This window comes from Tinamus guttatus, unplaced genomic scaffold (assembly GCF_059628265.1).
Source record: "Tinamus guttatus ecotype Peru unplaced genomic scaffold, ASM5962826v1 Tinamus_guttatus_pri_ptg000190l, whole genome shotgun sequence".
NCBI lineage: Eukaryota > Metazoa > Chordata > Aves > Tinamiformes > Tinamidae > Tinamus > Tinamus guttatus.
The window spans coordinates 731,156-873,961 of record NW_028288724.1 but is presented as its reverse complement, the minus strand read 5'-3'; the positions used below and the strand labels follow the sequence as shown (position 1 = coordinate 873,961).

The 142,806-nt window shown below is 50.5% G+C and overlaps 1 protein-coding gene, 1 long non-coding RNA gene and 1 pseudogene across 2 annotated transcripts; 2 read left to right on the top strand and 1 right to left on the bottom strand.

The window, feature by feature from the left end:
* The first annotated feature begins 21,432 nt into the window (after nucleotides 1-21,432).
* Nucleotides 21,433-22,356, top strand: LOC148594883 (uncharacterized). The gene is made up of 3 exons (XR_015913300.1): nucleotides 21,433-21,462; nucleotides 21,710-21,754; nucleotides 22,194-22,356. It is a non-coding gene; the product is annotated as an uncharacterized LOC148594883 (long non-coding RNA).
* A 26,249-nt stretch (nucleotides 22,357-48,605) lies between these two features.
* Nucleotides 48,606-49,532, top strand: LOC148594882 (olfactory receptor 14C36-like). Its single transcript, XM_088523484.1, has one exon. It carries the CDS (start codon nucleotides 48,606-48,608, stop codon nucleotides 49,530-49,532), a length of 927 nt encoding a protein of 308 aa, XP_088379610.1.
* Nucleotides 49,533-52,459: 2,927 nt separating this feature from the next.
* LOC148594881 (ATPase family AAA domain-containing protein 2-like) lies at nucleotides 52,460-121,421 on the bottom strand (annotated as a pseudogene).
* Nucleotides 121,422-142,806: the final 21,385 nt, after the last annotated feature.

The window sequence follows — 142,806 nt, the reverse complement described above, 5'->3', positions numbered from 1 at the left end:
AAAGCGTGGGGGAAGCCACACCAAGGATGTTGCAGGCCTGGGTAGATGGGATTTGGTAAGCTGGGTCAAAGAAATGGCATTTGGGGAGCACAAGGTAAGGCCTGGGTGGGATGGAAGGCAGAGAACTCTGGTGGGGGTGGAGTGAAAAGAGCTGATTGGAAAAGAGTGAAGGCAGGAGATCTGGGAATGCTGGATGGAGGGAGATCAAGAGCAAAGGATCATGGGGAGATGGTAAAGAGAGGATGGGGAACTCCAGACGGCAGAGATTTCTGGCCTCACTCAAAGGGAGTTCTTAGGAGACAACACAGGATTTGGGGACACCTTCCCAGCAAGGGGGCAGAGAGGACAGACCTGACCACATTTACCAGGTTAATGATCCTGGGGTGTCTGTGAGATGGACACAACTACATTTCCTGGGGCTGTTGGGTGCAGCGGAGACGCTACCAGGAGCCCATGTGTGGGAAGGAGAGAGGCACAGAGAGGTTGATACTCGTCCATAGCAATTCAATCCACATCAGAGACAACAGCTGTAATGGTGAGAAATCCCTACTCTGTTCCCCATCCACACCCAGGGCTCCCATGAGGTCTCTGGCAAGGAATCTCCAGGCTCTTTGGGATGCCAGAGCCCACATGGGAACCTGGGGAGCCATGTGAGCATTTACCGCACAGAGGAGCTCCACAGCAGACCTGTCTTCCAGGTCAATTGTCCCCACATCCTGGAGGGGTAAGAAAAGGTTCAGGGTACGAGAGGAACCCAGTAGTGCAGGGGTGGATCCACACCCTGCACTTCTCTGGGACACAGTTGTCTGGGAGAACGTGGACAACATTCTGTGGTAGCCACAACAGAGCTGTCAGGCCTGGGGGCAGTTTGGCAGGAACCAAACTCGGGGACTGAGGGACTGGACAGATGGGATTTGGTAAGTTGTGTCAAAGAAATGGGATTTGGTGAACACTGGTGGTGTGAAAGGTGCAGGCCTGGGGCAGCCTGGAAAGAGATGCCTGGGGGAGACCAAAAAGAGGAGTTTGGGGAACACCAGGAAAGGAGAAGGAGACAGATCAAGGACAAGGGAGCTGAAGGACACCAAGAAGAGGTGCTGAGGTGGTCTGGAGCAAAGGGATTCCTGGTGTCCCATGCAGGAGGTGTCCAGAAGGCCAGTGCAGGGCAATGTCTCTAGAGGGGGATTTTGAGGCTCCTGACTGGGACCTGGGAGCCATCGGAGCACTTACCAGAGGTTTCACACCCAACTCCACATCTTCGTCCGTGAGTAGTGGTCTCACTTTCTGGAGGGTAAGAGGTGAGGGTCAGGGTGTAAGAAGGACCCAGCAGTGCGGGAATAGGTCCACGTCCCTCACTGATCTGGGCTGCAGGTGGCTGGGAGGGCACAGTGTCTGGCAGTCAGGGGGCACCCAACAGCCCAAATCCACAACCCCTGGGCATGGCCCCAGCCACAATTATTCCCCTCTGCTCATCTCTGCTTAGCTCATCTCAGCTCTACCCTCACAGAAGGGTTCCTGCAGGTCCCTGTGGCAGCAGCCATGGCTCCCTCTGCCCTACACAGACACAGGAAAACTCAGCCCCTGCAGTCACCTCTAGCATCAAGCCCATCACCCTCGCATTAGAGCTCACCAGTGCATCTGCTGGGTGGTACAGGATGGCAAGAAGCACAGCCACGCTGAGCACTGCGACCTTCATCTTCCTCCAAGGTCTGGTGGTTCCTGGATGCGGCTGCTAAGGGTGAGGAGCAAATTTATCCCTCCCAGAACTTCTCCATTCCAAGAGCCCCAGGGCAAAGTATCAGTCTTGGCCCTGGCAACCTGCCCTCCCCTGGCATCGGTCCTCCTGCCTCCATCCTGCACTTGGCAGCTCCTCACAGAAGGACACAGGCGTCCAGAGGGTGGCGAGTGGCAGCACCCCCATGACAGCTGGACACCCTGCAGGGAGGACCTCCTGCCCCAACATGATTCCCCCTGACAGCCCCACAAAGACAGATTCACCCAGTCTGCCAGGAACCCAGTGCATGTACTGGGACACCATGTAAAAGATGAGCAACGGTGAGTGGTAGACATTACGAGAGGAGGGGTGGTTGCACTTGGGGAAACTGCTAGGGATGAGTTCAGTGCCCAGCTCCATCTCCTTCAACCTCCATTACACTGGGGCTCAAACTGGTCCCAGGCTCCAGCTGCAGCCTCCCCAAAGCAGAGCATGGATCAGAGGGGAACTGCGCCTGATGGACCATGCCCTCCCAGATGCCTCAGTCCTGCTCTCCAGATCTGTCCATGTCCAATGGGTCTCAGTGGCCCATCCCCAACTAGGCTTTCAGCAGCTGTCTCTCCCTCCATGGGACTCAGAGAAGCCACTGTCTCTTCCCCAGGGAGTGACCTTTCAATGCCCTGGTCCGTAGCAAAGGCCACGTTGTCACAGCAAAGGCAGGTGTTGTCCTCAAGGAGAATGTGGCTCTTCAGAGGGCATGAGATGAAGCAGGTGCTTGTTCCTGAGCAGCCACTCGAGGATAATTGTGCCCATGAAGTATCTCTGATAACCTGTGTTTGCCCAGGGCTTTGTGCATAAACATTCTATTCCGGGAGCTGGCCTCCTCTCTGGAGGACCCAGAGGATTGTCCATGAGGTGGAATACAGCCACCCAAACACCAAACCCCCAAACACCTGGGTTCACTCTACTGCCTGACAGAGGCTAGAGCTGGCAGAGGAAGACAGTCTTGCAGTCAGCGCAGGATGGGAGAGAGGTCCCCACATGCCTGGCTTGCTCTCCCTGGCACGGGGGCCTGTTTGGGTCAGAGAGGTGGTCAGAGATTAGGCAGTGGTTCACCTTGCCTATTAGAGTTGGGAATCTCTGACTTAAGGAACTGGAGGATTTTATCCATGATCCTACACTCCTAGCCAGAGCAGAGCAGGGAATCAGGGGTCCTGGCCCCCTTTCCCCTCCTGAGCTGGCAACACTTGCAGGACATCAAGGTATGATCCCTCCCTGCATCTCATGCTCAGGGGCAGTGATGATATTAACTTATAAAAAAAACTTTATAAAATCAGGTGGCTCTCCACTGCCTTTCAGAAATAGGAAGTGTGCCATGAACTTGTGCTAACCAGACAGAAGGTTTTGTGAGTGTGCCTGGTCAGCAGCACCAAAGACCGTGGGGCAGCAGGAGCTGCTGGCTGACCTGCTCCAAGGAAATGTATCACTGACCAGCCTGGGAGCGCAGAAAGATCTTCACCACATGTCTCTGTTCAGTTACTAAGTGAATAAAGCAGAAAACAAGGATCTGGAAACTGAGTTACAGAGAAGAAATCAAGGTTTCAGATAAATGAAACACACATAGACTAGCCAAGAACGTCCTGGCTATTTACAGATATTTCACCTTGGCCATGATATGGCATGAACCTAAAAAGTGGAAGAGCCATTATGTTCTTCAAATGCTGATACTTCTAGTTTTGTGTTAGAGTCAAGAGAGCCCTTTAGGAGAATGAGCTACCATGAAACTCCATAGCCTTCCTCACTCTCCAAGAAAGCCTGGACGCTCCACGTTTGGTAGTAATGCTGCCCACACTAGGACAAACTAGGGGAGATGGAAAGGACATTGATAGCACTTTGGTCAAGTTCATTGATTTTGAAGAGATATTAACTTAAAAAAAATATCTTAGCAAAAGCTTGGACTACTTTCAGGTCAGGAGAAAGATCTTCTCCTATGCATTTTGAAAGCTAACCAACGAGGCGCATGGATAAATCACCTTGGATTTCTCTCTCTCCACTGTCATTCAACTCTCCTCCCCCAGCCAACTGAGGGCTGAGAGCTGCTTTCTCTGTGTAGCCAAGTCTTTCTTCTTGATTGTGCTTTACAGCTGGATCACTTCAGGGGGAAGGTGGCAGTTCCCCAATTACAGGGAACCCCAGTGTCACACTGGTTTTGTTCCCATCATGATACAGTCTCTGTCACAACTTCAGGCAGACTTTGTCTAGGTTTTCCAGATGAGAAGAGATAAATGAGAGGCACAGAGGCATGATTGATGAGAACGGTCAGATTCTTTAGTGAAACACTCTAGGTCATTTTCCAAGATTATCTCTTACAGGATGCATGTTTGCTCTTATCTTTATGGGAGACTTACCATAGCACAGGGAGCTGTTATGTATCACTTAAGACTTAAGCCACCCAGTGCTGACTTCAATATTTGCTTTGGACGCAGTCCAGACAGGAAGCAGTCAGGGGGAAGATTTTCTTTTTGCCTGTTTCTGCTTTGTGCATTACTACTGGAAAACTGAATTTAAAAAAGCGCTGAATTATTTATTGTACTTAAAAAAGCTGTGGCATTACTCGTACTCTGAAGTTACTGTGCAAATAATGAATGAAGTGTATGCATTGCTGTAATGGGGGAATATTTGCCGAAGAGAGGCCAAGACTCTCTGAGAGAAATCCAAAGCAGGCAGAGGACATTTGCTATATCATTTACCATTAAACTGTGTGTGTCTGGCAAGCTTTGCCCGGGTCATGTCTGGATTGGAGCCATCCCTGGGCAGCTCTCAGCCCTTTGCCCAGCCAGGACTCCTGTATGGAAGGGGCTGCCTCTGCCCCCTGCCAGCTCTAACCACTGTCAGGTGCTGGAGGGAACCCAGGTGTCTGAGTGGCTCAACCCCTCCACCCACTCCTACCTCCTGGTCAGGCCCATGGGAGCTCTACAGAGTGGACAGCTGCCTGAATAGGCTCCTTGTGCATGCAGCTGTGAGCAAACACGGCTTATCAGAAATACTTCAAGAGCACAATTACCCTCAAGTGGCTGCTCAGGGACAAGCACCTACTTGATTTTTTATTTGCTTTATTTCTACTCACATTAAAAAATTCATATTCAGGCCCACAGCATTTTGAAATTTATATTTTTACATCTTGCACAGAGCTAAGTGTCCCAAAGCATGAGGGACAGCAATTGCTCACTCTGTTCAGAGCCATTCCTGCTAGGACATGTAGAGCTCTCTTGCCTGCTGCCTCTTGCCCTGCTCAGTTCCCATCCACCCCAGACCCCAGGGTGCTGCAGTCATGAGGTCTGAAAGCCGTCTGCAGGCTGGCCATGGCAGGTCCTGCAGGTTTTGTGGAGGAGGGAACTGTCAAGGGAAGGAGCCATTGGTTGGAGCAGCCAGAAGAGCGTTGTGGTGGCTGCCAAGGAGCTGCTGGATGTTTTGGTGGGCTCAGTGCTGAGCGCTTCCTCCCGCAGTGGCAGCAGCTGCCTGCACTGTGCGGCTGTGGGATGAGCCCCTTGGATGCTGTGTGCACAGCACCATCCTCTCACTGGGTGAAAATGCCTTGGTAGTGACCCTAGTGAGGGGTTTGCTGCATGAGAGCTGCATCTGGAAGGCTACGAGACCTGTGTGAATGAGGCTGAGGGGCTCCGCAGCTCCTGCTGGGCTCTGGAGAAGCTGCTGGAGATGCCTGTGCTAGAAAGGAAGCCTTGGACTTTTCCTTAGCCCAGCAGGGCTTTTTGTGCAGGACCCCAACTGCTGCCTCCTGTTTGTTCATCCAGACTGGCAGAGCAGCCTTTGAGCTCAGGGTCATGGTGTGGATGCCACGTGGTGGGATCCCCATGGCTTAATAGCTCTATTTGGGGTCCAAATACCTGCTGGGGACACAAATTAAGCTTGTAGCCTCAAGGCAGAGCCCACCTCACTGCTGAGCCCCAGTCAGGATGGGGTTTACTAGGGGCATAACTGCTGTTTTGCAGTGACTGTTAGAGCTCCAGACTTCTGGCACCAAGTTCTAAAAACAGCTTCAATTTGTAGCTCTTAGGACATCATCGTGGCAATTACCATTATATTGCATCTCTCCCTGATTTGATTTCTGTAAAAAAAGCAAAAAAACTTTCTGTAAAGGCAAATAGCAGCATTCATGCTGGCTTTTCCCTACTCCTTGTACCTTGAAGTAGGTCACAGTCACCTGTACAGAGGCTTGAAATGGAGATCGGGAACCTAATGAGTGTGAAAAGCCATCAGAGGCTGGTTTAGCTGTGATTGATTGCTGGTCATCCCTGTGAACGTTGCAGCTGTAGTGCACATGGGTGATGGGTGTGGGGCAGCAGGAGCTCTGAGCTGTGTTTGGAGTGGGTCTTCCCTGTGCGAGGACTCCACATATTCTCTGGCACGGCAACTTCTCAGGCTGGCACTTCTCAGAGATGGGCCTCTAGCACCAAAAGCAGGGATGTGTTGTGCACTTCAGAGGGTGCTGGGACGGACTGGAGGATCAAGAGGGGTATAGTGCAATGGGTTTTTTTATTTTCTTTTTTTTTTTTTCTCTTCTTTCTTTCATCCATGTGACATGGCCCTGTGAAATCTTTCCCAGTGTGGAACGGGCTGAGCTTGACATAAGTCCTATGATGTGGCACCAGTCATGGCAACTAGCTCCCTTCCTCTTCTGCTTCTCCTGCCACCAAGCCTGTGAAGTGGGAATGGCTTTGCCTTTGTTTTGAAGAACAGTGCCATGCCTGAAATTCAAGGGGTAAATAAAAAAATGAGATTTTACAGAGACTTTCTGAAAGGCTCAGTGGGATGAGCAGTTGCTAGCAGCCCTTCTTGCGGCAAGTTCTTCATTTCTCCGGTGCTACCTGTCATCTTTTTTTGTGGGGGGACCTATGCAGGCCACAGTGAAGCTGTTGCCTAGTGGTGTTTTGGAGAGCTTTGTCCTGGCTCCCAAGGTGCTCAGTGTTTTGATCCATTATGTGTCTGGGAGATGCAGGTTCTTTTTTTACATGTGCAGAGAGATTATCTGGGGAAGGCCAGCAAGTGCTCTGGAGAATGAGACAGGAATTAGAAAGGATGCTGGAAACCTGTAGGAAAAGGAACTAAAGAGTTCTCCCTTAACATGAGCATGTCCAGGAGGTGGGCGATTGTCCCAATAGCACAGAGGGGATTTGGGTTGAATTTGGTTTGGCATTTTCACAGGAAGAACAGGGAAGAGCTGGAGGAGAAGTCTGATGCCCCTCCAGGCGCTGGAGGTCTTCATGATGCCTCTCACCTTGCTGAGACACTCCTCCAGCATCTGGCCTCTTCTGCCCATTGTGCTTTGAGGTACTTCCCAGAACCTTCCAAATTCCCCTGTGTCCCCATTATTCATACAAGGTGCAAAGGAAGTGCAGTGCCCTCCACCTTTAGACTGATGGCTTTGCCTCCTTCCAGGTACAAGCTGGAGACTAGACCTAGAAAGTCACCTGGGGCACCTGTAAAGTCCAGGCGGGAGAAGGAGAGGAGAGAAAGGCCAGAAAGTTAATGGAAGACCTGGCTCTTGGTCGGGGTTTGTGCCTTCTCCTTCTGTGCTCCTGGGTAGGCCATTGGAGCCCAAGTGACAGTGTGATGGCTCAGGCAGCATGAGGCCCTAGAGGTGATGCTGCTCCAACAGGGCAAATCTCAAGGGAGTCCTGATGGAACAAGACCTCAGTGCAACACAACACTCCCATCTGTATCGATACCTGCAAGTCCAACTTTTGCCCCATTTCCATGTCCTGGTCTCCTAAACATGCCTCATAAAAAAAACCAAAACAACTCATTGGTTTTGATAGTGTCAACAGAGGAACTCTAGGCATGCGAGATCAGTAGGCAGATCCAAGGATCAGCTCCCTTGCCTGAAAATATCGCCGAGAGACTCGGTTAGGCCACTCATACATCCCAGCAAGTCTCCTTTTTTCTGAATAGAACACAGAGTGAGAATTTCACTACCCCCAGAAATGATGCTGGAAAGTACAGAGGACAAGAAAGAGAGAAGTGGGCATTGTCCAGAATGGCCAAAGCCCACACAAGAAACAAGGCTTCAAAGGAATCAGCCTGATGCCTCACAGTTTGACCTGAGGCTGAGAAGAAGTGCGTAGTTTTCCTTTAAAAGAGACTGTCCTGAAGGGTTTTCTTCTGCCTACAGAAAATCTCTCTACCAATCGCCTCCACTTGAGAAAACGCGACCCAGCACTGAAAATTGCTAATACTAATATACCAAAAGAACAGGGGAAGAAACCTGAAAGAAAAGGAACTCATGGCAGGTGAGACACTTGAAGGAATGGATGAGGGTAGCTCTGTAGCCATGTGCTTGGAGGAATGAGACACTTCCTCTGTGCAACAGGTTCAAAGCAGCTCTGAGAGTTTTTGATGGCATGCAGTAGCTGGCACTGTCAGACAGTGTTCAGTATATTTGCCAGGATGGGGTATCCATGTCCCTTAGAGGCTCTGTCTCTAAAGAACCCTGCTCTTCTCCTTGCTTCATCAAGAGATAGCCTGTACCCGGGCATAGGGAGCATTCCTGTGGGCACATCTTACAGTTCTGGGCATTCCAGCTGGGGGTGATCTCGCCCTCTCTTCATATGAACACAGTCAGTCGAGCCCACATCATTCATGGCAACAGCCAACAGAAGTGCCTTCAGTGGCAGCATTTTGTGAGGACAGGATGGAGACCAAATTCCCTCTGTGCTCACAGCACCTCTCCATAATGTCTATTTTCAGTGTATTCCCAGCCATCCATGGGACATATTCCCAAAAGCCAAGGAGGGACAGGAGGAAGGGCAGTCCTGCTGTCATGCCCCCGGTGGAGACAGTTAAGAACCGAGTTGAGAAGTGGGTGGAAGAGGTATGTGCTACTGCCTGAGATAATCCATATGGGGAATGCAAACTCACTTCTATGGGCAGTGAGTGTGAAAGATCCCTTCCTGAGGCTCCATTTGGCCATTGACTGACATTGTCATGGCTTTGCTATAAAGGATGCAGGTCATGCTCTAGTTTTGCAATACATTAGTTACTACTGCGTTCCCAGGAAAGACATCAGAAAGCCCTCTTTGGTTCTAGTGGGAAAGTACCTGCTAGGTCTTTCAGGGATAGGGCATGCACAGTTTTGGTTTAGCTCAGCTCATCAGTCACGACCAAAAGGCATTTTGTAGATGTACTGACCTGCTAGGATTACTTTAGGAGCATTAGAGGGCTGTCAGGAAGGCTCAAGTGAAGGGGCAGAAGAGAGGGTGAGAAGTGATCTTCATGCACTGAAAAAGAAGAGATGCCAGTCCTAATCTTTCTCATTTCTTTTCTGTGTCCCCACAGGCCTGGCGATATCACTGCAGAGTAAGAGGGAAAGGGACTCATGCCTTTCCTCCGATCTGAAGCCCTGGAATGATTTCCCTTTCCTTTGCCCTTTGCTGAAGATACAAGGAAGGAAACTGAGAGAAATGGGAGAGAAGTACCCTTTTGAGAAACTTATTGGAATAAACAGCAGTATTTCCTGAGACATGTTTTCCAGAAATATCTGTTAGGAGTTGAGCTGCTGGAAAACCGTTCTGTGGAGAGGGATTTGGGAGTCCTGATGGACAACAAGGTAGCCATGAGGCAGCAATGTGCCCTCATGGCCCAGAGGCCAATGGGATCGTGGCCTGCACTAGGAGGTGTGTTGCCAGCAGGTTGAGGGAGGTCATCCTGGCCCTCTCCTCAGCTCTGGCAAGGTCGCACTTGGAGTACTGTGAGCAGTTCTGAATGTCCTAGTACAAGAGGAACGTGGAGCTTTCTAGAGGGGTCCAACGTAGAGCAGTGAACATGATTAAGGGACTGGAGCATCTATCGTATGAGGAAAGACTAAGCGAGCAGGGCCTCTTTAGCCTGGAGAAGAGCAGACTGAGAGGGGATCTTATCAATATGTACAAAGAACTGAGGGAATATTGTAAAGAGGATGGGGGTAAACTCTTCTTGGTGGTGGCTAGTGACAGGACAACGGGTAAAAGGTACACATTGAAACATAGGAAGTTTCATAGAATCATAGAATCATAGAATGCTCAAGGTTGGAAGGGACCTCTAGAGATCATCTAGTCCAACCCCCTTGCACACGCAGGGTCACCTAGAGGATGTGGCACAGGACTGCATCCAAGTGGGTTTTGAAGATCTCCAGAGAAGGAAACTCCACAATCTCTGTGGGCAGTCTGTTCCAGTGCTCTGTCACCCTCACTGTTAAAAAATCTTTCCTTAAGTTTCTGTGGAACTTTTGGTGCTTCAGTTTGTAGCCATTACCTCTAGTTCTGTCAGTGGCCACCACTGAAAGAGACCAGCACCATCCTCTTCACTCCCTCCCTTGAGGTACTTATAGACACTGATTAGATCCCCTCTCAGCCTTCTTTTCTCCAGGCTGAACAGGTCCAGCTCCCTCAGCCTCTCCTCGTAGGCCCTGTGCTGGGCTCTCTCCAGCAGTTCCACATCCCTCTCATACTGTGGAGCCCAGAACTGGACACAATACTCCAGATGCGGCCTCACCAGGGCTGAGTAGAGGGGCAGGATCACCTCCCTCGACCTGCTGGAGATGCTGTTTTTAATGGACGCCAGGATCCCATTGGCCTTCTTGGCCACAAGAGCACACTGCTGCCTCATGGTCAACTTATCATCCACCATGACACCCAGGGCTTTCTCTGCAGAGCTGTTCTCCAGAAGGTCAGTCCCCAGCCTGTACTGGTGTCTGGGGTTATTCCTCCCCAGGTGCAGAACCTTGCTCTTGGCCTTGTTGAATTTCATGAGTTTTTTCACTGCTCAGTTGTCCAGTCTGTCCAGGTCCCTCTGGATGGCAGCGCAGCCCTCTGGGGTATCAGCTCCTCCTCCCAGTTTTGTGTCATCAGCAAACTTGCTGAGGGAGCACTCTGTGCCTTTATCCAGGTCATTGATGAATAAATTGAAAAGGACTGGAGCAAGGGCTGACCCCTGGGGGACCCCGCTAGCTGCAGGTCTCCAACTAGACTCTGCACCACTGATCACCACCCTCTGAGCTCTGCCATCCAGCCAATTCCTAATCCACCTCACTGTCCACTCATCTATCCCACACTTTTGGAGCTTGCCCAGGAGGATGTTGTGAGGGACAGTGTCAAAAGCCTTGGTGAAGTCGAGATAGACGACATCCACCGCTCTCCCCTCATCTATCCAGACGGTCATTTCATCATAGAAGGCTATCAGATTAGTCAAGCAAGATTTCCCTTTGGTGAATCCATGCTGACTACTCTTGAGCACCTTCTTGCCCTCCACGTGCCCAGAGACAACAGCCAGTACGAGCCATTCCATCACTTTTCCGGGGATGGAGGTGAGGCTCACTGGCCTGTAGTTGCCTGGGTCCTCCTTCTTGCCTTTTTTGAAGACTGGCGTGACATTGGCCTTCTTCCAGTCCTCCGGCACCTCCCCCATTCTCCAGGATCTTTCAAAGATGATGGAGAGCGGCTTAGCTATGACCTCTGCCAGCTCCCGCAGCACTCTGGGGTGCATCCCATCAGGGCCCATGGATTTGTGGGTATCGAGGTTCCTTAGGTGCTCTCTGACCCAATCTTCCTCTACCCAGGGCAAGTCTTCCTCTGTCCAGGCTTCTTCTCTTGTTCCTAGGGCCTGGGGCTCTAAAGGGCTGCCCTTGGTAAACACTGAAGCAAAGAAGGCATTGAGCAACTCTGCTTTTTCTGTGTTATTTGTAGCCAGGGTGCCCGTCTTGTCCGCCAGTGGACCCACGTTTTCCCTGATCTTCCTTTTGCTGTTAATGTATTTGAAGAAGTTTTTCTTGTTATTTTTAACGTCCCTTGCCAGATTGCATTCCAACCGCACCTTAGCTTTCCTTGTTGCATCTCTGCATTCCCTGACTACGTTCCTGTATTTCTCCCAGGGGGCCTGTCCTTTTTCCCACATTCTGTATGCTGTCGCCTTCTGCTTGAGCATTGCCACAAGCTCCCTGCTCATCCACACAGGTCTCCTGCCCCCTCTGCCTGACTTCTTACACGTAGGGATGCGCTGCTGCTGGGCATGGAGGAAGTGCCACTTGAACACTAACCAGCTCTCTTGGGCCCCCCTACCTTCTAGAGCTCTAGCCGATGGGATTCTTCCGAGGAGGTTTCTGAAGAGGCTAAAGTTGGCCCTCCTGAAGTCCATCATTGCAAGGCTACTTACAGCCCTGCCACCTCCTCGTTGGATCCTGAACTCCACCAACTCATGGTCACTGCAACTGAGGCTGCCCCCCACCTTAACATCTCCTACAAGTCCCTCCCTATTTGATAGCACGAGGTCCAGTAGCCCACCTCTCCTCGACGACTCCTCCACAACCTGTGTCAAAAAGTTATCATCAACGCCCTGCAGGAACCTCCAGGACTGTTTGTGCCTGGCTGTGTTGTCCTTCCAGTTGATGTCGGGAAGTCCCCCATGAGAACCAGGGCCTGTGACCGTGAGGCAATATCCAGCTGACTATAGAAGGCCTCATCAACCTCCTCGTCTTGGTCAGGTGGTCCGTAGCAGACACCTACCACAGTGTCTCCCACATTAGCCTGCCCTCTAATCCTTACCCACAAGCTCTCAACTCGCTCATCCTCCACTCCCAGGTTGAGCTCCATGCATTCCAGTTGCTCTCACATAAAGAGCAACTCCACCACCTCGCCTTCCCAGCCTGTCCTTCCTAAAGAGCATATAGCCTTCCATGGCAGTGCTCCAGTCGTGTGAGCTATCCCACCACATCTCTGTGACTCCAATGAGATCATGTCGCTGGGACCGCACACACATCTCCAGTTCGTCCTGCTTGTTCCCCATGCTTCACACGTTGGTGTACAGGCATTTCAGGGAAGTAACTGAGCCCACAGGTTTCCCAGGAGGGTGAAAGAGGACCCTCCGTGATCATTTCCTATCCTCACTTCCCCACTAGCATACTCCTGCTGGAAGCCATCTGACCTAGGCTGCATGGTAACTGTTTGCCGTGTCTGTGTGACACTCCCCTTCTCCCTTCTTGCCTAGTTTAAAGCCCTCCTAACCAGGTTGGCCAGCCTTTTGGCAAAGAGGCATGTGCCCCTCTTGCTGAGATGAATCCCATCATTCCCCACTAGCTGCTGGTCATAAAACAGAGTTCCATGGTCATAGAAGCCAAAACCCTGTTGAGAATCCCAGCGGCGCAGCCAGTTGTTAATCTGCCATATCCGCCTTCTCCTCCTTGAATCCATTCCCCTCGTTGACATGATAGAGGAGAACACTACCTGGGCTCCCGTACCTTTGATGGCCATCCCTAGGGCTCTGAAATCTTGCTTGATATCCCTCAGTTTCCCCACGGCATCATTAGTGCCCACATGAAACAGTACGAGCGGGTAATAGTCAGACTCCTGAACAAGGAGTCTGACTATGAAGCGCTATTGAGGAGCCTGAAGTCTATTGAGGAATATGAAGCACTTTTGAGGAGTCTGACTATGAACCTATGAAGCACTTTTATGAGGCTAGGGCATAGAAATGGAGGAAAGTTGAATTTGGAGGTATTAAAACAGATGGGAGTGTTGTGATGCACTGAGGTCTTGTTCCCTCAGGACTCACTTGAGATTTGCCCTCTTAGGGGAGCTGTGTCACCTCCAGGGCCTCATGCTAGCTGAGCCATCACACTCTCATTTGGGCTCCAGTGGCCTACCCAAGAGCATAGAAGGAGAAGGCACAAACCCCCACCAAGAACCCACTGTTCCATTACCTTTCTGGTCAGCTCTGGTCTCTCCCCTCCTCTCCTCCTCTCGCCTGGGCTTTACAGGTGCCCCACGTGGTTTTCTAGGTCTATTCTCAAGCTTGTACCTGGAAGGAGGCAAAGCTATCAGTCTAAAGGTGGAGGGCACTGCACTTCCTTAACACCTGCTGTTAATAAGAGGGTACACAGGGACATGTGGGAGGTGCTGGAAAGTCTCACTTTTCTTCAAAGCACAATAGGTAGAATAGGCCAGATGCTAGAAGAGTCTCATAAAGGTAGAGACATCAGGAAGACCTCCAGCGCCTGGAGCCGGGGGCCCTTTCTCCTCTGACTCTTGCAATCTTTCCTTGTGCTTCCTGTGAAAATGCCAAACCAATTTGAACGTAAATCCTCTGTTTGCTGTTGGGATGATCCGCCATCTCCTGTTCCTGCTCATGTTCATGCAGAACACTTTATTCTCCTTTCCTACAGCTTTCCAGCATCCTTTCTAATTCCTGTCTCATCCTCCAGATCACTTGCTCGCCTTCCCCAGATCATCTCTCTGCACGTGTGAAAAAAGAACCTGCATCTCCCAGACACGTAATGGATCAAAACACTGGGATCAAAGAACCATGGGAGCCAGGACAAAGCTCTCCAAAACCCCACTAGGCACCAGCTTCACTGTGGCCTGCATAGGTCTCCCCACAAGAAAAAAACTGACAGGTAGACGGGTAGCACCGGAGAAATGAAGAACTTGCTGCAAGAAGGGCTGCCAGCAACTGCTCATCCCACTCAGCCTTTTCAGAAAGTTTCTGTAAAATCTCATTTTTACATTTACCCCTTGAATTTCAGGCATGACACAATTCTTCAAAACAGAGGCAATGCCCTTCCCACTTCCCAGGCTTGATGGCAGGACAAGCAGAGGAGGAAGGGGGCTAGTTGCCATGACTGGTGGCACATCACAGGACTTGTGTCAAGCTCAGCCCATTCCACACTGGGAAAGATTTCACAGGACCGTGTCACGTGGATGAAAGGAAGAAGAGAAAAAAAAAGAAAAGAAAAAAAAACCATTGCACTATACCTCTCTTGATCCTCCAATCCATCCCAGCACCCTCCGAAGTGCACAATACATCCCTGCTTTTGGGGCTAGAGGCCCATCTCTGAGAATTGCCAGCCTGAGAAGTTGCCGTGCCAGAGAAGGTGTGGAGTCCTCGCATAGGGAAGACCCACTCCAAACACAGCTCAGAGCTCCTGCTGCCCCACACCAATCACCCATGTGCACTACAGCTGCAGCGTTCACAGGGATGACCAGCAATCAATCACAGCTACACTGGCCTCTGATGGCTTTTCACACACATTATGTTCCCAATCTCCATTTCAAGGCTCTGCACAGCTGACTGTGACCTACTATCAAGGTACAAGGAGTAGGGAAAAGCCAGCATGAATGCTGCTATTTGCCTTTACAGAGAAACAGGTGTAACCAGCTGTGAAATCAAATCAGGGAGAGATGCAGTAAAATGGTAATTGCCATGATGATGTCCTGAGAGTTACAAATTGAAGCTGTTTTTAGAACTTGGTGCCAGAAGTCTGGAGCTCTAACAGTCACTGCAAAACAGCAGTTATGCCCCTAGTAAACCCCATCCTGACTGGGGCTCAGCAGTGAGGTGGGCTCTGCCTTGAGGCTACAAGCTTAATTTGTGTCCCCAGCAGGTATTTGGACCCCAAATAGAGCTATTAAGCCATGGGGATCCCACCACGTGGCATCCACACCATGACCCTGAGCTCAAAGGCTGCTCTGCCAGTCTGGATGAACAAACAGGAGGCAGCAGTTGGGGTCCTGCACAAAAAGCCCTGCTGGGCTAAGGAAAAGTCCAAGGCTTCCTTTCTAGCACAGGCATCTCCAGCAGCTTCTCCAGAGCCCAGCAGGAGCTGCGGAGCCCCTTAGCCTCATTCACACAGGTCTCGTAGCCTTCCAGATGCAGCTCTCATGCAGCAAACCCCTCACTAGGGTCACTACCAAGGCATTTTCACCCAGCGAGAGGATGGTGCTGTGCACACAGCATCCCAGGGGCTCATCCCACGAGTGCACAGTGCAGGCGGCTGCTGCCACTGCGGGAGGAAGCGCTCAGCACTGAGCCCACCAAAACATCCAGCAGCTCCTTGGCAGCCACCACAACGCTCTTCTGGCTGCTCCAACCAATGGCTCCTTCCCTTGACAGTTCCCTCCTCCACAAAACCTGCAGGACCTGCCATGGCCAGCCTGCAGACGGCTTTCAGACCTCATGACTGCAGCACCCTGGGGTCTGGGGTGGAAGGGAACTGAGCAGGGCAAGAGATAGCAGGCAAGAGAGCTCTACATCTCCTAGCAGGAATGGCTGTGAACAGAGTGAGCAATTGCTGTCCTACATGCTTTGGGCCACTTAGCTCTATGCAAGATGTAAAAATATAAATTTCTAAATGCTGTGGGCCTGAATATGAATTTTTTAATGTGAGTAGAAATAAAGCAAATAAAAAATCAAGTAGGTGCTTGTCCCTGAGCAGCCACTTGAGGGTAATTGTGCTCTTGAAGTGTTTCTGATAAGCCGTGTTTGCTCACAGCTGCATGCACAAGGAGACTATTCAGGCAGCTGTCCACTCTGTAGAGCTCCCATGGGCTTGACCAGGAGGTAGGAGTGGGTGGAGGGGTAGAGCTTCCCAGACACCTGGGTTCCCTCCAGCACCTGACAGTGGTTAGAGCTGGCAGGGGGCAGAGGCAGCCCCTTCCATACAGGAGTCCTGGCTGGACAGAGGGCTGAGAGCTGCCCAGGGATGGCTCCAACCCAAATATGACCTGGGCAAAGCTTGCCAGACACACACAGTTTAATGGTAAATGATATATCAAATGTCCTCTGCCTGCTTTGGATTTCTCTCAGAGAGTCTTGGCCTCTCTTCGGCAAATATTCCCTCATTACAGCAATGCATACACTTCATTCATTATTTTCACAGTAACTTCAGAGTGCGAGTAATGCCACAGCTTTTTTAAGTACAATAAATAATTCAACGCTTTTTTAAATTCAGTTTTCCAGTAGTAATGCACAAAGCAGAAACAGGCAAAAAGAAAATCTTCTCCCTGACTGCTTCCTGTCTGGACTGCGTCCAAAGCAAATATTGAAGTCAGCACTGGGTGGCTTAAGTCTTTTCGTAAGTGATACATAACAGCTCCCTGTGCTATGGTAAGTCTCCCATAAAGATAAGAGCAAACATGCATCCTGTAAGAGATAATCTTGGAAAATGACCTAGAGTGTTTCACTAAAGAATCTGACCGTTCTCATGAATCATGCTTCAGTGCCTCTCATTTATCTCTTCTCATTGGGAAAAACCTAGACAACGTCTGCCTGAAGTTGTGACAGAGACTGTATCATGATGGGAACAAAACCAGTGTGACACTGGGGTTCCCTGTAATTGGGGAACTGCCACCTTCCCCCTGAAGTGATCCAGCTGTAAAGCACAATCAAGAAGAAAAACTTGGCTACACAGAGAAGGCAGCTCTCAGCCCACAAGCCATCGTGTTTGGAGGCTGCAATGGGCTTAGCCTGACAGAGGGCCCCTGGGACAGGCAACTATTTGCAAGCAGCAACCTCTGCCTTCTTGCCCATCAGGACCAAGTTGGCTGGGGGAGGAGAGTTGAATTACAGTGGAGAGAGAGAAATCCAAGGTGATTTATCCATGCGCCTCATTGGTTAGCTTTCAAAATGCATAGGAGATCTTTCTCCTGACCTGAAAGTGGTCCAAGCTTTTGCTAAGATATTTTTTTAAGTTAATATCTCTTCAAAATCAATGAACTTGACCAAAGTGCTATCAATGTCCTTTCCATCTCCCCTGGTGTGGCATGCTGGACAGCATTACTACCGAACGTGGAGCGTCCAGGCTTGCTTGGAGGTTGAGGAAGGCTATGGAGTTTCATGGTAGCCCATTCTCCTAAAGGGCTCTCTTGACTCTAACACAAAACTAGAAGTATCAGCATTTGAAGAACATAATGGCTCTTCCACTTTTTAGGTTCATGCCATATCACGGCCAAGGTGAAACACCTGTAAATAGCCAGGACGTTCTTGGCTAGTCTATGTGTGTTTCATTTATCTGAAACCTTGATTTCTTCTCTGTAACTCAGTTTCCAGATCCTTGTTTTCTGCTTTATTCACTTAGCAACTGAACAGAGACATGTGGTGAAGATGTTTCTGCGCTCCCAGGCTGGTCAGTGGCACATTTCCTTGCAATAGGTCAGCCAGCAACTCCTGCTGCCCCATGGTCTTTGGTGCTGCTGCTGACCGGACACACTCACAAAAGCTTCTGCCCAATTAGCACAAGTGCACTTTCTATTTCTGAAAGGCAGTGGAGAAGCACCTGATCTTGTAAAGTTTTTTTTTTTCTCTTTAAGTTAATATCATCACTGCCCCTGAGCATGAGATGCAGGCAGGGAACATACTTGAATGTCCTGCAAGTGTTGCCAGCTCAGGAGGGGAAAGGGGGCTTGGACACCTGATTCCCTGCTCTGCTCTGGCTAGGAGGGAAGGATCATGGATAAATGCCTCCTGTTGCTTAAGTCAGAGATTCCCAACTCTGATAGGCAAGGTGAACCACTGCCTAATCTCTGACCAGCTCTCTGACCCATACAGGCCCCCGTGCCAGGGAGAGCAAGCCAGGCATGTGGGGACCTCTCTCCCATCCTGCGCTGACTGCAAGACTGTCTTCCTCTGCCAGCTCTAGCCTCTGTCAGGCAGTAGAGTGAACCCAGGTGTTTGGGGGTTTGGTGTTTGGGTGGCTGTATTCCACCTCATGGACAATCCTCTGGGTCCTCCAGAGAGGAGGCCAGCTCCCGGAATAGAATGTTTATGCACAAAGCCCTGGGCAAACACAGGTTATCAGAGATACTTCATGGGCACAATTATCCTCGAGTGGCTGCTCAGGAACAAGCACCTGCTTCATCTCATGCCCTCTGAAGAGCCACATTCTCCTTGAGGACAACACCTGCCTTTGCTGTGACAACGTGGCCTTTGCTACGGACCAGGGCATTGAAAGGTCACTCCCTGGGGAAGAGACAGTGGCTTCTCTGAGTCCCATGGAGGGAGAGACAGCTGCTGAAAGCCTAGTTGGGGATGGGCCACTGAGACCCATTGGACATGGACAGATCTGGAGAGCAGGACTGAGGCATCTGGGAGGGCATGGTCCATCAGGCGCAGTTCCCCTCTGATCCATGCTCTGCTTTGGGGAGGCTGCAGCTGGAGTCTGGGACCAGTTTGAGCCCCAGTGTAATGGAGGTTGGAGAAGCTGGAGCTGGGCACTGAACTCACCCCTAGCAGCTTCCCCAAGTCCAACAATCCCTCATCTCGTAATGTCTACCATTCACCGTTGCTCGTCTTTTACATTGTGTCCCAGTACATGCACTGGGTTCCTGGCAGACCGGGTGAATCTGTCTTTGTGGGGCTGTCAGGGGGAATCATGTTGGGGCAGGAGGTCCTCCCTTCAGGGTGTCCCGCTGTCATGGGGGTGCTGCCACTCGCCACCCTCTGGATGCCTGTGTCCTTCTGTGAGGAGCTGCCAAGTGCAGGATGGAGGCAGGAGGACTGATGCCAGGGGAGGGCAGGTTGCCAGGGCCAAGATTGACTTTGCCCTGGGGCTCTTGGAATGGGGAAGTTCTGGGAGGGATAAATTTGCTCCTCACCCTTAGCAGCCGCATCCAGGAATCACCAGGCCTTGGAGGAAGATGAAGGTCGCAGTGCTCAGCGTGGCTGTGCTTCTTGCCATCCTATACCACCCAGCAGATGCACTGGTGAGCTCTAAAGCGAGGGTGATGGACTTGATGCTGGAGGTGACTGCAGGGGCTGAGTTTTCCTGTGTCTGTGTAGGGCAGAGAGAGCCATGGCTGCTGCCACAGGGACCTGCAGGAACCCTTCTGTGAGGGTAGAGCTGAGATGAGCTAAGCAGAGATGAGCAGAGGGGAATAATTGTGGCTGGGGCCATGCCCAGGGGTTGTGGATTTGGGCTGTTGGGTGCCCCCTGACTGCCAGACACAGTGCCCTCCCAGCCACCTGCGGCCCAGATCAGTAAGGGACGTGGACCTATTCCCGCACTGCTGGGTCCTTCTTACACCCTGACCCTCACCTCTTACCCTCCAGAAAGTGAGACCACTACTCACGGACGAAGATGTGGAGTTGGGTGTGAAACCTCTGGTAAGTGCTCCGATGGCTCCCAGGTCCCAGTCAGGAGCCTCAAAATCCCCCTCTAGAGACATTGCCCTGCACTGGCCTTCTGGACACCTCCTGCATGGGACACCAGGAATCCCTTTGCTCCAGACCACCTCAGCACCTCTTCTTGGTGTCCTTCAGCTCCCTTGTCCTTGATCTGTCTCCTTCTCCTTTCCTGGTGTTCCCCAAACTCCTCTTTTTGGTCTCCCCCAGGCATCTCTTTCCAGGCTGCCCCAGGCCTGCACCTTTCACACCACCAGTGTTCACCAAATCTGTTCAGTCCCCCAGTGCCCGAGTTTGGTTCCTGCCAAACTGTCCCCGGTCCTGACACCTTTGCTGTGCCTACCACAGAAACAGGGCTGTGGGTGTCGGCTGCTGGACACCCCCAATTCAGCAGACACAATGTTGTCCACATCCTCCCAGACACCTGTGTCCCAGAGCAGTGTGGGGTGTGGACCTATCCCCCCACTACTGGGTTCATCTTGTATGCTGAACCTTTTCTTACCCCTCCAGGATGTGGAGGCACTTGACCCGGAAAACGGGGCTGCTCCGGATCTCCTCTGTACGGTAAGTGCCCACATGGCTCCCCAGGTTCCCATGTGGGCTCTGGCATCCCAAAGAGCCTGGAGATTCCTTGCCAGAGACCACATGGGAGCCCTGGGTGGGGATGGGGAACAGAGTACGGGTTTCTCACCACCCTTACTGCTGTTGTCTCTGGTGTGGACTGAATTGCTATGGGTGAGGATCAACCTCTCTGGCTGTGCCTCTCTCCTTCCCACACATGGGCTCCTGGTAGCATCTCCGCTGCACCCAACAGCCCCAGGAAATGTAGTTGTGTCCCTCCCACAGACACCCTAGGATCATTAACCTGGTAAATGTGGTCAGGCCTGTCCCCTCTGCCCCCTTTGTGGGAAGGTGCCCCAAAATCCTGTGCTGGCTCCCAAGAACTCTCTGTGAGGGTGGCCAGAAATCTCTTCCCTCTGGAGCTCCCCATCCTCCCTTTACCATCTCCCCATGATTCTTTGCTCCTGATCTCCCTCCATTCAGCATTCCCAGATCTCCAGCCTTCATTCTTTTCCAATCAGCTCTTTTCACTCCACCCCCACCAGAGTTCTCTGCCTTCCATCCCACCCAGGCCTTACCTTGTGCTCCCCAAATGCCATTTCTTTGACCCAGCTTACTAAATCCCATCTACCCAGGCCTGCAGCATCCTTGGTGTGGCTTCCCCCACACCTTTGCCTTCAGCCCATCCTAGTCACCCTTCTTGCCCTCCCGAAGTCCCTCCCATTTGAATCCCAGTCCCTTCCCTACTGTCTCCCCAATCCTGTTCCTTTAGCACCTGCAAATCCAGGCTCCACCATCACCATTCCCTTCCCTTTAGGCCCCGCATAGCCACATTCCTTTCTCTGGGGGTTGCCAGATACCCTGCCTTTGGGCCTCCAACTCTCATCCCCATCGCTATTGCTGCTTTTCTTTTCAACAAGACACAAGGGTCCAAGTGGACATTGCAAGCAATAGGCTTGGCAAGGCAGGGAGTTCCTATTCCCAATTAGAACATTGGGAGCCTTGGGTCCAGGCACAATGGGGAAGATACTCCAACCCAGTGTAGACTGACATGGGCTTCTTCTTGCCTAGAACGCAGGAGATGCTGCTCTGCCAGCAGATGGAGATGTTGCTGCTGTGCCAGTAAGTAATGGGGCGCACTTGAGGGGCAGCCAGTGTGGGGAACTGGACGGGCCTTGGGGACAGACCTCTGTCCCTCATTGTCCCCTTTTCTGCTGCAGGCTGAAGACGCGCGAGAGAAGAGGGCTCTGGTAGGTACCACAACAGGAGCAGGCCCCAGCCCAGCCCTTCCACTAGACTGCTAGGTCACTCCAGTGTCCACAATGCGTTCCCCATTGACCCCACTGCACCCCAGCATTGTCATTTGACCCCAATAAGCATGCGTGTGTCCTACAGCTTTCCCAGGGCCTCCTTCCTCATTGCCCCTGGTGCTGTCCCCGGTCTCCCGGTACAACCCAGCCCATCCCAGTGTGTCCCTAACACTCCCTTTCTCCACAGCCTCTGGATGCCAAGTTGGCACTTGCTGCAGCCCGTGAGGCCTAGGTGAGCAGCATCAGGGTATACCCAGACCTACAAGGAATCCTTGACCTTGGGGGATCCCAGGACCACCTGTAGTAGGGAGGATGTGGGTTGGTGTGGGAGGACAGAGTGACCTGTCCCAGGGTGACTTGGGCAAAGCCATCCCCACTCCTTCCTCTGTGCTCAGTGGGACCACACAGATGCCTAGAGTCACAGTGCTGCCTGGGATCTGGGCTCTGAGAACTGTTTGGATCCTAAGGGTCACTGTAAGGATAGGGCAGGCCTCAGTCATCTGTACAGACCTCCAGGGTCCATGTATGGAGCAGCAAAGGCTCTGGGTTTTGAATGGAGCCAGGAGAGCTAAGCCCTGTCCTGAGGCCTCCAGGGGATCCAATTCCCTCTCTTTCTCCTCGGCATTTCAGAACATCCTAGTAGGATGGTGACCTCTCTCTTCTCCCAGCAGACTTTGGAGTCGCATTCTGTGCCCTGTCCTTGAAGACTGGCACTGTGGATGACCCCTGTCCTGTCCCCCTCCAGTGGTTTGAGCAGATCATTGTCCCTGGACCCCAAAATCAAATCCTTGAGATTTCTGGGCCATTTTCCCCAAATGATCAATAAATGCATTAGCAAAATTGTGCTTCACGTGTGTGTTTTTATGTGTGTGTGTCCCTGTATTGGAGATGAAAATTTCTATGATCTGTAGAGTCATAAATAAGCATTGTATAAAACAAAATCCAGACCTTGGAGGGAAAAACACTGAATCTTGATAATGCTCAGCAGAGGCCACTAACAAAGGAAGGTTGTAATACGTGGATCCCTGAAGAAGAACAAAAAGCAACATGTTATCTAAACCAACAAAGAAGTAGTTAGTTCAGAAGCAACAAGAACTGCTGCTCAGGCTGGTTTGCAGCCAGCCTGACTATAAACTGCTGTCTAAGGAAGTTTGAAGGCCAAAGTCACTGTGAGAACGAGAAGGATAAGGGAAGCGAGAAAACCAAATTGAGGGATGACACCCCCTTCTGGAATTTGCACAGGCGCGGTCCTAGAAGGATGATATAATAGAGAGGTGGAGATTTACCCACCCCTAGGTGGCCTCCTGGCACGTACTGGCCCTACGTGACCGGACGTCCCTGGGGATAAAATACGAAGGGCAGATTTGGGGGACGGAGACTCGCAATAGCGAGGCCAATGTTGTCTCCCGTGGGGACGCCGGCTATGATTGAGAGCCTGTCGGCCCCTCCAGCCTGCTACCTTGGAGAGATGCGCGGTCTCATAATTCTGCTGGCAAGTATTATTCAGTAAGTAATCTTTTCGTATTCACATGTACTAACCAATTTGTATTTGTTTGTGCTTGTATCTGTGTTGTGTTAATTAAAGGCATCATTGTTATTAAGTCTATGTCCTTGGATTGCCAAATCCCGAGCCCATCTGGTGCATAATTGGTGACGAGGATGGGATTCGGTAATTAAAGTGCTCACTAGTGGTATGCATAGCTAGGTGAGCCTGTGCCACCAAAAAATCATTTTGTGTTGTTTGTGCTATCAAAATAGTGTAGCTAGGTGAGGTCGTACTACTCAATAGAGGTAGTATTCGTGCTGTCAAAGCGCTGAAGTTCACTAGTGGAGTGCACAGCTAGGTGAGGTCGTGCCACCGAATTGAGACTGCACCTGTGTTATTAGTGTTGATGACGTGTGTATGCCATAGGATAAGTAAAATTCAATGTTTTGTGTTTTAGCACTAGTTTTTGAAGGGATCTGTAAAAAGAGCGCGCTAATAGGAATAACAGAATGCCGCGTTTTTTCCTCGGGTGTGCTGCAGGCAGCACTCATGAGCGAAAAGACACAGCACCCCCACGGGAGTATCTTGACTGGGGACAGGAGCCTTGGAACACACTCTGGGATCGATGGGAAACTTGTCCCCGAGTATCCCCAGAACTGTGGGTCGAGGCGGAACCGATGACAGTATTACAATATTGGGATCAATTTGTGGAGACTGAACATACCAAAAATTCAGTTCGATTAGAACATGCGGAGTGAATGGGAGGTGCCCTGCTATATGCCTATAAGGTTTCAATTGGGCGATTAAAGGAAGAGCAGGAGAGAAATCGTGCTTTGCAGGATCAGTTGCAGGCAGTCCAAGCTGCTCAAGCGGTACAGAGGCAGGCCTTGCTAGAAGTAAATCATCAGAAGGAACTTTTGGAGGAAAAATGTGTTAAGCTTGCAACACAATATGCAGTATGAGTTGTGAGAAAGAGAAAAGGGAAAAATTCAAGACAGAAAGGGAATAGGGTGCGAGACATTTGGGACTCAGATGAGGAGGGTCCCACAGGAGAGGAAGCAGACAGGCAACAAAGTGAGCCCGGGGCAGCTGGAAAGCAAGCTGCTCCGGTAGTATGAAGAAAGGCTGTGCATAACGGCGGGCAGATGGTTAGGCAGTATGAATTAACAGACTTTACCACGGAAGATATTAAGAATCTCCTAACGAAATACAAGCAACAACCAGGGGAAAAACCACAGTTCTGGATGGTCAGATTAATGGAAGAAGGGGCTGATTCAGTGATGATTGATAATATTGATGCTCCGAAGTTTTTGGGATTAACTAGTGACATGTATGTACAGTCTGCTCTGCAAAGGGTAGACGGGAATGGGGCAAGTCTCACTGCTGCAATAGCAGAGGGACTCTCTGATCAGTACACCAATGATGGTGACTGGCCCCCGAGTAGCTCTTCCTGGATAACCTTACAGCAGGCTTGTCAAATGTTGAAGGCAGAAGCGATGAAGGTTGCGATGGAATTTAACAGTCCAGAATTATATCTACGGCAACCTTTGTTACTGAGAATGTGAAATAAATTGTTGGAGGGATGCCCAGGATCATGGTGCCCCTATCTAATTCCAGTCCTGATGGCAGAACAAGGAAATCCTATTGAGAATGTAATTGAAAAATTGCAGCAGATGGGGGACCTTCCAGGATTGGGAATAGAAGTGGATGGTAAGGGAGGCAGTGAGAAAAGAGAGTCGAGTAAGAACGCAGGGTCGGAATCAGGAGAGCGGGCTCGGCTTTTCCGCCTGCTTTTACAAAAGGGAGTTGATAAGCAGGAGATCAATGGTAAGTCACTAGAAGTGTTACGCCAAGTAGCACAATGGCATAATGTCCGTGCGATACAAGCGACAAAACAGCAGGCAAGAGTCAGTCGAGCTGTGGACATGTCACAAACCATATATCCATGGGAAGATCTGGACCGAGTAACATTGCGGTTTAGACCCGGAGAAGGGCTTTCTTCAACCTTCCCCAGGGTGGGAGCAAGGTCATTCAAAACAGGAATAGTGGGGTGGCCAAACCCCAGCGTCCACAGGATTCCAATGTAACATTGCCCATAAATATCATCGACCTTATGTTACGTGTACTATTTATTGGTCAGAGCGGAACAAACAGATGGTTCGCGCTTTGGTGGACACAGGGACGGAGGTCACCATACTTCATGGGAATCCTGATAAACACAAGGGTGAGGTGGCTCCCATTTGGGGTTTAGGGGACCAGCCAGTTCAAGGGAAGCTCGTGAAAGTGACCATGCAAACTGCTGACTGGCCTTGGCGAGCATTCCAAGTTATGGTTGCTTTGACACATGAATATATACTTGGAATTGATGTCTTGCAAGGCCAGTCCCTAGACATACAGGGGAGATTATGGAGTTTTGGAAGCACACGGTGGATAGTGTGAGTACTCCAGGTGGGGCGGCTCGCTCAAGAGGTTGAGATATCAGTGGCTACTCAGACAGTAAATCTGAAGCAGTACCAAATTCCAGGAGGTGATGAGGCAATCCAGGCCACTAAAGATGATTTGCTAGCTAGTGAGGTGATTCACTACGCACATTCCTCTTTTAATTCACCCATTTGGCCAGTCAAGAAGCCTGACGGTAGTTGGTGAGTGACAGTAGATTATCGAGGGATAAACAAAGTTACCCCTTCAATTACTGCAGCAGTCCCAGAAGTGGTGACATTGTTCCAAAAGATACAGAGTCATAGTGGTACATGGTATGCAGTTATTGACATAGCCAATGCATTCTTCACTATTCCTATACCCCAAGAGGCACAAGATCAGTTTGCTTTTGCCTGGAATGGCAATCAATATACATTCACCCCATTGCCACAGGGATATAAGCACAGCCCAACCTACTGCCACCAAGCGATACATAAAACACCCAAAGATGCAGGAGTGTTACAGCCCGGGGAAGTTCAAGTAGTGCAGTACTCGAGTGGGATCCTGGAGGAACTCACTGGCTACAACCAGATGTCCAGATCCATGGTACTCCCCGTGCTGAAATTCTGCAATTGGTTTATCTTGCTCTTCAGGGAGCTGCCCAACAATTGCTTTTGCTAAATCCTAGTCAGAGTGCTGAGAAAGATTTGATATTGGGCATTAAAAATTCATCTAATCAAGAAATTAAATGATCACCTGGGCCAATAGCGATTGTCATTCACATACACCAAATTGTACCTCAGGAGAAGCCATTCCAAGGATTTCCTGGTGGTAGAGTATAGTACATTCCCGCAGATACTCATACTCCAATAGCAGGTGAAGTAATAGCTGATGATGATTCCCAGGTTGCGACTATTGCCATAGAAGGGAATCCCAAGTGGAAAAGAGTTCCAAGAGACCATCTCAAATGACGTTACAGAGTTTTTTTTTTTTTTTGGGGGGGGGGGAATGATAACAGAGTTTTCTGATTTCTCTCCTTACAGAACCACTGCATATGTGGTGATCCAGCCGAAGGAGAATGTATGGATCACTCTAGCCAATGAAATCAGACAGCAACATATCTGTCTCAGTGTCGCTACTCCCAGTAATCCGTTTTCTACTTGCCCGGTGGGGGTACCCCTAAGTAAGGAAGAGCTTGCTATTTTTGCAGAGAAATCTTTACAACGCTCCTTGTACCAAGTTGCTCAAAGGGACGAGAAGAGACGCGTGTGACAAACTTATTCCAGAATGGCATGCGTGGATACTGAACGGGCCCCAAGGTATACCATCACAGAAGCATGAACTGTTGGGATCGCTCCCTGCAGATAATTGTACATATTTTAACTATATTAACAGAAATCAAATAACAGGATGGTGGGGAAATGCCACCCATAGTGTATCGACAAATAGCTCTACCTGGTGCAATCACACTCAGAAGAAGTGGACCATGTCTGGGTACACATAAGTGAGTTTCCCCCCAGGACATTTCTTACTATGTGGGGATCGAGCATGGGCGGATGTCCCATCTGGCATAAAAGGTGGACCAGGCACCGTGGGTTGGCTTACCATCTTACAACCCAATGTAACTATGATACTATGCAAAATGAAGGAGCAACATCGTGTTTGAAGATTCACTAACGACTACAAAAAGGACTGTAATTCAAAGGTAGATTTCTGGACAGTGGAAAAGACCATAATAGCATCCGTCCTTGCCCCAGGAGTAGTTGCCGCGAGAGCTCTAGCTACTCTACGTAAATCAGGATGCTGGTTAGCAAAATCCACTAATGCTATGTCACTGGCTTTGTTGTCACTGTTAATGGATGTAGATTCAGTCCGACACGCTACTTTGCAAAATCATGCAGCTATAGATATGTTATTGCTTATGCACGGTCATGGATGTAAATAAGTAGAGGGCATGTGTTGTATGAATCTAAGTGACCACTCCAAGTCCATATATGCCCAGATCCAAATATTGCAAGATTTAACCCATGAATTGAAAGTTGATGGTGATTGGAATCTGTTTGGGCAATGGAAATGGGGATGGCCATGGCTTCAAAAACTTTTGTTGGGGTTATTGTTTTTATTCATTGTATTCCTCTGTATCATGTCTTGTATACCGTGTGTAATGGCACTGGTACGCAGGACGATAGACGTGGCTATGAAGGCCTTATCTGTTTGAGTTCTTCGATATAACAGGTTGGCCTCTGCTGATCATGAGGTGGCACGTATTGGAGGTGGAAACTTCTTGGGTTGCCACTATTGATGGCAAAAGGAACTTTACCCGGGGCGGTCGGGGTCCAAGTGCTTCCTACCATAGTCAAGGGCAAGACTGGGTTGGCCTCTGTGTTTGCCACCAAGAAGAACCTTAAGTTCCGCTATTGGCTGCAACCCATTAGGCATTCAGCGGTGGGGACATAAGCCATACCAGACCTGGATGTAAGTGATGGCTATTTTCCTCTCTCTCTTTATCTAAGCCATCTAAGAGGCAAATGTGGGCTAAGCGATCTGCTGCCGATGCTTATTTTTGATCTCTACAGATAACGGGGTGGCATGTATTGGAGTTAGAAATTTCTATGATCTGTAGAGTCATAAATAAGCATTGCGCAAAACAAAATCCAGACCTTGGAGGGAAAAACACTGAACCTTGATAATGCTCAGCAGAGGCCACTAACAAAGGAAGGTTGTAATACCCGGATCCCTGAAGAAGAACGAAAAGCAACGTTATCTAAACCAACAAGGAAGTAGTTAGTCCAGAAGAAGCAAGAACTGCTGTTCAGGCTGGTTTGCAGCCAGCCTGACTACAAACGGCTGTCTAAGGAAGTTTGAAGGCCAAAGTCACTGTGAGAACGAGAAGGGAATCCCGAGCCCATCTGGCACAGTCCCCAGGTGCCCCCTCCACAGCCAGTGACCGCACACATGAGCTCTCCCTGGCAGCATCTCCCGCACGTGCAGTCTGGGGGAGGGCAAGGCCGGGAGCCCGGGTGCCTGGTTTCGCTCTCCAAAGGAGATTCCCCTCCATTCATAAATTCCCTGGATTAAGGCAGTTCAGGTTAGGGCCAAGTGGAATATCCTCCAGGGAGACTGAGAGAGCCAAAAAGGATCCAGTGACAGCCCTGGGGCCCCAAGGCGGATGGCAGAGGCAGAAGGCAGCAGACTATTGTGAGTCCTTGGTGAGCACCGTGCCCCAGCAACTCAGTGTGGGGCTGTGGCAGGAAGTCAGAGTGCCTGGGCAGTCCTTGCACCAGGTCCTGTGCCCAGCTCTGGAGGGACAGGGCTTTCCTGCCCCAGAGACTCAGGACTCCTGGTCTCACAGGCACATTCAGATCCCCACACTGGGGCCAGGTAGGTGCCGTCCATAATGTGGAAGCAGGTGGAGGAACACTTCTTTAATGCTGTTACTAGCAGGAAGGTAAGTGAATTCCCGGGGAATTAAAAATAAAACATTCTCCTTGACCTTGTGTTCATTTTCATGTTTTCAGGGGGCCTGGAACATCTGCTCTATGAGGAGAGGCTGAGGGAGCTGGACCTGTTCAGCCTGGAGAAGAGAAGGCCAAGAGGGGATCTAATCAGTGTATATAAGTACCTCAAGGGAGGGAGTGAAGAGGATGGTGGTGGCCTCTTTTCAGTGGTGGCCACCGACAGAACTAGAGGTAATGGCTACAAACTGAAGCACCAAAAGTTCCACAGGAACTTAAGGAAAAATTTTTTAACAGTGAGGGTGACAGAGCACTGGAACAGACTGCCCACAGAGGTTGTGGAGTCTCCTTCTCTGGAGATCTTCAAAACCCTCTTCGATGCAGTCCTGTGTCACGTACTCTAGGTGACCCTGCGTGTGCAGGGGTTTGGACTAGATGACCTCTAGAGGTCCCTTCCAACCTTGAGCATTCTGTGATTCCATGATTCTATGATTGAGTCCAGGATGAAGTCCGCTTTCTACTGGAATCTGCAGGAACCTTCAAAGAGATATTTTAAATAGATAGCAGGTTGGACCATCTCTGCTGATGAAGGAGGAAGCCTGATTTCCTTGTTGAAAAGGTTTTCAGGGTCAGATTCAAGAGGAACTACTGAGGACAATTGACATAAAGCAGGATGTTTTTATCTTTTAACATTAATGTGAGAGAAAATTAAGAAAAAAATAACACAGAGATTTAATGCCCTATGTTGGGAATGCTGAGTGGATGAAAATGGGATGTTTTTTTAGAGATGACACTGTCCTCAGAGTATCCTTGAACTGGCTGTTCCCCTATAGCTGAGGGGGTTCTCTGCTGGAGGCACCACTGAGTACAGAACAGCCACCACCAGATTCAGACCTGAGAAGGAGAGGAAGGAGGGCTGCAGGTAGGCAACCATGCCACTGCTGACAAGCAAGGGGACCACGGCCAGCTGAGGGAGGCACGAGGAAAAGGCTTTGTGCTATCCCTGCTCTGAGGGGATCCTCAAAACATCCTGCACCCAGGACAGCATAATTAAAGCTGGGAGGTTTTCTTGGCTCCATCAAGAAGACTGCCCTTGGACAGCATTGGCGAGAGCCCAGCAGAGCCACCTGAGGTGTTTGGGAGCTGGAGCTCAGGTTGTCTGAGGAGAGGCCAAAGGTGATGTGTCTGTGCAGCCAGGTGAAGGGAGAGGGAGATCTTGCTGTTGCCTGCAGCTGCAGCTGCAGCTGCCTAATGAGAAGATGGGGTGAAGATGGAGCCAGAACATTCCCAGAGGTGCCTGGGGACATTACAAAGGGCAGAGACACAAACTGCAGCAGGGAAAGTTCCCATCAGAGCATGCAAAATGCATTTAAAGCCCAAGGGTGTTCCAACGCTGGAGCAACATCCCAGAATCTATCCGTCCTCCGAGAGAGTCAGAGAAAAGTTCACGGTCAAGCACAGGTCCCGATCTGCTCTCTGCCCCTCAGCACAGAGTTCACAGGGTCCATGTGGGCCTTGGAGCACCCAGGTCCATGTTCTTTGCCTGCGAGCAAATGGTCATTGCCAGGAACAAATGTCCACTTATGAGAGGATCTCCTGCCTGGCTGCCTTCACCCAGGTCTCCTTCCCCACTAGTCCTGTACTGTCCATGCAGGTTCCATCTCTGGTGCCTGTGTCTCCCTCTACCATCCTACTCACCTCAATCTTGTCATCCTGCGTGCCCAGGAGCCCATCCATGGACTGGGAGCAGGCGTTCTCCTGCTGTAGACACAGTACCATGGGGACCTCCCTGTCACAATGGCCTTGTGGGCACGATGCCACCCCAATCACAGGCCCCTGTGATCACCTTGGGGACACCATTCACTATGTCATTGCTGCTTTTTCCAGCCTCTGAGCATTTATCTGGGGAGCAGGATGATTTTTCCACTTCCCAGATCTGTGCTACCCCTATTTTGTAGACACTGCTCTTCTTTACGTATGCTTTATAGGAGACACGCACTACAAGTCCACCTCTTTTGTTCTGCCGGCTCATCCTCACCCCTACACTCTCGACTGATTCTTTGTACATCTCTAGGCACAGCTCACTGGATTCCCGCTTCTCTTTCTTCGGTATTCCTTCTTCCACATCACCTTGGACTTTTTTTCTTTTTTTTTTCTTTTCTTTTTTTTTTTCCATCTTAGGACATCCCTTCATCAGTCATTTTTGAGTCACCCTTTCCCTTCAGTCGATCTCAGTTTAAGGCTCTCCTCAGCAGTGTGGTCCCCCAGTTGACCATCAGGTCAGCAGATGGTGTATTGGAGATGAAAATTTATGTGATCTGTAGAGTTATAACAATCTCCCATGGGAAGCAGAGGCCAGACATTGAGGAACAAGATGTTTGCGGGCCTAGGCTGAGCAATAAGGAGCACCGATGCAGCTGCTCAGCCCGCTTCACAGGCAGCGCCTCCCGCACCCCTTGTCCCGGAAACCTGTTGAAGGCGGCCGCTTGGCTGGGCTTGTAGCCAACTTAACCACAGACGTCCTCCAAACTACCTTTGGAGACCATACACCCGGAAATGAGGAAGAAGAGGAGGAAGGCAGGACTCTCGAATTGAGGGCTGGGAACCCTGACAGGCATGCGTGCCTGCACACACAGGGGGGAGAGTTGTGCAACTAGAGGCGGAGTTTGTCCGCCCCCTGGCCTGCCTCCTGGGTCATACTGACCCTATGTGCCAGAATGCACTGGGCATAAAGTGGACAGTGCGGAGAGAGCGGCAGGGGGAAAAGAAACTCCAAACTCTGAGGCCTATGCTGTCTCCACGGGAGCCGCTCAGCAACTCTCTCTCTCTGATCTGCCAGCTCGAGAATATGTTTGGGTCCAGTATCCCGCCGGCAGGTATCACCTCATGAGTAGTTATCCATACTTTGTTTCTTTTACGTGCTTTCACCTGAAAAAACGCTTTATGTGATCACCTCGTTCTGGAGTGATTATTGCCAAATTTCAAGCCCATCTGGAACACATCATCATCCTCATCATCCTCCTCCCCCTCCTCCTGCTCCTCATCATTCTCATCCTCCTCCTCCTCATCATCATCCTCCTCCTCCCCCTCCTCCTTCTCCTCATCATCATCCTCCTCCCCCTCCTCCTCATCATGATCATGCTAATCATCATCATCATCCTCATCCTCTTCCTGCTCTTCTTTCTCCTCATCCTCCTCCTTATAATCATCCTCATCCTCCTTCGCCTCCTCCTCTTCCTCCTCATCATCATCCTCCTCATCACCCTCCTCATCATCATCATCATAATCATAATCCTCCTCTTTTTCTCATCATTATTATCGTCCTCATCATCATCAACATCATCCTCATCATAATCCTCCTCCTCATTCTCCTCCTCCTCCTCTTTTTCTCCTCATTATTATCGTCCTCATCATCAATATCATCCTGATCATAATCCTCCTCCTCATCATCATCCTCCTCACCATGATCCTCCTCATCATCATCCTCCTCATCATCATCAGCCTCATAATCATCCTCCATCATCATTCTCATCATCATCCTCATCATATTCATCCTCCTCCTCATCATCATCATCATCCTCATCCTTATCCTCATCATTATCCTCCTCATCATCATCTTCCTCCTCCTTCTCATCATGCTCCTCCTCCCTCTCATCCTCCTCCTCCTCCTCTTCCTCCGCCTCCTCTTCTTCCTCCTCCTCCTCCTCCTCATCATCCTCCTCCTCATCATCCTCATTGCCTTCATCCTCTTCCTCTTCATCATCCTCCTCCTCCTCATCATCATAATTATCATAATCCTCCTCCTTCTCCTCCTTATTATTATTGCCCTCCTACTAGTCCTCATCACCCTCCTCCTCCTCCTCCTCATCATCATGATCATGATTAGCAATTCATCATCCTTCTCATCATCCTCCTCCTCATCATCCTCCTCCTCGTCATCATCCTCCTCCTTCTCATCACGCTCCTCTTCCCTCTCATCCTCCTCCTCCTCTTCGTCGTCCACCTTCTCTTCCTCTTCCTCCTCGTCCTCATCATCCTTATCATCATCATTCTCATCATCATCCTCATCATCTTCATCCTCCTCCTCATCCTCATCATCATCCTCATCCTCGTCATCCAGATCCTCCTCCTTCTCCTCATCCGTATCCTCATTATCATCATCACACTCCTCCTCCTTATCATCATCCCCGTCATCCTCCTCCTCCTCATCATCATCATCCTCATCATCCTCCTCCTCATCATTATCCTCATCATCATCATCATCATTCTCAGCATCATCCTCCTCTCCTCATCATCACCCTCTTTATCCTAATCCTCCTCCTCCATATCATCCTCATCATTCTCCTGCTCCTTCTCCTTCTCCTCATCATTCTCCTCTTCCACATCATCCTCCTCCTCCTCCACCTCAACATCCTCAACATCATCATCATCATCATCATTATTCTCCTCCTCCTCATGATCATCCTCATGATGTGTGTGTGAAGACTAGTTGGAGGCTTATAGCTAACAGTGTCCCCCAGGGGTCAGTCCTCGGTTCAGCCCTGTTCAATTTATTCACCTGTTTATTGGATGAAGGCACAGAGTGCTCCTTCAGCAAGTTTGCTGATGATACGAAACTGGGAGGAGTAGCTGATACCCCAGAGGGCTGCGCTGCCATCCAGACAGACCTGGACAGACTGGACAACTTGGTGGCAAAAAACCTCATGAAATTCAACAAGGCCAAGAGCAAGGTCCTGCACCCGGGAAGAAATAACCCCAGACACCAGTACAGGCTGGGGACCGACCTTCTGCAGAGCAGCTCTGCAGAGAAAGCCCTGGGTGTCATGGTGGATGGCAAGTTGACCATGAGGCAGCAGTGTGCCCTCGTGGTCAAGAAGGTCAATGGGATCCTGGGGTGCATTAAAAACAGCATCTCCAGCAGGTCAAGGGAGGTGATCCTGCCCCTCTACTCAGCCCTGGTGAGGCCACATCTGGAGTACTGTGTCCAGTTCCGGGCTCCACAGTACAAGAGGGATGTGGATCTGCTGGAGAGAGTCCAGTGCAGGGCTACAGGGATGATCAGGGGCCTGGAACATCTGCCCTGTGAGGAGAGGTTGAGGGAGCTGGGCCTGTTCAGCCTGGAGAAGAGAAGGCTGAGAGAGGACCTGATCAGTGTCTTAGCAGCTGGGCACGTTACCTCACAGAGAGGGACACCTTGGTCCCTTGGTGGGGAGGCAGGAAATGGTCCTGTGGCAGGAGAGATGTCCCAGGTCTGTCTGCAGAGGAGGCGGCTCCTGCCCTGCACTTCCTTCCCCTTCCCTGTCCATGTCTGCTGCAGCTGCAGCTGTCCCTGCAGGCAGCTCTTCATCTGTCCCTGGGTCTTGTCTCTGCCATTGCTCACAGATCCAATATCACCCTCTGTGTGCTTATCTCTGCCCTGCAGAAAACTCTGGGCAATGTCCAAGGGCAGCTCTGCAGGCGCAGGTCCTAAGAAGTAGGTCACATAAAGCCCTAGGAGGCCACAAAGATGATATTGTTTCTGCCTCTAGGCTAAGGTGGGGATGAAGCAGCTTGTAGAGACCTATTAATTTTTCAGAGTGAAAGTTTAGGACTCCCACTTTCTTTCCAAAGCAGAAAACTTGTTCCTTCATTCTCCCTGCCATAATAAGGAGACTGAAGGAGCAGAAACATGAAGGCAAGCTTCCAAATAGCCCCTTCTCTTGATCTTCTCCTGTAAAGGACCCCTCACACATGCCCTGTTTATGAGCTGGAGCTGTGAGCAGACTTCACCCATGCGACAGCCTCTTAGCAGCAGAATGAACCTGCCCTGACGGATGTCTGCCTCCCCACGCAGAGCTTCCCTGCAGTGCTCTGGGGAGCAATGTGATCAGGATGAGTGCTGCCCCTCGCAGGCTGCACAGTCACTATCCCGGGCACACAGTACCCTGGGCCTGGGGGATATTGCTCTGAATCACAGCCCATGCAGAGCTGGGTGCAGACGGCAGCTTCACACCACTGCACCTTCCCTGAGAGAACGGAACAGGATGCACTGCCCCTGTGACTATTTGGCAGGGAATCCTTGCTCTGAAGCATCTCCTCCTCCTGTTAAATCCTGCATACTCCAGGAGAGAGACCACTAAAATCCCAATCCATAATTCCATGCACTGAGAGCCCCCCAGGAACCTCAGCAGCATTTCCCTGCAGCCAGAAACTCACCGTGTCAAGGGCTGGAAAAGTTTCTCCCACAACAAGCTCTCCTCTCTCCTTCACATTGCCGTTCACCTCTCGCTGCCTTCTCTCCTCTGCTGTCTGCCACAGAAGGCAGTGCCCGCAGCCCTGCTGCTCTTGGCACAGGAGTTGCTCCTGCACATGGCTGTCTCTGGGCAGTGCTGCCCAGTTGCCATGAGTTGCCTTCATCCCAGGAGCCTGGCTACGCTCAGATGCAGAGGCCCAGATGAACTCACCAATTTCTGTGTCCCTTGTCTCCCCTCCTCCTGGGAGCTCTTCACTTCAGGAAACTAAAATAATGACCTGTTGTCATTTCCTAATGAGTGGAGAGAGATGGTTTCCAACATTGCCATTTTTTGCCTTAAAGGATGACTATGAAAGTTGGAAATTTTCCAATTGGAAGCCTCATTTCACATCCCTTCACCTGACAGGAGACTGAGGAGTGGACAAGTGGGGAGTTCATTGATACAGAGTTCAGGTGGTGATTCAGAAGTATCAATCATCTGGGCAGTACCTGTCTGAGTCTGAAGTTGTATTCAGATCCTTCCTGTAAACTCCACAAACACATGGTGGAGTGGGATTCCCCTTGCCAAAGTGAAGTGAGCAGAGCACAGAGATCCGCCCACGAGTGCTCCACCACAATCACTGGAGATGCAGGGTGAGAGTCACTAGCTCCCACAGAAACACCTGGAGATAGTGGAAGAGCCTGAGGAGGTGCAAGGCATGTTCCAGTGCCTTCTTGCTCTGATGGAGCTACTGGGAGACCTGCATCATCCTAGCACACATCCTGGGGTCCAGGTGGGGAATTGGTTGTCTTGGCCATATGAAATTACCCCAATACCAACTATGATGACAGTCCCACTCCCTATGAAGTTGATGCATGGGAAGATTGCAAGATTAACCAGCAGCTCTTGTAATTCAGTGCAGAGCCTTGATTTGATGGCACGGAAAAGTCCTGGCAGTGCCTTATCAGACACCTGGGGTGTCCACACAACCACATGTTTCTAGAAGATACAGCAGGGGACCTACAGGAAAACCATGTCACTTTGGAGTGGCTGTTGGGCAACTGCCCCAGAGCATCCTACATTTCTATCCTGTGCCCAAACAAAGACATTCCAGCACTGCCTGTAGGGAAAGTCCATCCCGTCTACATCCAGGGTGCTGCACAAATGGGAGGCACCCCCACCTCACCATGTCTTTGCTCTAGTCTCTGCCCTCTCAAACCCTTCTAGCTCTCCTCCCCTGAACTTCTCTTCATCCCACCACATGATATGAACAGGCAATGGGCTGATGAGGACCTCTGAATGGTTGCATCGAAGGCTGTCAAGGCCCATGAACATCTTCAGTGGCACCTTGTTCTTCCTGAACCAACATCAGGTACAGGAGACCATGCCTGTGGGTCTGCTTCGATTGAGACAAAACGCCCATGGCTTCTCTCCTCACTGGAGAAGCTCCTGCCTGGCTATCTTGGCCCAGGTCTTCTTCCCCACCATCCTCATGCTCTCCGTGTGGGTCGCATCCCTGCCGCCCGCCTCTCCCTCCAGCCCCACTGCTCACCTCCCTCATGCGCTCCTCTGCTCCAGAGATCCCGTCCATGGAGGAGGAGCAGTTGTTTGCCTGCTGCTCCATCTCCATCTCCAGGACTCGCTCTGGGGACAGCCCTGCATGGCCAATGTGTTTCTGGACAGACACGTCCTTACAGTCCATGTCACAGCCTCATCCTCTGATCAGCAGCCCACATAGAGGGGACCTCACAGGCCCTTGGCAGGTGCTGGTCCTGCTGCTGGGCAATCCCATGCGAGGGCAGAAGTTACCTCACAATATGCCCTGGAACCTTCAGCTAGCTCGGGCCTATCAGCAGCAGGGATGGAGATGACGTCACAAGAGACCTCAGCAACCCGAAGCCTGCTGATGGCCTCAGGCCTACAGAGAAGGATGTGACCTCACAGTCAGCATTGGAGCCATGTCCCTGCTGCTGGCCTATCAGGAACAGGCGAGCAGTGACCTCACAACCAACATCCAGGTCATGCGCCTGCCGCTGGCCTACCAGGTCCTGAGGCAGAAATGCTAACACAACCAACATCCAAACCATGGGCCTTTTTCTGGCTTGTCCCCATCGGATAATGAGCTGACATCACAAAAGCCTATGGGAGCTAAGACCCTTCTTTGGCCTATCAGCTCCAGAGCATTAAGTGTCATCAGAGTCAGAAGTTTTGGGGCTATCAGCTACTCAGGGAAAAATCACCTCGGTGTACGAATGGCAGCCATGCCCATGCTTCTAGCATGTCACGTTCTCACACAGAAGGGATCCTGTCTTTGGGTTCCATGTTCCAGGAATATGGGCAAGGTTGTTCCCCAGTGTCGTGGTTTGATGGTGGGGGCAAATTTGGTAAGAGATGAATCCCGCTGTGTTCCAGCCGATTCTCAGAGGTTAGAGGAGCTTGAGGTGGCTGGACTCATCTCTCAATAGGGATACCACATTCTATGGTAACCATAAGCCCAACTCGGGCAGTACCAGATTCACAAGCAGTCTGTCAAATGTAGGTTCCATTGCCTTCAAAACCAGTAGCCGAGTTCACAAATAGTATGATTTACTCAAATGCAACATTTAGAAAACTGGTTTCGGGTGTCAGGGCAGGAAATTCTTGACTACAGTGTGGGGTTCTTAGCTAGTGCCTAGTGCACAAATGCGCAATCATCACTAACTCCAGAAGATGGGAGAGGGCGCTCAGTCCTGAGGAGTCTTCACGGGTGGTCTCCTCAGCAGAGGGGAGGAAAGGAGTTGAGCCTGTTGATTGATCCAGAAGTTACGATGGAGTCTTCCCTCTCCCTTCTTCATTCTTCCTTCTTTCTTCCTTCTTGTCTTCTTCCTTCTTCCCTAGTTCCTCCTTCTTACCTTTTTTATATTTTCTTTTATATTTAGATGGAACTTGAGTGACTCTAGTCATACTTACTTTTGCTATTGATTCATTTGAAAAAGTCTCCTGAGTTAATCGAAAATCTAGAGAGCATGCTCAGTGAGGAGTGGTCCTTCCTTGGAAGTGTGTAACTTCTGGCATGGAGTTGTGTGTTGGTATTACTATGAGACTAGAAGGAGGAGAAGTTTGAGCAAAGTCTATTGGAAGGGACTGATCTGCCAGCATGGTTGACCCAGCACCAGACATCACACTGTGTGGCTTATCAGCTGTGTGGTACCAGTTTGCCACCTCTGCAGGGAGTACAACAGAGTCTGGCCGTGGTGTCTTCACTCCACTCCACTCTCCATTCACTCGTTCTCTGCACCACACCATCACATTATCCCTAGGTCCTTTCCCTTTGAACTAAAAGCCCTTTAGCCATTTTCCCTTCAACTAAAAGCACTTTAGACCTAAGTCCTTCTCCATTTAACTAAAAGCCCTTTAGCCCTTTCGCCTTTAACTAAAAGCCCTTTAGCTCTTTCACTTTAAGTAAATGACCTTTAGACCCTTTCACTTACACTAAAAGACCTTTAGTCATTTCCCCTTTAACTAAAAGCCCTTTAGCCTTAAGCCCTTTTCCATTTAACTACAAGCCCTTTGGCCCTAAGTCTATAACTAAAAGCCTTTTAACCCTTAGCCCTTTAATTAAAGGACCTTTAACCCTTTCCACTTTAACTAAAAGCCCTATAGCCCTAACCCTTTTCCATTTACGTAAAAGCCCTATAGCCCTTTTCCCTTTAAATAAATTCCCTTTAAATTTTTTTCCTTTTAACTAAAAGTGCTTTAACACTTTCCCTTTTACTAAAAGCCCTTTAGCCATAAGCCCTTTCATTAAAAGTTCGCTAGCCTAAGCCCTTTCCCCTCTAACTTTTAGCACTTTCCACTTTAAATAAAGCCCTTTAGCCCCTTTCCCTTTAAATACATGCCCTTAAGAACTTTCCACTTTAAATAAAAGCACTTTAACAATTTTTCCCTTTAACTAAAAGCCCTTTATCCCCTTTCTCTTTAAGGAAAATGCCTTTAGTCCTTTTTCCTTTATCTAAAAGACCTTTGTCCTTTTTCCTTTAACTAAAAAGGCTACGAGGATGATCAGGGGCCTGGATCATCTGCCCTATGAGGAGAGGCTGAGGGATCTGGGCCTGTTCAGCCTGGAGAAGAGAAGGCTGAGAGAGGACCTGATCAGTGTCTATAAGTACCTTCAGGGAGGCAGTGAGGACGATGGTGCTGGCCTCTTTTGAGTGGTGGTCACAGATTGAACTAGAGGAAATGGCCAGAAACTAAAGCATCAAAAGTTCCATGGAAACTTAAAGAAAAATTTATTAACAGTGAAGGTGACAGAGCACTGGAACAGGTTGCCAAGAGAGGTTGTGGATTCTCCTTCTGTGGAGATCTTCAAAACCCACTTGGACGCAGTCCTGTGCCATGTGCTCTAGGTGACCCTGTGTGTGCAGGGAGGTAGGACTAGATGACCTCTAGAGGTCCCTTCCAACCTTTACCATTCTATGATTCATTCTATGAAAAGCCCTTTAACCCTTTCCTCTTGAACGAAAAGCCATTTAGCCATGAGTGCTTTTCCCTTTAACTAAAAGCCATTTAGCACTTTCCCCTTTCAGTAAAAGCCTGGTAGCCCTTTTGCATTGACTAAAAGCCTTTTAACCCTTTTCCATTTAACTAAAGCCCCTTTCCCTTTTAGCCCTTTCCCTTTTAATTAAAAGCTCTTTAGCCCTAAGTGCTTTAACTAAAAGCGCTTTAAAACTTTGCCCTTTAACTAAAAGTCCTTAAGCCCTAAGCTCATTTCCCTTTAAATAAGAGCCCTTTAGCCCTTTCCCATTAACTAAAAGCCCTTTAGCCCTAAGTCCTTTAACTAAAAGCCCTTTAGTCCTTTCTCCTTTAACTAAAAGCCCTTTAGCCTTAAGCCTTTCAGCTAAAAGCCCTTTAGCCCTAACACATTTTCCCTTTTACTAAAAGCCATTAAGTCATGAGCCCTTTACCTGAAAGCTCTTTACCCTTTCCCCTTTAACTAAAAGCCGTTTGGCTCTTTCCATTCTAAATAAAAGCCCTTTACCTTTTTGCCTTTAACTAAGAGCCCTTTAGCTTATCCCTTTAATTAAAAGCCCTTTAGCCCTAGGCTAAGCCCTAGGCCCTAGCCCTAGGCCCTAGCCCTAGGCCCTTTCCCCTTTAACTAAAAGCCCTTTTAGACATTTTCCTTTTAATTAAAAGACCTTTGACCCTTTCCACTTTAACTAAAAGCTCTTTTGCCCTAACCCTTTTCCCTTTAACTAAAAGCCCTTTAGTCTTTTCCTGTTTAACTACAAGCCCTTTTAGATGTTTTCCTTTTAACTAAAAGCCCTTTACTCCTTTCCCCTTTAAATAAAAGCTCTTTTGCCCTAAGGCTTTCTCCCTTGAACTACAAGCCCTTTAGCCCTTTCCTGTTTAACTAAAAGCCTGGGGCCCTTTCCCCTTCAACTAAAAGCCCTTTAGCTCTTTTCCCTATAAGTTAAAGCCCTTTTGCACTTTCCCCTTTAACTAAACAGCTGGACTCATCTCAATAGGGATACCAAATACTGTGGTAACTATAAGCCAGACTCTGGCTGTACCGGATTCACAAAGAGTCTGTCAACTGTAGATCCGATTGCCTTCATAACAAGTAGTCTGGTCCACAAATAGCACAATTTATTCAAATGCAACATTTAGAAAACAGGTTTTGGATGTCAGTACAGGAAATTCTTGACTACAGTGTGGGGTTCTTAGCTAGTGCCTAGAGTACAAATGCACAATCACCACTTACCTAGAAGACAGGAGAGGGCTCTTAGTCTTGAGGAGTCTCCTCAGGCAGTGTCCTGACCCGAGGGGAGGAAAGTGGTTAGGCCTGTCGACTGATCCAGAAGTTATGATGGAGTTTTCCTTCTCTTCTTTTCCTTCTTTCTTAGTTCCTCTTCCTCCTTCTTCCTTATTTTTCCTTTCTTACCACCCCAATCTTCCTTCCTACTATATCCCTCCTTAGTTCACCTTTTATATACTTTCTTTTGCATTTAGATGGAGCTTGAGTGACTCTAGTCATACTTACTTTCATTATTGATTGGTTTAAAAAAGTCTCCTGATTTAATCAAAAATCTAGAGAGCATGCTCAGTGAGGAGTTGTCGTTCCTTGGAAGCGGGTAACTTCTGAGATGGGGTTGTGTATTGATATTGTAATGAGATTCAAAGTCCATCAGAAGGGATTGATCTGACACCATTGTTGTCCCAGTGTCACACATCACACTATGTGGCTTACCAGCTGCGTGGTATGACCAGTTTGCCACCTCTGCAGGTAGTGCAACGGAGTTTACCCGTGGGGTCTTCACCCCGCTCCACCTTCCATTCACTCATCCACTGCACGGCACCATCACACGATCCCCTCCACAGAGACACGAACAAAGTTGGGCCATGGCATCTACATTCTGCTGCACTCTTTGTTTACTCATATTAGTATGTGCTAGGAGGGCAGATTATGCTGCCAAGGGAATTGTGGAGAAGTAGATTCTGCATATACCAACCATCCTGGAAGTGGTAATTGTCTCTCACCTCAAGCAAGCCTCTGTAATGCCATAACTTCTGTCAGGCCCTAATTTTTCTCTAATTTCCCCTTTCTTGAGCAATTCTCTCACAGCAGCTTCCAGGGACGAACCCAGTTCCTGCATCCCAAAGCCTGGGCAAGGAGATTCCCACCTCCTGTCAGTTTGTGGAGTTCTTGGGAACCAGTGGAATCCCGCTTCATTTGTGGAGCTTCTCAGTGGTCACTAGATGTCTTAAGTCCTCTAATTAGTCCCTGAAGCACAAGTAAATAAATTCCCTTCTTCTCACTGTGCAGTTGTCCTGTCCTGTTATGAGATGGGAGCAGCTCTCCCTGGGAGCAGCTCCTCCTAAAGGAGCACCAAGACTCAGGGCACTGCCCACAGGCACCAGACTGAGATGAGTCACCTATAAGCAAAAGGACTGGGACTGGGAAGAGGGCTGAGAGCTCTCTGCAGGGATAAATCTCCCCAGCCCTTGGCATGGTAAGTGTCTGGCTGCAGGGCAACACTGCTGTGGTTCCTGGAACGATCTTCTGAACCTGGCACCTTCAGGCTAATAGGATGTGTCAGGGTGTCTCTCCCAGCTTCTCCTGTGTGGAGCAGGTGATGCTTCAGAGCAGGGATTTCCAGCCACACATTTAGATGGACAAGGTATGATGACTCCCCTCTCCTAGGGAAGATGCAGCAGTATGAAGCTGGAGAGGGCACCCAGGTGTGCACAGGCAGCAATTCAGAGCAGTGTTCCTGTGCCCCAGGGTGCTGTGTGGTCAGGGCAGTGATTCTGCCACCTGCGAGGGTTGGCACTCAGCTTGCCTGGGGAAATGCCCATGGTACTGCAGGGAGAAGCTCTGGGTGGCAGGAGAGACCCCAATCAGGGCAAGAGTGTTCCATGGCTTAGGGCTGCTCTCAGCTTCAGCTGATGCCCAGGATATCTGCTAGGGGTCTTTTTAAGAGCATAGTCATGATACGGTTAACTGAAGGAGTTTTCTTGAGTCTCTGCTTTCAGTTTCCTACCTTTGATTGATTGATTGATTGATTGATTGCGGGGGAAGGGCCAAGGTGTTCTCTGTGCTGTCCTGAACATTGCTAATACATTTGCAATAGTTCTCTGCAAGAGCAAAGCCCTGGGCCAGTTCTCTGTGAAATCCCCCCAGATCCTCAAGCTCTCCTGCTCAGACTCCCACCTCAGGGAAATTGGAAGCCTGGTGGTTACTCTTGCTGTAGACTTTGTGTGATTTGCTTTCATTGTGCTGTCCTATGTGCAGGTCTTCGCATTCGTGCTGAGGACCCCCTCTGAGCAGGGCCAGCACAAACCCTTTTCCATGTGTCTCCCACACCTGGCTGTGTCTCCCTGTTTGTCAGCACTGCAGTGTTTGCCTACCTGAAGCCCTCCTCCATCTCCTCCCCAGCTCCCCAGCTGGTACTGGGCATTCTGTATGCAGCAGTGCCTTCAGCAGTGAACCCCGTCATCTACAGCACGAGGAACAAAGAGCTCAAGGAGGCTCTGAAGAAATTGATCCAATGGGTACTAGTTCAGCAGCAATAAGTTGCCTATGCCTCTTCATAAGTGGCTTCTATTTTGCCTCAGACTGCTCTTGTGCTTTGAGCATTCTCTCTGGGATAAGGATGTTTGTGCAGAAGTGTTGGAATTCATCCCATATCTCCAGGAGGATGAATCCAGTCTCTGGATTAGAGTCCTCCCTCTAATAAAAGGGGATGTTGTTGGTGCAGTTCTTGCAAGTTGAACTGGAACAGGCTGCCCAGAGAGGTTGTGGAGTCTCCCTCTCTGGAGATCTTCAAAACCCACTTGGATGCAGTCCTGTGCCATGTGCTCTAGGTGACCCTGCGTGTGCAGGGGGGGTTGGACTAGATGACCTCTAGAGGTCCCTTCCAACCTTAAGCATTCTATGAAACTCTTCTATCAAAGCTGGAGACAAGAATCTGCTCAAAGAGTTCCAGCCTGAAGGGGCCTCTTGCTTTCCAGGGCTCTCCATGGGCTGACGGTGATGGGGACGTGTTGGGGAAAAAGGGCTGAATTCAGCTTTCCTTTGTGGGTGCCCAGTGCTCCTGGTACTGGTGAATGGTCAAGCAGTATTTACCTGGGACTGTTTCATGTATGAAATGACTGGTGGCAGATGGGAAGGGAGCCTAGAGAGTGCTTCACCTTTGGTGGAGAACTATGGTCTGGATCTCGCAACACACCTGGACACAGTCTGAGCCATTTGAAATGGCCTGGGATTGCTCAGAGCACTGTCCATGGACACAGACTCCTTGGTAGGAGGTTGTCAGATTCAGTGACACCCGTCCAGGTGGGTCTGCTTCCCACCCAAGTCACCATGGTGAATGTGGAGTTACCTTGCGGCCCTGGGCACCACAGCCCTCTCACTCAGCTCTGTAGAGCAGCCTCTCCAGCTCGAGACCCTTCAGGGAGCACAGGGGAAGCTCCAGAAATGGCTAGGCAGGCCAGCACTGACGCACCAACCCAAGAAGGGCTCTCTGGGGAACAAGGATGCCCCTGGAGAAGAGGAAAGGAGCAACGGTGTGACTGCAGCCTGATGTTTTGAATGTTGATTGTAAGGGCGCTTTTGCCTCAGTAGCTGATACACCAGCAGCAGGCACCTGACTTGCGTCATGTTTATGAAGTCAGTGCTGTGCCAGGACCTGATAGACTAGCAGCAGGCACATGATGTGGATGTTGGCTGTGAGGCCACTGCTGTGCCAGTTCCTGATGGACCAACAGCAGGGACATGGCTCTGATGCTGACTGTGAGGTCACATCCTTCCCTGTAGACCTGAGGCCATCAGCAGGCTCTGGGTTACTGAGGTTTCTTGTGATGTCACCTCTGTCCCTGCTGCTGATAGGCCAGAGACAATTGAAGGTTCCAGGACACATTGTGAGGTCACTGCTGCCGCATGCAGTATTGGCCAGCAGCAGGGCCAGCACCTGCCAAGGGCCTGTGAGGTCCCCTCAATGTGAGCAGCTGATCAGAGGACAGGGCTGTGACATGGACTGTGAGGACACATCTGTCTGGGTAGAGGACAGGCCGGAAACACGCTGGCCATGCAAAGCTGTCCCCAGAGCGAGTCCTGGAGATGGAGATGGAGCAGCAGGCAAACAGCTGCTCCTCCTCCATGGACGGGATCTCTGGAGCAGAGGAGCGCATGAGGGAGGTGAGCAGTGGGGCTGGAGGGAGAGGCGGGCGGCAGGGATGGAACCTGCACGGAGAGCACGAGGATGGTGGGGAAGGAGACCTGGGCCAAGATAGCCAGGCAGGAGCTTCTCCAGTGAGGGGACACATATTCCTGGCCATGGGCATTTCCTCTCACACAAAGCAGCCCAACGGACGCTCTCTCCTGTACCTGATGTTGGTTCAGGAAGAACAAGGTGCCACTGAAGATGTCCATGGGCCTTGACCGCCTACGATGCAGTCACCCAGAGGGCCTCATTAGCCCGTTGTCTGTTCATATCATGTGGTAGAATGAATGGAAGTTCAGGGGAGGAGAGCTAGAAGGGTTTGAGAGTGCAGAGCCTGGAGCAGAGAGCTGGCGGTGCGGGAGTGCCTCCCATTTGTGCTGGAATGTCTGTGTCTGGGTACAGGACAGGAACGCAGGATGCCCTGGGGCACTTGCCCAACCATTATGCCAAGAGGGCATGGTTTTCCTATAGGTCCCCTGCTGTACCTGCAAGAGACACATGGTAATGCTGGACACCCCGGCATCTGACAAGGGCCTGTGAGCACTTTTCTGTGCCAGCAGATCAAGACTCCGCACTGAATTACAAGAGCTGCTGGTTAATCCTGAAATCTTCCCATGCATCAGCTTCATAGGGAGTGGGACTATTGTCATAATTGGCATCTGGGGTCATTTCAGATGGCCAAGGCAATTCCTTACCTGGACCTCAACTGCTGCTCTAGGATGTTGCAGGTCTCCCAGTAGCTCCATCAGAGCAAGAAGGCACTGGCACATGCTTTGCACCTCCTCAGGCTCTTCCACTGTCACCAGGTGTTTCTGTGGGAGCTACTGACTCTCACCCTTCATCTCCAGTGATTGCAGAGGAGCTTCAACAAGGAGCTCGTGTGCAGATCTCTGTGCTCTGCTCACTTCAGTTTTGGCAAGTGGTATCCCACCACTGCTGTGTTTGTGGAGTTTATAGAAAGGATCTGAATACGACTACAGATCCAGGCCTAGACAGGTATTGCCCAGATTGATATTTCTGAATCAGCACCTGAACCCTGTCTCAATGAACTCCCCACTTGTCCACTCCTCAGTCTCCTGTCTAGTTAAGGGATGTGAAATGAGGCTTCCAGAGTGGCACATTTCCAGCTTTCACAGATAGTCATCCTTTGATGGAATAAATTGCAATGTTGGAATCCATGTCTCTCCACTCATTAGGAAATGACAACAGGTCATTATTTTAGTTTATTGATGTGAACTTTTCCCTGGAGGAGGGAGCACAAGGGATAGAGAAATTGGTGAATTCAGCTGTTCCTCTGCTCCTGAGCGGGGCCAGGCTCCTGGGACAGAGGGAGCTTGTGGCAGCCTGGCAGCGCTGCCCAGAGACAGCCGAGTGCAGGAGCAGCTCCTGTGCCAAAAGCAGCAGGGCTGCGGGCACTGACTGCTGCTGTGGACAGGAGAGGAGAGAAGGCAGAGAGAGGGGTACATCAGTGTGTAGTGGGAGCACAGCACAGAGCTCACTGTGGAGGAAGTCCTCACAAGGTAAGTTTCTGGCTGCAGAGCATAGCAGGAGGGGGAAATGACTCCGAGCAGGGATTCCATGATGCACCTTCAAAAGGCAGGGCATGTTGCTCCTTTCTTCCTGGGATGGCTGTAGGCGTGTGAAGCTGGTTATGAGCACGGATCTACCCAGGTTTTTTAGTCAGAGCGGCATCCCTGTTCCCCAGGAGTCACGTGGGACAGTGAGTCTGCTGCCTGTAAGGCTCAGTGCTGCAGGGAGAAGCTCTAAATGAGAGGAGTTGCTCCCAGCCAGGCGGGATCATCCTCGTGTTGAGAGTTGGTGCTGCCTGGGTCAAGTCTGCCCACTGCTTTAGTTCATATACAGGACGTGTCTGAGGGGTCTTTTCAAGAGGAAGATCAAGAGCAGGGCTACTTCCAAGGGCAGAAGCTTTTCTGATGCTGGTTATACTTTTTCTTTTTCTCCCTAACTGCAGCAGGTAGAAAACAGGAGAGTATTCCGTTCTGTCAAGGACCTGGGACTCACAAATCTTCACTCTCAGAGATCAATAGGTCTCTGAGAAAGCTCAACCCACCTTAGCCTGCACACAGCATCAGCATCATCTTTCTGCAATTTATTTTACTTGCTCCTTACTAACTGCCTGCACAGAGATGCCTCTGGACAGTGCTCTGTGCCCAAATGTTTTTGCAGGATAGAACCAAGTACACAAAAGGTGATTTATGAACACAGACTCCAAAGAAATGTTTGGACAGAGAAAGATTCCAGCAGGGACTGCTGTGGGCAGCAGAGATGGATAGGGAAGGAGAGGGAAGTGCCCATCACAATGGGAGGATGGATTTGGGAAATCATGGTCAGTCCCTCCATTGCAGATACCTCCCCTGAGCAAGCCCTCCAAGTCTCTTCTGCCACCCAGCAGCCTCTCTGCCCTGACAGTCATGGGGTCTGGTCCATGAGCCCTGTCCTTTATGTCCATACCCCTGGCAGAAGACAGGAGCATCCTTCCTGCTACAGACCCTTTTCCTGCCTCCTTACATAGGGACATGAGTACCTTGCCTGCAATGTCACCATCTGGCAGGTGGCATGTCCTACTGCATGAGGCGAAGGTGTTCCTGAGTGCTCCTCTGCCTCTGTCTCCTTGCCTGTCTTGGCAGTAGGGTCACGGTGTTGTTGCTCCTTGTTTCCCCTCCTCTCCATTCTGCTCCTGTTCTCCTCTCGGTCTCCCTGGGTTTGGTGGGTTTTCAGCAGTAGTTCAGACACCTGCCCTGCAAGTTGTGGAAGAGAGGAATATGCATGGGAGTGAGATGTCTCCAGCCCCCCTTTAATCTGTGCAGCTCCAGAAAATGCAGTCCATGGGGTTAGGAATGGAACTGATTCCTCTCTCAAGCAAAGTCCATCTTCATTGCTACTTCACTTGACCATTTCCCTGAAACATCTTAGCAGACTTTCAGGTGCCCTCAGGAGGGTCATTGATGTCCAAGAGACCTGTGAAGAATGTGTACAAATGCTGAGAGTATGGAAAGAGTGTTTGGAAACTGTGCGTGGGCAGCTGAAAAAAAGTCTCGTGTGTCCTTGGCTAGAAGTAAAGCATGGGGAATTCCCTCAGGTGCTGGAAGAAATGGAGAGAAGTTGGAGATCTGTGGGTTTGAAATTGGACTCGTCGGATCTTAGGAGGGGTGGGATTCTCTTTTAGGGAAACATACATAGAGTGATCACCATGCATCTCAAAGAGGTGTGTGCACACAGCAGCTGGAATCAAGGATAATAGGCAGACAGACTATCTGTCCCCACCCTGCACAAGGTGACTATGAATCCAGTTCTCACAGGATTCCCAATAGAAATGCTGAGAATTTCTGCCTTTGAGGAGCACTCCCCAGGGGCGAGAGGGGCAATGGAAAGAAAATAAACAAATCCCCTAAATTTCCCCCCAAATCCCCAAACTGTGCTCTCTACACGCATTCCTTAGAAGAGGTGGTGTAGATGCTGAAAATCACTTCTAGATGCCAAGGGGATTTCACCTGAAAGATTGCTACTCTCAGAGTTCACAGCCCCTGTTGTCCTCTTCCCAATCCTGCACAGCAGGACAGACGTCCCTGGAGCCCACAGGAAGATGTTCCTGCTCCTCACATCACACACTAAGTCAGCCCAAACTGGAACTCAAGCAAGGAGATGCACAGAGATCCTCTTGGGAATGAGATGCAACCTGGGAGGTGTACAAGAACTGCAACATTTGTTGGCTTTTTTACTTGAAAAGCTTCTCATAACATATTAATATCTTTTCTTCTTTGAACAGTTCACAAAGGCTGGAGACAGAAAAATGTCCAACAGCAGCTCCTTCAAGGAATTCTTCCTCCTGGCATTCGCAAACATGCGGGAGCTGCAGCTCTTGCACTTCTCCCTCTTCCTGGTCATCTACCTGGCTGCCCTCCTGGGCAACGGTCTCATCATCACAGCCATAGCCTGTGACCACCGCCTTCAAACCCCCATGTACTTCTTCCTCCTCAACCTTTCCTTCCTTGATCTTGGCTGCATCTCCACCACTGTCCCTAAGTCCATGGACAATTCCCTGTGGGACAACAGGGCCATTTCCTATTCAGGATGTGCTGCCCAGGTCTTTTTCTTTGTTTTCTTTATGTCAGCAGAGTTTTCTCTCCTCACAGTCATGGCCTATGACCGTTACGTTGCCATCTGCAGACCCCTGCACTATGGGACCCTCCTGGACAGCAGAGCTTGTGTCAAAATGGCAGCAGCTGTCTGGGGCACTTGTTTTATCACTGCTCTCCTGCACACAGGGAACACATTTTCCATACCACTCTGCCAAGGCAAGGAGGTGGAGCAGTTCTTCTGTGAAATCCCCCACATCCTCAAGCTCTCCTGTTCAGACTCCTACCTCATGGAAGTTGGGGTTCTTCTGCTTAGTCTTTCTTTAGGCTTTGGGTGTTTCATTTTCATTGTGCTGTCCTATGTGCAGATCTTCACAGTTGTGCTGAGGATCCCCTCTGAGCAGGGCCAGCACAAAGCCTTTTCCATGTGCCTCCCTCACTTGATTGTGGTCTCCCTGTTGGTCAGCACTGCATTTTTTGCCTACGTGAAGCCCTCCTCCGTCTCCTCTCCAGCTCAGGATCTAATGGTTACTGTTCTGTACTCAGTGGTGCCTCCAGCAGTAAACCCCCTCATCTACAGCATGAGGAACAAGGAGATGAGGGAAGCACTGAAGAAACTTATTCCAGTGGTACTAGTTTAGCAGCAATAAGCTGACCATGTCTCTTCACAAGGGATATTGTTTCTAATACATTGATTTGTTTTGATTATTCTTATCTGTGATATCCATAACTGTGCACAAATCCTTGAATGCATCCCTTTTCCAGGGGCACAAACCCAATCTATCTGACCCACATGGCTTCTGTCCCTCACAGGGTCAGAGTTGCCCTCCCAAGTAGCATCTCTGTAGTAAAAAGGGGATTTTCTCAGCACTGTGCCTGAAGGCTGGGCTCTTCTTGCCAAACTGGAGCTAGGAATGGCCTCAGGGAATTGCACCCACGAAGGCCCTCTGGCTGTGCCTGGGGTTGCATGAGCCAAAGGGCACCAGCTCCTAGAGGGGTGTATTAGGGAATGAGGTCTGGATTCAGATGCCACTTGAGAGTGTCCAGTGCCCTGCAGAGGGTGAGTGGTTATGAGGTGTCTACCGGAGACTGTCCCACAGATTACAGACCTCTGACAGGCGCGCATCCTTCTGGGAGGGCTATGGAGCCGCCATGGAGCACAGGGCACCTCCAGGGGCGGCACGCGCTTTGAGCGGGCAGTGAGCGCTGTCCTGGGAGAGGGGCTGCGCAGAGGAGCTGCAGGCAGCTGCGGTTAAAGATCTCCTGGCCACGAGAGCAGTGGGAACATGGAGTGAGTGGCCTCCATTTCCTTGTGCCACTGCTGACCCGCTTCCCCTTGCCTTGGGCTCCCTCCTCTCCGCCAAAGTGAGTCCAGCATCACCTGGGGACTCCCTTTTCCATGGGGATGGGGGAGGGGGCCTTCACCACCCCTTCCCACCCCTGGGCTTTGCAGTCCCCTATGCTGAGCTCTGTCCACTTGCCCCCACCACAGTCACGGCTGCACTGGGAGCCCATGAAAACGCATATGCTCCTACCCTGGAGCTGCATCCAGTCAAACCGGGAGCCCAGCTCTCACAGAAGCCTCTGTTATTCAGCGGCCCAGCCATACAGCCCACAGCAGGGGGTTTCACACCAACTTCCCTGCTGGTCCTTCTGATCCCAGCACCGCTGCTGCAGTGCCCATGTCAAACCCTCCTGCTGCCTTGTGGCCGTGGGGCCTGAGGCACCTCCAGCTTGTCCAGAGCTGCGCTGGAGCCCTTCAGGATTGGGCCGAGGTGGATGTGGCACTACCAGGGTGGGTGAGAGAGGGCAAATCCCTCTGCCACGCTGGAGCTGGACACATCTTTTCCTTGGGAGCTCCCTTCGGAGTCGCTCTGGGGGATCCTCCCCCTTTGCCCTGGCAGTAGCACCAGCGCTCAAGGTGCCAGGGTGGGAGTGCACAGATGGTGGGAGGGGATGGCTGACCCAGGAGGCTATAGAGACTATTGTGTCAGATTTATTCTCCCGCTAATAAAAGGAGATGTTTCCTAGGTGCCATGCTTGCGGCTTGGGCTGTTACTGCAGAGCTACAGGCAAGAACATAGTCAAGGACTTTCACTCTGAAAGGGCCTCTTGCTTTTCTGGGCTCTTCATGGGCTGAGGGCAATGAGCTCATGGGGTGATGTGCTAGTGAATGAGGGCTGGATTCAGCCCTCCCTTGCGGGTGCCCAGTGCTTCTGATAGTATTGACTGATCAAGCAGTATCTGCGTGGGGCTGTCGGCTATAGGACAAGGGTGGTGGCAGATGCCTCAGTGGGACCTTGCAGTCACAGGAAAGGAAGGTGCTGGAGCAGCTCAGGACACCTTATACATCAAACCCTGGTGTGGATCTAGGGACACACTGTGAGGCATTTGAAATGCCCTTTGATGGCTCAGAGGATCATCCACAACCACATACCCCTTGGCCAGGGGTTTTTAAGTGCAATGATCCCCGTCCAGCTGGGTCTGCTTCCTGATCCAACCACCACAGTCAATGTGGAGCCACCCCATGGTCCCGGAACACCCCGGCCTGCTCACTCTGTAGAGCAGCCCCGCCAGCTGGAGGCTCTATGGGGGCGCAGGAGAGAGCCCAGAAATGGATGGACAGGCCAGTACCCAGGCACTCACCTGGGGAAAGACTGGAAGGAGGAAGAAATGGGAAAAAGGAATGTGTTTGTGTGTCAACTGAGGGCAGGCTGCTGTGTGACTGGGGCAGCAGGCGCTGCAAGGGGAACCCCATGGCAGGGCCCCTTGTGCAGTACTGGAGAAAGTCTGGCTTGGGGGGCTGCAGGGGGTCTGGGGTAGAGAATCTCCAGGACACAGGAACAGGGGACACAGAGTGTAACGGTGCTCTGTGTCCTTGTGCCACTGGGGCCAGCCTCAGCTTGGAGCCTGATGGGGCACCTGACACACACAGCTCTGCCCCCTGGAGCTGCTGTGCCCACAGCTCTGCAGCCCCCTTCGCTGGGCACTGCTGCAGGGCTGCCCCTAGCTTGGGCTGCTCTGCTGGGTGGGCTTGGGGAGAGGGCAGGGGAGGTGCGAGAGCTGGGGAGGGGCCGGGCTGGGCTAGAGAGGGCCAGTGTTGGCTGAGCTGTGTGAACAGGCAGGGAGAGGACATGCAACAGGGGTTGTGGTGCAGGGCCTGGTCTCGTGTAGGGGAACCAAGGCCCACTCCAAGGCTCAGGGTCCCCTTAGAGACACCCTATGGTCTCCTGGGGGATCTAAATCTATCTCCAGACCTGTCATTTGGGATATAACGCTTGACTATTCATCACCTACAGGAGCACTGAACTGGAGCACACAAATGAGAACTGGATCCAGCCCTCACTGCCTGGAGCCCATGGAGAGCCTCACTCGTCACCTGTGAGCTTACTGCCTGGAGCCCATGGAGAGCCCTGGAAAGCAACAGGGTCTTGAACAGTGAAAGACCTTGAGCAATTATGACTCCAGCTTTGGAAACACAGACCTACATTCAAGCAACACAATGAGGAAACTCACTATTATTAGAGCAAAGCCAAGATTGACACAGATGGGCAGACAGATGGGCAGCTTATTTCTGAGGAACCAGCACCAATTGAATGAGTTTCCTAAGTGCATCCTTGATCTCCTTGTTCCTCATGATGTAGATGAGGGCGTTCACTGTTGGAGGCACCACAGTGTACGGAATGGCCACCACCTGATCCAGAGCTGGTGAAGAGAGGGTGAGCAGGTGAGTGAACAGTGCAGTGACGCTGAACAGGGAGACCATGGCCAGGTGTGGGAGGCACATGGAAAAGGCTTTGTGCCAACCCTGCTCAGAGGGGATCCTTAGCACGACTATGAAGATCTGCATATAGGAAAGCACAAGGAAAATTAAACACCCAAAGACTAAACAGGCAAAAACCACAGGAATTCCAGTTTCGCTGAGGGAAGAATCTGAATGAGAAAGCTTGAGGATCTGCGGGAGTTCAAAGAACTACTCCATCACATTGCCTTGGCAGAGTGGTATGGAAAATGTGTTCCCGGTGTGCAGGAGAGCATTGAGAAATCCACTGCTCCAGGAACCTGCTGCCATTTTGACACAAGCTCTGCTGCTCATGAGGGTCCTGTAGTGCAGGGCTCTGCAGATGGCAACACAGTGATCACAGGGCATGATTGTGAGGAGAGAAAACTCTGCTGCTATCATGAAGACAGTCAGGAAGTCCTGGGCAGCACATTCAAAGCAGGAAGTGGCCTTGGTGTGCACCAGAGAATTGGCCATTGATTTGGGGAGAGTGGTGGAGGTGAAAATGAGCTCAAGGAAGGAAAGGTTGAGGAGGAAGAAGTACATGGGGGTGTGGAGGTGGTGCTTGCAGGCTACGGCTGTGATGATGAGGCCATTTGCCAGGAGAGCAGCCAGGTAGATGACCAGGAAGAGGGAGAAGTGCAAGAGCTGCAGCTCCTGCATGTCTGCAAATGGCAGGAGAAGTAAGTCAGCAAAAGAGCTGCTGTTGGACATTTGCACCCTCATGTCTTTGGGGACTGTCTAAAGAAGAGAAGAAATTGAGAAGTTAGGATTTACTTTTCAAAAAAAGAGAAAACTCCCAAGTCATTCAGTTTTCATATGCCCTCCTCCCACACATCCACACACAGTCTGTCTCTTTAACCTAGAGGATCTTTTTTTTTCCCATACCTTTGCTTGAGTTCTGCTTTGCAGAACTCTGCACTCTGCACTCTGACTGAGTGTGCTGTGAGAAGAAGGGACCTCAGCCCCTGGACTCCAGGGAGCCTGTCCTGCTGTACAGCACTGGGAACCAGGGAACAGAGGGGACAAGCTTGACTATTCACCATTTCTGTCAGGTGAAATCCACTCAAGATGTCAATGGGCCCTTCAGCATCTTCCTTCCCAAATATAAAGAGGGTGCTTTGAGTAACAGAGTTTTATGGAATTGTTCGATAATTTTTATTTGATTTGGGCTGTTCTTGTCACCCCTGGGGAGTGTTCCTGAAATTAGACCTCCTGAGTCCAGAGAGGAAACCATCCACTGTTGCTATGTGCAGATGGAGATATCTCATTTGTCTGTTTCCCAGCTGTTTGATGCCTGAGGATGATCACTCTCTTATGCTGCCCTAACAGGAGAGCACACCCTGCAGAGGGCAGAGGAGTCCTGTTTCACAACGCAGATTTTCAGTTTCTCACCCTTTCTCCATACACTTAAGGGAGGTCTCCACACTCTTCTTCTAGCCCACAACTCACAGGGCTCTTTTCAGCTGCCCATAGACAGATTCTCCCCACCACCTCCATACCCTCAGCATCTCTGCAGCTTCCTCACAGGCCTCTTATAAAGCAGAGCCTTTCTAGAGGGCAGGGGGCAGCCTGGCAGGACAGCACAGGGAAATAGCCAAAGGGCCATTAGCAGTGAGGATGGGCTCTCCTTAAGGGAGATACAGCTCATTTCCCAGCCCTGTGGACTGCATTTCATGGAGTGGCACAGGACAGAATGGGTGGGAGAAGGAAGCAGGATGCTCTGTCCCTATGACAGTGTGGCAGGGAACGCCTGCTCTGAAGCATCTCCGAAGCCTGCTCTGCCCTGAATAATCCAGGAGAGAGACTATTAAAAAAAAACCAACGCACAATGACATGGACTGAGGGCAGAAGTCCCCTACATGAAGCTCAGCAACATTGTCCTGCAGCCAGACACTATCATGTAAACAGCTGTGAAGATTTTGCCATGCCCTGAATTCTGCTCTGTTCCCCTCACTCCAAACCACCCTTCACTCCTCACTGCCTTCTCTCCTCTCCTGTCCACAGCAGCAGGCAGTGCCCGCAGCCCTGCTGCTCTTGGCACAGGAGCTGCTCCTGCACACAGCTGTCTCTGGGCAGTGCTGCCAGGTTGCCCTGAGCTGCCTCTGTCCCAGGAGCCTGGCCCCGCTCAGGAGCAGAGGCCCAGCTGAACTCACCAATTTCTCTGTCCCTTGTCTCTCCTCCTCCTGGGAAAAGTTCACGTCAATAAACTAAAACAATCAGCTACTGCCCTTTGCACGCAAGTGGAGAGAAAGAGATTCCAACATTGTACTTTATTTCATCAAAGGATGACTATCTATGAAAGTTGTAAATGTGCCACTCAGGAAGCCTCATTTCACATCCCTTAACTAGACAGGAGACTGAGGAGTGGACAAGTGGGGAGTTCATTGACACAGGGTTCAGGTGCTGATTCAGAAATATCAATCTGGGCAGTACCTGTCTAGGCCTGGATCTGTAGTCGTATTCAGATCCCTCCTGTAAACTCCACAAACACAGCAACGGTGGGATACCACTTGCCAAAACTGAAGTGAGCAGAGCACAGAGATCTGCACACGAGCTCCTTGTCGAAGCTCCTCTGCAATCACTAGAGATGAAGGGTGAGAGTCAGTGTTAGTCCATAATCTCAATAATCACCTGCACACTCAACCTGGTGGGCTGAAAAGCAAGCTTTTATTAGCCAGCCGGCAGCGGACCTCTTACAGTTTGCCTGAGATCCGTGCCGTCTTAGGAAAAAGTTTGTGTTTTTATAGACAGCTGCAACTGCTTCATACATTATTTGCAGTTACCAGTTCTTCATGGCTGATATCTTATCTCATGATTCCAGCAAGAGCAGGGTGGCTCAGCATAAGTAGCAAGCTATGTTCACAGAAGCAGATAGCGAAAAGCATGAGCACGGTGACTCAGCGTAAGTAGCAAGCTATGTTCACAGAAGCAAATAGTGAAATTAGGTACCTAGTCACCTCAACCTTATTAACTTCTTATATAGCCTCTCTTTGCACAGGGTCCTATATCAGTAGCTCCCACAGAAACATCTGGTGACAGTGGAAGAGCCTGAGGAGGTGCAAGGCATGTTCCAGTGCCTGCTTGCTCTGATGGAGCTACTGGGAGACCTGCAACATCCTAGAGCAGCAGTTGGGGTCCAGGTAAGGAATTGCCTTGGCCATCTGAAATGACCCCAGATGCCAATTACGACAACAGTCCCACTCCCAATGAAGTTGATGCATGGGAAGATTCCAGGATTAACCAGCAGCTCTTGTAATTCAGTGCAGAGCCTTGATTTGATGGCACAGAAAAGTGCTGACAGGCCCTTGTCAGATGTCTGGGGTGTCCAGCATTACCACGTGTCTCTTGCAGGTACAGCAGGGGGACCTATAGGAAAACTATGCCCTCTTGGCCTAGTGGCTGGGCGAGTGCCCCAGGGCATCCTGCGTTCCTGTCCTGTACCCAAACACAGACATTCCAGCACAAATGGGAGGCACCCCCGCACCGCCACCTCTCTGCTCCAGGCTCTGCACTCTCAAACCCTTCTAGCTCTCCTCCCCTGAACTTCCATTCATTCTACCACATGATATGAACAGGCAATGGGCTAATGAGGCCCTCTGGGTGACTGCATTGTAGGCGGTCAAGGCCCATGGACATCTTCAGTGGCACCTTGTTCTTCCTGAACCAGCATCAGGTACAGGAGAGAGTGTCCGTTGGGCTGCTTTGTGTTTGAGGAAAAGCCCATGGCCAGGAATATGTGTCCCCTCACTGGAGAAGCTCCTGCCTGCCTATCTTGGCCCAGGTCTCCTTCCCCACCATCCTCGTGCTCTCTGTGCAGGTTCCATCCCTGCCGCCCGCCTCTCCCTCCAGCCCAACTGCTCACCTCCCTCGTGTGCTCCTCTGCTCCAGAGATCCCGTCCATGGAGGAGGAGGAGCTGTTTGCCTGCTGCTCCATCTCCATCTCCAGGACTCACTCGGGGGACAGCCTTGCATGGCCAGCGTGTTTCTGGTCTGTCCTCTACACAGACAGACGTGTCCTCACAGTCCATGTCACAGCCCTGTCCTCTGATCATCTGCTCACCCTGAGGGGAGCTCACAGGCCCTTGACAGATGCTGGTTCTGCTGCTGGCCCATACCAGCACTGCCTTACTGTTACTGACCTCCACAGATGGTGACTTATGTCTGAGGCCAGGGCACTGCTCTCTCCTAGACCCTTTCCTGGGAAAGCGCTGCAGGAGCAAGCATACCCTGGAGAACAACCTTGCCTATGTTCCTGGGACCAATGACAGGGTCCCTTCTGTGTGAGAATGTGACATGGCAGCAGCAGGGCCATGGCTGACGTTTGTACTCTGAGGTCATTTCTGCCTGAGGAGCTGATAGCCCCTAACTTCTGACTCTGAAAACACTTATTGCTCTGAAAAGGCCAGAGGGGGCCCTTAGCTCCCATAGGCTGTTGAGATGTTACCTCAGTGTCCGGTGGTGACAAGGCAGAAAAGGCCCATAATTTGGATGTTGGTTGTGTTGGCCTTTCTGCCTCAGCACCTGATAGGCCAGCAGCAGGCACATGGCCTGGGTGTTGGTAGTGAGGTCACCACTGTGCCTGTCCCTATATAGGGAAGCAGCAGGCATATGACCTGGATGTTGGTTGTCAGGTCACTGCTGTGCCTGTTCCTGATCGATAAGCCAACAGCTCTGATGGTGACTGTGAGGTTCTCTGTAGACCTGAGGCCATGAGCAGGCTCTGCGTTTCTGAGGTTTCTTGTGATGTCACCTCTGTCCCTGCTGCTGATAGGCCAGGGCTAGTTGAAGGTTACAGGGCACATTGTGAGGTCACTGCTGCCCCTGTGCGTTATTGGCCAGCAGCAGGACCAGCACCTGCCAAGGGCCTGTGAGGTCCCCTCAGGGTGAGCAGCATATCAGAGGATGGGCTTGTGACATGGACTGTGAGGACACGTCTGTCTGTGCAGAGGACAGGCCGGAAACACGCTGGCCATGCAAGGCTGTCCCCAGAGCGAGTCCTGCAGATGGAGACGGAGCAGCAGGTGAACGGCTGCTCCTCCTCCATGGTCGGGATCTCTGGAGAGCAGGAGTGCACGAGGGAGGTGAGCAGTGGGGCTGGATGGAAAGGTGGCAGCAGGGATGGGACCTGCACAGAGAGCACGAGAATGGTGGGGAAGGAGACCTGGGCCAAGATAGGCAGGCAGGAGCTTCTCCAGCTAGGAGACACGTATTCCTGGCCATGGGCATTTCCTCAAACACAAAGCAGACCAATGGACACTCACCCTTGTATCTGATGCTGGTTCAGGAAGAACAAGGTGCAACTGAAGATGTCCATGGGCCTTGATAGCCCAGAGGTCCTCATTAGCCCATTGTCTGTTCATATCATCTGGTGGAATGAACAGAAGTTCAGAGGAGGAGAGTTAGAAAGATTTGAGAGAGCAGAGACCGGAGTAGAGATGTGGTGGGGCGGAGGTGCCTCTCATTTATGCAGCACCCTGGATGTAGACGGGATGGGCTTTCCCTACAGCCAGTGCTGGAATGTCTGTATTTGAGCATAGGACAGAAATGTAGGATGTCCTGGGGCATGTGCCCAGCAATCACTCCAAGGGGGCATGGTTTTCCTGTAGGTCCCTGGCTGTATCTGCTAGAGACATGTGGTTGCTCTGGACACCAAAGGCATCTGACAAGGCCTTGCCAGCATTTTTCCGTGTCATCAAATCAAGGCTCTGCACTGAGAGAAGCTTCCTCTAACTTTTGGCTTTATTCTTGAAAAGTCTCTCCTAACTTCTCGATGTCTTCTGTTCCTTAGACAAGCCCACATAACTGCAGGGAGTAAATGTCCAACAGCAGCTCCTTCAAGGAGTTCCTCCTCCTGCTGTTCACAGACAGGTGGGAGCTGCAGCTTTTGCTCTTCTCGCTCTTCCTGGGCATCTACCTGGCTGCCCTTGTGGGCAACGGCCTCATCATCACAGCCATCACCTGCGACCACCGCCTCCACATCCCCATGTACTTCTTCCTCCTCAACCTCTCTGTCCTTGACATTGGCTCCGTCTCCACCACTCTTCCCAAATCCATGGTGAATTCCCTGAGGAACACTGGGATCATTTGTTACTCAGGATGTGCTGCCCAGGTCTTCCTACACGCCTGTAGTGGGGGGTGAGTGCTGTGCTGGGAAAGGGGCTGCCCAGAGGGGCTGCAGAAATGAATAATATATTCAAGACATAGAAAATATGGGAGTGATCACAGAGATTTCCTCTGCAGTCTAATGGAGAGAGCAGTGGGCACTAAAAGGCAAGAGCAGATAAACAGTTCTCCATAGCAGGTTGAGAAAGTTCCTGAAGATTTCCACTGTTTCATCACTAGAAAGCATTGAAAACAGTCCTTCATCTTTGCAGGCAGAGCTCAAGTGTCTGCGCACCAACACCCAGCGGGACTTGGAGATGTCCCAGTGTCTCTGAGTGACCTGCGTGGGCCTGACAGCTCTTGCAAGGAGCTGCGGGAGACCAGGGCCCCTCCGAGCTACAGAGGGAGGCTGGGCACAGGGGACCACGGCACCTGTCATGGCACCAGCTGTGCAGGACTCCACGACTGCATCCCATCCGGTTCTGAAAATCACTCTCCTTTTCAAGGAAAAAAGATCATGCCAAAGTCTGGTGTGCTAAAACAGAACAATGAATGAAGGTGGAAAGTATAAGAAAGCATTTATTTGCTTTAACTCTTTTTTAATCCCCTCCACAGCCCACCTCACCTCCACCGGTGACCACGTTCAACAGGTACGAGGCCCTGGAACATGCGGATCAGGTAGAGGAGGCCTTGAACCAAGGCCCGTCTAGGGGGCTCTCTCCAGAGAGGCAGTCTGATCCATCCTGCAAGGCTGCTCCCCCTTGAAAAGGAGCACCTGGAAAAAGCGGTGGGTGATTGTCGTGGGTGACTCCACGCTACAGGGCACGGAGGCACCGATATGTAGACCGGACCCCTCATCCAGAGAGGTCTGCTGCTTGCCAGGGACCAAAATAAAGGATGTTACAGAAAGGCTCCCAAGAATTGTTCAGGAGTCTGACTATTATCCTCTAGTATTGTTTCATGTGGGTGCTAATGATGCCATGGGGAAAATGAGGGATGCCAAGCAAGACTTCAGAGCCCTAGGGATGGCCATCAAAGGTACGGGTGCCCAGGTGGTGTTCTCCTCTATTCTGTCAACGAGGGGAATGGATTCAAGGAGGAGAAGGCGGATATGGCAGCTTAACAACTGGCTGCGCCGCTGGGCTTGGCAACAGGGTTTTGGCTTCTACGACCATGGGACTCTGTTTGATGACCACCAGCTAGTGGGGAATGATGGGATTCATCTCAGCAAGAGGGGCACACGTCTCTTTGCCAAAAGGCTGGCCAACCTGGTTAGAAGGGCTTTAAACTAGGCAAGAAGGGGGAAGGGGAGTGTCACACTGACATGGCAAGCAGTACCGCACAGCCCAGGTCAGATGGCGTCCAGCGGGAGTATGCTAGTGGGGAAGTAAGGATGGGAAATGATCACGGAGGGTCCTCTTTCACCCCTCCTGGGAAACCTGGGGCCTCTGTTGCTTCCCTGAAATGCCTGTATACCAATGCGCGAAGCATGGGGAATAAGCAGGACGAACTGGAGCTCTGTGTGCGGTCCCAGCGTCATGATCTTATTGGAATCACAGAGACGTGGTGGGATAGCTCACACGACTGGAGCGCTGCCATGGAAGGCTATGTGCTCTTTAGGAAGGACAGGCTGGAGAGGCGAGGGGGTGGAGTTGCTCTTTATGTGAGAGAGCAACTGGAATGCATGGAGCTCAACCTGGGTGTGGAGGATGAGCGAGTTGAGAGCTTGTGGGTAAGGATTAGAGGGCAGGCTAATGTGGGAGACACTGTGGTGGGTGTCTGCTACCGGCCACCTGGCCAAGATGAGGAGGTTGATGAGGCCTTCTATAGGCAGCTGGATATTGCCTCATGGTCACAGGCCCTGGTTCTCATGGGGGACTTCAACTACCACGACATCAACTGGGAGGACAACACAGCCAGGCATAAGCAGTCCTGGAGGTTCCTGCAGAGCGTCGACGATAACTTTTTGACGCAGGTTGTGGAGGAGCCGACGAAGAGAGGTGGGCTACTGGACCTCATGCTATCAAATAGGGAGGGACTTGTAGGAGATGTTAAGGTGGGGGGTAGCCTCAGCTGCAGTGACCATGAGTTGGTGGAGTTCAGGATTCAACGAGGAGGAGGCAGGGCTATAAGTAGCCTTACAAATATGGACTTCAGGAGGGCCAACTTTAGCCTCTTCAGAGACCTCCTCAGTAGAATCCCATGGGCTAGTGCTCTAGAAGGTAGGGGTGCCCAAGAGAGCTGGTTAGTTTTCAAGCGGCACTTCCTCCACGCCCAGCAACAGTGCATCCCTGTGTGTAGGAAGTCAGGCAGAGGGGGCAGGAGACCTGCGTGGATGAGCCGGGAGCTTGTGGCAATGCTCAAGCAGAAGGCAGCGGTATACAGAAAGTGGAAAAAAGGACAGGTCCCCTGGGAGAAATACAGGAACGTAGTCAGGGAATGCAGAGATGCGACAAGGAAAGCTAAGGCACGGCTGGAAGGCAATCTGGCAAGGGACGTTAAAAATAACAAAAAAAAATTCTTCAAATACATTAACAGCAAAAGGAAAATCAGGGAAAACGTGGGTCCGCTGGCGAACGGGATGGGCACCCTGGTTACAAATAACACAGAAAAAGCAGAGTTGCTCAATGCCTTCTTTGCTTTGGTGTTTACCAAGGGCAGCCCTTTAGAGCCCCAGGCCCTAGGGACAAGAGAAGAAGCCGGGGGAGAGGAAGACTTGCCCTGGGTAGAGGAAGATTAGGTCAGAGAGCACCTAAGGAACCTCGATACCCACAAATCCATGGGCCCTGATGGGATGCACCCCACAGTGCTGCAGGAGCTGGCAGAGGTCATAGCTAAGCCGCTCTCCATCATCTTTAAAAGATCCTGGAGAACGGGGGAGGTGCCGGAAGACTGGAAGAAGGCCAATGTCACGCCAGTCTTCAAAAAAGGCAAGAAGGAGGACCCAGGCAACTACTGGCCAGTGAGCCTCACCTCCGTCCCTGGAAAAGTGATGGAACGGCTCATACTGGCTGTTGTCTCCAGGCACATGGAGGACAAGAAGGTGCTCAAGAGTAGTCAGCATGGATTCACCAAGGGGAAATCTTGCCTGACTAACCTGATATCCTTCTATGATGGAATGACCGGCTGGATAGACGAGGGGAGAGCGGTGGATGTCGTCTATCTCAACTTCACCAAGGCTTTTGACACCGTCCTTCACAACATCCTCCTGGGCAAGCTCCGGAAGTGTGGGATAGATGAGTGGACAGTGAGGTGGATTAGGAACTGGCTGGATGGCAGGGCCCAGAGAGTGGTCATCAGCGGTGCCGAGTCTATTTGGAGGCCTGTAGCTAGCGGGGTCCCCCAGGGGTCAGTCCTTGGTCCAGTCCTGTTCAATTTACTCATCGATGACCTGGATGAAGGCACAGAGTGCTCCCTCAGCAAGTTTGCTGATGACACGAAACTGGGAGGAGTAGCCGATACCCCAGAGGGCTGCGCTGCCATCCAGAGGGACCTGGACAGACTGGACAACTGGGCGGTGAAAAACCTCATGCAATTCAACAAGGCCAAGTGCAAGGTCCTGCACCTGGGGAGGAATAACCCCAGACACCAGTACAGGCTGGGGACCCACCTTCTGGAGAGCAGCTCTGTGGAGAAAGACCTGGGTGTCATGGTGGATGACAAGTTGACCATGAGGCAGCAGTGTGCTATTGTGGCCAAGAAGGCCAATGGGATCCTGGGCTGCATTAAGAAGAGCATCTCCAGCCGGTTGAGGGAGGTGATCCTGCCCCTCTACTCAGCCCTGGTGAGACCGCATCTGGAGTATTGTGTCCAGTTCTGGGCTCCACAGTATAAGAGGGATGTGGAGCTGCTGGAGAGAGTCCAGTGCAGGGCCACAAGGATGATCAGGGGCCTGGAACATCTGCCCTATGAGGAGAGGCTGAGGGAGCTGGGCCTGTTCAGCCTGGAGAAGAGAAGGAGAGGGGATCTAATCAGTGTATATAAATACCTCAAGGGAGGGAGTGCAGAGGACGGTGCTGATCTCTTTTCAGTGGTGGCCACTGATAGGACTGGAGGAAATGGCCGGAAACTGAAGCACCAAAAATTCCATAGGAACTTAAGGAAAAATTTCTTAACAGTGAGAGTGACAGAGCACTGGAACAGGCTGCCCAGAGAGGTTGTGGAGTCTCCTTCTCTGGAGATCTTCAAAACCCACTTGGATGCAGTCCTGTGCCACATGCTTTAGATGACCCTTCGTATGCAGGGGGGTTGGACTAGATGACCTCTAGAGGTCCCTTCCAACCCTAAGCATTCTATGATTCTATGATTAATTTTTTTTAAATCTTTTTTCTTTCTATCTTTGTTTTTAAAGGCATTTTCTAAACCTTTCTGTTATAAGCAGGCCTGTACCACTAAGCAGGAGGTTTCCTTGTGCCTCTCAGAGCCCAGCACTCACAAAAGCACCACCCCATCACCCCACTCACAGCTGTCCCTGCCTCCCCTCACTCTCTGCCCAGAGCACTTCACATTTGGAGGTGTTGTCCTCTCTCGATGGGAATGGAAAGTCAGGGGAGCAGCTTCAAGGAAATGCTCTGTTTTGGCATGGCCAACTTTGCACAAACTAAATCTCCCCCAGTTAAAGCAATGCCCAGGGCCAGCTCTTCCTCCCCAGAAGAGCTCTCCACTCTCCCCTCATCCCAGCTCCCCTTCCACACCATCCTTGTGGTGCCGTTCCCACTGCCTGCCTCTCCCTTCAGCCCCACTGCTCACCTCGCTCCCTCTTTCCTGCAAGCTTGAGAGCCTGTCTGCAGGCTGGGAGCAGGCGTCCACCTGCCGCTCCTTGTCCATATTCAGGATCCTCTCACGGGGACCTGACAGTGGCACCAAGGGGAGCCGCTCCCTCCTCATGGAGCTGATCTCCTTGGAGTGGGGACCCTGGGGTCTTGGCCCCCAACAAGGACATGGTCACTATGGGAACCACACCCTCACATTGGCCTTATGGGCATGATGCCACTGCCATCACAAAGCCCTGGTGGTTGCCATGGGGACCCAGGTGGAGACCATGGAGATTCCATCATGGTGGTTTTGGTGGAGACCAGGGGGACACCATTGTGATGCTCTGAGCAACTCCATAGAGACAGCCATCCCCATGCCATTGCCTCTGAGCTCTGGTCCCAGCTTCTGAGCCCACATGGCAGCTGCTTTCTGTGGATCACCGTGAATTTTCATCCCCTCTTTCCTCCTCCAGCTCTGCACTTCTCAGGCCTTGCAGAGGCAGCTCCTCTTCAGGCCTCCAAAAAAAAAAAAAAACAGACAAAATATAATAAAAAAAGAAAAAGAGAAGAAAAGGGAAAATTTTTCTTTGGCCTCTCCATTTTCACTGTATCACACAAAATCATAGAATGGTTGAAGTTGGAAGGGGCCTCTAGAGGGCATCTAGTGAAACACCCCTGCACAAGCAAGGACACCTGGAGCATGTGCCACAGGATTGCACTCATGCAGGTTTTGAAGATCGCCAGAGAAGGAGACTCCACAACCTCTCTGGGCAGGCTTCCCACTTCCTGTGTTTTAAATTATACCCATTACCCCTTGCCCTGTTGCAGGTCACCACCGAGAAGAGTTTGGCCCCATCCTCTTTACATTCTCCACTCAGGTATTTGTACATATTGATAAGATCCCCTCTCAATCTTATCTTCTCCAGGCTAAACAGGGCCAGCTCACTTGGTCTTTCCTCATAACATAGATGCACATTTTTGATTTGCACAGGAGGACTTTCCTGGTGAACTACAGACTGACCATGAGCCAGCAATGTACCTTTGTGGCAGAGAGGGGATCTTAGCAATGTGCCCAAATACCTGCAGGGAGGCTGTCAGGAAAGTGCGGCCAGACTCTTTTCAGTGGTGGCCGGTAATATAGTAAGGAGCAACGGTCACAAACAGAAGCACAGGAAGTTCTGCCTGAATTGGAGGAAAAACCTCTTGAGTGTAAGGGTGACAGAGCACCTGCATAGATCTCCCAGAGAGGTTGTAGAGTCTCATTCCCTGGAGGTATTCCAAACCAACCTGAACGTGATCTTGTGCAACATGGTCTGTGTGACCCTATTTGGGCAGGGGGATTGGGCTAGATCTCCAGAGGTGCCTTCCAATCTCAAGCATTCTGGGATTCTGTGAGATCTCCTCAGGTCTCTGCTTCCCTTGTCAATTCTTTAAGGACTGCAGTGGGGTGGCAGGTGCAAGACAGAGCTGGGCAGTGAGGTCAGCAGGTCAGAATGCGAGAGGTACAGGGCCAGGCTCTACCATGTCCAGGACATGACCAGGCCAAGGCAAAAGGCAGCAGCTCCCTCCCAAGGGAGATGAGGCCAAGCAATGGGGCTGATCGCTCTCTGTCTCCCCTGCTCTGTGCACAGCAGATCCCCTCCCTGGCTGCCTGCAGCCCCTCCAAGCCCACGCCACTGCCCAGCACAGCACAGGACTCCTGCATAGCCTGCGGCAGCTCCTGCCCTGAGCTGGGGCACACAGAAACCTGGCTGTCCTTTGCATTTTCTTTCTCTGCATGCTGCCCTGCCTCTGTCCTGGGACATCTCTGCTCCCCACAGAGCCTTTCCCCATACCAATGTCTCCATTGCTGCATGCGCTGCTCCTGCACCCTGCCCTGTGTTGTGCATGGGGACGGAGATTGTTGGTGCTGCTTTGCAAAGGGACCAGCTGTGAGGCCATGTCCAAGCTGGTCAAAGAAAGAAGCAGAGCCAGTTGAACAGGGATCCCCTCCACTGCTACTGCTGGAACTTGTCTGTGCTCATGGACAGTGCTCAGAGTGAGCCCAGGGAGTTTGCAATGGCAGGAGATGTGTTTGGGCGGGCACTAGCTCCTGCCTCCAGTGTTTCACGGTGGACGCAGGGATGATCCTGCAGTGCCCCTTCCCTTGGGCCTCCAGTACCTCTCCTGTATTTGCAGAGCCCATTTTTTCCCCTGGTGTGCCTGGATCAAAAGCTCTGCCTTTTGGTTACTCCTTGGTGGAGCATCTCTCTTTTTGTGGGGCTCCACTCACTGCCCTCCCCTGGGCTGTGGAGGTCTCCTGAGCTTTCTGGGGATCTCCCAGAGATTCCCCTCCAGAAGGATGGAGGACAACTCCCATCAACACTGTCACCTGTGGCACAGCCTGGTGCAGGTGATTCAGAAACCATTTCCTGTCTCCTTTGACAGTGGTCACTGAGAGATGAGCTCTGAGTGCTGTCCTCATTCCCTAGGAGATCACATAGATGAAACAGCCTCGGAATTTGTCCCCAGGATCCCACGGAGTTCACAAGCAGAACACCAAGACCCCTTTCTGTGCAATTGTTGGAGATGACTTTTTGAAGAAAGACTACACTTGAGGCAAATCACAGGCAGATGCTCTTTTATTAGAGGAAAAGTGATTGTGGAGGCCACGTTTGGCATGAGGGTGCCCAGGACCTGGTCCTGCCAGACAGCACAGAAATGCACTGGGAAGCACCATGTTACAAGAGCATTTAGGGCAAATAGACCCAAGAGAGCACAGCAGGACAGTGTGGAAATGAGGAGAAGAGCCTTGAAAAGAGAAAGTGCTGCTGCTCTTGGTGGACATGTTGCCAGGAAAGCTGCATCCCTCATTGAAGGGGACAGCAGGGAAATGCCTGCTGTGGCAGTGTGCGCAGGGATGGCCCTGAGCAGCAGAGCTCTGTCCCCACACACTGCATCTCCTCCCCTCCACTCATGCCCCACTTGGACTGTTGGAGCAGTGTAGAGGGAAGGGACCAGTGTACAGCGACACGTGGCTATCACTCCCATGAGAGAGCAGAAAAAATCACCCCCTGACTGTGTCTAGGGGAGCTGAGTTCTCCCAATGGACACGGGAGCTATGGTCTCACCCTGTCTGTACTCGTGTGAGCCTGACTCTGTGGCCCAGAGCTCCCTTGGAGTCAGTGCTGGAAGAGACACTGCACAGGGAAACTCTCCTCACTACAGGGGGGGATCTGAGGTTGCTCAGAGCAGTGGGTTCTGAGTTTCCCCTCTCTTTGCTGTTTGCTGGTAAAGAGAAAAGCCCGGTGTTCTGCTCCTACAGGGTCCCTTTAGCAGATTGAAATTCCTGCAGAAGAAGGTATGAACCAGTTTGAATTTTTGTTTGTTTGTTTGTTTGTTTGTTTCCTTTAAAGGAGTGTGGAAGAGCAAAAGCAAGAAAGAAATAAATGAATAACACATATCCCCAATGTGAAATCCCCTGGGACAGATATTGTTGCTGGCACTAGACCAATGGTATGAGTTTCCTCAGGGCATTCTTGAGCCCCTCATTCCTCAGACTGTAGATGAGGGGGTTCATTGTGGGAGGCACCAGTGAGTACAGAGCAGTCACCGCCAGGTCCAGAACTGGGGAGGAGATGGAGGAGGGCTTCATATAGGCAAGCATGACAGTGCTGACAAACAGGGAGACCACAGTCAGGTGCGGGAGGCACATGGAAAAGCTTTTGTTCTGGCCCTGCACAGAGGGGATCCTTAATACAGCTCTGAAGATCTGCATGTAGGAGACCACAATGAAAATGAAACATCCAAAGCCTAAAGAGGCAGTAACCCCAATGGCCGCAACATCCCTGAGGTAGGAGTGTGAGCAGGAGAGCTTGAGGACCTGGGGGATCTCACAGAAGAATTGGTTGATGATATTGCCCTTGCAGAGCGGTGTTGAAAATGTGTTCCCAGTGTGCAGGAGAGCATTGAGAAAGCCACTGGCCCAGGCAGCTGCTGCCATTTTGATGCAAGCTCTGCTGTTCATGAGGATCCCATAGTGCAGCGGTCTGCAGATGGCAACATAGCGGTCATAGGCCATGACAGTGAGGAGAGAATACTCAGCTGAAAACAAGAATGCTACCAGGAAGACCTGGGCAGCACATCCTGAGTAGGAAATGATCCCAGTGTTCCTCAGGGAATTCACCATGGATTTGGGAAGAGTGGTGGAGATGGAGCCAAGGTCAAGGACAGAGAGGTTGAGGAGGAAGAAGTACATGTGGGTGTGGAGGTGGTGGTCGCAGGCGATGGCTGTGATGATGAGGCCGTTGCCCGCAATGGCAGCCACGTAGATGGCCAGGAAGAGCGAGAAGAGCAAAAGCTGCAGCTCCCGCCTGTCTGTGAACGGCAGGAGGAGGAACTCCTTGAAGGAGCTGCTGTTGGACATTAGCTCCTTCGCATCATGTGAGATATCTAAGGAACAGAAGACATTGAGAAGTTAGGAGAGACTTTTCAAGAAAAAACATCCCAAATTATTAAATTTTCTGACACGACCTCCCATTGCTTCTCTTTAGCAAGAGACTTTTACTGCAAGTCTTTGTCTTGAGCTCAAATTTGCACTGGGTAAGTGTACTGTGAGGAGCAGAGACCTCAATCTGTGGATGCCAGGAAGTCTGTCGTGCTGAACAGTAGTAGGAAGTGGGGAACAGAGGTCACACATTTTGCCATTCTACATTTTATGCAGGTGATATCCTTGCAAGATGTAGATAAGCTTTTCAGCATTTTTACTCCCAAGAGTAATCAAAGAGGTTTGAGGAACAATATTTTTTAGTTTCTTTGATATGTCCTTGTCACTCCTGGAGAGTTTTCCCCAAAGGACAAATCCTTCACATTTCAGCTCTGAATGCTTAGGGGAATGTTTCCACGGTCCCTATCTGCACAGTGGGGACTATTGTTTGTATGTTAGTCTCGTTCCCACCTGTCCTGTGCTCCTGTCTCCTTGAGCTAGAGGGTGATTGCTCTCATATGCTGCCTTCAAAGGAGACAGGTCCTGCTGAGAGCAGAGCAGTGCAGTTTCCAAGTGACCATCTCCACATTTCTCATGCTGTCTCCATATACCTGAGGGAGGGCTCCACCCTCCTGGCAAAATACAACAAAGCAAGGGGAACACTGAGGACGGGCTGTCCTTAAGGGAGAGTCAGGTCAATTCCCAGCCCCAGAGACTGCTTTTCCTGCAGCTCCACAGGACAGGCTCATTCCCATTCAGACCCCTGTGTTCCACACCTGGAGACATCAGGGTCTGAAGTGCACTTGAAAACACCCAATGGCAGAAGGCTGAGAACAAGAAGAGGAGCAGCAGGGACAGGAGGGGAAACAAGGAGCAACCCCCACAATGTACTGCCAAGTGAGGCAAGGAGAGGGACAGAGATGCATTCTGGAGAAATTTCACCTTAGCAGCTGGGTACATCACCTCACAGAGGGGGACACCTTAGTCCCTTGGGAAATGGTCCCGTGGCAGGAGAGATGTCCCAGGTGTGGCTGCGGAGGAGGCAGCTCCTGCCCTGCACTTCCTTCCCCTTCCCTGTCCATGTCTGCTGCCTGCAGCTGTCCCTACAGGCAGCTCTTCATCTGTCCGTGGGTCTTATCTCTGCCATTGCTCACAGATCCAATATCACCCTCTGTGTGCTTATCTCTGCCCTGCAGAAAACTCTGGGCAATGTCCAAGCGCAGCTCTGCAGGCGCAGGTCCTAAGAAGTAGGTCACATAAAGTCCTAGGAGGCCACAAAGATTTTACTGATGCTGCCCATATGATCAGGCGGGGACGAAGCACCTTGTTGAGGCTTCTCACAGAACTATTAATCTTTTAGAGTGAAAGTTTAGGATTCTCACTTCCTTTCCAAAGCAGAAAATTGTTCTTCATTCTCCTTGTCATAATGAGGAGACTGAAAGAGCGGAGGCATGAAGGAAAGTGCCTTCCCTCCCAAGTACCCTTCTCTTGATCTTCTCCTGTGAAAAACCCCTCAGACATGCCCTGTGTGTGAGCTGGAGCTGTGAGCAGACTTCACCCACACAGCAGCCTCTTAGCATCAGAATAAACCTGCCCTGATGAGTGTCTGTCTCCCCACCCAAAGCTTCCCCGCAGTGCTGTGGGGAGCACCCTGGGCCGTGCTGCCCCTCGCAGGCTGCAGAGTCACTATCCCGGGCACACAGCACCCTGGGCCTGGGAGATATTGCTCTGAATCACAGCCCATGCAGAGCTAGGTGCAGACTGCAGCTTCACATCTTCCATGGGAGAAGGGAGCAGGATGCACTGCCCCTGTGACTATTTGGCAGGAAATCCCTGCTCTGAAGCATCTCCTCCTCCTGCTAAACCCTGCATACTCCAGGAGAGAGACCATTAAAATCCCAATCCATAATTCCATGCACTGAGTTCAGAAGAGCTCCCCAGGAACCTCAGCAGCATTTCCCTGCAGCCAGAAACTCACCGTGTCAAGGGCTGGAAAAGTTTCTCCCACAACAAGCTCTCCTCTCTCCTTCACATTGCCGTTCACCTCTCGCTGCCTTCTCTCCTCTCCTGTCTGCAGCAGCAGGCAGTGCCTGCAGCCCTGCTGCTCTTGGCACAGGAGCTGTTCCTGCACATGGCTGTCTCTGGGCAGTGCTGCCATGAGCTGCCTCTGTCCCAGGAGCCTGGCTCCGCTCAGGTGCAGAGGCCCAGCTGAACTCATCAATTTCTCTCTCCCTTGTCTCCCCTCCTCCTGGGAAATATGCATGAAGTAAACTAAAAGAATCACACTTCTTGTCCTTTCATAGTGAGTAGAGAAAGAAAACTTTCTAAATCGCAGCCTGTTTCATCAGAGAATGACTATGCAAGTTATAAGTGTCCCACTTGGAAGGCCCTAGATAAGAAGCCTCTAATAGGCAGGACACCCAGAAAGGGGCAAGAAGGGAGCTCATGGATTCAGATGAGTCAATCTTGACATCCCATGCTGGTTCAGAAGCCCCTGGTCTGGGATGGCATTCACATTCCTCCTGTGAACTCCACAAACACTCAGAAGCTGGGCTTCTTCTTGTCCGTGCTGTAGTGTGCACAGCCCTGGCATGCGCAAGGGAGCTCCTTCTCTGAGCCCCCCTTGTAATCACTGGTGGTAGAGGGTGCAAGTCAGCTGACAACACACAAACACCTTGTTGAAGAGACAGAGGAGGCAGTGAAAAGGTGCCCCTGCTAGCTCGCTCTGATGAAGCAAATGTGAGACCCACATCCTCATGGAGCTTCAGCAGGCAAGGTGGGGACTGTCCTTGGCCATCTCAAATGACCCCAGATGCCTTCCACTACTATGTGAGCACCATGCAGTATGAAGCAGAGACCCAGGCGAATAATTACAGTGCAAAACATTCATTTAATTCAGTGCAGACATTTGATTCAGTGACATAGAAATAGGCTGCAGGGCCAAGACAGATTCCTGCATTGTCCAGCATAACCAAATGTCTCCTCTAGGAGACACAGCCTGGGATATATGGGAAGCCATGTCCCATCTCTCCTATAGCTGAGCGCGCTTCACTAATAAGAGAGGCACATCACACCAAGGAGTCTGCTGTGGTCTCTGCACTCTTAAAAGCTTCTCACTTGGCTCCCACAGAACCTCTTTTCACCCTGGAGGACATAATGGGGCTAATGATGACACCAGGATGGCTGCATCACAGCTGGCTCAAGCCCAAGGACATCTTCAAGGACACCTTCTCCTGCCTGGAGTTTGACTTAACTCTGTCCCAGGCCTCAAGGTGCTACAAATCAGCTCAGGCAACAAACCATTCTCCTGACGTTCCCTCACAGCCCAGCTCTTTTTCTGCCTGCTCTTGGGCACTGCACCCTTGGCTCTCTTAGTGGGAACCTCCTCTCACCATTGCATTGACACCTGCTCTCCATGCCAGCATGGCTCTGCTCTCAAGTGGGGCCATTGCACACAGTGTCTTTGGCTCTCGCCAACAGGTTTCACCAGGACCAATCTGTCTTCTGTGCCACTGATGTTCTACAGATGAAATATATGGAAATGCCTGTAGCCTGGCATGGAGACAGGGGCACAAGCTGTCACAGGACCTCAACCTCATTGGAATAATTGAGATGCATTAGCACCACTCACACAACTGGAGGCCTGTGCTGCTGGGGTAAAAGCTCTTCGGGGAAGACTGTCAGGGAAGAGGAGGAGGACTCATGTCTTTTGTGTGGAGGGGCAGCTTGGACGTACAAAAGGCTTCCATGGCATGAACAAGGGTTTGAGTATGTGCTTTTGGGTGAGCATCAGATGAAGGGTGACACCATGCTGGGAGCTACAGCCCATGCAGTCAGGCTGATGACATGGATGACATCTTTAAGCAACGTGACAATTTCTGTGTACCACAGGTCTGATTTTTACTGGCAGAACAGGTTGGAAGACTCTTGAATCCCCCTAGCATTCATTGTGAAGGCAAACGACAGGGTGTAAACAGGCCATGTGGTTTTTTGGAGTGTAGGCACCAGATGCAACAGAGAAGTCACAGTTAAGCTGGAAGAAATCCAACAGTTTGTTTAGCAACAGGACATAAAATACTACTATTTATAATAAAAAATGAAGGGAAAAATAATAATAAAAAATAAAGAAAAGTGAAGAGACAATGCTCAGTGTTGATATGGGATGCTGCAGGAGTCATTTGCACAGAGCACTGATAATCTTACCACAACTAACAAATATCCATGAAATTATTTTCCTTTACCATCTTGAGTGCCTTGTTCCTTGTGCCATAGATGAGGGGGGTTCAGTGTTAGAGGCACCACCGAGTACAGAATAGCCACTACCAGATCCAGAGCAGGGGAAGAGACATAGGAGACCTCAGGTAAGCAAACATGCCAGTGCTAAAGAAAAAGGCAGACCACAGGCAGGTGCGGGAGGCTCATGGAAAAGCCTTTGTGCCGTCCCTGCTCTCAGCACAACAGTGAAGATCTGCTCGTAGGATAACACTATGAAAATTAAACCAGCACTAATCATAAGAAGCCAACTTGGCTGAGACAGGAGTGGGAGCTGGAGAGCTTGAGGATCTTGAGGATTTCACAGAAGAACTGCCCACAGAGTTCTCTCTACAGAAAGCAAGCATGAAAGTGTTAGCAGCGTGGACCCGAGCATTGAGAAGAACACAGGTCCAGGGAGCTGCTGCCATTTGGACACAAGCTCTGCTGTCCAAGAGCGTCCTGTAGTGCAGGGGTCTGCAGATGGCCACAAAGGGGCCATAGCTCATAACTGTGAGAAGAAAATATTCTCCTGAACTCAAGAGAACAGAGACCTCTGCAGCACGTCCCAAGTAGGAAATGACCCTGGTATCTCTAATCGCTAGAGACAGAGGGTAGGAGTCAGCTGCTCGGATGATAACACCTGGTTATGCCTGAGGTGCCAGGGGTGTCCAAGGCACACGCAAGGGTCTGCAAGTTGTCTGGGAATGATTCTGAGAGATGGACATCCTTCCCAAGGACCAGCTCATGGCCATAGGGGCAAGGCGGGTATCCTTGGCCACCTGAAATGAAACCAAAAATGTACATTTAGGGCAGCTGACCTCAAATCAGAGCACAGCAGAGTGACACACACATGTCCCTGCATGGCAGGCACCTACATTCAATCCGAGGTCTCATTTCAATGGCATAATCCAGGCCTCTAGAGCTCTGCCAGGTGCCTCGTGTGCCCCAGCACAGCCACATATGGCTGGCACACTCAGCAGAGCTCCTCCAGGAAAGCCAGCACCTCCCGGAGTGGGTGGAGAGGTGAAAGCCCCTCGAGTTGGGCGTTGCAAGGTGGTCAGGGCCTATGGACCGGTAAGTAAGCACCAGCACAGGAAAGGAGTAATCACTAATGGGAGGCACAGCACGCCAGATTCTCCACTTGTCTATGCTCTAAACCCTGACAGTTCTGCTCTTCCCAAACCTTTTCACCCCTGCTACAAAGGTAACTTGTCCTTCCTGCACATCCTGCGCACCTCTGTCACATGCTCCAAAGTACTTGAGAGTCCCCTGGGGCAACAAACCCTTCTCCTGTTCGGGCTGCCTCACACAGCTGAGCTGGCCGAGAAATATCCCGGGAGAGGAAGAATGCCACTCGTGCCTAACTGTGACTGGAAAGCACAGGGGAACACAGCAGTGTGCTTCTGAGAGCCATCCTGCCCCGTCCCTCAGGCTAGTCCAGTGACTTGTGACAGTCACAAGTCCTCTCTGTACCCACCTAGAGCACCTGCACACACACCCCCATGGTCCTTACGGCACTGGCATGGCCTTTGGGTGCCTGGCACCCCTTTGTTATGCCCATTCCCCTGCTTGGGAACAGCAAAGGTGCTGCTGCTGCAGTCAACAGGCAGGGTGGGCAAAGGCACTTTTGGAGCTTCCTCAAGACCTACTAGTCTCTCCGTGGGATTTGGAGTCTTCAGTCAGTGCCCTTGGGGTGGCCTTTGCTCTGGCACAGTGATGCACAGAACATGCCTCCTGCAACAGCATCTTTGCACATCTAAGCATGCACTGATGCAACAAGGAGAAACATGTCCTAAGGATTTATGGCTTAATTCTGCATTTCAGATAACATAATTCATATTGCTTTTAGCGTACTCTCCTACCATCTTATTACAAGTTGAAACTGGAGAGGACAAAGAGCAAAGGGCTTTCCCCCACCTCCCTTTTTTAACTCTTCATTTTCATTTTGTATATTTTTTCAGTAGAAGTGGGAGGAAGACCTCGAGCTGAGACCATGGCAAGGCTGCAAGGCTGCAGGTTGTCACATTTGATTTGGAAGGAGACTCTTCCCATCTGCCCACCTGATGGTCATGAATCAGCTGGCCAAGCTGGTGAGGATAGCCTTAAATTGGGAGTGAGCCAGGGGAGAAGAAGACTCCAGCAAGAGTGAGTAAGTGATGGTTTGGGATGTCAGGGAAAGGTGCAGGTGATATGGACAAAGGAAACTCTGGAGAGAGCAGTGGGATGCAGGGAGATCTGCCTAGGGATGGACAGAGAACCAGTCAGATTGTAGGGATGAGGATTAATGATCAGAGCAACAGCGGTGGCCTAGTAGATCTCTGCTATGGAGGATTAAAGAAGCGCAGCCTCTGCAAGGTCTGGGGAGCACAGAGCTAGGAGGATGAAAATTCACACTGCTCCTTAAACAACAGCTCCCAGGTAGGCTCAGAAAACGGAACCAAAGCTTGGAAGCATTGACATGATAATGAGTATGCACATCGAGATGGTTAAGGCATCATGACTGAGTGCACGTGGTCCCCACCAAGGCACCATGACGGCCTTCCCATGGTCTCCACCAGGGTCCCCATGGTCTCCCCCTGGGTCCCCATGGCAACCACCAGGGCTTTGTGATGGCAGTGGCATCATGCCCATAAGGCCATTGTGAGGGTGTGGTTCCCATAGTGCCCATGTCCTTGTTGGGGGCCAAGACCCCAGGGTCCCCACTCCGAGGAGATCAGCTCCATCAGGAGGGAATGGCTCCCCTTGGTGCCACTGTCAGGTCCCCGTGAGAGGATCCTGAATATGCACCAGGAGCGGCAGGCGAACGCCTGCTCCCAGCCTGCAGATGGGCTCTCAGGCTTGCAGGAGAGAGGGAGCGAGGTGAGCAGTGGGGCTGAAGGGAGAGGCAGGCAGCGGGGACGGCACCAACATAGAGAGCACAAGGATGGTGTGGAAGGGGAGCTGGGATGAGGGGAGAGTGGAGAGCTCTTCTGGGGAGGAAGAGCTGGCCCTGGGCATTGCTTTAACTGGGGGAGATTTAGTTTGTGCAAAGTTGGCCATGCCAAAACAGAGCATTTCCTTGAAGCTGCTCCCCCGACTTTCCATTCCCATCGAGAGAGGACAACACCTCCAAATGTGAAGTGCTCTGGGCAGAGAGTGAGGGGAGGCAGGGACAGCTGTGGGCGGGGCGGGGGGGTGGTGCTTTTGTGAGTGCTGGGCTCTGAGAGGCACAAAGAAACCTCCTGCTTAGTGGTACAGGCCTGCTTATAACAGAAAGGTTTAGAAAATGCCTCTAAAAACAAAGATAGAAAGAAAAAAAGATTTTAAAAAAATTTAAAAAAAGAATTAAAGCAAATAAATGCTTTCTTATACTTTCCACCTTCATTCATTGTTCTGTTTTAGCACACCAGACTTTGGCATGATCTTTTTTCCTTGAAAAGGAGAGTGATTTTCAGAACCGGATGGGATGCAGTCGTGGAGTCCTGCACAGCTGGTGCCATGACAGGTGCCGTGGTCCCCTGTGCCCAGCCTCCCTCTGCAGCTCGGAGGGGCCCTGATCTCCCGCAGGTCCTTGCAAGAGCTGTCAGGCCCACGCAGGTCACTCAGAGACACTGGGACATCTCCAAGTCCCGCTGGGTGCTGGTGCTCAGACACTTGAGCTCTGCCTGCAAAGATGAAGGACTGCTTTCAATGTTTTCCAGTGATGAAAGTGTGGAAATCTTCAGGAACTTTCTTAACCTGCTATGGAGAATTGTTTATCTGCTCTTGCCTTTAAGTGCCCACTGCTCTCTCCATTAGACTGAATGGAGGAAGGAAATCTCTGAATGTAGAGGAAATCTCTGTGATCACTCCCATATTTTCTATGTCTTGAATACATTATTGATTTCTGCAGCTCCTCTGGGCAGCCCCTTTCCCAGCACAGCACTCACCCCCCACTACAGGCGTGTTCTGTCCCGGAGGTCTGCTGTGCTCCATGGTGGCTCCATATCCCCTTCCAGAAGGGGGTCTCCTCTGTAATCAGAGGGACTGTCCTCAGCAGATATCTCTTGACATTGTTCCTTGTTCCTCATGCTGTACATGAGGGGTTCAGTGCTGGAGGCACCATCGAGTACGAAACAGACAGGGTCAGATCAAGAGCTGGGGAGAAGATGGAGGGGGGCTTCAGGTAGGCCACAGGAGTGACACGTAGTTGGAAGAAGGGAGATGTGGTGAGATCATTTGAATGGCTTCATTCCTCCAATGTCAGCATGGAATTTTTGAGGAGAGACCACCAGGGAAGAGGAGGAGGGGGAAATGCTATGTAGAATGGATAGCTTGGATACATGGAGCTGTTCCGTAGGATGGACCAAGGGAAGCAGCTCTGAAGGGTGGGGGACCTTTGAAAAGGCAGCCATTAAGTAAGCATCTGTCAAACAGAAGAATGCTCCATACAAACACTGTGTAAAATTAGGAAACATCTCTGGAGCCCAGCTAGTCTTACACAGGGAAATGGCATGTGGCCTTCAAGTCAATAAGGGAGGATGTGGGCAGGAGAAAAAGAGAGAGACTGTAAAGGAGGAAGTCAGAAATACTGTCCAGGAAAGTAAGGATGGTTTGGAGGAAGCCAAATCTCCCTGCCCCTGCTTCAGTGAGAGTAAAAGAAGAAGAGAATGACGAAGGAAACTGTGGGCTCACAGCTGAATGGGACTGGGATTCTAGCAAGTGCAGCCCTGCTTCGCTTCAGTCAACCTTCACCAACAAGGTGAAGCCTGAGAAATGTCCAAAAGGGGCAACTGGGGAGGTCACTTTTCTGTCCCTGCCCTGGCTAGTGTGCCCTGGGCAGACCTATGGGGTAGCCTGGGGTTAGGGCTTGGTTTGGGAGTTTGGCATTTGGCAAGACAGGATCAAAGTCCCGTGGGATGAAAGAACACAAGGTCTGAGCACAGGCTGAGATGAGGGTGAGCCTCAGCTCCACAATAACTGCTGTGGGCTGCTCTTTGGGTAGAAGTGTGATGGAGGACAGTCTGTGACAGAAGACAATCTTCCTCCTGGAGGCATCAAAGCAGGCTCTCTGTTCTTCACTTCCTCAGCAGGGTTTCATGCACTGTGCTGCTTAAGACAGAGATGGTAGGCCAGAAAAGAGCAAGGGTGCCCTTAACATAGATCCTCCTGAGAACTTTGTCTAGGACTCTTCTTCCTGCCTTACTTCATTGCTATGGTCAATGTAGTGCACGAACATGGTGCTGCCAAATAAGAAGAATGAAAATGTATTTCATAATGGGAAAAACTACCCGAAGTTTCGGAAAAGAAAGTTTTTATTATTTTTTGAGAATGTTCTCACTTGTGACTATAATCTACTTTAGGGGATTGATTCAGTTTGATCACATAGGGAGGCTGGTGCTGCTGGAGATGCCCTGGGCTAGTCATGTTCCCTTGTGGTACTGAAATTTTTGGAGCTGGCTCTTGCAGGACCTTAGCTTGTCATTGGGAAATATATCTGTGAAAAAAAAAAAAAAAGAAAAAATCTGTTAGGAACACTTGTTTGCCCTTATTGCCTAGAAAGGAAAGTCCAGGCAACTGCATTTGACAGAGATGTCTGCACTTCTCAGCGACAACTCTCATCTTTTCACATGCTGCTTTGACCTTCAGGGAATGTTCCAGAATGTTCCACAACTACATGGATGGGGTGTGACATGGGGTGGAATCTGCCTCCTCACAGACATAATGTCACCAATTCCTCACATATCTCTACATGCTTGATTAATTTTATCCCTTTGAAAGTCAGCTTTGATTCAGATGATCTGCTGATTGCCCATTCCCTGAGAAAGGAGATCCTTTCCATCAGGCTTTGCCCAAGGCTTTTGGTTTTAGCAGTATGTATGTGGGGATGTTGAAGGTCTGGGGCAGGACACTGACGCAGGACACCATGTGTCCCTGGGGGAAAGCAGGCAAGGAAGCCCTGTTCCCAGAAGGAAGAAGTTTCTTCTCCTAGACCTCAATGGCAGACACATCAGCCTTGGCCAAGAGGACATAGACCTAGTACTTTAGCAGGTTTGTGGCTGTGGCCCTGCCCTCAGTTTTCTCCCCTCTGGGCTTTCCTGCACTTTCCCCTGCCTGTGCCTGTTTCCCTGCAGCCTGTAGACACCTAGGCTTCTTCCCCACCTTGTTTTCACCCCAGCATGTCTCTCTGTCCTTGGTGGCTGTTCTTTGAAACACAAAGGCATGGCTTGATCTCAGGTCCCCTCCGGGTGACCTGATGGACCACAGTAATGCTCATAAGCGACATTTCTCTTTTCCTTAATTCTGTATCTCAAACTGCAATTTGTGACTCTTTCTCCATCTCCATTTCTTTCACACTACCAAAACGACTTCCATCATCCCTGAAATCACCCTGCAGGCAGTCATAGGCTCGTGTTCTCTTCCCATTAGCTGTAGCACTTTAGCAGGCTAAAGAAGCTTATTGTCCTCAGCTTCTCCATGCAGTCCATGTGCTTACTGGACCAGAAAAAGCAACCTCACGCCAGTAGAAAGGCCTGACTCTGGGGAGGCCATGACAGGTGCTAAAGCACAGGCAAAAAGGAAAAAACAAAAGAAAAAAGAAATGGAATTTTCAGTAGAAACCTTAACTTCTTTGCCCTGAACAAACCCAAACACTGTACTCACAGGACAAGGTCTCCTCTCATGTTCCTTGGCTCCTGAAACCTTCTAGTTCTCTTCTCCATTACTCTCTTTTCATCACTAGTTGAGAAGAACAAAGACAGTGTTAATTGTGTCCACAGTGTCATGGGCTTGCGGTCCAAGACAGAATATTCTTCACTGGTGCATTATGCTTCCTGGAGGGCTGGGCAGTCCAACTGTTTCCCCCTGCTCCTGGGCTCTAAAGACTTTGCTCTCTTAGTCGGAATCTCCTCTCACCATCACATTGCCACCTGCTCTCCATGGCAGTATGCCCGTGCTCTGAAGTGCAGCCACCGCAAACAGTGTGTCCTTGGCCCTTGGTATAACAAGTTTCACCATCACCAACCTGTTCTGTGTGCCACAGCTGAGGCTCTTCAACCGAAACATGAACAAGTGCATAAAGCCTGGTGCAGAGAGAGGAGCAAATGGAGGTGCCCATCTGACTGAGGCATTATTGTTAGAGCAGCTGGGATGTGGTGGAATCTCACATATGATTATAAAACCCACCCAGTGGCAGGGTCCGAGATCTTCCGGAGAGAGTGGAGGAAGATGAGCAAGGGGGCTGCCCTTAGTGTGGAAGGGCAGCTCATATGTGTGGAGCTCTTTGAACATGAGGGCTAGGGCTTGGGTGCGAGGTTGTAGGTGGCAAGGGTGAGACCATAGTGGCAGTTACCAAGCACCAAAGCAGGGTGAGGAGGTGGGTACAGTCTCTTTTAAGCAGTGTGAGCAAGTGTGTGGCTCAAAGGGCCCTCCCAATGCACACACTCTCCCTGCACTGGCTCCCAGCTTGTGAGGATAGTTGTTCTACGGGACTGGCTGGCTCCTGCAATGACCTCCCAGGAGCTAGGAGAGGGCCTAGGAGGCAGCAGTGTCCTGGTCCGCAACACATGTCAGCACCTTCAGCTCGCAAACCACAGGAGGACTCATGTTCCTCCTCCCTGCAGTCCTCCAAGTGACCAACTCCTCCCTAACAGGCTGAGGGGAGCCTGAGGCCTCCTTGTCCACCTAGAGGGCATGTCCCAGATGGGATCCCATCAACACTGCGACATGTGTTCCCAAGTGCCTGTCCCAGGAGCTGTTCTTTGGAACATGGTGCTCTTGGGGATGAACCTGTGCTCTCCTGGAGGCTCCATATCCATCTCCCGCCCTGTCATAGGGGAGCTATGACTTGACCATTCACCATCTCCAGGAGCTCTGAGCACCCACAGTTGAGAACTGAATCCAATCCTCATTCCCTAACACATCATCTATGAGACCATTGCCCAGAGCCCCATTGCCCAGAGCCCCTGCAGAGCGCCAAAAAAAGCTACAAACTCTGGGAGGGTGAAAGTCCTTAAGCACATTATGGACTCCTGCTTTGGAAGGAGAGCCCAATCTTCAAGCACTGCCCGAGGAAATCCACTTTTATTTGAGTGAAGGCAGGCCTGACACAGGGACACAGAGACAGACAAAGTTGGTCAAAGTAGGATGAATTGAAAAACTTACTTAGGTAAAAAAAAATAAACAAACATTATAAACCCAGAGAGAATGCAAAAAGCACGGAACTGTCTGAGATGTATTAGAAACCACTTGTGAGGAAAGATGGTGAGCTTACTACTAGCACTGCCTGAACCAGTTTCTTCAGGGTGTTCATGAGATCCTCATGCTGTGGATGAGGGGGTTGAATGTTGGAGGCATCACTGAGTACTGAACAGAGAGCGCCAGATCCAGAGCAGGGCAGGAGGTGGAGGGGGGTTTCAGGTAGGCAAACATGCTAGTGCTGACAAACAGGGAGACCACAGCCAGGTTCGAGAAGCACATGGGAAAGACTTTGGGCTGACCTTGCTCAGAGGAGATCCTCAACGCACCACTTGATGGGCACGCAGGAGACCACAATGAAAATGAAAAACCCGAAGCCTAAACAGACAATAACTCCAAGAAGTCCTGCTTCCCTGAGGTAGAAGTGTGAGCAGCAGAGCTTTAGGATCTGAGGGAATCTCACAGAAGAACTGCTCTACCACATTTCCTTGGCAGAGAGTAAAGGAAAATGTGTTCCCAGTGTGCAGGAGAGTATGAAGAAAGCCACAGGCCCAGGCAGCTGCTGCCATTTTGACACAAGCTCTGCTGTTCATGAGGGTCCTGTAGTGCAGGGGTCTGCAGATGGCCACAAAGAGGTCATAGGCCATGACTGCGAGGAGAGAATACTCAGCTGAAAACAAGAATGCTACCAGGAAGACCTGGGCAGCACATCCTGAGTTGGAAATGGTCCTGTTGTTCCACAGGGAATTGGCCATGGATTGGGGGAGAGTGGTGGAGATGGAGCCAAGGCCAAGGAAGGCGAGGATGAGGAGGAAGAAGTACATGGGTGTGTGGAGACGGTGGTCTCTGGGTATGGCTGTGATGATGAGGCAGTTGCCCACAAGGGCAGCCAGGCAGATGCCCAGGAAGAGTGAAAAGTGTAAGAGCTGCAGCTCCCGCCTGTCTGCATCTGACTGGAGGAGGAACTCCCTGGACCCCTGCACAGGACCCCTGAATAGCCTGCGGCAGCTCCTGCCCTGAGCTGGGGCACACAGAAACCTGGCTGTCCTTTGCATTTTCTTTCTCTGCATGCTGCTCTGTCTCTGTCCTGGGACATCTCTGCTCCCCACAGAGCCTTTCCCCATACCAATGTCTCCATTGCTGCATGCGCTGCTCCTGCACCCTGCCCTGTGTTGTGCATGGGGACCCAGATTGTTGGTGCTGCTTTGCAAAGGGACCAGCTGTGAGGTCATGTCCAAGCTGGTCAGAGAGAGAAGCAGAGCCAGTTGAACAGGGATCCCCTCCACTGCTACTGCTGGAACTTGTCTGTGCTCATGGACAGTGCTCAGAGTGAGCCCAGGGAGTTTGCAATGGCAGGAGATGTGTTTGGGCGGGCACTAGCTCCTGCCTCCAGTGTTTCACGGTGGACGCAGGGATGACCCTGCAGTGCCCCTTCCCTTGGGCCTCCAGTACCTCTCCTGCATTTGCAGAGCCCTTTTTTCCCCAGGTGTGCCTGGATCAAAAGCTCTGCCTTTTGGTTACTCCTTGGTGGAGCATCTCTCTTTTTGTGGGGCTCCACTCACTGCCCTCCCCTGGGCTGTGGAGGTCTCCTGAGCTTTTCTGGGGATCTCCCAGAGATTCCCCTCCAGAAGGATGGAGGACAACTCCCATCAACACTGTCACCTGTGGCACAGCCTGGTGCAGGTGATTCAGAAACCATTTCCTGTCTCCTTTGGCACTGGTCACTGAGAGATGAGCTCTGAGTGCTGTCCTCAGTTCCTAGGAGATCACATAGATGAAACAGCCTCAGAATTTGTCCCCAGGATCCCACAGAGTTCACAAGGAGAACACCAAGACCCCTTTCTGTGCAACTGTTGGAGATGACTTTTTGAAGAAAGACCACACTTGAGGCAAATCACAGGCAGATGCTCTTTTATTAGAGGAAAAGTGATTGTGGAGGCCACGTTTGGCATGAGGGTGCCCAGGACCTGGTCCTGCCAGACAGCACAGAAATGCACTGGGAAGCACCATGTTACAAGAGCATTTAGGGCAAATAGACCCAAGAGAGCACAGCAGGACAGTGTGGAAATGAGGAGAAGAGCCTTGAAAAGAGAAAGTGCTGCTGCTGTTGGTGGACATGTTGCCAGGAAAGCTGCATCCCTCATTGAAGGGGACAGCAAGGAAATGCCTGCTGTGGCAGTGTGCGCAGGGATGGCCCTGAGCAGCAGAGCTCTGTCCCCACACACTGCATCTCCTCCCCTCCACTCATCCCCACTTGGAGTGTTGGAGCAATGTAGAGGGCAGGGACCAGTGTACAGCGACACGTGGCTATCACTCCCATGCCAGAGCAGGTAAAATCACCCCCTGACTGTGTCTAGGGGAGCTGAGTTCTCCCAATGGACACGGGAGCTATGGTCTCACCCTGTCTGTACTCGTGTGAGCCTGACTCTGTGGCCCAGAGCTCCCTTGGAGTCAGTGCTGGAAGAGACACTGCACAGGGAAACTCTCCTCACTACAGGGGGGGATCTGAGGTTGCTCAGAGCAGTGGGCTCTGAGTTTCCCCTCTCTTTGCTGTTTGCTGGTAAAGAGAAAAGCCCGGTGTTCTGCTCCTACAGGGTCCCTTTAGCAGATTGAAATTCCTGCAGAAGAAGGTATGAACCAGTTTGAATTTTTGTTTGTTTGTTTGTTTGTTTGTTTCCTTTAAAGGAGTGTGGAAGAGCAAAAGCAAGAAAGAAATAAATGAATAACACATATCCCCAATGTGAAATCCCCTGGGACAGATATTGTTGCTGGCACTAGACCAATGGTATGAGTTTCCTCAGGGCATTCTTGAGCCCCTCATTCCTCAGACTGTAGATGAGGGGGTTCATTGTGGGAGGCACCAGTGAGTACAGAGCAGTCACCGCCAGGTCCAGAACTGGGGAGGAGATGGAGGAGGGCTTCATATAGGCAAGCATGACAGTGCTGACAAACAGGGAGACCACAGTCAGGTGCGGGAGGCACATGGAAAAGCTTTTGTTCTGGCCCTGCTCAGAGGGGATCCTTAATACAGCTCTGAAGATCTGCACGTAGGAGACCACAATGAAAATGAAACATCCAAAGCCTAAAGAGGCAGTAACCCCAATGGCCGCAACATCCCTGAGGTAGGAGTGTGAGCAGGAGAGCTTGAGGATGTGGGGGATCTCACAGAAGAATTGGTTGATGACGTTGCCCTCGCAAAGCGGTGTTGAAAATGTGTTCCCAGTGTGCAGGAAACCATTGAGAAAGCCACTGGCCCAGGCAGCTGCTGCCATTTTGATGCAAGCTCTGCTGTTCATGAGGATCCCATAGTGCAGCGGTCTGCAGATGGCAACATAGCGGTCATAGGCCATGACTGTGAGGATAGAAAACTCTGCTGAAAACAAGAATGTTACCAGGAAGACCTGGGCAGCACATCCTGAGTAGGAAATGATCCCAGTGTTCCTCAGGGAATTCACCATGGATTTGGGAAGAGTGGTGGAGATGGAGCCAAGGTCAAGGACAGAGAGGTTGAGGAGGAAGAAGTACATGGGGGTGTGGAGGTGGTGGTCGCAGGCGATGGCTGTGATGATGAGGCCGTTGCCTGCAAGGGCAGCCAGATAGATGGCCAGGAAGAGCGAGAAGAGCAAAAGCTGCAGCTCCCGCCTGTCTGTGAACGGCAGGAGGAGGAACTCCTTGAAGGAGCTGCTGTTGGACATTAGCTCCTTCGCATCATGTGAGATATCTAAGGAACAGAAGACATTGAGAAGTTAGGAGAGACTTTTCAAGAAAAAACATCCCAAATTATTAAATTTTCTGACACGACCTCCCATTGCTTCTCTTTAGCAAGAGACTTTTACTGCAAGTCTTTGTCTTGAGCTCAAATTTGCACTGGGTAAGTGTACTGTGAGGAGCAGAGACCTCAATCTGTGGATACCAGGAAGTCTGTCATGCTGAACAGTAGTGGGAAGTGGGGAACAGAGGTCACACATTTTGCCATTCTACATTTTATGCAGCTGATATCCATTCAAGATGTAGATAAGCTTTTCAGCATTTTTACTCCCAAGAGTAATCAAAGAGGTTTGAGGAACAATATTTTTTAGTTTCTTTGATATGTCCTTGTCACTCCTGGAGAGTTTTCCCCAAAGGACAAATCCTTCACATTTCAGCTCTGAGTGCTTAGGGGAATGTTTCCACGGTCTCTATCTGCACAGTGGGGACTATTGTTTGTATGTTAGTCTCGTTCCCACCTGTCCTGTGCTCCTGTCTCCTTGAGCTAGAGGGTCATTGCTCTCTTATGCTGCCCTCAAAGGAGACAGGTCCTGCTGAGAGCAGAGCAGTGCAGTTTCCAAGTGACCATGTCCACATTTCTCACCCTGTCTCCATATACCTAAGGGAGGGCTCCACACTCCTGGCAAAAGACACACAGGGCTCATTTCAGCTGCTCCTGGACTGCCTCCCACAATTACCTCCATACCCTCAGCATTTCTGCAGCTTCCTCACGGGTTGCTCAGATATCACAGATATGCCATGAGACAGCAGAGTCTTTCTGGAGAGCAGGTGGCAGCCTGGCAGGACACCACAGGGCAAGAGCCAAAGCAAGGGGAGCACTGAGGACGGGCTGTCCTTAAGGGAGAGTCAGGTCAATTCCCAGCCCCAGAGACTGCTTTTCCTGCAGCTCCACAGAACAAGCTCACTCCCATTCAGACCCCTGTGTTCCGCACCTGGAGGCATCAGGGTCTGAAGTGCACTTGAAAACACCCAATGGCAGAAGGCTGAGAACAAGAAGAGGAGCAGCAGGGACAGGAGGGGAAACAAGGAGCAACCCCCACAATGTACTGCCAAGTGAGGCAAGGAGAGGGACAGAGATGCATTCTGGAGAAATTTCACCTTAGCAGCTGGGTACATCACCTCACAGAGGGGGACACCTTAGTCCCTTGGGAAATGGTCCCGTGGCAGGAGAGATGTCCCAGGTGTGGCTGTGGAGGAGGCGGCTCCTGCCTTGCACTTCCTTCCCCTTCCCTGTCCATGTCTGCTGCCTGCAGCTGTCCCTACAGGCAGCTCTTCATCTGTCCCTGGGTCTTGTCTCTGCCATTGCTCACAGATCCAATATCACCCTCTGTGTGCTTATCTCTGCCCTGCAGAAAACTCTGGGCAATGTCCAAGGGCAGCTCTGCAGGCGCAGGTCCTAAGAAGTAGGTCACATAAAGTCCTAGGAGGCCACAAAGATTTTACTGATGCTGCCCATACGATCAGGCGGGGATGAAGCACCTTGTTGAGGCTTCTCACAGAACTATTAATCTTTTAGAGTGAAAGTTTAGGATTCTCACTTCCTTTCCAAAGCAGAAAATTGTTCTTCATTCTCCTTGTCATAACGAGGAGACTGAAAGAGCAGAGGCATGAAGGAAAGTGCCTTCCCTCCCAAGTACCCTTCTCTTGATCTTCTCCTGTGAAAAACCCCTCAGACATGCCCTGTGTGTGAGCTGGAGCTGTGAGCAGACTTCACCCACGCAGCAGCCTCTTAGCATCAGAATAAACCTGCCCTGATGAGTGTCTGTCTCCCCACCCAAAGCTTCCCCGCAGTGCTGTGGGGAGCACCTTGGGCCGTGCTGCCCCTCGCAGGCTGCAGAGTCACTATCCCAGGCACACAGCACCCTGGGCCTGGGGGATATTGCTCTGAATCACAGCCCATGCAGAGCTAGGTGCAGACTGCAGCTTCACATCTTCCATGGGAGAAGGGAGCAGGATGCCCTGTCCCTGTGACTATTTGGCAGGGAATCCCTGCTCTGAAGCATCTCCTCCTCCTGCTAAACCCTGCATACTCTAGGAGAGAGACCATTAAAATCCCAATCCATAATTCCATGCACTGAGTTCAGAAAAGCCCCCCCAGGAACCTCAGCAGCATTTCCCTGCAGCCAGAAACTCACCGTGTCAAGGGCTGGAAAAGTTTCTCCCACAACAAGCTCTCCTCTCTCCTTCACATTGCCGTTCACCTCTCGCTGCCTTCTCTCCTCTCCTGTCCGCAGCAGCAGGCAGTGCCTGCAGCCCTGCTGCTCTTGGCACAGGAGCTGTTCCTGCACATGGCTGTCTCTGGGCAGGGCTGCCATGAGCTGCCTCTGTCCCAGGAGCCTGGCTCCGCTCAGGTGCAGAGGCCCAGCTGAACTCATCAATTTCTCTCTCCCTTGTCTCCCCTCCTCCTGGGAAATATGCATGAAGTAAACTAAAAGAATCACACTTCTTGTCCTTTCATAGTGAGTAGAGAAAGAAAACTTTCTAAATCGCAGCCTATTTCATCAGAGGATGACTATGCAAGTTATAAGTGTCCCACTTGGAAGGCCCTAGATAAGAAGCCTCTAATAGGCAGGACACCCAGAAAGGGGCAAGAAGGGAGCTCATGGATTCAGATGAGTCAATCTTGACATCCCATGCTGGTTCAGAAGCCCCTGGTCTGGGATGGCATTCACATTCCTCCTGTGAACTCCACAAACACTCAGAAGCTGGGCTTCTTCTTGTCCGTGCTGTAGTGTGCACAGCCCTGGCATGCGCAAGGGAGCTCCTTCTCTGAGCCCCCCTTGTAATCACTGGTGATAGAGGGTGCAAGTCAGCTGACAACACACAAACACCTCGTTGAAGAGACAGAGGAGGTAGTGAAAAGGTGCCCCTGCTAGCTCGCTCTGATGAAGCAAATGTGAGACCCACATCCTCATGGAGCTTCAGCAGGCAAGGTGGGGACTGTCCTTGGCCATCTCAAATGACCCCAGATGCCTTCCACTACTATGTGAGCACCATGCAGTATAAAGCAGAGACCCAGGCGAATAATTACAGTGCAAAACATTCATATAATTCAGTGCAGACATTTCATTCAGTGACATAGAAATAGGCTGCAGGGCCAAGACAGATTCCTGCGTTGTCCAGCATAACCAAATGTCTCCTCTAGGAGACACAGCCTGGGATATATGGGAAGCCATGTCCCATCTCTCCTATAGCTGAGCGCGCTTCACTAATGAGAGAGGCACATCACACCAAGGGGTCTGCTCTGGTCTCTGCACTCTTAAAAGCTTCTTACTTGGCTCCCACAGAACCTCTTTTCACCCTGGAGGACATAATGGGGCTAATGATGACACCAGGATGGCTGCATCACAGCTGGCTCAAGCCCAAGGACATCTTCAAGGACACCTTCTCCTGCCTGGAGTTTGAATTAACTTTGTCCCAGGCCTCAAGGTGCTACAAATCAGCTCAGGCAACAAACCATTCTCCTGACGTTCCCTCACAGCCCAGCTCTTTTTCTGCCTGCTCTTGGGCACTGCACCCTTGGCTCTCTTAGTGGGAACCTCCTCTCACCATTGCATTGACACCTGCTCTCCATGCCAGCATGGCTCTGCTCTCAAGTGGGGCCATTGCACACAGTGTCTTTGGCTCTCGCCAACAGGTTTCACCAGGACCAATCTGTCTTCTGTGCCACTGATGTTCTACAGATGAAATATATGGAAATGCCTGTAGCCTGGCATGGAGACAGGAGCACAAGCTGTCACAGGACCTCAACCTCATTGGAATAATTGAGATGCATTAGCACCACTCACACAACTGGAGGCCTGTGCTGCTGGGGTAAAAGCTCTTCGGGGAAGACTGTCAGGGAAGAGGAGGAGGACTCATGTCTTTTGTGTGGAGGGGCAGCTTGGACGTACAAAAGGCTTCCATGGCATGAACAAGGGTTTGAGTATGTGCTTTTGGGTGAGCATCAGATGAAGGGTGACACCATGCTGGGAGCTACACACCATGCAGTCAGGCTGATGACATGGATGACATCTTTAAGCAACGTGACAATTTCTGTGTACCATAGGCCCTGGTTTTTACTGGCAGAACAGGTTGGAAGACTCTTGAATCCCCCTAGCATTCATTGTGAAGGCAAACGACAGGGTGTAAACAGGCCATGAGGTTTCTGGAGTGTAGGCACCAGATGCAACAGCGAAGTCACAGTTAAGTTGGAAGAAATCCAACAGTTTGTTTAGCAACATGATATAAAATACTACTATTTATAATAAAAAATGAAGGGAAAAATAATAATAAAAAATAAAGAAAAGTGAAGAGACAATGCTCAGTGTTGATATGGGATGCTGCAGGAGTCATTTGCACAGAGCATTGATAATCTTACCACAACTAACAAATATCCATGAAATTATTTTCCTTTACCATCTTGAGTGCCTTGTTCCTTGTGCCATAGATGAGGGGGGTTCAGTGTTAGAGGCACCACCGAGTACAGAATAGCCACTACCAGATCCAGAGCAGGGGAAGAGACATAGGAGACCTCAGGTAGGCAAACATGCCAGTGCTAAAGAAAAAGGCAGACCACAGGCAGGTGCGGGAGGCTCATGGAAAAGCCTTTGTGCCGTCCCTGCTCTCAGCACAACAGTGAAGATCTGCTCGTAGGATAACACTATGAAAATTAAACCAGCACTAATCATAAGAAGCCAACTTGGCTGAGACAGGAGTGGGAGCTGGAGAGCTTGAGGATCTTGAGGATTTCACAGAAGAACTGCCCACAGAGTTCTCTCTACAGAAAGCAAGCATGAAAGTGTTAGCAGCGTGGACCCGAGCATTGAGAAGAACACAGGTCCAGGGAGCTGCTGCCATTTGGACACAAGCTCTGCTGTCCAAGAGGTTCGGTGTTGGAAGCACCACCGAGTACAGAACAACCACTACCAGATCCAGGCAGAGCAAACATGGCAGTGCTATAAAAAAAAGGCAGATGGCAGGCAGGTGTGGAAGGCTAATGGAAAAGGCTTTGTGCCAGCCCTGCGAAGATCTGCTCGTAGGATAACGCTATGAAAATGAAACACTCAAACATTAAACTGGCACTAATCATAAGAAGGCCAACTTGGTTGAGGTAGGAGTGTGAGCAGGAGTGCTTGAGGATCTGGGGGATTTCGCAGAAGAACTGTCCACAGAGTTCCCTCTATAGAAAGAAAACATGAAAGTGTTAGCAGTGTGGACTGGAGCATTGAGAAAACCACAAGGCCAGGCAGCTGCTACCATTTGGACACAAGCTCTGCTGCCCAGCAGGGTCCTGTAGTGCAGGGGTCTGCAGATGGCAACGTAACAGTAAAGGGCTATAACTGTAAGAAGAAAACATTCTCCTGAACTCAAGAAGATAAACAGAGACCTGTGCAGCACATCCTGAGTAGAGAATGGCCTTGGTGTCTCTAATCACTAGAGACAGAGGGTGGGAGTCAGCTGCTCGGATAACACCTTGTTATGCCTGAGGTGTCAGGGATGGTCCAAGGCACACACAAGGGTCTGCAAGTTGTCTGGGAATGATTCTGAGAGATGGACATCCTTCCCAAGGACCAGCTCATGGCCATAGGGGCAAGGAGGGTATCCTTGGCCACCTGAAATGGAACCAGACCTGGGCATTTAGGGCACTTCAGCTCAAATCAGAGCACAGCAAAGTGACGCATGCATGTCCCTGCATGGCAGGCACCTAAATTCAACCCGAGGTCTCATTTCAATAGCATAATCCAGGTCTCTGGAGCTCTGCCAGGTGCCCAGTGTGCCCCGCGCAGCCACACATGGCTGGCAAATTCAGCACAGCTCCTCCAGGAAAGACAGCACCTCCCGGAGTGGGTTCAGAGGTGAGAGGGCCTAGAGTGGGGCCTCTCCAGGTGGTCAGTGCCTATGGACCAGCAAGTGAGCACCAACACATGAAAAGAGGAATCACTAATGGGAGGCACAGCACACCAGAGGCTCCACTTGTCTATGCTCTAAACCCTGACAGTTCTGCTCTTCCCAAACCTTTTCACCCCTGCTACAAAGGTAACTTGCCCTTCCTGCACATCCTCTGCACCTCTGTCACATACCCCAAGGTACCTGAGAGTCCCCTGGGGCAACAAACCCTCTCCTGTTCGGGCTGCCTCACACAGCTGAGCTGGCCTAGAAATATCTCAGGAGAGGAAGAATGCCACCCGTGCCTAACTGTGACTGGAAAGCACAGGGGAACACAGCAGTGTGCTTCTGGGAGCCATCCTGCCCCGTCACTCAGGCTAGTCCAGTGACTTGTGACAGTCACAAGTCCTCTCTGTACCCACCTAGAGCACCTGCACACACACCCCCATGGTCCTTACGGCACTGGCATGGCCTTTGGGTGCCTGGCACCCCTTTGTTATGCCCATTCCCCTGCTTGGGAACAGCAAAGGTGCTGCTGCTGCAGTCAACAGGCAGGGTGGGCAAAGGCACTTTTGGAGCTTCCTCAAGACCTACTAGTCTCTCCGTGGGATTTGGAGTCTTCAGTCAGTGCCCTTGGGGTGGCCTTTGCTCTGGCACAGTGATGCACAGAACATGCCTCCTGCAACAGCATCTTTGCACATCTAAGCATGCACTGATGCAACAAGGAGAAACATGTCCTAAGGATTTATGGCTTAATTCTGCATTTCAGATAACATAATTCATATTGCTTTTAACGTACCCTCCTACCAGCTTATTACAAGCTGAAACTGGAGAGGACAAAGAGCAAAGGGCTTTCCCCCACCTTCCTTTTTTTAACTCTTCATTTTCATTTTGTATATTTTTTCAGTAGAAGTGGGAGGAAGACCTCGAGCTGAGACCATGGCAAGGCTGCAAGGCTGCAGGTTGTCACATTTGATTTGGAAGGAGACTCTTCCCATCTGCCCACCTGATGGTCATGAATCAGCTGGCCAAGTTGGTGAGGATAGCCTTAAATTGGGAGTGAGCCAGGGGAGAAGAAGACTCCAGCAAGAGTGAGTAAGTGATGGCTTGGGATGTCAGGGAAAGGTGCAGGTGATATGGACAAAGGAAACTCTGGAGGGAGCAGTGGGATGCAGGGAGATCTGCCTAGGGATGGACAGAGAACCAGTCAGATTGTAGGGATGAGGATTAATGATCAGAGCAACAGCAGTGGCCTAGTAGATCTCTGCTATGGAGGATAAAGAAGTGCAGCCTCTGCAAGGCCTGGGGAGCACAGAGCTAGGAGGATGAAAATTCACACTGCTCCTTAAACAACAGCTCCCAGGTAGGCTCAGAAAACGGAACCAAAGCTTGGAAGCATTGACATGATAATGAGTATCCACATCGAGATGGTTAAGGCATCATGACTGAGTGCACATGGTCCCCGCCAAGGCACCATGACGGCCTCCCCATGGTCTCCACCAGGGTCCCCATGGTCTTCCCCCTGGGTCCCCATGGCAACCACCAGGGCTTTGTGATGGCAGTGGCATCATGCCCATAAGGCCATTGTGAGGGTGTGGTTCCCATAGTGCCCATGTCCTTGTTGGGGGCCAAGACCCCAGGGTCCCCACTCCGAGGAGATCAGCTCCATCAGGAGGGAATGGCTCCCCTTGGTGCCACTGTCAGGTCCCCGTGAGAGGATCCTGAATATGCACCAGGAGCGGCAGGCGAACGCCTGCTCCCAGCCTGCAGATGGGCTCTCAGGCTTGCAGGAGAGAGGGAGCGAGGTGAGCAGTGGGGCTGAAGGGAGAGGCAGGCAGCGGGGACGGCACCAACATAGAGAGCACAAGGATGGTGTGGAAGGGGAGCTGGGATAGGGGAGAGTGGAGAGCTCTTCTGGGGAGGAAGAGCTGGCCCTGGGCATTGCTTTAACTGGGGGAGATTTAGTTTGTGCAAAGTTGGCCATGCCAAAACAGAGCATTTCCTTGAAGCTGCTCCCCTGACTTTCCATTCCCATCGAGAGAGGACAACACCTCCAAATGTGAAGTGCTCTGGGCAGAGAGTGAGGGGAGGCAGGGACAGCTGTGAGTGGGGTGATGGGGTGGTGCTTTTGTGAGTGCTGGGCTCTGAGAGGCACAAGGAAACCTCCTGCTTAGTGGTACAGGCCTGCTTATAACAGAAAGGTTTAGAAAATGCCTTTAAAAACAAAGATAGAAAGAAAAAAAGATTTTAAAAAAATTGAAAAAAAGAATTAAAGCAAATAAATGCTTTCTTATACTTTCCACCTTCATTCATTGTTCTGTTTTAGCACACCAGACTTAGACTTTGGCATGATCTTTTTTCCTTGAAAAGGAGAGTGATTTTCAGAACCGGATGGGATGCAGTCGTGGAGTCCTGCACAGCTGGTGCCATGACAGGTGCCGTGGTCCCCTGTGCCCAGCCTCCCTCTGCAGCTCGGAGGGGCCCTGATCTCCCGCAGGTCCTTGCAAGAGCTGTCAGGCCCACGCAGGTCACTCAGAGACACTGGGACATCTCCAAGTCCCGCTGGGTGCTGGTGCTCAGACACTTGAGCTCTGCCTGCAAAGATGAAGGACTGCTTTCAATGTTTTCCAGTGATGAAAGTGTGGAAATCTTCAGGAACTTTCTCAACCTGCTATGGAGAATTGTTTATCTGCTCTTGCCTTTTAGTGCCCACTGCTCTCTGCATTAGACTGTAGAGGAAATCTCTGTGATCACTCCCATATTTTCTATGTCTTGAATACCTTATTCATTTCTGCAGCCCCTCTGGGCAGCCCCTCTCCCAGCACAGCACTCACCCGCCACTACAGGCGTGTTCTGTCCCGGAGGTCTGCTGTGCTCCATGGTGGCTCCATATCCCCTTCCAGAAGGGGGTCTCCTCTGTAATCAGAGGGACTGTCCTCAGCAGATATCTCTTGACATTGTTCCTTGTTCCTCATGCTGTACATGAGGGGTTCAGTGCTGGAGGCGCCATCGAGTACAAAACAGCCAGGGCCAGATCGAGAGCTGGGGAGGAGATGGAGGGGGGCTTCAGGTAGGCCACAGGAGTGACACGTAGTTGGAAGAAGGGAGATGTGGTGAGATCATTTGAATGGCTTCATTCCTCCAATGTCAGCATGGAATTTTTGAGGAGAGACCACCAGGGAAGAGGAGGAGGGGGAAATGTGATGTAGAATGGATAGCTTGGATACATGGAGCTGTTCCGTACGATGGACCAAGGGAAGCAGCTCTGAAGGGTGGGGGACCTTTGAAAAGGCAGCCATTAAGTAAGCATCTGTCAAACAGAAGAATGCTCCATACAAACACTGTGTAAAATTAGGAAACATCTCTGGAGCCCAGCTAGTCTTACACAGGGAAATGGCATGTGGCCTTCAAGTCAATAAGGGGAGGAGGCCTTCAAGTCAATATGTGGGGAGGAGAAGAAGAGAGAGACTGTAAAGGAGGAAGTCAGAAATACTGTCCAGGAAAGTAAGGATGGTTTGGAGGAAGCCAAATCTCCCTGCTCCTGCTTCAGTGAGAGTAAAAGAAGAAGAGAATGAAGAAGGAAAATGTGGGCTCACGGCTGAATGTGCAGGGCTGAAGTGCAGCCCTGCTTGGCCTCAGTCAACCTTCACCAACAAGGTGAAGCCTGAGAAATGTCCAAAAGGGGCAACTGGGGAGGTCACTTCCTGTCCCTGCCCTGGCTAGTGTGCCCTGGGCAGACCTATGGGGTAGCCTGGGGTTAGGGCTTGGTTTGGGGTTTTGGCATTTGGCAAGACAGGATCAAAGTCCTGTGGGATGAAAGAACACAAAGTCTGAGCACAGGCTGAGATGAGGGTGAGCCTCAGCTCCACAATAACTGCTGTGGGCTGCTCTTTGGTTAGAAGTGAGATGGAGAATAGTCTCTGACAGAAGACAATCTTCCTCCTGGAGGCATCAAAGCAGGCTCTCTGTTCTTCAATTCCTCAGCAGGGTTTCATGCACTGTGCTGCTTAAGACAGAGATGGTAGGCCAGAAAAGAGCAAGGGTGCCCTTAACATAGATCCTCCTGAGAACTTTGTCTAGGACTCTTCTTCCTGCCTTACTTCATTGCTATGGTCAATGATGTAGTGCATGAACATGGTGCTGCCAAATAAGAAGAATGAAAATGTATTTCATAATGGGAAAAACTACCCGAAGTTTCGGAAAAGAAAGTTTTTATTATTTTTTGAGAATGTTCTCACTTGTGACTATAATCTACTTTAGGGGATTGATTCAGTTTGATCACATAGGGAGGCTGGTGCTGCTGGAGATGCCCTGGGCTAGTCATGTTCCCTTGTGGTGCTGAAATTTTTGGAGGTGGCTCTTGCAGGACCTTAGCTTGTCATTGGGAAATATATCTGTGGAAAAAAAAAAAAGAAAAAAAAAAGAAAAAATCTGTTAGGAACACTTGTTTGCCCTTATTACCTAGAAAGGAAAGTCCAGGCAACTGCATTTGACAGATGTCTGCACTTCTCAGCGACAACTCTCATCTTTTCACATGCTGCTTTGACCTTCAGGGAATGTTCCAGAATGTTCCACAACTACATGGATGGGGTGCGACATGGGGTGGAATCTGCCTCCTCACAGACATAATGTCACCAATTCCTCACATATCTCTACATGCTTGATTAATTTTATCCCTTTGAAAGTCAGCTTTGATTCAGATGATCTGCTGATTGCCCATTCCCTGAGAAAGGAGATCCTTTCCATCAGGCTTTGCCCAAGGCTTTTGGTTGGAGCAGTGTGTATGTGGGGATGTTGAAGGTCTGGGGCAGGACACTGATGCAGGACACCATGTGTCCCTGGGGGAAAGCAGGCAAGGAGGCCCTGTTCCCAGAAGGAAGAAGTTTCTTCTCCTAGACCTCAATGGCAGACACATCAGCCTTGGCCAAGAGGACATAGACCTAGTACTTTAGCAGGTTTGTGGCTGTGGCCCTGCTCTCAGTTTTCTCCCCTCTGGGCTTTCCTGCACTTTCCCCTGCCTGTACCTGTTTCCCTGCAGCCTGTAGACACCCAGGCTTCTTCCCCACCTTGTTTTCACCCCAGCATGTCTCTCTGTCCTTGGTGGCTGTTCTTTGAAACACAAAGGCATGGCTTGATCTCAGGTCCCCTCCTGGTGACCTGATGGACCACAGTACTGCTCTTAAGTGACATTTCTCTTTTCCTTAATTCTGTATCTCAAACTGCAATTTGTGACTCTTTCTCCATCTCCATTTCTTTCACACTGCCAAAACGACTTCCATCATCCCCGAAATCACCCTGCAGACAGTCATAGGTCATAGGCTCGTGTTCTCTTCCCATTAGCTGTAGCACTTTAGCAGGCTAAAGAAGCTCATGGTCCTCAGCTTCTCCATGCAGACCATGTGCTTACTGGACCAGAAAAAGCAACCTCATGCCAGTAGAAAGGCCTGACTCTGGGGAGGCCATGACAGGTGCTAAAGCACAGGCAAAAAGAAAAAAAAAAAAAAGAAAAAAGAAATGGAATTTTCAGTAGAAACCTTAACTTCTTTGCCCTGAACAAGCCCAAACACTGTACTCACAGGACAAGTGGTGCTCTAGCCCCCAACCTTCTTGGAGGCCTGACACTGAACTCACTTCATGTGACGAGCAGAGTTCTTCTACAGAGAGCCCCAACTGGATGAAGTAGCTAGAGGTACTCTAATGAGTACAGAGTAGCAAGCTCCTGTTCATGCAGTCCAGCACACCGTGGCCTCCAGAGCATGTTGCTGACGGAGCAGCTGGGAGACCCGTATCTTTCTAGATGATGATTTGGGGGCCAAGTGGGGAATTTCCATGGCCATCAGAAATGACCCCAGATGACCAATACTGCTAGAGCAGCATCCACTATGAAGCTGGGACACAAGTATGCCCCTTTGATGCACAATCATAATGCCATCCTCCCAGACTCTTCATCCAATTACATAAAAATAGACCTGAAGGGCCATGTCAGATGCCTGGGACATCCTACACAACTGCATGTTTCTAGCAGCTAGAGCCAGGCACCCGCTGGGAAAGCCATGTCCTTTGACAGTGGTGCTGGGCAACTGCCTCAGGACATCCCCAGTGTCCCGCCTGTGCTCAAACAAATGAGCCCCACCTCTGCTTTTAGGCACAGTCTGTGCTGTCCACATCCAAGCATGCTGTTTTAATGGGATGCACATCACACCAAGGTCTCCTCTCATGTTCCTTGGCTCCTGAAACCTTCTAGTTCTCTTCTCCATTACCCTCTTTTCATCACTAGTTGAGAGGAACAAAGACAGTGTTAATTGTGTCCACAGTGTCATGGGCTTGCGGTCCAAGACAGAATATTCTTCACTGGTGCATTATGCTTCCTGGAGGGCTGGGCAGTCCAACTGTTTCCCCCTGCTCCTGGGCTCTAAAGACTTTGCTCTCTTAGTCGGAATCTCCTCTCACCATCACATTGCCACCTGCTCTCCATGGCAGCATGCCCGTGCTCTGAAGTGCAGCCACCGCAAACAGTGTGTCCTTGGCCCTTGGTATAACAAGTTTCACCATCACCAACCTGTTTTCTGTGCCACAGTTGAGGCTCTTCAACCGAAACATGAACAAGTGCATAAAGCCTGGTGCAGAGAGAGGAGCAAATGGAGGTGCCCATCTGACTGAGGCATTATTGTTAGAGCAGCTGGGATGTAGTGGAATCTCACACATGATTATAAAACCCACCCAGTGGCAGGGTCCGAGATCTTCTGGAGAGGGTGGAGGAAGATGAGCAAGGGGGCTGCCTTTAGTGTGGAAGGGCAGCTCATATGTGTGGAGCTCTTTGAACATGAGGGCTAGGGCTTGGGTGCGAGGTTGTAGGTGGCAAGGGTGAGACCATAGTGGCAGTTACCAAGCACCAAAGCAGGGTGAGGAGGTGGGTTCAGTCTCTTTTAAGCAGTGTGAGCAAGTGTGTGGCTCAAAGCCCCCCGCCCAGTGCACACACCCTCCCTGCATTGGCTCCCAGCTTGTGAGGATAGTTGTTCTCCGGGACTGGCTGGCTCCTGCAATGACCTCCCAGGAGCCAGGAGAGGGCCTAGGAGGCGACAGTGTCCTGATCCGCAACACATGTCAGCACCTTCAGCTCGCAAACCACAGGAGGACTCATGTTCTTCCTCCCCGCAGTCCTCCAAGTGACCAATTCCTCCCTAACAGGCTGAGGGGAGCCTGAGGCCTCCTTGTCCACCTAGAGGGCATGTCCCGGATGGGATCCCATCAACACTGCCAGCTGTGTGTTCCCAAGTGCCTGTCCCAGGAGCTGTTCTTTGGAACATGGTGCTCTTGGGGATGAACCTGTGCTCTCCTGGAGGCTCCATATCTATCTCCCGCCCTGTCATAGAGGAGCTATGACTTGACCATTCACCATCTCCAGAAGCTCTGAGCACCCACAGTTGAGAACTGAATCCAATCCTCATTCCCTAACACATCATCTATGAGACCATTGCCCAGAGACCCTGCAGAGCCCCCAAAAAAGCTACAAACTCTGGGAGGGTGAAAGTCCTTAAGCACATTATGGACTCCTGCTTTGGAAGGAGAGCCCAATCTTCAAGCACTGCCCGAGGAAATCCACTTTTATTTGAGTGAAGGCAGGCCTGACACAGGGACACAGAGACAGACAAAGTTGGTCAAAGTAGGATGAATTGAAAAACTTACTTAGGTAAAAAAATAAACAAACATAAACCCAGAGAGAATGCAAAAAGCACAGAACTGTCTGAGATGTATTAGAAACCACTTGCGAGGAAAGATGGTGAGCTTACTACTAGCACTGCCTGAACCAGTTTCTTCAGGGTGTTCGTGAGATCCTCATGCTGTGGATGGGGGGGTTGAATGTTGGAGGCATCACTGAGTACTGAACAGAGAGCGCCAGATCCAGAGCAGGGCAGGAGGTGGAGGGGGGTTTCAGGTAGGCAAACATGCTAGTGCTGACAAACAGGGAGACCACAGCCAGGTTCGAGAAGCACATGGGAAAGACTTTGTGCTGGCCCTGCTCAGAGGGGATACTCAACACAGCAGTTGATGGGCACGCAGGAGACCACAATGAAAATAAAAAACCCGAAGCCTAAACAGACAATAACTCCAAGAAGTCCTGCTTCCCTGAGGTAGAAGTGTGAGCAGGAGAGCTTTAGGATCTGAGGGAATCTCACAGAAGAACTGCTCTACCACATTTCCTTGGCAGAGCGTAAAGGAAAATGTGTTCCCAGTGTGCAGGAGAGTATGAAGAAAGGCACAGGCCCAGGCAGCTGCTGCCATTTTGACACAAGCTCTGCTGTTCATGAGGGTCCTGTAGTGCAGGGGTCTGCAGATGGCCACAAAGAGGTCATAGGCCATGACTGCAAGGAGAAAAAACTCTGCTGAAAACAAGAATGCTACCAGGAAGACCTGGGCAGCACATCCTGAGTAGGAAATGGTCCTGTTGTTCCACAGGGAATTGTCCATGGATTGGGGGAGAGTGGTGGAGATGGAGTCAAGGCCAAGGAAGGCGAGGATGAGGAGGAAGAAGTACATGGGGGTGTGGAGATGGTGGTCTCTGGGTATGGCTGTGATGATGAGGCAGTTGCCCATAAGGGCAGCCAGGTAGATGCCCAGGAAGAGTGAAAAGTGCAAGAGCTGCAGCTCCTGCCTGTCTGCATCCGGCTGGAGGAGGAGCTCCCTGGACCCCTGCACGGGACCCCTGCATAGCCTGCGGCAGCTCCTGCCCTGAGCTGGGGCACACAGAAACCTGGCTCTCCTTTGCATTTTCTTTCTCTGCATGCTGCCCTGCCTCTGTCCTGGGACATCTCTGCTCCCCACAGGGCCTTTCCCCACACCAATGTCTCCATTGCTGCATGCGCTGCTCCTGCACCCTGCCCTGTGTTCTGCATGGGGACCCAGATTGTTGGTGCTGCTTTGCAAAGGGAGCAGCTGTGACGCCATGTCCAAGCTGGTCAAAGAGAGAAGCAGAGCCAGTTGAAGAGGGATTCCCTCCACTGCTACTGCTGGAACTTGTCTGTGCTCATGGACAGTGCTCAGAGTGAGTCCAGGGAGTTTGCAATGGCAGAAGATGTGTTTGGGCGGGCACTAGCTCCTGCCTCCAGTGTTTCACGGTGAACGCAGGGATGACCCTGCAGTGCCCCTTCCCTTGAGCCTCCAGTACCTCTCCTGCATTTGCAGAGCCCTTTTTTTCCCCAGGTGTGCCTGGATCAAAAGCTCTGCCTTTTGGTTACTCCTTGGTGTAGCATCCCTCTTTTTGTGGGGCTCCACTCACTGCCCTCACCTGGGCTGTGGAGGTCTCCTGAGCTTTTCTGGGGATCTCCCGGAGATTCCCCTCCAGAAGGATGGAGGACAACTCCCATCAACACTGTCACCTGTGGCACAGCCTAGTGCAGGTGATTCAGAAACCATTTCCCGTCTGCATTGGCACTGGTCACTGAGAGATGAGCTCTGAGTGCTGTCCTCAGTCCCTAGGAGATCACATAGATGAAACAGCCTCGGAACTCGTCCCCAGGATCCCACGGAGTTCACAAGGAGAACACCAAGACCCCTTTCTGTGCAATTGTTGGAGATGACTTTTTGGAGAAAGACTATATTTGAGGCAAATCACAGGCAGATGCTCTTTTATTAGAGGAAAAGTGATTGTGGAGGCCAGGTTTGGCATGAGGGTGCCCAGGACCTGGTCCTGCCAGACAGCACAGAAATGCACTGGGAAGCACCATGTTACAAGAGCATTTAGGGCAAATAGACCCGAGAGAGCACAGCAGGACAGTGTGGAAGTGAGGAGAAGAGCCTTGAAAAGAGAAAGTGCTGCTGCTGTTGGTGGACATGTTGCCAGGAAAGCTGCATCCCTCATTGAAGGGGACAGCAAGGAAATGCCTGCTGTGGCAGTATGCGCAGGGATGGCCCTGAGCAGCAGAGCTCTGTCCCCACACGCTGCATCTCCTCCCCTCCACTCATGCCCCACTTGGAGTGTTGGAGTAGTGTAGAGGGAAGGGACCAGCGTACAGCGACACGTGGCTATCACTCCCATGCCAGAGCAGGTAAAATCACCCCCTGACTGTGTCTAGGGGAGCTGAGTTCTCCTAATGGACACGGGAGCTATGGTCTCACCCTGTCTGTACTCGTGTGAGCCTGACTCTGTGGCCCAGAGCTCCCCTGGAGTCAGTGCTGGAAGAGACACTGCACAGGGAAACTCTCCTCACTACATGGGGGGATCTGAGGTTGCTCAGAGCAGTGGGTTCTGAGTTTCCCCTCCCTTTGCTGTTTGCTGGTAAAGAGAAAAGCCCGGTGTTCTGCTCCTACAGGGTCCCTTTAGGAGACTGAAATTAGAGATTCCTGCAGAAGAAGCTATGAACCAGTTTGAATTTTTGTTTGTTTGTTTGTTTGTTTGTTTTCCTTTAAAGGAGTGTGGAAGAGCAAAAGCAAGAAATAAATAAATGAATAACACATATCCCCAATGTGAAATCCCCTGGGACAGATATTGTTGCTGGCACTAGACCAATGGTATGAGTTTCCTCAGGGCATTCTTGAGCCCCTCATTCCTTAGACTGTAGATGAGGGGGTTCATTGTGGGAGGCACCAGTGAGTACAGAGCAGTCACCACCAGGTCCAGAACTGGGGAGGAGATGGAGGAGGGCTTCATATAGGCAAGCATGACAGTACTGACAAACAGGGAGACCACAGTCAGGTGCGGGAGGCACATGGAAAAGCTTTTGTTCTGGCCCTGCTCAGAGGGGATCCTTAATACAGCTCTGAAGATCTGCACGTAGGACACCACAATGAAAATGAAACATCCAAAGCCTAAAGAGGCAGTAATCCCAATGGCCGCAACATCCCTGAGGTAGGAGTGTGAGCAAGAGAGCTTGAGGATGTGGGGGATCTCACAGAAGAATTGGTTGATGACATTGCCCTTGCAAAGCGGTGTTGAAAATGTGTTCCCAGTGTGCAGGAGACCATTGAGAAAGCCACTGGCCCAGGCAGCTGCTGCCATTTTGACACAAGCTCTGCTGTTCATGAGGATCCCATAGTGCAGCGGTCTGCAGATGGCAACATAGCGGTCATAGGCCATGACTGTGAGGATAGAAAACTCTGCTGAAAACAAGAATGTTACCAGGAAGACCTGGGCAGCACATCCTGAGTAGGAAATGATCCCAATGTTCCTCAGGGAATTCACCATGGATTTGGGAAGAGTGGTGGAGATGGAGCCAAGGTCAAGGACAGAGAGGTTGAGGAGGAAGAAGTACATGGGGGTGTGGAGGTGGTGGTTGCAGGCGATGGCTGTGATGATGAGGCTGTTGCCTGCAAGGGCAGCCAGATAGATGCCCAGGAAGAGCGAGAAGAGCAAAAGCTGCAGCTCCCGCCTGTCTGTGAACGGCAGGAGGAGGAACTCCTTGAAGGAGCTGCTGTTGGACATTAGCTCCTTCCCATCATGTGAGATATCTAAGGAACAGAAGACATTGAGAAGTTAGGAGAAACTTTTCAAGAAAAAACATCCCAAATTATTAAATTTTCTGACACGAGCTCCCATTTCTTCTCTTTAGCAAGAGACTTTTACTGCAAGTCCTTGTGTTGAGCTCAAATTTGCACTGGTTAAGTGTACTGTGAGGAGCAGAGACCTCAATCCGTGGATGCCAGGAAGTCTGTCATGCTGAACAGTAGTAGGAAGTGGGGAACAGAGGTCACACATTTTGCCATTCTACATTTTATGCAGGTGATACCCATTCAAGATGTAGATAAGCTTTTCGGCATTTTTACTCCCAAGAGTAATCAAAGAGGTTTGAGGAACAATATATTTTAGTTTCTTTGATATGTCCTTGTCACTGCTGGAGAGTTTTCCCCAAAGGACAAATCCTTCACATTTCAGCTCTGAGTCCTTAGGGGAATGTTTCCACAGTCCCTATCTGCACACTGGGGACTATTGTTTGTATGTTAGTCTCGTTCCCACCTGTCCTGTGCTCCTGTCTCCTTGAGCTAGAGGGTCATTGCTCTCTTATGCTGCCCTCAAAGGAGACAGGTCCTGCAGAGAGCAGAGCAGTGCAGTTTCCAAGTGACCATCTCCACGTTTCCCACCCTGTCTCCATATACCTAAGGGAGGGCTCCACACTCCAGGCAAAAGACACACAGGGCTCATTTCAGCTGCTCCTGGACAACCTCCCACCACCACCTCCATACCCTCAGCATTTCTGCAGCTTCCTCACGGTTTGCTCAGATATCACAGATATGCCATGAGACAGCAGAGTCTTTCTGGAGAGCAGGTGGCAGCCTGGCAGGACACCACAGGGCAAGAGCCAAAGCAAGGGGAACACTGAGGACGGGCTGTCCTTAAGGGAGAGTCAGGTCAATTCCCAGCCCCAGAGACTGCTTTTCCTGCAGTTCCACAGGACAGGCTCACTCCCATTCAGACCCCTGTGTTCCACACCTGGAGGCATCAGGGTCTGAACTGCACTTGAAAACACCCAATGGCAGAAGGCTGAGAACAAGAAGAGGAGCAGCAGGGACAGGAGGGGAAACAAGGAGCAACCCCCACAATGTGCTGCCAAGTGGGGCAAGGAGAGGGGCAGAGATGCATTCTGGAGAAATTTCACCTTAGCAGCTGGGTACATCACCTCACAGAGGGGGACACCTTAGTCCCTTGGGAAATGGTCCCGTGGCAGGAGAGATGTCCCAGGTCTGGCTGCGGAGGAGGTGGCTCCTGCCCTGCACTGCCTTCCCCTTCCCTGTCCATGTCTGCTCCCTGCAGCTGTCCCTTCAGGTAGCTCTTCATCTGTCCCTGGGTCTTGTCTCTGCCATTGCTCACAGATCCAATATCACCCTCTGTGTGCTTATCTCTGCCCTGCAGAAAACTCTGGGCAATGTCCAAGGGCAGCTCTGCAGGCGCAGGTCCTAAGAAGTAGGTCACATAAAGTCCTGGGAGGCCACAAAGATGATAATTGATTCTGCCTCTAGGTTAAGGTGGGGATGAAGCAGCTTGCTGAGGCTTCTCACAGAACTATTAATCTTTCAGAGTGAAAGTTTAGGATTCTCACTTCCTTTCCAAAGCAGAAAATTGTTCTTCATTCTCCCTGTCATAATGAGGAGACTGAAAGAGCAGAGGCATGAAGGAAAGTGCCTTCCCTCCCAAGTAGCCCTTCTCTTGATCTTCTCCTGTAAAGGACCCCTCACACATGCCCTGTGTATGAGCTGGAGCTGTGAGCAAACTTCACCCACACAGCAGCCTCTTAGCATCAGAATAAACCTGCCCTGATGGGTGTCTGTCTCCTCACGCAGCACTTCCTCACAGTGCTGTGGGGAGCACCCTGGGCAGTGCTGCCCCTCGCAGGCTGCAGAGTCACTGTCCCAGGCACACAGCACCCTGGGCCTGGGGGATATTGCTCTGAATCACAGCCCATGGAGAGCTGGGTGCAGACTGCAGCTTCACATCTTCCATGGGAAAAGGGAGCAGCATGCCCTGTCCCTGTGACTATTTGGCAGGGAATCCCTGCTCTGAAGCATCTCCTACTCCTGCTCTACCCTGCATACTCCAGGAGAGAGACCATTAAAATCCCAATCCATAATTCCATGCACTGAGTTCAGAAGAGCTCCCCAGGAACCTCAGCAGCATTTCCCTGCAGCCAGAAACTCACCGTGTCAAGGGCTGGAAAAGTTTCTCCCACAACAAGCTCTCCTCTCTCCTTAACATTGCCATTCACCTCTCACTGCCTTCTCTCCTCTGCTGTCCGCAGCAGCAGGCAGTGCCTGCAGCCCTGCTGCTCTTGGCACAGGAGCTGTTCCTGCACATGGCTGTCTCTGGGCAGGGCTGCCATGAGCTGCCTCTGTCCCAGGAGCCTGGTTCCGCTCAGGTGCAGAGGCCCAGCTGAACTCATCAATTTCTCTGTCCCTTGTCTCCCCTCCTCCTGGGAAATATGCATGAAGTAAACTAAAAGAATCACACTCCAGTCTTGTACCACGTTGGGGTTGGTGCAGAGCCATCCCTGGCATCTGAGTCTGGGCAGGGTCAGCTGGTCCTCTGGCTACAGGCACTGAGGCCAGCAGGAAGGAGCTGCCCAGGCAGCCAAACACTGACATTGAAGGTGACCTCAGTGACTCTCCAGGCTCCCATCCTTGGGCCTCCTGGGTCCCCACTGCCTCTTGCAGCACTACAGAGTTCTCACTAGCCTGGACATTCATGGGTTTTGTCCTTTTCCTTTGGGTGGCTTCCCTTGACTTTCTGAAGCTCCATTCACTCCCAGGAACATGGTGCCCTTGGAGATGCCCTGTGCTCTCCTGGAGGCTCCGTACCCGTCTCCAGCCCTGTCATATGGGAGATTCAGTTTGACCGTTCACTACCTGCAGGAGCTCTGAGCACCCACAGTTGAGAACTGAATCCAATCCTCATTCCCTAACACATCATCTAAGAGATCATTGCCTGGGGCCCCTGGAGAGGCTCAAAAGAGCAACAGACTCTTTGAGAGTGAAAGTTCTTGAGCACATTATGGACTCCAGCTTTGGAAGGAGAGCCCAACCTTCAAGCACTGCCTGAGGAAATCCACTTTATTTGAGTGAAGGCAGGACTGACAGAGACCCACAAGGACATACATATTTACAGCAGGTATGGCAATTAAACAGACTGGGTTCATGCTTCTGGCAAAGTAGGAAGAATTCAAAAAATATGTAAAAAAAAAAAAAAAAAAAAGAAATCTATAAACAGAGAGAATGCCCAAAACACAGAACCATCTGAAATGCATTAGGAACCTCTTGGTAGGAAGGATGGGAAGCATATTTCTAGCACTGACTGAGCCAGTTTCTTCAATGCCCTGTTCCTCATGCTGTAGATGAGTGGGTTCAGTGCTGGAGGAACCACTGAGTACAGAATAGAGAGCACCAGATCCAGAGCTGCAGATGAAATGGAGGAGAGCTTCAGATAGGCAAATGCTGCAGTGCTGAGAAACAGGGAGACGACAACCAGGTGTGGGAGGCACATGGAAAAGGCTTTGTGCCAGCCCTGCTCACAGGGGATCCTCAGCACAACAGTCAGGATGTGCTTGTAGGACACCACAATGAAAATGAAACATACAAACCATAAACAAAGACTGACCCCAAGAAGTCCAGCTTCCCTGAGGTAGGAGTATGAGCAGTGAGTTTGAAGATCTGGGGGATTTTGCAGAAGAACTGCTCCACTACATTGCCTTGGCAGAGGAGTATGGAAAATGTGTTCCCAGTGTGCAGGAGAGCATTCAGAAAGCCACTGGCCCAGGCAGCTGCTGCCATTTTGACACAAGCTCTGCTGCCCAGGAGGGTCCCATAGTACAGGGGTCTACAGATGGCAATGAAGAGGTCATAGGCCATGACTGTGAGGAGATAAAACTCTACCGAAAACAAGAATGGTATAAAGAAAACCTGTGAGGCACATCCTGAGTAGGAAATGGCCCTGTTGTTCCACAGGGAATTGGTCATGGATTTAGGAAGAGTGGTGGAGATGGAGCCAAGGTCGAGTAGGGAGAGCTTGATGATGAAGAAGTACATGGGGCTGTCGCAGTTGTGGCAGCCAAAAACACAAACAACTGGGGTAGATGCAATGCAAACTATGATTTATTGTTCTCATAGTACATTATTCATACAGAGATTTCCTCATCGTGGCTGCTGCTTATTGGTGAGGACTACAAAGGACAATAGCTACTAACAGAGTTATCATTGGACGATTCTTAGCTTGGCCAGTTTCTGCTCCATGGCCAAAACCTCCTTAAACTTGTTAATAATTTTCTGCAGTCTCTGTGTGAATTCCTTATCTCATAGATACACTCTAATCTTTTCAAGGTTAACGTTCTGCACTGAGGGAGCCACGGATTCCACAGACCTGCTGTAACCCTTGGCAATTCCCCCTTTTTGTATCTGTGCTACAAAAATGGCACTAATGGTTCGCTGCAGGGCCCTTCGCAGAAGACCGATCAAGCAAGGTACCATTAATAACACAATTACAATAATTACCTAACCACCCAGACAGACCCCAGTTAGCAAACAATTTATTTAACTGCTCCCATCCATCATCCACTTGCAGCTTGGATACTCCATCTTTCAGCATCTGAATACTTCTGCGTACAGACTCACTGTGATCAAATAGATTCATGCAGCAGTTAAAGCCCTTGTATTCGGCTGGCGCGGATACCTGCCACCAATCGGTTTTCTCCGCTGGAACTCCCATCAGACATGTAGAAAAGGGATTTCGAGGATCGCTGGTATCCAGGCATATGGTGCTTTGATTGATGGTGTTGGCTAGGGTTATCCAGACGTTGCTGTCAGTTCCTTGGGGAGGGGCTGGAGGCCAATCTCCTCCTCCATAACTTCTGGGGACGAGGAGGGCAGTGACTGCAACACAGGTCGCACGCACCGTGCTGGAACCCATCGCGGTCCACTCTCTGTGGAGACACAAGCATATCCTCCTCCCCAGGTTATGAGCTCGTGTGGCCCAGACCACTGGTCAGTAGTCAAATCACGAACTTGCACCAGTACCCACCATGGTACCTTTTCTGGAGTAGTCAAAGAGGAAAAATGTGAAAAAATGGGTGAAAGATTTCTCCCCTGCTTGGGCTGTAGCACAAGCGGCTTGGGAAAATGTATCAACAGAAACATGGACAAACTGAAGCCACCCAAATTCAGCGATATGGGTGACATCCTTTTGCCACAGTTGTAACGCTTGCAGGCCACTCAGGTTGACTCCATAGAAAACAGGCGTCTGCTGTCCTTGACAATCAGGGCAGGCAGCAACTATAGATCGTGCTGCGGATTGCATCAAGCCAAATTGTCGACTCAGCGCCGAGCTGCCCTGGTGAAAAAAGCGATGAGATAATAAAGCCTGCTGGTGTTTGTTAGGGAGCGGACCCAAGGCCACAGCAGACACAAGGGCATCAGCCCTAGCATTACCCTCAGCAAAGACGCCAGGTAATGCAGTATGACTGCGAATATGTAATATAAAATAGGGTTCAGTTCTCTGTTGTATTGCAGACCATAGTTCCAAGAGCACTGAAACAATGGACGTTGATCAATAAAAGACAAAACCATTTTATCTAGCCGTGCAACTAGATGGCAACATAAACAGTGTTCGTAACAATATTCACAGGTTGGGGAAACATTTGAAAAGCTATGGCCATAGCTCGCAGCTTCACTATTTGAGGTGATCCCTCTTGTAAAGTTACCTTGTCATGCCATTCTCGGTTGTCGTACCATACCGCGGCAGCTTTACTAGTCTTTCCAGATCCATCTGTAAAGGCAGCGAGTCCATCAACCGGCCCCATTTGGCTCAAGTGTTTTTGACCCACCGTAATTTCTCAAAAAAGCTTAATAAGCGGATGTGAGGGCAAATGATAAGAGATCTGCCCATGAAAATCAGCCATAGCTGCTTGAACTTCATACTTGTTGGCTAAGCACCATTCAAAATACCACGTTTGCATTGGGACAACAATGCGATACGGATCCCTTCCTGTCAGTTCCACACATCTTTTACGAGCCTTCATAATAAGGTCTGCCAGAAGTTCAAACAATCCTGGTGCAGTCTTTCGAGGTTGAAAAGGTAAAAACAGCCATTCCAGAATATGTAAAGGATCTGCCCATTCAGCTTTCCATTGCACCAAGGCACCAAAAGGAGTTGTCCGATCAATGAGGACAAACAATCGAACTATCTGTAATGGGTCAATGCAGGATACAAATCTAGTTTGTAATAATGACTCCACCTGCTAGATTGTTTGAACTGCTGCAGGACTCCTGCAAGTCCTAGGTTCAGAGGGATTAACAGAATGCTTGAGCTGTTCAAATAAGGGCTGCAGCTGGGAAATTGTGAGACCAAGATAGGGTCTAATCCAATTCAGCGACCCCATCAATTTTTGGACATCGGTAAGCATTTGAACATTAGCACTAAGTTTAATGGGTTGTGACGTCACTCGCTGAGCAGTGACTGTAAGCCCTAAATATTTCCAAGGCTCAGTTCTTTGCACCTTCTCTGGTGCTATAACCAAGCCAAAATGTTGTAAGGATTGTCTAGCTACCTTTTCTAGATCGTTCAGCTGCTCCCTTTTCTGGGCTGCAAGCAACATGTCATCCATGTAATGGTAACAATAACAGTCTGGGAATTGCTCTCGAACAGGAGATAAGGCTTGAGCAACAAACCATTGGCAAATTGTTGGCCAATTTTTCATTCCTTGAGGTAACACCTTCCACTGATATCTTCTGACTGGCTCAGAATGGTTGCAGTTTTTCCCTATCCTGGGGTGCTAATGGAATGGTAAAGAAACAGTCCTTCAGGTCTATTACCACAATATCCCAGTCCATAGTCCCTCCTCCTCCTCCTCCTCCTCCTCATCATCATCCTCACCATCATCATCATCCTCCTCCTCATCATCATCATCCTCATCATCCTCATCATGATCCTGCTCATCCTCACCTTCCTCCTCCTCCTGCTCCTCATCATCTTCATCATCATCCTCCTTCTCCTCCTCTTCCTCCTCCTCCTCATCATCATCCTCATCATCATCGTGATCCTGGGGCTCTTGGGGGTGGTCCACATCATGCAGCCAGGGCCCCTGCAGGGCTGGGTCAGATCTGCAGAAGCTCCCGGATTTGCCTTCCCCCTGGGGAGGACAGGGGAGAGGAGGGGAGGGTAGGGGGAAGGAAAGGGAAGAGAAAGGAAGGGAAGGGAAGGGAAGGGAAGGGAAGGGAAGGGAAGGGAAGGGAAGGGAAGGGAAGGGAAGGGAAGGGAAGGGAAGGGAAGGGAAGGCCGTGGCACCCGTCAGGGCCGGGCTGCTCCTTGTCCCAGCAGGGCTTGGTCATTGCTCTCGGGCTTCTCTTAGCTGCTCTTTGCTCTCCAGAAGATGTGTTTAATCTGCACTAGATTCCCCTGGAGAATCTTGTTGTACTGTCGAGTCCTCTTGGTCCTGCAGAACCCCAGGACTGCCCTTGTTTTACTCTGGAGCATTCTTTGAGTGCTTCCTTTTGTGCTCCAGCTCCGTTTGGGTCCGTTTGGGCCCGTTAGTCTTGGTAGGATCTGCTAGTCTCTTCCGAACCCCTTCCTGATGCCTTAGGTCTGCCCCAGAGACCTGTGTTGGTTCTCTGGCCTTGTCAGCACCTCTCTGGTCTCCTCGTGCATGTCCTCCACCCAGAAATACAGAGCTAGGACTGCCCTGGGGAGCTACCAATTCCATTCTGCCCGCTAAGTGCCTTTTATCTTTATATTTCTTTTTTCTTTCTTCTTTCTTTCAACTTGCTCTAGGTGCTGTGTTCTCTCCTAGGAAGTACTTGTGTTACAGAAGCAGCAGTTTATTTTGATATCCTGGTTTGCCCTGGAGGGAATGCCATCCTGCTAGAGTGGCTGTAGCACACACAGGCTCGAACCCATTACACTGCCTTGGGACAATGTTTCCTTGTAGGAATGTCTCTGGACCCCGAACATTGCTGATCCCAAATGCCAGAGTGGCAGGAGGGGAATGTAAATGGACCCTTAAAAGGAGTAGGGAGGAGCCTCGAATCAGGAGTTCATAGAATCATAGAATCATAGAATGCTTAGGGTTGGAAGGGACCTCTAGAGATCATCTAGTCCAACCCCCCCTGCATACGCAGGGACACCTAAAGCACGTGGCGCAGGACTGCATCCAAGCGGGTTTTGAAGATCTCCAGAGAAGGAGACTCCACAACCTCTCTGGGCAGCCTGTTCCAGTGCTCTGTCACCCTCACTGCTAAGAAATTTTTCCTTAAGTTCCTATGGAATTTTTGGTGTTTCAGTTTCCGGCCATTTCCTCTAGTCCTATCAGTGGCCACCACTGAAAAGAGACCATCCCCGTCCTCTGCACTCCCTCCCTTGAGGTATTTATAGACACTGATTAGATCCCCTCTCAGCTTTCTCTTCTCCAGGCTGAACAGGCCCAGCTCCCTCAGCCTCTCCTCATAGGGCAGATGTTGCAGGCCCCTGATCATCCTTGTAGCCCTGCGCTGGACTCTCTCCAGCAGCTCCACATCCCTCTTGTACTGTGGAGCCCAGAACTGGACACAGTACTCCAGATGCCGCCTCACCAGGGCTGAGTAGAGGGGCAGGATCACCTCCCTTGACCTGCTGGAGACGCTCTTCTTAATGCACCCCAGGATCCCATTGGCCTTTTTGGCCACGAGGGCACACTGCTGCCTCATGGTCAACTTGTCGTCCACCATGACACCCAGGTCTTTCTCCGCAGAGCTGCTCTCCACAAGCTCGGTCCCCAGCCTGTACTGGTGTCTGGGGTTATTCCTCCCCAGGTGCAGGACCTTGCACTTGGTCTTGTTGAATTGCATGAGGTTTTTCACCGCCCAGTTGTCCAGTCTGTCCAGGTCCCTCTGGATGGCAGCACAGCCCTCTGGGGTATCGGCTACTCCTCCCAGTTTCATATCATCAGCAAACTTGCTGAGGGAGCACTCTGTGCCTTCATCCAGGTCATTGATGAATAAATTGAACAGGACTGGACCAAAGACTGACCCCTGGGGGACCCCACTAGCCACAGGCCTCCAACTAGACTCTGAGTTATCTGTTACAAAAGAAAGGAACATCTGTCCTGTCAGCCAAACGTGGAAGAAAAGCCCTGTTACCAGGTGTTGAGATCAGACCAATGCTGCTGGATAACTGCTGCTGAACCTCGGAATGGTATCAGGTGTTGTCCTCTGGATCTCATATTCAGCGATTGGTTGAGTGGGACGTGTTGAAGTGTGGAATAGCGTCGGGTGTTCTCAAATTGGGTTTTCTTGTCTGAACATTTCAGTTGGTAATTGCTATAAGAAAAGGGTAGAGGGAGACCTATACCGTGTCCACAAAAGGGATAATAGTTTTTCCTCAGAAGGAGGGATCTCAAAAAGATCTCCTCTGGGCTGTACGCTTAAACACAGGGAAAAAGTAGAGGGAGATGCTCTTACACAAAGCCAGCTTGTGGAATATAGTAATCATTGGTGGCCAGTGAGTACTTTGGAAGATCAGGAGAAGTCTCTCAAGAAAGAAAGCTTAAGATATAATACTGTATTTCAACTGATGTTATTTTGTAGGTGAGAAGGTAAATGGGACCAAGTCCCAGCTGCACATTTGTTCTTTACCTCGAGTATCGCCCAGAATGGCAAAAGGAATGTGGAATGCTTCCATCTGATCCCGGCTCTTGGGTTGCTGCTCGGGCTCTTGTGCCTTCCTGGCCCCCTTTTCACGTTTTTATGTCCTGTGTTGTCAAGGCCTTGGGCCTCTGTGGCCCCTTCCGCATTCCTCTTCTGGCCTTAGATATATATATAAGGAATATGCATAGCTAGTGATATATTACTATTCTAATATATACATTAGTAATCTATATATTTCTAATGCAGCCTCTGCATAATTTTGCGCTGCATTTGACAGTGTTCAGAGCAGAGCTTGGTTCCTGAAGCCTTCCTAAGAAGCTGCCTGCAGCAGCACAGGCCAATGGGAGATGTGTGCACAGCGCTATGAAAGGCAGCCCAGTCACGAGTCTGTGTTCCACAGCAAGTGAAGGGGGCAGGAACATGGCCGTTGGGCAGCTGCCTGAGGGTGGTGCACGGCATGGGACGCTCCTAGAAGCAGCAAGTTGAGAGCTGGAAGCAGGCTTGTTCTTGGAGCTGCCTCGAAGAAGCTGCCTGCTTCAGCCCAGGTGGGGTGGGACACACACACATATATCACAGCAAAGCACAGGATCTTATTAATGAAACACTACCAGATGTTAGACTGCTCTGGTCACTGTTTTAAAAAAATAAAGACAGAACAAAGCAAAACCGCAGACAGAAACACCCTGCGGGTTGGTACCGCAGAGCTGCCGAGGAGCGGGCCATGGGGGGGTACGCATGCGCAGTGCGCTGCTCCCCTCGCATGTTGGAGCGGAGGGCCTGCAGGAATGGAGTGTGTGAGCCTGCGCAGTGCGCGGCGGCGACGAGAGGGCGCGGGAAGGGCGCGGAGAGGGCGGCGATTGCGGCCCGTGGGGCGGCCGCGGGCCACGTCCTTGCCGGGGCAGCGCTACGTGGAGGCAGGGCGGGAGCTGGCGTGCGGGGCTGGCCTGCCCTTGTGTGAGGTGTCCCTAGAGGGCCGCACTTGGTGCCCAGGGCTGGCTGGGCCGAGCTCTCACCACTGCAGAGGAGGCAGGGGGAGGCAGGGGAGCAGTGACAGGGGGCATGGCAGTGGGGGAGGATGTGGCCTTAATGCTCAGCCTCCACAGGCTGGGCAGCTCCTGCCGCACCGGAGTGTTGGTGGATGGTGACAAAAAAAACAAGCCCTTGTTGTCGTTGCTTTCAGGGCAGCTCCACAAAGGGGGCTGTGCTGCAGAGAAGCACCTGGGATGCCACGATGCCATCGCTCCTTCTGGTTGTGATGGCCTGCGCCCTCATGCCTGCGTGGCAGCGATCTGCGAGCTCCTTCCTTTTGAAAGGTAATAATTGACCAGACATAGGAAACATAGGAATATATTACTTGGTAAAGTGATGTTTTCATTTTCATTTGGCATTTCCATGCAATGCAGAGGATGGATGTCTGAAGCGGATGTCATGTGTGAAGCAGATGGAAGCCATCTGCTTCACACCTTGACATTGCACTGTGTTCAGTGCGCCCACACGCCTGCATGGCGGGGATGTGCGGGCTGCTGCACCTCAATGGTGAGGGCTGGGTCAGAGTGGCGGCGGCTGCTGTGCGCGTGTGTGGCGTGGCATGGGCCGCTGCTCCTGGCTGTGCCACGTGGGGGTGCGGGCAGGGTGGCCGCCGGTGAGCGAGCAGAGCTGGGAGGGCCAGGCCACGGCCTGGCCGTGGCTCCCGGGCCCCGAGGCAGAGAGGCCGAGGAACAGGAATGCTGCGTAACACGGCTGGGTTAGTGCCTGCGGTGCACTCAGGGGAGTGCAGCTCTGTGCGATGCAGGGGAGCAACTCTTACGTGTGCTTGGCCTCCAGAGCGAGCTGAGCTCTGAAGGAGTGTGACAGTCAGGTTTAGCATTAAGAGATTAGGAGAAATTTAGGCTTAGGGATAAGAGATTAAGAGAAAGTATCTGAGGATGTGCATAGTGAAAACTTGTCGTTCTTTTCATACAAGCTCCTGAAGGTCTTTATCTATAGGATGGTTAATAAAATCAAGCATTTCATTTAAAAATTTCCCCTATACGAAAGAAAAATTAGTACTGCTAATAGAAATGTTCCTAGAGTCCTAGAATGTAAGAAATATCTTTTTCTTAATGCAGCAGCTCTGCTTAGAAGTTTCAACTAAAAAAGGAAGCTTCGTGCATTACCACAATGACCCCATCAAAAAAAATCAGGGTTCAGTGACCTTAGGCCTAGATTTGCTATAATGCAGGACTCTTCCCTTTTAGAAATGGGCAATCTTGACCTCAGATCAGCCTAGGAAGCAGAGCCAATGCTTGCTTGCTGTGGTGTGTTAGTTGGCATCCCAAAAATGTAACCTGCAGAGCCCAGCAAGGGGAGAAATACAAGGGCAGAGAAAAAGCAAACGAGGACGGAAGCAAATATGGACATTTTCAGTGTACACTCTCTCGGGCTTCCCAGAAGCTACTTTCAGGCATCATTCTCGTAATTTCTCAGCTTTACCCTTATTGCACAGGCTCTTTTAAAAAAAAAGAAATAAGAGCCATCTTATTCTCTAAGATCTATACAGACCAATCATCTTGTCAGTCTGTGCCAGCAGCCAGCTAAGTTGGAGATCAAGCCAAGGCAAGATGAGAGCTTCCTATATTCTTCACTATATATTTTTCTCTTTTTGTGTTTGTCATATAACTGATAAGCCAAGAATGGGGTAAACTTTCACATGACGTACTTAATATACCAGTAAGAAGAAAGATTTTTAATGCTCAAATTATTCTAAAATTCATAGAATCATAGAATGCTTAAGGTTGGAAGGGACCTCTAGAGGTCATCTAGTCCAACCCTCCTGCACACGCAGGGTCACCTAGAGCACGTGGCACAGGACTGCATTCAAGAGGGTTTTGAAGATCTCCAGAGAGGGAGACTCCATAACCTCTCTTGGCAACCTGTTCCAGTGCTCTGTCACCCACACTGTTAAAAAAAAACTTCCTTTAGTTCCTGTGGAACTTTTGGTGCTTCAGTTTGTAGCCATTACCTCTAGTTCTATTGGTGGCCATCAGTGAAAAAGAGGCCAGCATCATCCTCCTCACTGCCTCCCTTGAGGTACTTATAAACACTGATTAGATCCCCTCTCAGCCTTCTCTTTTCCAGGCTGAACAGGCCCAGCTCCCTCAGCCTCTCCTCACAGGGCAGATGTTCCAGGCCCCTGATCATCCTTGTAGCCCTGCACTGGACTCTCTCCAGCAGCTCCACATCGCTCTTGTACTATGGAGCCCAGAACTGGACACAATACTCCAGATGTGGCCTCACCAGGGCTGAGTAGAGGGGCAGGATCACCTCCCTTGACCTGCTGGAGACGCTCTTCTTAATGCACCCCAGGATCCCATTGGCCTTCTTGGCCACAAGGGCACACTGCTGCCTCATGGTCAACTTATCATCCACCGTGACACCCAGGTCTTCCTCTGCAGAGCTGCCCTCCAGAAGGTCAATCCCCAGCCTGTACTGGTGTCTGGGGTTATTCCTCCCCAGGTGCAGAACCTTGCACTTGGCCTTGTTGAATTGCATGAGGTTTTTCACTGCCCGGTTGTCCAGTCTGTCCAGGTCCCTCTGGATGTCAACGCAGCCTCTGGGGTATCAGCAACTCCTCCCAGTTTGGTATCATCAGCAAACTTGCTGAGGGAGCACTCTGTGCCTTCATCCAGGTCATTGAATAAATTGAACAGGACAGGACCAAGGACTAACCCCTGGGGGACACCGCTAGCTACAGGTCTCCAACTAGACTCCACACTGCTGATTGCCACCCTCTGAGCTCTGCCATCCAGCCAGTTCCTAATCCACCTCACTGAGCACTTATCTATCTCATACTTCCGGAGCTTGCCCAGGAGGATGTTGTGAGGGACGGTGTCAAAAGCGTTGGTGAAGCCGAGATAGATTACATCCACTGCAATTAAAACAGACAAGCTCAAATGATGTTTTACTTTTTATTAAAACATATTCAAACAATACAATTCAAACAATATAATACATATATATGTTTTATATCCATCCATATATATAAAACAAATATATCTTAAAATGTATATATCTGTATGTATATAAAATATGTGTTTAGAAGTACTCTTTACTGAGCTATATACAGCTAACAGAATAGAATTCAATTAATTTTATTTTAAATAAAGTAGAAATGAAGTGTTCTGAAGATCACATTATGAAGCACAGAAGAAGTTTCTAATTATTTTCTTCATTTCCTGATAATAAAAAAGACAAATTAACAATAAGCACAAATAAAAGTTTAAGAACCTGATAGTTTATTTCTTCACACAAAGTTAAATAATCTGTAAATATATCCAACTGTTGGTGATATTAAGCAGTAACATATGCTACAACCATCACAATGCTTCTATATTCTGAGTAGTTTCAGAGACATCCCTATGTGTCCAAAAGAGTAGAGAAAACAGAGCCTGGAGCAGCAGTTGTTTCAACAGTTAGGAAGAGATCCTCCCTGAGAAACCACAACTAAAAGCTGAGAAAGTTCCTTTGGTGTATACTGAATGATTTGTTTAGCTTTGCTACTTGCCCAGTGCACTCAGAAGAAGATAGAACTGTACTTAAAGCTAAAGGAAAAAGGTAGGAAACAAGGAAATCCAGGCACATTTAATTTGAGCATTACAATTTTAAGTTCCAGAAGCCCACAAGTCCTGGGATAACATAAATGATTTCCCTTCTCAAGGTAGTATGTGGCATTACACTAGATGAGAAGGGGAACGTTTTTCAAGCATGACCTCCCTGAATCCAAAATATCCTCATTCTTGCACAGTCAGAACAGAGCATATATTCCACCTCTTAATCAGATGTGAAAGAAGAGATTGAGATCCCAGTCCCTAAGCAAAAAGGCTCCCTCTTTTCAAGGTAAACTGCAGAGGGACCAAGAATTTTATCTATTCTCATACACAAGTACCTCAGGGATGAGTGGGCTTATGGCTCTTTGGATCTGAAGACTCGATTTCCAACATACATATCTAAACCAAATCAGTGCTGGGATTGCCTGACTTGGCCAGTGGATGCCTCATTAAGACATTTGCTGAATGCTGACAACTCATAAATCCTCTTTTACAGGGAGAGGGCAGAGTACCTAAATAGTTCCTGGAGAGAGGAAGAAAAGAGCAAGAAAAGCTATTCCTAGCCTCTAAGGTTAATTGCTTTGAAGGAGCTGTGTGGGTGGAACCATTGTCTTCAAATCCTATCTTTTTTTTTTCCTGCTGAAACTGCAAATAATTATGCCAAACATAACAGTGGTTTTGCCATATGGATAAATGTCTTCCAGATGGAAAAGAGTAAGTCTTATAACATGACGACTAAGCACTAAAGCAATTAATATTAAATAAGCATGATAGCCAGAGTGCATGCAGACTGTGTAAAAGTGATAGAATACTATATATAACCATTAGAAAACATATATAAAATTTACCATAATGAGTTTAGTTTTGTCATAATCGTTCCGGTGTTTGTAAATGCACTGGCTAAGGAGAGTGTATATTTTTTCTAGGTAAAAGATGTTGAAGCTCCTTGCTCGCTTAGCAACATAATCCAGCAGATGCTGAAAACAAAATGGAGACAACACAAGTTTAAAATAGCATGAGACCTTCTGAAAAAGCTCTTTAAGTGTTCAGGAGCTAAACAGTCCCATCACAGCACAACTGACTGCCAACACTGTTCAGGAGCTGTGCATGGAGTGAGGCTGTCGAAGCGGCCCCAGAGACAGCAACTAGGCTAGTGGAAATACTGCCCACAACTGCCCATCAAACTCCACCTCCCTCACAGCGGTGAGGGGAGAAAGTTCCCTACCTTGTTCTAAAGAAAACTAAAAACAGACATACCACAAGCTTGCTGTAATCCACGACAACTGGGGGATCTGGCTCCTCAGGAATTTCCACCGGACTCTCATGATGTTCCACCAGACTCTCATGATGCATGTAAGTTTCTGGAATGAAAACATTTTCTTAAGTCATGATTTCTCTTTCTCTGGAACATGGCTATCCATCAGCTATCCCACAAGTGGCATCCAGTCTTTCTCTGCAGTTCACTGTTATTTGTTCACTGAGAAATACTTGGCTTCTACTTTCTCCTCCATAAAAAATAGGAACCAAGCGGTATGGGTGAAAAGCCCAGGGTTGAGAGGAGAAAAAAGCAAGTCATACGTTGCCATTACAGCAGTGCATACTTAAGGAAATTGAATGTTAAGAAAACACATCTGGCTCCCTGGCTAGTTCTGCAGCAAGGTGCAAGCAGAGCCTGGTTCCCACCTGCTGTGTGCCATGAGCTAAAACTCCCACAGACTCAGTCACATGCAGGAACTCACTTGATTTTTGAACTTACCAGCAGATTTTTCAGCTAGCTCATCAAGGAACGTGTCACATGGTTTAGAGGTCCAGTTTCGTGTATGAATCTTGAAAATCTCTTTTCTAGCCTAGGAACAAAGTGCTTGCATTATAGCTTGTCTTGAGTCAAAAGGCAGAGGCAGAACCCCTAGTATTAACAGATTAAGGCAAGTGATTATTTTAAATTTGTAGGAATTCTAAAGTTCAGTGAATTCACTCCCTACTTTTCAAAGTTTAATATTTCCGTTTGTTCCATTAAACTTTCTGGGGACCTAAGGCCAAAAGGCAAGTTAAGCTTCTATAAAAATTAAGTTTTGACAAGTATGAGACCTAACCATCTTGGGGAAAAAGAACAATAGAAAACTTAACTGGAAAGAAAAAGTTTTTCCTCAAAGAAAATTATCTCAAATGTAGCAAGATATCATGAGGACAGATTCACTGGTTTGCTTGTCTGTCAGTTCATTCAAGCAAAATAGTCCTCACACTGTTTCAAATTGCTACAATTGCCACAAAGAGCAGCTGTGATTCAAGCTAGTATCACTGATCCAGAAAATGGATGGAAACAGGAAACAAATGTTTATGTTAAGTATACAGTTTCGTTAAATATACTGTTTTGTGCATTTTTACTTGCTTCCAGTCATACTCCACTTTATCCTTTTCCCCAAAAGTGCTAATTAAAACAAACAAACAAACAAAACCTAGCAAGATATTGTGGCTAACTAGCGATAGCCAGAACAAAAGAGCAAAAACCAGTTTCATGTGGAGTTTCTTTTCCTTTTTTTAATAATTTGGGTTGCTATATACACATTTTTTCATTGCTGAGAAACGGTGATCTTAGTGAAAAGCTGCTTTTAAACTTACTCAGTTTTATTTGGGATAATGGAGTTCTCTAGTGCTTGTTTCTCTTCTTTCATACCACGTCCACCCTCCACACTAGGACAGTCTCTCAGGATATTGCTCCTGTGTGTGAGCTGTATGAGGCTGCATTCCTGCTTACCTGCTCCACGATACCGTGTTGTGACACGGCTTTGTCTGCAAGAAAGATTTGCTGGATGAGCATCAGGATTGAGTAAAAGTTCCTACCTCTTTATCTGGCAGTTTAAAAAGGAATTCTCGGTCAAAGCGCCCAGGTCTGTGTAGCGCAGGATCTATTGAATCCAGCCTGTTGGGGGCTCTGATGACTTCTCTGCTGTTCAACCCATCCATAAGGGCCAGCAGTGTTGATACAATTGAGCTAGCAGAGAAAAACAAACAAAAAAAACATTTTTTTTGCTTCACTGGGTTAGTAAATTTTGTTAAATTATGCATTTTTTTCTCTAATGATCCCTGAAAAAGGACAAGCTTTTGCTCATTAAGATGCTGATGAGCGAGAGGACTCTTTTTAAGGCTCTCAAAAATAGAGAAGGTCACTTAAGCATTATGCTGATATCAACCTTAGTGAATGCTTTTAAACTATTGCTTAAAGTCACATGAAATTGAGCTACAGGTTTGCAGGATGATATTTGATATATAAGCAGGTTTTGGTCTTCTTTCCACAAAGATAAAGCACATTATATGTAGATGTCCCCCCTCCCAAACCCCCCCCCCAAAAAAAAAAATGTTCCTGTGGGTTTGTTCTTGCATGCTCAAGCGCATGGGAGCAAAACCATCAATTTCGTCAAAGAAAATGATGGAAGGATGAAAATTATGGGCCTGGAATAAAACAGGGATGCAGGAATATGACATAAGTAAAACGGTGCTACTCTAAGAAGAAATGCATGAAATGTGCTGTGGTTGCAACATCACTGGAACCAGATTTTTAGAGCAGCAGAGATTTCTGATAACTGAGCTGATGGAGTGACGTGTTCTCAGCCTGCATCTGTTTTCCTCTGAACCTGAGCCATTATCTCTTGCAGCTTCTTCTATGGTTTTGGTGGGGAAAAAAAAATCTTGGTTTTAGGATTTTTGGGTTTTTTTGTTTGTTTGTTTGTTTTTTTAAAACTTCCCCAATACATCTCCAAGATTTCAACTCCTCGATCCAAAGTACAGAGGCACTGGGAAAGAGAACACGAGTGTTCGCATTTCAATGTTAGAAATGGACAGAATAAATAAATAAATAAAATAAAAGTAAAAAAAAAGGCAAGTCTTCCTCCAAAATGTTCATCACAAAAAATTACAGTTTCCAGCTGTGCCAGAGCACTTTGCAACCTTACCTGTTCAAAGAGCAAACGAAGTTTGCACTCTGATTCCCCATCCCACTTATTGAGGCAGTCAGCACCTTGTCTCATGAAAAAGGAGATTCTCCTGACAACTTGGCTGCACTCATTAGCAAGGGCCCAGGCAACCAGTGTCTTTCCAGTCCCTGGGGGGCTGTAGAATAAGCAGCCTCTGTAATAAAGAGAGATTCACATAGGACAAAATTGTCAAAAACGCCCATTTCAACCCCCATCCCTAAGATGATCAACCCTTTCCTCCGAACCAAAACACTTTATATCCAGAACAGCAGTAACAGCTGTAACAGCAGCTAAATTGTGATAACAGTTAGAACAGGAGGAAGTTTTGTGTTTCTAAAGTATTTCACATGCCAATAAGCAAAATTAACCAAGGGGATTAACAAACTCAGACCCCCACTCTCCTCTGGAGAGAGGGCAGTGTCCAGCAGGACACGTCCAAAACTGCTCCCAGGCACCACAGGGGACCACAGCAGAAGGGAGTCAAACAAGAGCCAACTTCTGGGGCTCCAAGTTTTATAATACTAGTTTGTTCTTCAATTAGAGTTGTTTAGTATACTCCCTTTTTAAAGCACCATACATGAGGTCTTCAATAATGCCAAGGCTTTTGCTTACATTTTGAACCTGCACATACTCAAGATTTTATACATTTTAAATAAATTATTTTTACTACTAAAAAAAAAAGTGCTCAAATGTTTGAAGCACAAACAAATATATTGATGCCTCAGTGTAACATCCTCCTCAGAACAGCTGAATTAGCGTTGTGTAAAGGTGTGTTACCTTTGAGGCTGAATTTGGAGTTTCTCAAAGACTTTCGGGTAAAGCATTGGAAAAATCACCATCTGTTTTAACGCTGCAATGCGATCGGAAAGACCATCCACACCATCAAATCAGACCTAAAGATCAATTCAACAGAATAATTTCACACATTAAAGAAAGCTGCAGCTTACAAAAGGTTCCATCAGAAAAATCCTGGAAAAATCCCTCTAATACAACAACTTAAATCACTTACCGCACTATCTATCTGCATTGCACTGGTGTCAGCCACAGTTGCGCTCATGTTCACTCGATCCTTGTGGATCTCCTTCAAGTTGTCTTTCCGAAAGTTAATGGGAAGACGCACAGTTTGCGTCTGTATCCATTGGGCCCTCCGTTGCCAAGGTGGCACGGAACATCCCATTGAGAAGAGCCCTGCCAGGGAAGAACTTTAACCATTTTGAGCTATCCAAATGACTGACGTAATTAAGTACAAAGTAAAGATGATCTCTAAACACTGCTTTGTTTTAAAAGCACCCCAGGTGGTAACTCTACACATTTCCCTGGAGTGTGTCACAGGTCTCCCTTGCAGGCGGCCCTGTCCCAGGGTCCTCCAGCTGGAGGGGAAGGGCGAGGGGCTGCCCTGGGGTAGCCCCGGCCTCTTCACGCGCTCCAGGCCACCCTCCCACAGCCACCCACGCCCTCCCTCCTCGCTCACCCTCTGCTCCTCCACTCTCAGCACCGGCTCCTCTGCTGCAGCTGCGTCCCCGTCGTCATCCGAGGTGGCGGTGGGCCCGAGCAGGCCCAGGCTTGAGGGCCACCACACAGCTGGGTAAACAGGTCTCTGCTGTCGCTGCCTGGTGTGCTGCAGGACGGCGGCACCGTCATGGCACAGGGCAACACGCGGCAACACTTCAAATTCTGGTGCCACATTCCCCACACTGCCGCTGCCATGGCCCTCCCCGAGGATCCCTCCACCATGCCCCACTCTGCTCCACTGATGTCCGTGAAGCCTCCTGCCCACCCAATCCCGGCCGCTGCCTGCCCTGCCGCCAACCCACACGGCTCCCTGCCTGCCCCCGCTGAGTGCTGCCGGTCACCTCCCCCGCCACGCTCTCTATTCCCTGTGGCCACTAATCCTAGCCCAGCAGGCAGAGGAACACAGCGCACCACAACACTCACAACTTTTGGCTCCTCAAAAATTGGAGCTGCGTGTTTTGCTGGCGCCTGATTGGCTCAGGGGGGTGCACTGGCCCCGCCCCTCACCCTTTTTTGGTGGGAGGCGGTGCTCTCCCAGCACCACCCCTTAAAGGCACTGGTCCCGCCCTCGGTGTCCTGAGTTCTTTGCAGCTCCCTGGAAAAGCTGTGGGATGGCTGCAGCTTCCCAGTGTGGAGAGCTCCAGCCTTAAGCGTCCACGGAGATGAGTTATAAATGGGATGGACCAGCACTATGCGACCTGCCCCATGCCCATAAACAGTGCTCTTCCACACCGCCAATGCAAAAGTTGTCTGTAGTGGGGAAAACACCATTCGCTTTCCTCTCTCTATAAAAAAAAAAACAAAAAGGACATAAGGAAAGTATTCAACATCAAAACACATCAGTCGATGGGCTGAGCCGCCTTCCCTCCCCTCAGGTCAGGACGCTGCCTGAGGAGACTAAGGAGTGAAGAGGGAAAATTCCATCGTAACTCTTGGGTCAATCAATGCGCTGATCCCCTTTTCCTCCCCACGGGTTGGGACACTGCCTGAGGAGACTCGAGACTGAGAGCCCTCTCCCATCTTCTGGGGTGAGTGATGATTGCACATTTGTACATCAAAGCTAGTTAAAAACCCCACTCTGTAGTAGAGAATTTCCTGTACATCCGAAAACTGCTTTGTAAATGTTGCATTTGAATAAATCATACTGTTTGTGAACTCGCCTACTTGTTTGGGGGGAGGCGTTCGGTCCACAGACTGTTTGTGAATCTGATACTGATTTGATAGCTCCTTCCCCCCGCCACCACCACTACGGCTTTCAAACTGCAACATTTCATACTCTGGGCATCCAGATGCCCCTCCAGAAGCATCTGTCATCAGCATGGTCTCCTCTGGGACAGCCCCAGGTAGACACTTCAGAAAATATAGCCCATCTCCACTGGTCACTGAGAGATGAACCATGAATTCAGTCTAATCCCGAATCATCCAGAGACTCTGAGTTCCTCTCTGGAATCCATCAATCTTACAAGCAGAAGAGCAGGCCCTTTTGCAGTTACACCCGCTTTGGACATATTTTTGTTTCTATCCTATGAAGAAATGCCTGGTTTCAGGCATATCGCAGAGGAGATACACTTTTATGATAGGAAATGTTAGTCTGGAGGAAAGGGCTGACAGAAGGGTACCCAGTGCCTGGTCCTTCCTGTGCTTCCAGGACACATGCACATGGAAACACAACCCTATCATCACCAGGTTATGAGAACTCCTTGGCCAAATCCACACAAGGGAGCATAGAAACACAACATGGAAATGAAGAGAACAACTCTAAAAAGAGAAAGTCCTGCTCTGCTGGGATATGTCTCCAAAAAGTAGCAGTCCCCTTGGGAAGGCTGCAGTGATGAAATGCCTGCTGGGGGAATGTGGGGGTGATACTGTCAAGCAGAGAGTCTGTCCCCACAAGCTGCTGCCTGAGCCCACTCCCTGCCACTGTCCTTCCGCTTGCAATGTTACAACACTGGAGACAGAAGGGAACAGCCCACAGTGACATCTGGCTGTCACCATCGCAGAAGAGGGGGTTGAGATGACACCCTGACGGTGCCTGGGGCAGCTGAGCTCTCCTAATGGACATGGTCTCACCCCATTTGTACCCATCTGAGCCTAACTATGTCCCGCTGAGCTCCCTTGGTGCCGGTTCTGGAAGAGGCACTGCACAAGGAAACTCTCCTCATTGCACTAGGAGCATGTGAGGGAGCTCGAGTAGTGGGCTCTGAGGTACCCTCTCTCTGCTAGAGAAGGGGGAAGAAGCTTGGCTTCCTGCTTCAACAGAGGATGTGGTCTAATTCAAATGAGAGGTTCCTGAGAAGACATGCAATGAAGTGGGTATACTTATTTATTTACTTATTATATTTGTCTGAGATGGATGTACAAGAAAAAAGTAACAAAGAAATAAATGCATAACACACATCCTTATGTCAGGTATTCTGGTGAGCGAATGAGCATGGGTCAGTTATTGGCAATGACTCATATTGATCGAATCATCTTTTTCAAGGCATCCCTGAGCTCCTTGTTCCTCATACTGTAGATGAGGGGGTTCACTGCTGGAGGCATCACTGAGTACAGAATGGCCAGCATGAGATCCAGAGCTGGGGATGAGAGGGAGGGGGGCTTCATGCAGGCTACCATGGCAGTGCTGACAAATAGGAAGACCACGACCAGGTGTGGGATGCACATGGAAAAAGCTTTGTGCTGGCCCTGCTCAGAGGGGATCCTCAGCATAGCTCTGAAGATCTGCACGTAGGACAGCACAATGAAAATGAAATACCCAAATACTAAACAGGCACCACCCCAAGTAGCCCAACTTCCCTGAGGTAGCAGTGTGAGGTAGCAGATATCAGCTCGAGGTGTTTTAGCTCCATACAATTTACGACTTCTTGGCTTTGGCATCCTATCTCTGGGAAGATCAGCTTAAGACCCAAATAATGCTCAGCAGTGCCTACTGAGCAGCGCTTATACTTAAGTTCGGTAAAGAGGAGCACCAGAGCACATGGCACGTATGAAAGTGGGCAGACTCTTCAGAAACTGGCACGTAAAAGGACTGCGTATTCCCCTGCCCACACACACACATTCCTTCAAGAGATCATCACCTACACTGAGGTGGAGCCAACAAAACCTAGCTGCACTGGTGGTGGTGGTAACTAATCTTGCTGCATCTCTCCCGATGGCTTGTTTATCTTTCTTTTTCCCTTCTTCTTCTCTCTGTCCTACTGCAGTTATGAGAATAAAGTTTACAAGGTTGTATGGCATTTGACCCCGTTTGTGTCTTAATCTCGCTCTTGGGATCATATCGAAATCTCCCCCGACAGTGGATTGGGACACTTAGGTGCCTGCCATGCAGGGCTGCGCACGTCACTTTCCTGTGATTTACGCTCTAGTATAGCCTGTGATTGTACCTGGAGAGACAGGTCACCCTCCTCATGGTGGGATCCTCTGTCTGCTCAGCTGCATGGGCCTGTAGGCTCCATGGAAATAAGTGACCAAGAGCGGCTCAGGTGCTCTAAATGCACGTGTGTGGTTCTATTTCAGGTGGCCAAGGATACCCTCCTTGCTCCTATGGCCACCAGCTGATGCTTGGGAAAGACGTGCATCTCTCAGGCTTGTTCCAAGAGAACTTGCAGAGCCTTGCATGTGCATTATAACGTGTCATTATCCAAGCAGCCGACTCCTACCTTCTATCTCTGCTGATTAGGGTCAAGGGTTTGAACAAGGGACATCCATGCAGATACCTCTTTCGCACTCACCTACACTTAGGCAAAAGGAATCCCATGTCCTGTGGTGTGCATAGGAGGGACATGAATGCCCCTCCAGCTTGAAAGCTTCTGGAGTGTCATGGCTCCTGTCTGCAACCCACGTGGTCAGTCCTTCTCTGCAGGACTTGATTTGGCCTCAAAAGAGAGTGTGTGCAGACAGAAGATGAGCCATGGCAGAGCGTTCTACAGAGGTTCTACACCAGGGTAGAACCTGGGTCAGATGGGCTGAGACATGAAGCTCAAGCTGCTCCTCTCTGCCTTCAGGCAGCAGGTGGCACACCTGGGGGGCCTCCTGAGGGTGACACAAGAGAGGGAACACTGGGAGAGGCAGAGCTTAGAACCTACCATCTGCTTTGGGTCTGGGAAACCTGGCAGGTGGTGCCACTGGCTGCAGCCCCTGAGAGACCCCTCCAGCCCCACTAACAGCACTGAGTCCCTCTCCACAATGACAGGAGCTTCTGGAGTGTTCTGGCTCCCGTCTGCACCACATTGCTGCCCTGGCCCAGCTCTTCTGCCCTGCACACAGTCCCTGTGCAGGAACCGCCCAGCACCCGGTGTGAGGAGGGGCAGGGAAACATCTGCTCAGCAGGGTTCCCATGAGAGCCCTCAGTGCCCCTTCCCCTAGCACTGCCTGCCCAGTAGCCTCCCACCAGGCCCCAGCCGCTGTGCACTCCTGCTGCTGTCCCCCTGGGTTTGGCAGAAGGCTGTGCTGATGGCTCTGCTGGGCTCCAGGCCCACAGAGAGTCCAGGCAGGGTGGCCATTCCCCCCACACAGGTGCTGCGCCCAGCAGGCACATGGAGCTGGGCACATCCAAACAGGAGCCCTCCCGGAACCATGGGGAATGAGCAGTGCTGGGAATGCTGCTGCGAGGTGCTGGGGCAGGGGCTGGGAGGAGTTCCTGAGGCCGGTTTCATCCCTCTCTTCCTTCCAAAACAATAGAAATGTAGTCTGGGCTTGATCTTTCTTCTGACTGACCCTACTTGAAGGTCCCCGTGGCAGGAGGATGGTCTGTTGGCCCAGTAGACAGCTCCAGCATAATCTCTGAATGCTCCCTGCCAGCCCTGCAGAGGAGCCAGGAGAGGGCTCGTCCTCCCAGGGCTCACAGCTGCACACACAGCCCTCCATCTCGGCATGGACCTTCTTGGAATGCGACCTCTGGAGCAATGGGCAGCAGGCAGAGTGAAGGAGATTGTCTCAAGGATGTGTGCTGGGGGCAGGTCGTCAGAGACATCAGCAAAGTTATGTGTCTCCTGGGTCCTTCAGTGCAAGTCCCTGAAAGGGGTCTCAGCCTTATATTTGGTGCCACCTTTCAGGAGGATTGATGCCCCTATGAACTGGGAGGATGGGCAGCATTGATCCTTCTTTATCTGCTTCCCAGGCCTGGTGGTGATGCAGCACAGCAGGGTTGTTTGGCTCTGCACCAGGAGTTTGCTGTAGTGCACCCACACCCTGAATATTGTCTTGGAGTCAATGTCAGCATTTTTCTCTCCAAGACCCCTTCACATCCAGTTCCACTTCCTTCTCATCTCAACAATCACTCCTCTCATACTGTTGCCTGTTCCCACCATGCCCTCCCCTCCCCCCCTCACAAGACCCTGGGCTCACAGCTTCGCAGATCAAGTGGTCAGTTGAGCACACAGGGACCAGGAGGTGTCTCCACTGTTGGTGTTCTGCTCAGGTGGGAAGCAGACTCAGCTGAATGAGGTTTGGGGCCTCGAATGCCCCCAGAAGTCTGCAGATGTGTCAGGTGCCGGGAGGAACTATGGACATTTCTGAGGGCGCTAGTTGTGTCCAGGTGCACCTTTAAATCCTGCCCCTGGGATTTCTGAGACTGTGACTCTCCAGTCTCCCTTCCCTTCCCCAAGCCAGCTGGATCCTCACTGCTTCTCCTGATATTGCAGAGCTCTGCCTTGCCTGCAGATACCTGGGTTTAGTGCTTTACCTTTAGGTGCCTCTACCTTGGAGAACCTCTCCCCTTGTGAGGCTCCACTTCCTGCTCTCCTGGCATCTCCAGCTTCCCTTACAGAAAGACAGGAATCTGATACTGTGCTTTAACATGTGGCACAGCTCTGGCCATGTAAATGCAGCACCATTCAACCTCTACACTCTTCCTGGACACTGAAAAGTGCTTCCCCTATCCACCCCTTGATCACTGGTGCAGGTCTCTCAGGAACTGCATCAGAGCAAGTGGGCCCTGGCACATGCCTTGCACCTCCTCATTCTTTTCAATTGTCCCCAAGTGTTTGTGTGGGAGCAACAGACTCCCATCCTCCACCTCCAGTGATTGGAATTGCAGCTTAGAAAAGGGGGTCTCTTGCAGACATCTATGTTGTGCTCACTTCAGTTTTGGCAAGGGGAATGCAACAACATGTCTGTGAAGTTCATAGGAGTTTTCTGAATCCCACTCCACACAAGGGGCTCCTAGATCAGCACGAGATGTCCAGACTGACTCACCTGAGTCAATCCCTGAACCATGTGTCAAGGAGCTCCCTTTTTGTCTCATCTAGGTGTCCTGCCTAGTTAAGAGATGAGAATCGGGGCTTCCACAGGAGCACATTTCCATCTCTCATAGGTAGTGATCCTCTGATGAAAGAACTTGCAATGTTGGAAATAGTTGCTCTCCATTCAATGGGAAAAGACAGCAGGTGATGACTTCAGTCTATTCCAGTGAACATTTCCCAAGAGAAGGGCACACAAGGGACAAAGAAATTGGTGAGTTCAGTTGGGCCTCTGCTCCTGGGCAGGGCCAGGCTCCTGGGACGGAGGCAGCTCGTGGCAGCCTGGCAGGACTCCCCAGAGACAGCTGTGTGCAGGAGCAGCTCCTGTGCCAAGAACAGCAGGGCTGCGGGCACTGCCTGCTGCTGCAGATAGGAGAGGAGAGAAGGCAGTGAGAGGTGAACGGCAATGTGGAGTGGGAGGATGGGGAGATCTTCACAGCTGTTGACACGGTGAGTTTTTGCTTACAGGCCAATGCTACAGAGCTTCTTGAGGGGGCCTCAAGAACTTCTCCTACCTGGCAGCATTTTTCACTTCTTTTTGCTGGCTTTTGCATTGCAGAGGAAGAGGAGCTACTTCAGAGCAGGGATTCTCTAGCATACTACCTATGAGCAGGGCACCCTGCTGCCTTCACCAACAGAAACAGCAGTGATGTGAAGCTGGGGTGTGCAGACAGGGTGAGCGGTCTGCACTTCAGAGCAGGGTCCCTGCATCCAAAGGTGCTGTGTGTCCGCAGCAGTGACTGTATCGCCTGTGAAGGTCAGCTCTCAGCCTGCCCAGTGAGCTGCTCACAGGACTGAGGGGAGAAGTTCTGGGTAGGAGGATTATTCTCTACCAGGACAGGTTCCTTCTCCTGCTGGCAGGGTGCTGTGGGGATCAGGTCTGCTCACAGGTCTTGCCGTGAGCACATTTCAGAGGGCACTTTTCAAAAGGAAAGGCAAGGCAGGCATTTCCTGAAAGAGAAGCTAGTGAGATGATGCTTAGAATTTCCTTCCACTTGATAAGAAAAAAATGGAAATGTAACTTTCAGATTTGGATAAGAGACTGAGGCTCATTAAGAGTTTCAAGCAGCAGCCAGTGAATCTGCTTTGAACTTCTGAATGTCCCCCCACCCCTCCCTTAGTCCATAGACAGCACCAGCTTCTCTTGGGCTGCTGCATCAGGGCTTATCTGAGCTGCTACTTAGCACCTGCAAATATGGGGGTGCTCTGGACACTCCGCTGCTCCTGGGAGGTTTCTGCAGGGAGAACTGAGCTCACTTGTGAGCATCATTGTCCTTCATCTGAATGAGGTGCACGTGCAGGACAGTGAGGGGCAAGGCTCAGTGATGAAGCAGGTCCCATGACAAAGTCATTAAAAATCTTTCTTTCTTTCTTTCTTTCTTTCTTTCTTTCTTTCTTTCTTTCTTTCTTTCTTTCTTTCTTTCTTTCTTTCTTTCTTTCTTTCTTTCTTTCTTTCTTTCTTTCTTTCTCTCTTTCTCTCTTTCTCTCTTTCTCTCTTTCTTTCTTTCTTTCTTTCTTTCTTTCTTTCTTTCTTTCTTTCTTTCTTTCTTTCTTTCTTTCTTTCTTTCTTTCTTTCTTTCTTTCTTTCTTTTTTTTTTTTTTCTCCCTGTTGGGTAGCACAACTGTTCATGCTGAGACTGACTGAAATGCCAAAGATTTCTGTTCTATCAAAGAATGCTCCCACAGTGAGGAGGCACCATTATGTGTTTGTGAGCAGCATCATATACATACTCACATTAATGTATCAATAGACTCTTCCACAGATCCTTTTGCAGAAATGACTTGATTTCCAAAAGTTGAGGAACCCTGCCACAGAAGGGATGGACATTGTCTCCTGCAGATTGTGAGCATTAAAGCTGCTCCTTCTCTCTACTTTTCATGGAATAAGGGTGCAGATTGTAAAGTGGCATGAGGACAAGGACATGTAAAAGGGTAAGGTCAATCCTTGTTTGCATTTGACTGTTTTTCTCCCTTGCTGCAGTAGGTTCTGGTGTGACAGATTCAGATACAACTACCTCTGTTGAGGAGGGCAAGACTGATGGGGGTGAATCCCTCATAGAGCTCTTCTCCTTCACACTCAACTGGTGTGAGGGCTGTATTCAGCTCTCATGCTGGTGAATGGAGAATATTCCCACTGGGTCTCTGGACCAAGTCCCTTCCAAGCAATGCAAGATGCCATTCCCAGGCATCTCCACAAATATCAGTCAAAGACTAGTTTGACGCATCCATTTAGACCTGCAGCACAGCAGAAACAACTCTTTTGGACCTGCTCCCTGCTGCATGTGACACACTCAGTCAATTCAAGGAGGAGCACCTGAAAGGGACCTGAAATAAGGGAGAGAGAAAATGTGGGGAATTCCCTTAGACACTGAAATGTTTGGCTCAGGCAAGCCTACTCTAACTTTTGTCTTTTTCTTCTTCCTTGGACAGGACTCGTGTGCCCCAAAGGAATTAATGTCCAACAGCACCAGTTCCCTCAATGAGTTCCTCCTCTTGGCATTTGCAGACAGGCGGGAGCTGCAGCTCTTGCACTTCTTGCTCTTCCTGGGCATCTACCTGGCTGCCCTCCTGGCCAACGGCCTCATCATCACAGCCATAGCCTGTGACCACCATCTCCACACCCCCATGTACTTTTTCCTCCTCAACCTCTCCCTCCTCGACTTTGGCTCCATCTCCACCACTGTCCCCAAATCCTTGGCCAATTCCCTGTTGAACAACAGGACCATTTCCTACTCAGGATGTGCTGTCCAGATCTTCCTGGTAACATTCTTGTTTTCAGCAGAGTATTCTCTCCTCACAGTTATGGCCTATGACCGCTACAATGCCATCTGCAGACCCTTGTATTACAAGACCATCATGAGCAGCAGAGCTTGTGTTAAAATGGCAGCAGCTGCCTGGACCAGTGGCTTTTTCAATGCTGTCCTGCACACTGGGAACACATTTTCCATTCCGCTCTGTCAAGGCAATGAGGTGGAGCAGTTCTTCTGTGAGATTCCCCAGATACTCAAGCTCTCCTGCTCAGACTCCTACCTCAGGGAAATTGGGCTTCTTGGGATTGGTCTTTGTTTATTCCTTGCATGTTTCCTTTTCATTGTGGTGTCCTACGTGCAGATCTTCAGAGCTGTGTTGAGGATCCCCTCTGAGCAGGGCCAGCACAAAGCCTTTTCCATGTGCCTTCCACACATGGCTGTGGTCTCCCTCTGTGTCAGCACTGCAGCATTTGTCTACCTGAAGCCCCCGTCCAACTCCTCCCCAGCTCTGGATCTAGTGCTCTCCATTCTATATGCAGTGGTGCCTCCAACAGTCAACCCCCTCTTCTACAGCATGAGGAACAAGGATCTCAAGAATGCACTGAAAAAACTGCTCAGTCAGTGTTAGAAATAAGCTCACCGTCCTTCCTAAGAAGTGATTTCTAAAGCATCTCAGATAATTCTTTGCTTTGGACATTCTCTCTGTCTTTATCATGATTTTTTTTACATAAGTTTTTGAATGCATCCTACTTTGCCAGAGGCATGAACCCAGTCTAATTGCCATACCTGCTCTAAATATGTCTCTGTGTCCCTTGGCTTCACTCAAATAAAAGTGGATTTCCTCAGTGCAGTGCTTGAAGGTTGGCCTCTCCTTCCAAAGCTGAAATCCATCATGTGCTCAAGGACTTTCACCATCACAGAGTCTGTTTCTCTTCTGTGTCTCTGTAGGGACTCCAGGCAATTGTCTCATAGATGATGTGTTCGGGAATGAGAGTTGGATTCATTTCTCACCTGTGGGTACTCAGAGCTCCTGCAGATGGTGAATGATCAAGCCATATCACCCATATGACAGAGTTGAGATGCATATGGAGACTCCAGGAGAGCACAGGGCATCTCCAAGGGCACTGTGTTCCTAGGAGTGAATGGAGCTTCAGTAACTCAAGGAGAGCCACCCAAAGAGGAAGGGCAAAAGTTGTGAATGTCCAGGCTAGTGAGAGCTCTGCACTCCCACCAGAGGCAGTGGGGATCCAGGAGGCCCAGGGAAGGGAGTGTGGAGACTCACTGAGGTCACCTTCAGTGTCAGTGTTTGGTTTCTTGGGCAGTTCCTTCCTGCTGGCCTTGGTGCCTGTAGCCAGAGGACCAGCCAGCCCTGCCCAGCTCCTGTCTTCCAGCTCAGACGCTGGGGATGGCTCTGCACCAACCCCAACGTGGTACAAGGCTGGGGCCCAGCAGAGTTTGTGGGGGGACAGGGCAGTGAGGGCTGTCATGGGGACCATGTCAGAGGGACATTTCCCCAGGGCTGAGCACCCTGCCCTGGGTGCTGTCTGCACAGTGGAGCCAGGGACCCGTGCGTGGGTGTGGGGATGGGCAGAGGTGGAAGCTCCCATGTTCTCCTTGGGAGAAGGAAAACTGCCAAGAGCTCTCCCAGCCCAGCCTCACCAGCACCAGTGATGGCCAGCGCTGCTGCTGCACCCAGTTTCTCCGTGCTCAACTCAACCACGTCCCCAAGCTGCTCCCTACAGCTGGCTGCAGGGGCACCCATGGGTCCTGGCTGTTTCTGCTCCTCACAAGCCACTTTTTCAAGGCAATGTTGGAAGAACAGGCCTGGTGCCATCCTCTTGGCCCTGCACTCCCTGTGGCTGTGACAAGTGAGCAGTCCCCTGCAGAGAATGGTTCCTGGGACAGGCACTTGGGAACAAGCAGCTGGTAGTGATGATGGGAGCCCACTCAGGACACGCTCTCTGGGTGAATAAAGAAGCCCCAAGCTCCCTCAGCCTACTGGGGAGGAGCTGGTCACTCGAAGGCCTTCAGGGAGGCGGGACCTCATTGCTCCTGTGTTTTGCAAGGTGAAGGTGCTGATGTGTGCTGGGGACCAGGACACTGCTGCCTCCTAGGCCCTCTGCCAGCTCCTGGGAGGTCATTGCAGGAGCCAGCCAATCCTAGAGAACAAATATGCCCTCAACCTGGGACCCAGTGCGAGGAGCGTGTGTGCACATGGGGTGCCCTTTGCTCGCATTGCTTGAAGGAGACTGTACCCACCTCTTCACCCTGCCTGTGTGGTTGGTACCTCCCACTGTTGTCTCACCCTTGGCACCTACAAGCTGGTACCAAAGCCCTAGCCCTCATGTTGAAAGAGCTACACACATCTGGAGCCTGGAAGGAGTATCCAATAGCCCAGAGGGCTGCGTTGCTATCCAGAGGGACCTGGGACACCAGCTCACACCAGTGCACAGCAGTACATACAGGTAAAACCCAGTGCACACCAGCACACACCAGTAGATACCACCACAAACCAGTGAACTCGAGCAGACACCAGTACAGACCAGTGAACACCAGCACACACCAATACAGACCAGTACCTCCCAGTACAGACCACAACACATGTGTACACACCAGCACATGCCAGTACACACCACGACAGACCAGTGCACACCAGCACACATCAGCATATCAGGGCGTTCAGTGTGCGTATACTGGTGTGAGCTGGCATGCACTGGTATGTACTGGTCTGTGTTTGTGTGCACCAGTGTGCACTGGTGTCTGCTGGTGCGGACTGGTTTGTCCCTGTGTGCGCTGGTATGTGCTGGTGTGTATTGGCAAGAATTGGTGTGTTCTGCTGTATGCTGGTTTATACTAGTCTCTACTGGTATGTGCTGGTGTGATGTGGTGTGTACAGGTTATGTCCTGGTGAACACAGGTGTGTATTGCTGTGTGGTGGTCTGTAAAGGTGTGCACTGGTGTGTACTGGTCTGTACTGATGTGTAATGGCGTGTAATGGTGTGCGCTGATGTGCAATCATGTGCGTTGGTGAGCATGGATGTACATAGCAGCACACACACTGGTGTGTGCTGGTGTGTACTGCTTTGTGATGGTGTGCAGTGGAGTGTCCTGGTGTGTGCTGGTGTGTACAAGCATGTACTGGTGTGTGCTAGTTTGTGCTGGTATGTAATGTTTGTGCTGGCCTGTACTGGGGACAGTGCTGGGCAGGACAGTGAGCCACCGGAGGGACATGCTGCACATGCAGTACACAAGGAGCACTGGTGTGTGCTGGTGTACACACGTGTGCTGCTGTATACAGGTTTGTGCTGGTTTGCACTGGTATGCACTGGTGTGTACTGGTGTGCAATTTCGTGTACTGGAGTTTGCTGATGTGTACTGCTATGTACAGCTGGTGTGAGCTGGTGTTCCCTGCTCTGCACTGCTGTGTAATTCTCGTAGTGTGCTGTGTTGTTCAGTGATGTGTACTGCTTTGTACCAGCGTGCGCTGGTGTGTACTAGTGTGTGCTGGAGTCTACTGGTGCTTAGTGGTATGAACTGATGTGTAATGATATGTACTGGTGTGCACTGTTGTGTACTGGTATATTCTGGTGTGCACTGTTGAGCACTGGTGTCTAATGGTCTTTACTGGTGCTGGTGTGTTCTGGTGTGTTTTGGTGTGCACTGGTCTGTACTTTTGTGCATGGGTGTGCACTGGACTGCTAGCATGCACTGGTGAGCACTGGTGTGTTATGGTCTGTACTGGCGTGCCTGTCCGTACTGGTGTGTGCTGTGTATACTGGTGTGTCCTGGTGCTCACTGGTGTGTGCTGGGGTGCACTGATGTGCACTGGTTTATACTGGTGTGCATGCTGGTATGTACTCTTGTGCACTGGTACGTTCTAGTGTGTAGTGGTGTGTGCTGGTGTGTACTGGTTTGAGCTGGTGTGCAGTGGTGTTCACTGGTGCGTGCTAGTGTGTCTTGGAATGTACCAGTGTGCACTGGCGTGTACTGCAGCGTGCTGGTGTGCACGGTGTGTGCTGTGCGCTGCTGTATGCTGGTGTGGGCTGGTGTCCACTCGTGTTTGCTGGCATGCATAGGCGTGTACAAGGATCTCTCCCAGTCTGCACTGGTATGTGCTTGTGTCCTGGGATCTACTGGTGTGTGCTTGTGTGCACTGTTATGCATTAGTGTGTGCTGCAGCACTGGTTTGTGCTTGTGTGTGGTGGTGTGTACTGCTTTCCAGTGGTGTGTGCCCATGTGTAGTGGTGTGCACTGGTGTGTGTACTGGTTCCAATGATGTTCAGCTTGTTCATCAATGACTTTGATGAGGGGACAGAGGGCACCTCCAGCAAGTTTGCAGATGATACCAAACTGGGTGGAGTGGTCAACACTCCAGAGGGCTGTGTTGCCCTTCGGAGGGACCTAGACATGTTGGAGAGCTGGGCAGAGAGAAAGCTCATGAGGTTCAACAAGGGCAAGTGCAGGGTCCTGCACCTGGGGAGGAATAACCCCAGGCACCTGTACAGATTAGGGGTTGACCTGCTGGAAAGCAGCTCCGTGGAGAGGCATTTGGGAGTCCTGGTTGACAACAAATTAGCCATGAGGCAGCAATGTGCCCTCGTGGCCAAGAAGGTTTCATCTCCACCACTGTCCCCAAATCCATGGCAAATGCCCTGTGGAACACCAGGACCATCTCCTACTTGGGATGTGCTGCCCAAGTCTTTTTCCTCTTTTTCTTTGTATCAGCAGAGTTTTCTCTCCTCACAGTCATGGCCTATGATCACTACATTGCCATCTGCAGACCTCTGCACTATGGGACCCTCCTGGGCAGCAGAGTTTGTCTCAAAATCGCAGCAGCTGCCTGGGCCACTGGTCTGCTCTATGCTCTCTCACACACTGTGAACACATTTTCCATACCACTCTGCTATGGCAAAGTCCTGGACCCGTTCTTCTGTGAAATCCCCCAGATTCTCAAGCACTCCTGCTCGGATTCCTACCTGAGGGAAATTTGGCTTATTGTGGTTACTGCCTGTTTAATGTTTGTGTGTTTCATTTTCATTGTGCTGTCCTACGTGCAGGTCTTCAGAGCTATGCTGAGGATCCCCTCTGAGCAGGGCCGGCACAAAGTCTTTTCCATATGCCTCCCTCACATTGCTGTGGTCTCCCTTTTTGTCTGCACTGCATTTTTTGCCCACCTGAAGCCTCCCTCCATCTCCTTCCCAGCTCTGGATCTGGTGCTGGCTGGTCTGTATGCGGTGGTGGCTCCAGCAGCGAATCCCATCATCTACAGCATGAGGAATAAGGAGCTCAAGGATGCTCTGAGGAAAGTGATTTCATAGACATTTTTCACCAATGGTAAAATTGCTTTTGCTCTCCGTAAGTGACTCCGGCTGCATCTCATGTCAACACTGAGTGTTGTTTCTTCACTTTATTTTTATTAGGACTAGTAACAGTTGTAGTCATTGTTATAATGTTACTACTCAGATGCTTGGTTTCATTCCAGCTTGAATGAAACTGCTCTGCCTGATCTGATACCCACATCAAATGGTGTCTAAGGCTGGGTCACAGTGCGGGCAGAGTTTACTGCCTCACAGTATCTCTGTAATAAAGTGGATGCTCCCCAATGCGGCGCCTGAAGCTTGGGCTTTTCCTCCAAAGATGCTATCAAGAATGCATGCTTTCTGGGACAGTGTTTGCCTGGCATGGACAGAGAGTGGAGCATCATGTAGGGACATTCCTCCAAAATGAGAGAACATGGGGTGGAGGTATTGTGGGAATGGCTGGCAAGATCTGAGGAGTGATTTGGAGACCTCAGAAGAAAGTCAGACTGGCTTGAAAGAGTCTTGGAGAGAAAAGAAAAAGAAAAAAGAAAAAAAATATGACATTTAATCCAAGAGAAAGTTCGAAGTATGGGTACAGTAAAGTGAGGACAGTCAGACGTCCTTGCTGTCCTGGCCCTTCCCCAGGCCTGGGAAGTGGTTGAGGAAGGTTTAATGCTCTCCACCTTACAAGCTCATAGTGCCATCATCCTTTCTGATGGGTGACACCAAAAAGAAAGCTGGAATCCCTTTTGGGGGCCTGCACTGAAGGAAGCGGGACGAGGCAGTTCCGCCGGCTGCTCTCCCGCAGGCCCTGTCCTCAGCACACATCCTTGAGACAATCTATATCCATGACCCCACATGCTGCTCTTTACCTCAAAGGTCACCCCAAACAAGCACTTCCCAAGCACCAATCCATGCCCAGCTGTAGGACTGGGAATCCAGCTGTGAGCCCTAGAAGGACGAGTCCTGTCCCAGATCCTCCACAGATCTGGCAGAGAGCAAACACATGAGATCTGAGGCTTTCTGCTGGACCTGTGGAAACTGGCCAAGAAACTCCAAAGCAGACCCAGACCCAGCCCCTCGCAGCAGCCATTCCCAGCACTGTCCATTCCCCATGGTCCCAGGAGGGCTCGTGTTTGGATGTGCCTAGCTCTGTGTGTCTGCTGGGTGCAGAACCTGTGTGGGGGGAACAGCTGCCCTGCCTGGGCTCTCTGTGGGCCCGGAGCCCAGCAGAGCCCTCAGCACGGCCTTCTGCTAAGCCCAGGGGGACAGGAGCAGGTGCGCAGGGGCTGGGGCCTGGTGGGAGGCCTCTGGGCAGGCAGTGAGTGCTCTCATGGGAACCCTGCTGAGCAGATGTTTTCCTGCCCCTGCTCACACCAGGTGCCAGGCGGTGCCAGGTGGTGCTTGCACAGGAACTGTGTGCAGGGCAGCAGAGCTGGGCCGGGGCAGCAATGTGGTGCAGATGGGAGTCATGACGCTCCAGAAGCTCCTTTCGGTTGTGGAGGGGGACTCAGTACTGCTAGTGGGGCTGGGAGTTCTTTCAGGGGCTGCAGCCACTGGCATTACCTGCCAGGTCTCCCAGACCCAGCACAGATGGTAGGTGCCAAGCTCTGCAGCTCCCAGTGTCCCCTCTCCTGTGACACCCTCAGGAGGCCCCCCAGGTGTGTCACCTCCTGCCTCAAGGCAGAAAGGAGTAGCTTGAGCTTCTTGTCTCACTCCTCCTGACCCAGATTCTGCCCTTTGGTCAGCCCACAGGCTCTGCCCTGCTCATTTTCTGTCCGCATGCACTGCCATCTATAGACAAATCAAGGCCTGCAGAGTAGAGCTCTTCTTGGAGCTGACCACCATGGGGTGCAGAGGGGAGCCATGACACTCCAAGAGCTCTCAGAGTGGAGGAGTATTCATCTCCCTCCTGTGCACACCACAGACCCACAGGGCATGGGATTCCTTTTGCCTGAGTGTTGGTTGGCGCAAAACAGCTATCTGCATGCATGCCCCTTGTTTAAGCCCTATTTTCTAATTGCTAGAGATAGGGGATAGGAGTCGGTTCCTTGGACAATAACATGTTGTGATGCCTGAGATGCCAAGGGTGGTCCAAGGCACATGCAAGGGTCTGAAAGTTCTATCGAAACAAGCCTGAGAGTTGCACATCCTTCGCAAGCATCAGCCGGTGGTCATAGGGGCAAGAAGGGCATCCTTGGCCACCTCAAATGGAACCACACATATGCATTTAGAGCACAGGAGCCCATTTTGGTCAGATATTTCCATGGAGCTTACAGGCCCATGCAGCTGAGCTGACAGAGGATCCCACCATGAGGAGGGCCAACTGTCTGTCTGGGTACAACCACAGGCTGTAGCCATGGTCTACTTAGACTTCAGTAAGGCCTTTGACACCATCTCCCACTGCATTCTCTTGGAGAATCTGGCAGATCTTTGCTTAGACCAGTGTCCTCTTTGGTGGGTGAAAAACTGGCTGGATGACCTGGCCCAGAGATGGTGGTGAATGAAGTTAAATGCAACAGGTGACCGGTCATGAGCAGTGTTCCCCAGGGGCCAGTGTCAGGGCCCATCCTCTTTAATATCTTTATCAACCATGTGGATGAGGAAACTGGGACACCCTCAGCAAGTTTGCAGATAACACCAAGCTGGGAGGAAGAGTAGATATGCTTGAGGCTCTGCAGAGGGATCTGCACAGGCTGAGGCCAACTGTATGAGGTTCAACAGCGCCAAGTGTCAGGTCTTTCATTTTGGTCAAAAGAACCCCATGTAGTGCTACAGGCTTGGGGCAGAGTGGCTGCAGAGCTGTGTGTCAGAAAGGGATCCGGAGGTGTTGGATGGCAGGTATCTGAACATGAGCCAGCAGTGTGCCCAGGTGGCCAAGATGGCCAAAGTCATCCTGGCTAGCATCAGGAGCAGTATAGCCAGCAGGACTAGGGAAGTGATCTTCCCCCTCTACTTGGCACTGGTGAAGCTGCACCTCAGATACTGTGTTCAGTTTGGGGCCCATGGCTACAAGAAGGACATTGAGGCAACAAGGACATTGAGGCAACAAGGAGGACATTGAGGTGTGTCCAAAAAAGGACAACAAAGTTGGTGAAGGGGCTGGAGCACATGCCTTCTAAGCAGCGACAGAGAGAGCTAGAGTTGTTTAGTACAGAGGAGGAGGCTCAGGGGAGACGTTAATCACTCTCTACAACTACCTGAAAGGAGGTTGTAGAAAGACAGGATCGATCTCTTCTGCAGCATAACTCCTAATAAGACAAGAGGAAATGGCCTACAGCTGTGCCAAGGGAGGTTCAGGTTAGATACTAGGCAAAATTTCCAAATGGAAAGAGTAGTCAAGCACTGGAACAGGCTGTCCAGGGAAGTGGTGAAGTCACCATCCCTGGCAGCATTCAAGAAACACGTAGCTGACGTGCTTTAGTGACATGGTTCAGCAGTTGAAGTTTTTACAGTTGGACTTGATGATCTCAAAGGTCTTTTACTACCATAGTGTTTCTATGATTCTGTGATTCACACGTTTCTTGAAGTGATAAGGTCCTAAGCAGTCAGGAGGGAAACAAGAGCCACCATGAAGACCACAACTGCCATTTTGAGGGCAATCCCAGAGCCCTTATCTTCAAGAGGGAGATGAAAGCAGCTGCAGGAGGTGCTTAGGGGAGACTGAGGGCTGAGTGTGAGCTGGAGATGGAGGCAGGGTCTCCTTGCCCTGTGCTCAGCCCTGGTGAGGCCAGTGCTGGAGGTTTTGCCCAGCTCTGCCCTTCCTGCCTGAAGAAAGAGACATGGGCCTAGTGGAGCAAGCCCAGCCACCAAAGGGGCATTGACTAAGGGCTTGGGGCATGTGTCACATGGCAAAAGGGTGAGGGAGCTGGAATTGTGTAGCCTGGAGAAGGTGTAGCATGGGGGATGGGATCTTATCAGTGCGTCATGGAGATCCAGGGATCACCAGAGGAAGAGTGGTTTGGAAGGAAAATCATAAAATCTGGTAATTTTAAGGGAGCTAATCCTCTGATTCTTTTAAAGGGTGAAGGCCCTGTACTCCCTAGCCCCTTAGTCCTAAACCTTTAGCCCTAAGTGCTAGCCCTTTAGACCTAAGCCATTTAGACATAAGAACTGCAGAAACAAGGTTTTTAGCCCAAGTCCTTTAGCCCTAATCTCTTTTGTCCCAAGTTCTTTAGCCCTAGAACTTTATACCTATGCCCTAGCCCTAGTCCTTTAACCTTTTACTTCTTTAGTCCTAGCCCTTTAGCCATAGTCCTGGTGCTTTAGCCCTAGCCCTAGAGCACTTTACTGCTAGCCCTTTAGCGCTAAGCACTAGACCTTTAGCCTTAAGACCTTTAGCACTAAGAGATTTAGCCTTAGCCCTTTGGCCCTAGCAGTTTAGATCTCAGCCCTAGCCCTTTAGCCCTAAGCCCTTTACCAGTAGCCGTTTAGCCCTAGACCTAAGCCATTTAGAACTAAGGCCTTTAGACCTGACCCTTTTAGTACTAGCATTCTAGTCCTAGCCCTTTAGCCCTTATCCCTTTAAGCCTAGCCCTGTAGCCCTTTTGCCCAAGGTCTTTAGACATTAGGTCTACCCCTTTGGGCATAAGCCATAGTTCTGTACACTAAGTCCTTTAGACATTAACCGTTTAGTCCTAAGCCCTTTAGCACTAAGTCCTAGCCATTTAGACCTTTAGCCCTAGCCCTTTCGGCCACAGCCATAGTTCTGCACCCTAGTCCTTTAGCCTGAACCATTGCCCTTTAGGCCTACCCATTTAGCTCTAAGCCCTAACCCTTTAGCCCCAGCCCTTTGGTCATAGCCCTGTATCCCTAAGTCCTAGCACTTACCCCTAAGCACTAGCCCTTTATTCCCTGGCCTTTTATCTCCAGCCCTTTGGCTTAGATCTTTAGACCTCAGCCCCAGCCATTTAGCCAAAGCGTTTTTTTACCCTAAGCCCATTAGCCTTGCCCTAAACCCTATAGATATAGCCCTTTAGCACTAAGTGCTTTTGCACTAAGCCCTTTTCCCTTTAACCATAAAGCCTTTAGTCATAACACCTTTAGCCCTAGTCCTTTAGCCCTAAACCATTTAGCACTGAATTCTTTAGCCCTAAGCCCTAGCCATTTTCCCTAGCCCTACAGCGCTTTACTGCTAGCCCTTTAGCCTTAAACTCTTTAGATCTAGCTCTTTAGTCCTAAGCTGTTTAGCACTACACTTTTTAGCCCCGTAGCCCTAAGCCCTTTAACCCTAAGCCATTTCCCTAGCCCTTTTGTCCTAGCCCTTTAACACTAGCTCCTTAGACTTCAGTCCTTTAGCCCAAGCCTTTTCGCCTGTTAACCCAAGCCCTTTAGATCTAAGCCCTTTACCACTATCCATTTAGCCTTTGGCCTTTAGGCCTCTGGCCCTAGCCCGTTAGCCCTAACCCCTTTAGACATAGTACTCAGGCCTTTAGCTGAAAGCCCTTTAGCCTAAAGGCCTTTAGCCTTAAACCCTATCTCTCTAGCCCTAAGCCCTAGCACTTTAGTCCTAGCCCTTTAGCTCTAGCCCTGTAGCCCTTTATCCCCAGTCCTTTGATGCTAAGCCCTAGTCCATTAAACCTTTAGCCCTAGCCCTTTGCGCGTAAGCCATAGTTCTATAGGCAAATCCTTTAGGCCTACCAGTTGCCCTTTAGCCGTACCCATTTAGCTCTAAGCCTCAACCCTATAGCCCTAGCCCTTAAGCCCTGGCCCTTTGGCTGTAGCCCTAGTCTCTTTAGCCCTTTAACTGTAAGCCCTGGCACTTTATCCCTAAACCCTTTAGCCTAAAGTCTTTTTGGTCTAGCGTTTTGGACCTAGCCCTTTAGACCTCAGCCCTAGAGCTTTAGTCCAAAGATCTTTACCCTAAGCCCTTTAGCCCTAAGGCCTAGCCCTGTAGCACTAAGCTGCTTTCCATTTAACAATAACCAAGGGCACAGACTGGACTCTCTTCTGCTCCTGGTGTGCCTTGGTTCTCTTCATGAGACCTGGCTCTGTGCCACAACCACTGCTGCATGTCTCCCTGCCTGTTCACAGAGCTCAGCCAACACTGGCCCTCTCTAGGCCGGCCCGGGCCCTCTCCAGCTCTCCCACCTCCCCTGCGCTCTCCCCAGCCCACCCAGCAGAGCAGCCCAGGCTGAGGGTGGCCCTGCAGCAGTGCCCAGCGCAAGGGACTGCACAGCTGGAGGTACTCACCCCACAGCCCAATCTCCAGGATGGAGGGCTCTGTATGTCAGCTGCCCCATCAGCCTCCATGCTGCAACTGGGCCAAGGGGCACAGTGAGACTCTGTGTCCTTTGTTTTGCTGTCCAGGAGATTCCTAACTCCCAGGCTGCCTGCAGCCCTCCATGCCAACCCCTCTCTCCAGCATTACTGCTACTGTCCTCCGTGTTGCAGATAGTTAGGGAACGGCGGCCGGAAGATATCGTGCTGTACGGAAAGATAGGGCCCCTAGTAGCCAATAGTGTTTAGTCTATGGTGTAAGCAGACGGATGTGACGTTGTAAACCTAGATATATAACACCTTGTTTCCCATCAATAAAGGCCATTTGCCGTCCACCACATTGCTGTCAACTAGCTGATAGGACGAGTGGCTTGGGGGTGGTCGCCGTGCCGTCCCTGAACCAGGTCGCTGCAGCCATTTGAACTGCAACAAGTGGTGCTGAAACCCGGGAACGTCATCGCCTGGATGAGCGAGCAGCGTGAGCAGCAGCCAGAGCAAGTGGACCACCCCGGCGAAGGGGACACTACCGAATCAACAAGGAGGATGGAAGCCCTCATAAAGGTCGTATCGCAATTACATAAGTACTGGGGGATTGATTGTAAGCCAAAAGATTTTACTCTTGCAGTTACAAGGTTTTTGAAAATTAAGGCTATAGACCAGCCGGTGGATATTCTCCACCCTGAACTGTGGGACAAATGTACTAAGGCATTAGCTGAGGAGACAATGTTCTCAGGTTGTGGGAAAAACCTTAAGGCTTGGGGAAAAGTTGTACAAGCCTTACAGAAAGCTATGAAAGAGCAGGAGACTTGGGTAGCAGTAAAAGACTGTTTATTGGCCACGTCCAAAGTGGGAATCGGGACAACTGCGCAGACTTTGGACCCCCCAGATGATGGCAATTCTGCTGAGCCTAAAGGTCAGCAAGAGGGTGAAACATCCCCTCCATCCCCGAGCCCCGCCCCGCTTACAGAGGAGCAGAAACAGCCGAAATCTGTTTGGAGCGAGCTAGCCGAGGAAGCTAGGAACATTGAAAAGAAGTCAGAGCATGATGACATCTGGGCCAGGCCACCACCCTATGCCCCTCAAAATGGCGCCGAGCCGC

Coding starts and splice junctions, on each gene's coding strand:
- LOC148594882 (XM_088523484.1), top strand. CDS start 48,606: ATGTCCAACAGCAGCTCCTTCAAGGAATTCTTCCTCCTGGCATTCGCA.